Source organism: Physcomitrium patens, chromosome 21, assembly GCF_059467195.1.
Source record: "Physcomitrium patens ecotype Gransden chromosome 21, ASM5946719v1, whole genome shotgun sequence".
NCBI lineage: Eukaryota > Viridiplantae > Streptophyta > Bryopsida > Funariales > Funariaceae > Physcomitrium > Physcomitrium patens.
Genome location: NC_143430.1, coordinates 5154295 through 5280399, shown reverse-complemented (window position 1 = coordinate 5280399; position 126105 = coordinate 5154295). Strand labels below are relative to the sequence as shown.

At 47.2% G+C, this 126105-nt stretch overlaps 3 protein-coding genes and 26 pseudogenes across 29 annotated transcripts; 14 read left to right on the top strand and 15 right to left on the bottom strand.

Annotated features, from left to right (window-relative positions):
* Nucleotides 1–14275: 14275 nt before the first annotated feature.
* LOC149986729 (naringenin-chalcone synthase pseudogene) lies at nucleotides 14276–16750 on the top strand (annotated as a pseudogene). Its single transcript, XR_016499701.1, has one exon. The product of XR_016499701.1 is annotated as a naringenin-chalcone synthase pseudogene (transcript).
* Nucleotides 16751–17463: 713 nt separating this feature from the next.
* Nucleotides 17464–20055, bottom strand: LOC112273833 (phenylalanine ammonia-lyase). Its single transcript, XM_024502829.3, has one exon. It carries the CDS (start codon nucleotides 20053–20055, stop codon nucleotides 17839–17841), a length of 2217 nt encoding a protein of 738 aa, XP_024358597.3. The 3' UTR covers nucleotides 17464–17838.
* Nucleotides 20056–20661: 606 nt separating this feature from the next.
* On the top strand, nucleotides 20662–23091 carry LOC149986728 (naringenin-chalcone synthase pseudogene; annotated as a pseudogene). The gene has a single exon (XR_016499700.1). The product of XR_016499700.1 is annotated as a naringenin-chalcone synthase pseudogene (transcript).
* Nucleotides 23092–23804: 713 nt separating this feature from the next.
* Nucleotides 23805–26396, bottom strand: LOC149986727 (phenylalanine ammonia-lyase pseudogene; annotated as a pseudogene). Its single transcript, XR_016499699.1, has one exon. The product of XR_016499699.1 is annotated as a phenylalanine ammonia-lyase pseudogene (transcript).
* Nucleotides 26397–27661: 1265 nt separating this feature from the next.
* On the top strand, nucleotides 27662–29454 carry LOC149986726 (naringenin-chalcone synthase pseudogene; annotated as a pseudogene). Its single transcript, XR_016499698.1, has one exon. The product of XR_016499698.1 is annotated as a naringenin-chalcone synthase pseudogene (transcript).
* An 806-nt stretch (nucleotides 29455–30260) lies between these two features.
* On the bottom strand, nucleotides 30261–32823 carry LOC149986725 (phenylalanine ammonia-lyase pseudogene; annotated as a pseudogene). Its single transcript, XR_016499696.1, has one exon. The product of XR_016499696.1 is annotated as a phenylalanine ammonia-lyase pseudogene (transcript).
* Nucleotides 32824–33037: 214 nt separating this feature from the next.
* LOC149986724 (naringenin-chalcone synthase pseudogene) lies at nucleotides 33038–35884 on the top strand (annotated as a pseudogene). The gene is made up of 2 exons (XR_016499697.1): nucleotides 33038–33178; nucleotides 33394–35884. The product of XR_016499697.1 is annotated as a naringenin-chalcone synthase pseudogene (transcript).
* An 804-nt stretch (nucleotides 35885–36688) lies between these two features.
* LOC149986723 (phenylalanine ammonia-lyase pseudogene) lies at nucleotides 36689–39251 on the bottom strand (annotated as a pseudogene). The gene has a single exon (XR_016499688.1). The product of XR_016499688.1 is annotated as a phenylalanine ammonia-lyase pseudogene (transcript).
* A 214-nt stretch (nucleotides 39252–39465) lies between these two features.
* LOC149986722 (naringenin-chalcone synthase pseudogene) lies at nucleotides 39466–42312 on the top strand (annotated as a pseudogene). The gene is made up of 2 exons (XR_016499693.1): nucleotides 39466–39606; nucleotides 39822–42312. The product of XR_016499693.1 is annotated as a naringenin-chalcone synthase pseudogene (transcript).
* An 806-nt stretch (nucleotides 42313–43118) lies between these two features.
* Nucleotides 43119–45682, bottom strand: LOC149986721 (phenylalanine ammonia-lyase pseudogene; annotated as a pseudogene). The gene has a single exon (XR_016499685.1). The product of XR_016499685.1 is annotated as a phenylalanine ammonia-lyase pseudogene (transcript).
* A 214-nt stretch (nucleotides 45683–45896) lies between these two features.
* LOC149986720 (naringenin-chalcone synthase pseudogene) lies at nucleotides 45897–48743 on the top strand (annotated as a pseudogene). The gene is made up of 2 exons (XR_016499691.1): nucleotides 45897–46037; nucleotides 46253–48743. The product of XR_016499691.1 is annotated as a naringenin-chalcone synthase pseudogene (transcript).
* Nucleotides 48744–49549: 806 nt separating this feature from the next.
* Nucleotides 49550–52112, bottom strand: LOC149986719 (phenylalanine ammonia-lyase pseudogene; annotated as a pseudogene). The gene has a single exon (XR_016499687.1). The product of XR_016499687.1 is annotated as a phenylalanine ammonia-lyase pseudogene (transcript).
* Nucleotides 52113–52326: 214 nt separating this feature from the next.
* Nucleotides 52327–55173, top strand: LOC149986718 (naringenin-chalcone synthase pseudogene; annotated as a pseudogene). Its single transcript, XR_016499692.1, has 2 exons — nucleotides 52327–52467; nucleotides 52683–55173. The product of XR_016499692.1 is annotated as a naringenin-chalcone synthase pseudogene (transcript).
* Nucleotides 55174–55979: 806 nt separating this feature from the next.
* On the bottom strand, nucleotides 55980–58541 carry LOC149986717 (phenylalanine ammonia-lyase pseudogene; annotated as a pseudogene). Its single transcript, XR_016499690.1, has one exon. The product of XR_016499690.1 is annotated as a phenylalanine ammonia-lyase pseudogene (transcript).
* LOC149986716 (naringenin-chalcone synthase pseudogene) lies at nucleotides 58332–61602 on the top strand (annotated as a pseudogene). Its single transcript, XR_016499695.1, has 2 exons — nucleotides 58332–58896; nucleotides 59112–61602. The product of XR_016499695.1 is annotated as a naringenin-chalcone synthase pseudogene (transcript).
* An 806-nt stretch (nucleotides 61603–62408) lies between these two features.
* LOC149986715 (phenylalanine ammonia-lyase pseudogene) lies at nucleotides 62409–64971 on the bottom strand (annotated as a pseudogene). Its single transcript, XR_016499686.1, has one exon. The product of XR_016499686.1 is annotated as a phenylalanine ammonia-lyase pseudogene (transcript).
* A 214-nt stretch (nucleotides 64972–65185) lies between these two features.
* On the top strand, nucleotides 65186–68032 carry LOC149986714 (naringenin-chalcone synthase pseudogene; annotated as a pseudogene). Its single transcript, XR_016499694.1, has 2 exons — nucleotides 65186–65326; nucleotides 65542–68032. The product of XR_016499694.1 is annotated as a naringenin-chalcone synthase pseudogene (transcript).
* Nucleotides 68033–68838: 806 nt separating this feature from the next.
* LOC149986713 (phenylalanine ammonia-lyase pseudogene) lies at nucleotides 68839–71769 on the bottom strand (annotated as a pseudogene). Its single transcript, XR_016499689.1, has one exon. The product of XR_016499689.1 is annotated as a phenylalanine ammonia-lyase pseudogene (transcript).
* Nucleotides 71770–72155: 386 nt separating this feature from the next.
* On the top strand, nucleotides 72156–74435 carry LOC149986712 (naringenin-chalcone synthase pseudogene; annotated as a pseudogene). Its single transcript, XR_016499684.1, has one exon. The product of XR_016499684.1 is annotated as a naringenin-chalcone synthase pseudogene (transcript).
* A 713-nt stretch (nucleotides 74436–75148) lies between these two features.
* On the bottom strand, nucleotides 75149–77740 carry LOC149986711 (phenylalanine ammonia-lyase pseudogene; annotated as a pseudogene). The gene has a single exon (XR_016499677.1). The product of XR_016499677.1 is annotated as a phenylalanine ammonia-lyase pseudogene (transcript).
* A 606-nt stretch (nucleotides 77741–78346) lies between these two features.
* LOC149986710 (naringenin-chalcone synthase pseudogene) lies at nucleotides 78347–80776 on the top strand (annotated as a pseudogene). The gene has a single exon (XR_016499683.1). The product of XR_016499683.1 is annotated as a naringenin-chalcone synthase pseudogene (transcript).
* A 713-nt stretch (nucleotides 80777–81489) lies between these two features.
* LOC149986709 (phenylalanine ammonia-lyase pseudogene) lies at nucleotides 81490–84081 on the bottom strand (annotated as a pseudogene). The gene has a single exon (XR_016499679.1). The product of XR_016499679.1 is annotated as a phenylalanine ammonia-lyase pseudogene (transcript).
* A 606-nt stretch (nucleotides 84082–84687) lies between these two features.
* On the top strand, nucleotides 84688–87117 carry LOC149986708 (naringenin-chalcone synthase pseudogene; annotated as a pseudogene). Its single transcript, XR_016499682.1, has one exon. The product of XR_016499682.1 is annotated as a naringenin-chalcone synthase pseudogene (transcript).
* A 713-nt stretch (nucleotides 87118–87830) lies between these two features.
* On the bottom strand, nucleotides 87831–90422 carry LOC149986707 (phenylalanine ammonia-lyase pseudogene; annotated as a pseudogene). Its single transcript, XR_016499678.1, has one exon. The product of XR_016499678.1 is annotated as a phenylalanine ammonia-lyase pseudogene (transcript).
* A 606-nt stretch (nucleotides 90423–91028) lies between these two features.
* On the top strand, nucleotides 91029–93458 carry LOC149986706 (naringenin-chalcone synthase pseudogene; annotated as a pseudogene). Its single transcript, XR_016499681.1, has one exon. The product of XR_016499681.1 is annotated as a naringenin-chalcone synthase pseudogene (transcript).
* Nucleotides 93459–94171: 713 nt separating this feature from the next.
* On the bottom strand, nucleotides 94172–98699 carry LOC149986705 (phenylalanine ammonia-lyase pseudogene; annotated as a pseudogene). Its single transcript, XR_016499680.1, has one exon. The product of XR_016499680.1 is annotated as a phenylalanine ammonia-lyase pseudogene (transcript).
* Nucleotides 98700–100696: 1997 nt separating this feature from the next.
* Nucleotides 100697–103288, bottom strand: LOC141044653 (phenylalanine ammonia-lyase pseudogene; annotated as a pseudogene). Its single transcript, XR_016499676.1, has one exon. The product of XR_016499676.1 is annotated as a phenylalanine ammonia-lyase pseudogene (transcript).
* Nucleotides 103289–103894: 606 nt separating this feature from the next.
* On the top strand, nucleotides 103895–106324 carry LOC112273837 (naringenin-chalcone synthase). Its single transcript, XM_024502832.3, has one exon. The coding sequence runs from the start codon at nucleotides 104566–104568 to the stop codon at nucleotides 105757–105759; it is 1194 nt and encodes a 397-aa protein (XP_024358600.1). The 5' UTR covers nucleotides 103895–104565; the 3' UTR covers nucleotides 105760–106324.
* Nucleotides 106325–107037: 713 nt separating this feature from the next.
* LOC112273834 (phenylalanine ammonia-lyase) lies at nucleotides 107038–108844 on the bottom strand. Its single transcript, XM_024502830.3, has one exon. The coding sequence runs from the start codon at nucleotides 108829–108831 to the stop codon at nucleotides 107413–107415; it is 1419 nt and encodes a 472-aa protein (XP_024358598.3). The 5' UTR covers nucleotides 108832–108844; the 3' UTR covers nucleotides 107038–107412.
* Between the last annotated feature and the right edge of the window lie 17261 nt (nucleotides 108845–126105).

Below are 126105 nucleotides of genomic sequence, written 5' to 3'. Positions count from 1 at the left end.
AGATAATATATATAAAGGCAAGAGTGAGGCATTCCTCATTCTTGTCAATTCTTTTTTTGCTTCTAATTTAGTTTTTAGGATCTCTAATTTTCTTATGTTTTAATAATAGTCATTTTAATTTTTTCATAAATATACATGTTTATTCATTTTTTTTCTTAAATATACATATTTACTTAATATGTTTATGTCTTCTAATATGCTTATGTCAGATTTCTTTGAAATAGCTATTATCAAAAGATTATGTGATTTCTTTGAATGGTTATTGCATAGTTATGTAATTTATAATATGCAATTTCTAATATACATATGTTATATAAAAATTAGATAAGACATAAGTATATTTAATAGTATTAGAAGTTGTATATTAGAAGTTGCATATTAGAAGTTATTAAATATAGAAGACATAAGTTGGGCAATATGCAACATCTAATATGCAACTTCTGATATGCTTTTGGCTATTACATGGTTATGTGACTTCTAATATGATTATGTAATTTCTTTGAATGGTTATTATAATTTCTAATATGCTTATGTCATATTTTTTTTGAAATGACTATTATATAATTTTTTGAATATATATATTTACTTAATATGCTTATGTCATATTTTTTTAAATAATATTTTATTTGTTTATTTGCATTTTTTGAGTTCTCATTCCTATCAAATTGATAAGAGTACACTTTTAATATTAGAGCTTTTCTTTTTAAAAAAAAAAAATTAAGAGTGGATTATATCTTTTTTTTGATAAATCATATGCATATTAGAAGTTGTATATTGCCCAATTTTATATTGATGTTGTTCTTAGAATTTTTTTTATTTTTATTTTTATTTATTTATTTATTTATTTATTTTTACTTATCTTGAGAGATATTATATATATATATATATATATATATATATATTCTTTTGTATTAGTATGGTAGAGCTTATTGAAATGAAGAGTGCAATGGCACAAATGAAAGTGCAATTTAGGGAGATAATGTTGGCAATACATTAACTCAATTTACCACAAGGAAGAATAATGTTGATAGAAAGTGAAGATATAGAGATGATTGAAGTTGCTTCAATATCTACATCAAATCATCCTACTTTTTCTATGGTAGAACATTGTTTAAACATTAGAAATCTAAGTGATGCCTTGCTTAAGAAGTTTGATGGTATAAGATCAAAGTTTTAAGGATTTATCAATAAAGAACAATTGGTAATTGAACTTCTATCCTAATGCTATTCAACTCTAAGATCATAAGTGAGATTTATTTGAATATTACTTTTAGGTTCTACATTATCATAGTTTTCATCTTTTCTTGAATAACATGATTCAATATTTAATAATTTAGAGATTTCTTGGTAGAATTTCAATCCATGTATGGAGAACGTGATACAATTTGTATTGCAATTAACAAGATTTGTATTTTATAATGATGCATTTGATTATTAACATTGTAAGCTATACAATTTCAACAACATGCAATTGATATTAAATGAAATGATGTTGCAATCATTATCCAATTTTTCTATAGATTATAATATAAGTTTAAGAAATTGATGCTTAATTTACCTAATTTTTAAATATTGAATCAAAAATTAACTTTACTATTAAATTGTGATAATTAAAATTTTAAATTATAATTTTAAAATTACATAAATATGCCTTAATATTATTATAATACAATAGTAATATCAATGTCTTTTCAACATATATATTCAAAAGTAGAAGATATGTAAATTAATGCGATATATTTTAAATCTATAATTAAATAAAAAAAGACTTGTTGTCATCAAGAAGGATCATACTTATATTGCGAAAAATCTAAGTATACCATCCAATATTATCTAAAGAAATGACACAACCAAAAAATAAAGAATATGAATGTCAATATAGATGATATGTTGAAAAATGAGTTTGTTCAGCTACAATAGGAATTAAGTGATTGAAATCTTATACAACACCTAATCAAAGTCTTGTTTCTTTTTAAGAAAAATCTCTTTGTTTTATAATAGATTTTAGTTTAAGACTTAAAAATTACAAAGCCTTTATTTTATTAGATTTACAAGCCTTAGTATTTTTTTAGATGAAGAGTTTGTTAAAAGATATAACATACTTTTTGTAAAAAAATTAATTTAATATATGTAAAAATTATAGATAATCATCTATTATCTTTGGTGATATTATTTAAGAAATCTTTCCTATAGAAGTAGCAACTAGTGGTTATAATAGCTTTGTGATATTTAATATTATTATATTTATTTTTAATTTAATTATTTATCATAGATCTATATTTAGTATAACTATTATTTAGATCATACGAATACATAGAAGTAGATAAAAGTAGAACAATTTCATAATACCTTCTAAAAAAGCTTAATAAAAGCTTCTTAGATGTTGTTTTGACTTTATATATATTTGTAATTGATTGATAGATTAGAAACTTGATTAACAAGTTGTCCATGTATCATATGTGTTGGTAGCTTGTAAAACAAGCTAATCATGTAGTATCCATATAGAAAACTTGCCTTGCAATTCATGATACATGTCATCCAAAGTCAATACGTTTTTGGAGATCCTATAAAATATTGCCACATAGATCCTAGATAGATAGTATATATAGAGGCAAGAATAAAGCCTTCTTTATTCTTGTCAATTCTTTTCTTGTTTCTAGTCTAATTTCAAGAGTCTCTAGTTTCCTTGTCTTTTGGCAATAGCCATTTTAGTTTCTTTTTTAATAAACATACTTTTCTATTTTTATTCCATCATATTTTTTTGAAAGAGTCTTACTTATTTATTTGCTTTCATTAAGTTCTTGTTCTTGACAGATTGACAAGAATACACTTATAATATCAGAGCTTTGTCTTTTTTTGATTAAGAGTGGATTATTCTTTTTACTTGATAATACTTAAGAATATTAGGAATTGTAGATTATTCTCTTGTAAATTGATATTCTCCTTAGCATTTTTTTTCTTTGTTTTGAAGCCTTTTCTTCTATTTGTCTTAAGCGATATTAGACATCTTCCTTTCTTTAAGTGTTATTTTAGAAGAGCTTTTCAAAATGAAGAGTGTAATAGTACAAATGTAAGAGCAATTCAGGGAGTTAATGCTTGCAATGCATCAACTCAATTTATTGCCTCAAGGAGCAACAAGAATGATAAGGAGCAAAGATATAGATATGATTGAAGCTACTTCAACATCTGTATGAAATCATATTTCTTCTCCTAGTATAGAACATCCTCCTAATATTGGAGAACCAATAATTGCATTGTTCAAAAAGTTCAATGGTACAAGATCCAAGTTTTGAAGATTTATCAATCAAGTATAACTTGTGATTGAACTTCAATCCTAAAGCTATCGAATTTCAAGATCATAAGTTAGATTCATTGATATACTTCTTTCAAATTTAACATTATTATAGTTTTTATCTTTTTTGGAATGACCACATTCAATACTAGATAATTTCGAGGCTTTTTTAGTAGAGTTTTGATCCATGTATAGAAAACATGATACAATTTGTATTGCAATCAATAAGATCTGTATCTTATGACAAGACAATCAATTGATAACATTATATGCTTTATAGTTTTGACAACTTGTAACTGATATCAAGTGAGATAATGTTGCACTTATTAACCAATTTTTCTATAGATTACAATATAATGTAAAAAAAATGATTTTCAACTTACTTGATCTTCAAACATTGAATCAAGCAATTGATTTTGCTATGAGAAGTGACAATTGACTTTTTGAATTTCAATCTCAAAGTCGTATAAGTGCACCTCAATGCTACTATAATTCAATAACAATGCCAATGTCTTTTCAACACATATACTTAGAAGTAGAGGCTTTGCAAATCGATACAATACATTTTAAATTTCTTTTTGAGCAAGAAAATGCTTGTTATCATCAGAAAAAATTGTGCTTGTATTGTAGAAAATCTAAGGACATTTTTCAATATTGTTCAAAAAAAGGATGCAACCACGAAATGAAGAGTACCACTATCAAAAAAGATAGTATGTCAAAAAACAAATTTGCCCAATTATAATAGGAACCATTGTCATATTGTAATTGCTTATAATATATAAAAATTATTTAGAACATATAATATGTTCATAAGTCTTTGTATGTGTTAAAATGATTAATAGATTGATTTAGAAAGAGTAGATATAAGAAACTTTATTTTAAATTTTATCTATTTTGATTATGGCATTTAAAAAATTATAGGACCTAAATGTTTAATATGAAGCCTTGAGAAGAGATTAGAACCTAAAGATGAAAATCTTAACTAATAGGAGGCTTATTGGGAGGGATGAAAGGAAGGCATGGTCAGATGAAGGCAAGAAATGAGAATTTTCATCCCTATTGATCGAAGGCCATGCCCAATGGACTTCAAGGAGGCTACTTGAGGCCTTACTAGGAATTAGGATTTCTCTTTTAAGGTTATTAAAGCTTGGGAGGCTAAATTCAATAAGTTTAGGTTTTTAGATAAGGATTGGGTATAAATTTTGTATGATTTTGAGTTTTTATGAAGGAGTTATTCACACTCAAAGTTAAGGTGTCAATTTTGTACCTACTGTCACTCTTTGGGGCATAACATATGTTTAAAAAGAACAACCAAAGATCAATGAATAAAATTAGAAAAAAAAACTTTTTTAGCTACACTTTTCATATATTATTTGATGAATTTAGAGTTTAGATGAAGAATTTATAGAAAATTGAAGTCAGTGCATCCAAATCAAAGTTAATAAGTACGTGATTTTATTCATAGTAATAGTTGGAGTCATATCTTGTGTTTTTAGATGAATTTTTGTCTCAAACCTTTTGGAAAAGATAGATTATTGTGTTAAAAAGCTATATATACAAATTTTATGGTGTTTAATGCTTAATTTTTGAGATATGAAAAAAATTGCATGCAAGTGTATAAAAACTAGGGTTTGAAGCTACTGTTAGGAATTTTGTAATATCTTAAGATTTGCAAGGAATTTGTAGTTGAAATTTGTTGTGGTAGTTTTTAAAAGTACATCAATACTTTGTATAAAATTTGAGTATGTTTGAATAATCCGATTGAGAGATATGAATTGTTAAAATTTGGGAATAATACCCCGTAAGGATATATAAGAATTTAGAGGTTTTAATCATATTTTGGGTGTTTTTGAGAACTTAATACTTATATATTTGATATAATTGTTCTTAAAAGTAATATATATATATATATATATATATATATATATACTTAATCTTTCTTATTTTAAGACTTGATTGAGCAATTAATGATAGTTAAGAGCCCAATTTTTTCTTGAGGCAACTCTTCTCTATCCCAATCCCGTGCGATTGGAATCTTATACAATTCTTAGTGAAGGTCCTATTTTCTCTTTATAACTCTCTCTTTGTTTTATTATAAATATTATTTTAGGACCTAAGCATCACAAAGCTTTTGTCTTGTTAGATTCAAGAGTCTCAATATGTTTCTTGGATGAAGAATTTGCTAAAAGATATAATATACTCTAGTAAAAAAAACTAAACCTGTTCACATAGGAGTCATAGATGGTTGTTTATTATCTTTAGGAAATGTTATTCATGAAATCTTTCCTATAGAAGTTACAACTAATGGTCATAGTAGCTTTGTAATATTTAATATTATTAGATTTCTCTCTAATATAATCATTTTAGGTCTATTATGGTTTAAAAAATATAATCCAAAAATAGATTTTTTTTTTTAGTCTTGGCTTTTTTAAAAATATAATTAAGAGTTTAGTTGATCAATTAGAAAGTTATAAGTTTAGTACAATTAAACCTATATTTGTAGATAGAAAAGTTTTTTTTTGCATGATGCAGAAAAAAGACTAATTTATGTCATTTATGCTGCATCTGTTTTTAATGGTGGAAAGACATTAAGTGTCATTCCAAGCCAATATTAAAATTTTCAAGATGTATTTAAGAAGAAGAATGTGGATATTCTACCAAAAAATTGTTCTTATCATTGCTTAATTGACCTTCAAGAAAGAGCTCAACTACTGTTTGGATCAATTCACAATTTATCAAAAAATGAACTGGCTGAATTTAAAGAGTATATTAAAGAAATTCTAGCCAAAAACTTCATGTGCCACTCCAAATCTCTAGTAAGAGCTCCAATTTCATTTGTGAAGAAAAAAATGGATCATTGTAGATGTGTGTTGATTATTGAGGACTCACCAAAATCACCATAAAAAATAAGTACATGTTATCTTTGATATCTAAACTTCTTGATCACTTGAATCAAGCTAAGATCTACATAAAAATAGATCTACAAGGAATATACAATCTGATATGCATAAAAAAAAGAGATGAATAGAAGACTACATTTCAAACAAGGTATGGATATTTTGAATATAACGTCATGCCTTTTAGACTTGCAAATGCACCAACAGCTTTTCAACATCTAATGAATGATATTTTTTGAGAGTTTTTAGTTGAATTTTTTATTTGTTACGTAGACAACATCTTAATCTATTCTAAGAATATATAAAAATATGAACTTCATGTTTATTATGTGTTACAAAAATTAAAAAATGCAAGACTCTATGCCAACGCACAAAAGTCAATATTCTACACTTTTGAGATTGACTTCTTAGGATACATTATTTCAAATGATAGACTTATGATGGATCCTAAAAAAATTCAAATTATAATGAATTAGAAGATTCCAAAAATGATAAGAGATATCTAATGTTTTTTGAAATTTGCTAATTACTATTGATCTTTATCAAGAATTTTTCTCAAGTTGCACCTCTACTTATGTGTTTGACTTATAAAAATAAATTTCATTAGAATTAAAAAGCAAAATCAAGATTTGAAGCTTTGAAGACAACCTTTATTTTTGCACCAATCTTCTATCAGCAATTGAGATCAACTATGATATCGGGGTAGAAAGAGTTTGCCTCAAGAAAGCACTGGACTTTTGGCTGCCACTAAATGCTCAATTAAGTCTAAGATATAAAAGTAATAAGTTTATATATATAATGTTTTCTTTTATAGGGCAATTACATCAATACAATAGTCCAAGTACCAAAAATAATATCCAAATATATGATAAAGTATCTTAAAACCTTATATATCCTTATGAGAAATGTTTTCTAAACTTCAACAATTTATATCTCACGATCAGACTGTCCAAAAAATCTAAAAGTTTACATGAAATACTGATATACTCTCAAAAACTATCACAAAAAAATTCAATTGCAAATTTATTACGGATCTTGAGATATCGTCAAAACCCTAACAGTAGCTTTAAATCCTAGCTTACATACACCTGCATGCTATTTTCTTCATATCTCACAAAATAAGTACTCAAATACCATGAAACTTTGATCTATAGCTTTTTAACTTAATAATTTACACTTATAGAAATTTTGAGCCAAAAATTCGTCCAAAAATTCAAGATATGGCTCCAACTATAACTCTTTCATTCAGATTTGAAATTCATCAAATAGTATATGTAAAGTGTAGTTAAGAAAGTGTTCTCTTCAATTCTAGTCGCCGATCTTTCATTGCTTTCTATATGCATATGTTATGCTTCAAAGAAAGACAGTAGGTACAAATTTGACACTTTAACTTTGAACACTTGTATCTCCTTCAAAAAAATTCGAAATCATACAAAATCTTCATCCAAATTATATCCAAAACCCTGAACTTGTTGACCCTAGCCTCCAAAGCTCGAATGACTTCGAAAGAGAAACCCTAATTCCTAATAATGCCTCGGGCAGCCTCTTTGAAGCCCATTGGGCATGGCCTTCGACCAATAGGAATGAAGATCTCCATTCCTTGCCTTCATCCAACCATGCCTTCCTTTCATCCCTCCCAATAAGCCTCCTACTAGTTAAGATTTTTTTCTTTAGGCTCTAATCTCCTCTTAAGGCTTCATACTAAACATTTAAGTCTTATAATTTTTTGAAATATATTTTGAATTTTTGCCAAGTTTGTTGGAGCATGTTTTTATCAAGATTTGATTTTAAGATTATTTATCGATTTGAAAAATAACAAGTTTTATTAGATGCCTTTTTTAGATATTCTTATCATGCACCAAAAGAAAGAGATGTATCTTTTGATCAACAAAGAGTAATTCTCTTGAAGCAAGAATACTTTCATCTTTAAGTAATAAAATCAACATTAACTGTTGATTCAATCCTTATCAAGAAAATTCAATTAAATATATCCTTTGATCTTCTTGTTCATGATATCAAGAATCTTTCTTTTAAGTCTCATGATACTTCTAATTTTGAATTCAAAAACAACCTATTCTATTTTGAAGGACACCTATATATTCCTAAAGGAAAAGTACATTTATATATTTTTCAAACACGTCATGACTTTCTTTCAAGGATATAAATTTCAAAGAAAGAAAATTCTACATACACTCTCTTATCATTGAAGAAAACTAGAAAGTCACTCAAAGATGATATAATATTAAATTAGAATGGCTATTGCTAAAAACAAAAAAAATTAGAAAGTCTTGAAACAAGACTGAGGACTAAAAATGTATTAATAAGAGTGAAGAAGGCTTCACTCTTGCCTCCATATATACTCTCTAACTAGAAGCTATATGGTGATATTCTGTAAGACCTCTAATATGTATTGATTTTACTAATCACATATCTTAACTTGTAAGGTAAGTTATCTATGTATGTGGCACATAGTTGGTTTGTTCTACAAGCTATTACATAGAGTTAACTTATTCTACAAGCTACTAATATATGATTAATTTGTTGGCCAAGTTTCTAACCTATAAATATATCTAAAGTCAAAATTACATCTATAAAGCTTCTATGAAGTTTCTCTAGAAGACTTTATGAAATTAATCTATATTTACCTACTTCTACATAATCATATAAGTAATTATTGGTGTAAATATATATGTTGGTGACATTACTCTTCCTTTACTAATGGCAAAAGAGTTGTCTAATCATCTTCATGTTAATTAATGGCACACCTCAAATATTGCTCTAGAACTTGTTTCATCAATTTTGTTTGCCTATCAATTTGAAGATAAAAAGTAAATGAAAGCTTTATATCCACCTTTAGAATCTTGAATAGGGTTCTCCAAAATCTTGATACAAATTGAATTTTCCTATCCGATATAATATCCTTTGGTAATCCATTATAGCAATAGATATTATCAATGAAAAGCTTAGTTGTTTCTTTACTTGAAATAGATTTTATTTATAGTACAAAATGTACCATTTTGGTGAAATAATCTATGATTATGAATATAGAATCATATGAACTTGAAAGATCTATAATAAAATCTATAGAAATAGAAGATCATAATTGTTTGAATATAAGCAATGGTTGAAGAAGTCCATAAGATCAATAATAAGGAGTTTTTGATCTTAAACAAACATCACATGATTGAAAAAAGTCTTTTATAGCCTTTCACATTTGCGGCCAACAGAAATCTCTAAATATAAGCTCTAAAGTCTTATTGTATCTAAAATATCTTGTTGCTCAAAAGTTGTGGCGTGCTTGAAGAACATATAAACATGCTTCTCTTTTATAAATATATATGCATCTTTCAAAATAAAATAGATTATTCTTGAATTCAAACTTTAAAACATCATGAAACTTAGAAGATAGATCTTAATATCATTAACAAAAAGATCAAAGGACATACTTAATTGAATTTATTTGAAAAATGTCAAATTAGTAGTCAATATTGATTTCATTACTTAAAATTGAAAATGTTCTAGGTTTAAGAAGATTGTTCTTTGTTGATCAAAAGATATGTCTCATTCTTTTGATATAAGATAAGAACATTTAGAGGGAGCATTTGATAAAACTTGTTGTTTTTCAAGTTGATATGTAATCTTGAAATCAAATCTTCATAATAATATGCTCTAATGGACTTTGCAATGATTCAAAACACGTGTCAATATGAAATACTTGAGATTCTTGTGATTTGTATATACTGTGACTAGATTTGAAGCGCCTTCTAAATAATGACACCATTCTTAAAATAAATCCATAATTACAAAAATTTCCTTGTCGTGGATCTCATAATTAATCTTGGCTCTTGAAAATTTCTTGGAATAGAAAGCTATTAGATGGACTTTGTTATCTATTTCCATTTATGACAATATTACATTCAAGGCAAAAATTGATGCATATGTTTCTATAAAGAATATCTTAGAAAAGTCAATGCAATATAAAGTTGATGCAAGAGTAAATTCTTTCTTTAAAATAATAAATAATACTTTAGCTTCTTTATTCTACTCAAGTTTGTCTTTACAAGTTGTAGAATGTATAAATGACTTTTCTGGTTCGTTATCGGTTAAATAGTAGTAATGTTGGGATTTAGATGAATGGTTAGTTCGATTAATTGTTAATAGTAGGAAGTTAGGAACATATGCGGTTAAGAAGCCAAAGTTTCACAACCTGTGGAATCTACTGAATGACGATTCATATTTTGGTAGGATAAAGAAGTTGAGGAAGAAGGAATGAGGGCCAGACTGTGATAGTCGTGAGCCAGGGTAAAGCTTGGAGCTACCTTTTTGTTTTCTTTGCTTTTGTATTTTTCTTTAGTATTGGATTTAAAAAAAAGATTGCTGAAACTGTGATTGAGATATTGAAAATTATGAATTCGAATTAATTAATTTGGAGAAAGAAAGTGTGATTGTGATAATAAAGATTATTGCATTGTGATAGTAGCACTGGAAGATTGAGTAAAAGTAAAGGAATTGAGAATTGAAGTACTGTGGAGAAAGATTAAGCATCCTATAGATGTTAGGAATGTAAGTGATATTGAGTAGCTGCAGGGCAGTGAACGATTGTAGAGATTGTGAAGGGATTGAATTGAGATGAGGAAGAGAACTTTGGAAGTTTTAGATAATTAATACATAATCAATTGTGACATAACATATCCAATTCATACAACGAGTCTTTCCCCAAGATCGAACCCACCTATACTGATCAAATATCTTGGTGTTTTGAGTCCGAATCAAATGACGATTACATTTTTGGCGCCGCTGCCGTGGATTGACAACAGTATGAAATGTTAAAGAATTGATGGTACAAAAGACGAGATCGAAGGAGTATGAGCGGTGATTACGACTATGATAATCACAGAAGGAATCAACAAGTAAAGGAAAGACAGGAGTGATTTTATTTCAGAAATTTATTACGACAACAACAAGAAGGGATTCAACGTAAGAAACGTCGATGGAGTTAGATAAAGCCGTGGCTGCATGCATGTGCGAGTATTCGAGCATATCCAAGTTCTGAAAGAAGTGCAATATTGCACCATTATATACCATTGGAGAAATTACCGCGAGCGCTTGTAGGGGATACCACGAGTAACGAAGCGTCAGAGTCAAGTTCAGTAATTATAAGAAGTTTAAGTACAGAAGAATTGAATAATAGCGATAGTTTACAAGAAAGAAGAGTGAGCAAATATCAAATTGGAACAAAAAGAAGAATTCATATTAATATAGCAAGAAGACCAGCGCAAGCACCAATGGCAGAAGAAACACTCGCAGTGCCAATAGTGGTACAGATAGGAGCAATTGGAGATCGCACCACCAGCATGGCTCCATTACCCACGTTTAATGGATGGCCGGGTTCTGATTCCGATCAACACCTGTCCCAATTTTTGACAGCCTGTATAGCCAATAATGGTAGAATTGAAGATGTCTGGCTGCGATGGCTGCCAGCGACCTTAAAGGATACATCGTTTGAATGGTATATTCGACAACCAGTGGGACAATTTCCTAATTGGGAAGCATTGAAAAATGCTTTCTTAACTCATTTTCGACCAATAGGTTTCGAAGATCGTCTTCGAGAAAATTTGCTGAACAGTAAAATGTTTGTGGGAGAATCGGTGCAGTCGTATTATGGCCGAGTTACAAATATATTACGTAAATGGCCAAACAATCAAATGCCAGAAGCGTTTATATTGTCAATAATAGTGAATGGGTTGCATCCCCGAGAATTGAAGATGTTTGTTAAGGAGTCTCAACCAGTTACGGTAGCTGCCTCCTTAGCACGTGCAAAGGTGTAGGAGGAGTGCTATTATGATCAGCTGTTGATGGTGGGAACCACAATGATTCTTAGTGTAGGAAATCAAGTTCCAATGACCAATACGATGATAGGGAGCTATCCACGAATGATTGCGCCTAGTATGGGAAATCCCAATTCTCAAGGAGTAGTTAATGCCACTCCTTTGCAGGCGATACCACCCGTGGCAACTTATCCTTCGTCGATGGCATATCGACAACCTGAAGTACGAATGAATGCAACAAATAACGATTCTAACGAAGCTCTATTGTTAAATCTAATGAAGAAAATGGAAGAATTAGCCGTGCATATGACTAAAGATAAAGAGAAAAGGCATAAACCTTCTAATATGAGACCTAATGTATGGTGTAACAACTGTAAAGGGCAGGGACACTTTGATACGGAATGCCATTCGCCTCATCAGAAGATGGGACAGTGTATGTATTGTGGAGGAAAGCATAACACTGCCAATTGTTGGTACTTACCAAGACAACAAACAATGATACAACCAACTGTATGGGATGTAAATCAAGTGCAAACAGGAAATACGGGTGGATGGAATGGAAATAGAAATAATAGAGTAAATCGTGGTTTCGGAAATTTCCAAAATCCTAACTATAATCAGCCCTACGGGACCAATATGCAGAATGGTGGCCAAAATCAAATGGGAAATCAACCATCGATGCCAATACAACAAATCAATTCAGCAATGGCGACAACTAGTCAACCTGGATCCTTTACTGCACCAACATCGAACCGACCTGAAGGTATGTCCCGACGGAGACTCCCAATGTACCTGACGAGACAGGAAGAAAATCAGTTCATTGTTTTCGATGCCGCCAATTGGGTCATTATGCAAGTGATTGCAACAACCCAAGATTTTTCGAAGAATACGCACTTCTTTGCACAAATTGTAAGCAATCTGGTCATTACCACTACCAATGTAATGTGCCTTTTAATCCAAATAGTAGGGACGAGCACATGACATCAACAGTACAAATTATAGAAGAAACAAACAAACCACAGGAATCACCGGTACATCGGGTGGAAGCGATTCACTCAGTATTGACAAGAAATCAGCAAAAAGGTAAAGAACCAATTCAAATATTGGAGAAATCGATATCAGCCCCGGTCAACAGACCAATACCAAAATCGGCTCCATTATTGGACGAAGCGTCACCTTCACAACCCAATTCGACCAATGTATTGGCGCGTCCACAAATTTCACAAGTACCAATATTACACCAATACGGTGGACAGTCGCACCAGTTAAAGGATCCAATTTTCAAGGAGCAGTTGCAACCAGAAATCGAGGAAGTACCAATTCCTGATATTGGAAGTACCAATATACAGGGACCGGGATCCGAAATCCGTAAGAAAAAAAAGACATTGGGAATCATGACCAATATGGAACCCTATGATATTCTGAAGGATTTAGGTTCAATTCAACCAACAATCATAATAAAGCAATAATTGGCAGTAGCACCAGAATGCCGTAACACCTTAAACTCTTCTTTGATTCGATGAAGAACTCGTCAAAAAGAAATTCGTGAAGTAAGTTTGAATCTGGATCTAGGCGCGTCGACTATTGATGTATCAATTGATGGAGTATTAGTTCAAGGTGTACAAGTGGATGGCGGGGCTAGCTTTAACCTCATGAATGTGGATACAATGGAAGAATTGGGATTGGACCAATTAATGCCAACTACGGTTGTTTTGCGAATGGCAGATTCAAGTCGAGTCCGACCTATGGGTACTTTATGAGGAATTGATACAGTTGTTGCGGGGATTACATACACAATTGATTATATTGTATTTCGATTGCAAAGCACAGTATTGTCATATCCAATTTTGTTGGGTCGACCGTGGCTATATCAAGCTGAAGCTCAGAACGATTGGGGTCGTGGAACGCTAACAATTGGAAAGGGTAAGGATAAAATAGTGCTCCAAATGCATCCTGTCCAGTATCACAGCTCTTTATGCAACTAATGCCTCTGGCTAGAGCGCGGTGTTCCCAGTCGAAAGGTATTCTAGCGGCTGGCCCTAGTCCAAAAAGGTGGGTATATTGCGGTGAAAACAGTCCGAGGTGGCGATGAAATGTTGAAAGTGGTGCCCTTCCTGGACCTATGAGCCTCCTGGTGCCACATGAAGGTTGAGAGTCCTCCAGATTGGTTCATGATACACGGTTGTTGAAATTTAGTTCGCCTGTCGTTTACTTCAACACTAGGTCAAACTACAATTCCCCTCATGTTCTTGTCGGTGATTCGCAGGTTCTCTGGGGTGGACCCAGTTTCTATTGGAGGAAAGTCGGACGCGTGTTCTTGTTTGGAAAGACGAAGGCGCTGCGATTCTTCGTGGTCTTCAGCCTGACTCTCAGAGTCTCCCAGTCACGCTGGTCTGCTGGAGTGGATCGTTTCGCTGATGTCAAAACTGACCAAAATATAAGATTTCAAAGGGCCAAGTCAAGACCATGAGTTCTGTGCAAATTTCGATTGCGAACTTCAAAAATTGTCGTGCAATTGTGAAATTCAAAACTCGCCTCTAGATGGCATGTGTACACATGGAGTAGCAGAGTGGTGGGGTGAAAGCAGAAAAAAGGTCAACCGCTTTCAACAGCAATGACTCCACAGAAAGTTCCTGATGAAAGTGCCAACATCGCGATGCTCGTAAAGGGCACACGCTGTGCATGAAATAGCAGGGTCGATACGAGCTTCAAAACGGAAGTCGCCACCCAACTACACCGTCTATCATTTCTCTGGCAATCTCTCCGATCGTTGTACTCAAGTTACTTACGAAAATAAACTAGCTCGTGGCGAACTCAGAGAGTGGGGTGTCTCCGCAGATCCCAACTGGTAGCATAACTGATCCGGTGCGTAGAACAACCTCTCTTGTTGCAGGATTAGCAAACAGACAAAGTCGGAATACGTTTGGCAGCACAGATTGAGAACTAGAGCGAGGAAATCGACCGGGGTTGTCCAATGGCTTCTGCTGGGGATGTTACGAGGGCCGCGCTTCCCAGGGCCCAGCCCCGCGCTGAAGGGCCGGCCTGCGTGCTAGGCATCGGCACTGCGGTGCCTCCCGCGGAGTTCCTGCAGAGTGAGTACCCCGACTTCTTCTTCAACATCACCAATTGCGGCGAGAAGGAAGCCCTGAAGGCCAAATTCAAGCGCATCTGTGACAAGTCGGGCATCAGGAAGCGCCACATGTTCCTCACGGAGGAGGTGCTCAAGGCCAACCCAGGCATCTGCACGTACATGGAGCCCTCCCTGAACGTCCGCCACGACATCGTGGTCGTCCAGGTCCCCAAGCTCGCCGCCGAGGCCGCCCAGAGGGCCATCAAGGAATGGGGCGGCCGCAAGTCCGACATTACCCACATCGTCTTCGCCACCACCTCGGGCGTCAACATGCCCGGAGCCGACCACGCCCTGGCCAAGCTGCTCGGCCTGAAGCCCACTGTGAAGCGTGTCATGATGTACCAAACCGGGTGTTTCGGCGGTGCATCCGTGCTCAGAGTGGCCAAGGATCTAGCCGAAAACAACAAGGGCGCCAGAGTGCTGGCAGTAGCGAGCGAGGTGACCGCAGTCACATACCGAGCCCCGAGCGAGAACCACTTGGACGGGCTTGTGGGCTCAGCTCTGTTCGGCGATGGCGCCGGCGTGTACGTGGTTGGATCCGACCCCAAGCCTGAGGTAGAGAAGCCATTGTTCGAAGTGCACTGGGCTGGAGAGACCATCTTGCCAGAGAGTGACGGAGCCATCGATGGACATCTCACCGAAGCAGGGCTCATCTTCCACCTCATGAAGGATGTACCCGGGCTCATCTCCAAGAACATCGAGAAGTTTTTGAACGAGGCCAGGAAGCCAGTGGGATCACCGGCATGGAACGAGATGTTCTGGGCGGTGCATCCCGGAGGTCCAGCCATTCTCGATCAGGTGGAGGCGAAGCTGAAGCTGACGAAGGACAAGATGCAAGGGAGCAGGGACATATTGTCCGAGTTTGGCAACATGTCTAGCGCCTCTGTGCTGTTTGTGTTGGATCAGATTCGGCACAGGTCTGTGAAGGTGGGTGCGTCCACTTTGGGCGAGGGCAGCGAGTTCGGATTCTTCATTGGCTTCGGACCAGGACTGACACTGGAAGTGCTTGTGCTCCGCGCCGCTCCCAACTCCGCTTAGATTCCACCCCACCTCTCCTTTTTACTCCCCATCCTCACCAATTTGTATCATATCATATTATTGCATTGCATAGCGTAGCATAGAAGTGTGCAATTCAATTTCAATAGTATTCCTTCCTGAGCTAGAGTTCGCGCTTAATTTTAAAAGCGAAATCAGGTTATCGAATCAACCTAACGTTCTTGCTTCAGCGAGCTCTTTACACACGCTAAAATCTAGGGTTCCACTGTTTCGTATCCAGAACCTGAACGAGCTGGCGCCTGTGGGTATATTTCTCTCGCTGTGCTAAATTGGCAGTGCATCTACCCTAGCGTTCTTATTGTTCACTCAATTTATTTCTGGAAGACAGGAGTTTGGCAATGTATGGTCACAATGCAATCAGAGGTGCGAAGTACAGTCTTATTTAGAAAATTTAGGTTGGAAGAAGATGAAGTGGGAGTGTCTAGTGCGCATTGTGCCGATGGATCTGAAATTCAGGAATGTAATTCATCGGTGAATCTCCGGACCATGTGTTCGTTTGAGCTTTTATATTTGCAGCCTCTAATTCAGCTGCGATTGTTCGACACTACCCACTGTTTCTTTGAGCTGTTTCTCGTCACTTTTGAATCTCTTGCTGTAGCATTGGAAACTGAGAAGAGTCTGCAAGGAATTGGCTCTTATTTGGTTGGTTGCATTGAACTCATGGTATCATGGTAGCATGCCCCAGCCAACAATTCATGAAAACTGTGATTTGTTGTCTGTCGGTCATTGAGAAAGTTAATCCTCCACCGGTTTGACCAAATTCTCAAAATTCAAATGTAGTTGGAATATGTTAAATGGTGTGGTATTCAAGACATTTTGGGCTTGGTGTAACATAAAATTCAAATATTAGGCATGGTGTGATGGAATATCCAAATTTTGGACATGGTGCAATATAATATCCAAGTCTTGGGCATGGAATAATATAATATCCAAATTTTGGGCATGGTGTAAAGCACATTGGGTTAATAATATATATGGTTAAAATCATCTTCTAGCAAATTCATGATCTTGTCTAATCTTAAAGTTTTGAAAACAACTATATCTTGTGCTAATGATAACATTCAAATTAACCAATACCTGAACAAATTCATGATCATTTGGCGCACCAATAGGGAAGCTTGGACAGAACAAAAGCAAAGTCACAAAATAAAGGGAAGATCATCACATCAATCGCTAAACATCCATCCTCTTGAAACTCCACTAAACATTCAAAGACATCTAAACAAATTAGAACAATCCATGACCACTCAAGTAAATGTCTTGGTTGTTGCTGAAGTGAACTCTTATTCATTTTTCATTTTTGCTTGCAAACAATGGAACCTTTCTTCCTCTTCTACTTCTAAAGTTAGGAAATATATACACAACTACTACGCATTGCAATTGAAAAACTCTTCATGGATTGCAGCGCTTTATGCTTTAAGCCCTTAATAGAGGTCAAGGGTGAAGGCGCCACACAACCTCAACTTCAAGCATTTACACAAGAATCTCCTACAAGTCCCTACTAATGTACAATATTAAGTGTAACTTCAATGTGACGCAGTTCCTACTCATGTACAATATGAATTGTAACGTCAATGTGACGCGAGAAGATGAATCGAAGAATGATGACAAAATTGGGAGGTGAAGCAGTGTCAACTAGCAAGAGGCGCGAGCGGGGAAGGGCCCTGGTGTGCCTGTCCAGCCTTGAACGCATTCCAACAAAGGAGCCACCAATTGGCCTGCAGAAATGGCATTGAACACCTTCTCAATCTCTTGCCCAGGAGACACCGTCCTCTGCCCGGACAGGAGCTGCGTCTTCAAGTCTCCGCGCACTAGCTTGTATAATGGATACGTCCTACAGTCTTGAATCCTGTTGGGAACCGAGGATAGTCCCTTTGTGTCATATGCTTCTCGCACCGCGGGCACCACACGGCTCAGCTGCAGCTTCAGCTCTGCCTCGAACACTGGAATCTGCCTAAACACTGCGTTGGAGGTCTCCTTGTCGGCACTCTTCAAGGCACGGCTCACCAGCACCCCTCGCAGTTTCTCCATTAGAGGGTATGAATCACTGGTGGAATCGTCGATGTAGCTGAACACCGGCTGACGATCCACTACCATCAGTAGTTCCTTTTCGCAGAAGCGTGATGGCAGCAGTGATCCGTCGCTGCCCATGAAGAGCGTCTTCTTGGCCACCTGTGTCACTACTTGCTTCACGGCCGACTGCATGGTCTCTTCGACATGACGCAGGTCGACAGCCTGGCACAAGCCTACCAAGAAGGTGGCGCTCATGAGCTTGAGAATCTCCATGGCTTCCTCCGTTTTGCGGGCTGACACCAATCCCAGTGAGTTCACATCTTGGTTGTGTTGCTCCGCGCTTTGGACATGGGTGGTGACCGGGTTGGCTAGGTAGTTAATCTCAGATAAGTACGAGGCCATGGCGATCTCTGCCCCTTTCATGCCGTAATCCAGGCTGGGGTTGGGTCCCCCGCTCAAATTGGACGGTAATCCGTTGTTGTAGTAGTCGTTCACAAGTTCGGAGAATTGTGCGAACATGAGCTTAGCGATGGCGGCCAGCGCCAGGCGCGTGTTGTCCATAGACACGCCGATGGGCGTGCCCTGGAAGTTGCCGCCGTGCAGGGCGATGCCCCTGGCAGCGTCGATGATGGGATTGTCGTTCACAGAGTTGATCTCCCGCTCGATGGCGTGGGTGGCGTTGCGGATGACCTCCACCTGAGGGCCCAGCCACTGCGGGGAAGTTCGCAGCGCGTATCTGTCCTGCTTGGGCTTGCGCAGGGGGTCGGTCTCATTGAACTTGGCGGCAGCCTTCATGAAGGAACTCCCGTCCAGCACCCACTCCATGACAGCCGCAGCTTCCATCTGTCCGGGGTGGTGCTTCAGCTTGTGAGTCAGGGGGTCGGCAAATTCGGGCTTGCCCTGCATTACCTCGCAAAAGAGCGCGGACAGAACCTCGGCGAGCAACACCATGATGTTGGCATCGTAGCACACGGTGGAAGCGAGGGCGGAACCGACTGCGGTGCCGTTGACAAGGGCGAGCCCTTCCTTGGGCGCCAGCTCGAAGGGCTTCTCCACGCCTGCGATGCGCAAGGCCTCCAGCGCGGAAACCTCTCGTCCGTCCTCGGTGACGGCTTTGGAATTGGGGCGACCGGTAAGCAGGCCGGCGATATACGACAAGGGGACGAGGTCGCCGGATGCCGTGATGGTACCCCGCAAGGGCAACTTGGGGGTGACGTGCGCGTTGAGTAGCTTCTCCATAGCTTGGAGGATCTCCCAGCGGATGCCAGAATAGCCCTGCATCAGCGTGTTGGTACGCACTAGCATCGCCGCTCGGGCAGTCTCGGATGGCAGGGAGTTACCCTTGCTGAGGACTCCCGCATTCAGGAAGCGGATGAGTTCGCGCTGGAGCTCCACTCCTTGCTGCGTGCGACGATGAGAGGTCGCTCCGAACCCGGTGGTAACGCCGTAGATGTCACCTCCGCCCATGATCCTGTCGAGCACCCAGTTGGAGCTCTCGTCCACTCTACTCTTGGCATTGGCAGCATCGAGCACGACATGCACGTCAGGTCTGCGAGCAATGGCTGCTACCTGAGGTACAGTGAGGGTGGCTCCCTCGATCATGACCTGGGTGGCATTTTGGTAAGTGTCGACCATCCGCTTGATTTCTTCGAGGTGGCTGCATTCCATGGCCTTGGCGGTCTTGGCCCAGTTGAGAGGATCCGCACCATGAACTGCTCCATTACCGAGTAGGCCAATGCAGTACGGAGATGTGCTGTCATCAAGCATCATGTCTGAAGATGCCGCATCAATTTGCTCACCTGATCCGACGACATTAAGCTCCCCAGCTCGTGGTGCCATTGTTGGTATTGAAGACCTGCAATTACGCTATCTGTCGAGATCTACTGGGTGCGCGGAGCTACGCAAGACTGCGATGTACTGAGAGTTCGGAGTCGTGCCTGAACGCCTACTTCAGGAAACAATCTCAACCAAGCAGCAGTAGCAAGCTTTGCTGATCTTTCAAGAGATGGGAGGTGAATCAATTGCTGAAGGGTGGGATGCAGGCCCTGTCCGGCATTCGCTGCTTGAGTGGGCCTCAGGGCGAAGTGAAGATTAATGAGATTCGGGGAATGCTCTTTATGCAACTAATGCCTCTGGCTAGAGCGCGGTGTTCCCCGTCGAAAGGTATTCTAGCGGCTGGCCCTAGTCCAAAAAGGTGGGTATATTGCGGTGAAAACAGTCCGAGGTGGCGATGAAATGTTGAAAGTGGTGCCCTTCCTGGACCTATGAGCCTCCTGGTGCCACATGAAGGTTGAGAGTCCTCCAGATTGGTTCATGATACACGGTTGTTGAAATTTAGTTCGCCTGTCGTTTACTTCAACACTAGGTCAAACTACAATTCCCCTCATGTTCTTGTCGGTGATTCGCAGGTTCTCTGGGGTGGACCCAGTTTCTATTGGAGGAAAGTCGGACGCGTGTTCTTGTTTGGAAAGACGAAGGCGCTGCGATTCTTCGTGGTCTTCAGCCTGACTCTCAGAGTCTCCCAGTCACGCTGGTCTGCTGGAGTGGATCGTTTCGCTGATGTCAAAACTGACCAAAATATAAGATTTCAAAGGGCCAAGTCAAGACCATGAGTTCTGTGCAAATTTCGATTGCGAACTTCAAAAATTGTCGTGCAATTGTGAAATTCAAAACTCGCCTCTAGATGGCATGTGTACACATGGAGTAGCAGAGTGGTGGGGTGAAAGCAGAAAAAAGGTCAACCGCTTTCAACAGCAATGACTCCACAGAAAGTTCCTGATGAAAGTGCCAACATCGCGATGCTCGTAAAGGGCACACGCTGTGCATGAAATAGCAGGGTCGATACGAGCTTCAAAACGGAAGTCGCCACCCAACTACACCGTCTATCATTTCTCTGGCAATCTCTCCGATCGTTGTACTCAAGTTACTTACGAAAATAAACTAGCTCGTGGCGAACTCAGAGAGTGGGGTGTCTCCGCAGATCCCAACTGGTAGCATAACTGATCCGGTGCGTAGAACAACCTCTCTTGTTGCAGGATTAGCAAACAGACAAAGTCGGAATACGTTTGGCAGCACAGATTGAGAACTAGAGCGAGGAAATCGACCGGGGTTGTCCAATGGCTTCTGCTGGGGATGTTACGAGGGCCGCGCTTCCCAGGGCCCAGCCCCGCGCTGAAGGGCCGGCCTGCGTGCTAGGCATCGGCACTGCGGTGCCTCCCGCGGAGTTCCTGCAGAGTGAGTACCCCGACTTCTTCTTCAACATCACCAATTGCGGCGAGAAGGAAGCCCTGAAGGCCAAATTCAAGCGCATCTGTGACAAGTCGGGCATCAGGAAGCGCCACATGTTCCTCACGGAGGAGGTGCTCAAGGCCAACCCAGGCATCTGCACGTACATGGAGCCCTCCCTGAACGTCCGCCACGACATCGTGGTCGTCCAGGTCCCCAAGCTCGCCGCCGAGGCCGCCCAGAGGGCCATCAAGGAATGGGGCGGCCGCAAGTCCGACATTACCCACATCGTCTTCGCCACCACCTCGGGCGTCAACATGCCCGGAGCCGACCACGCCCTGGCCAAGCTGCTCGGCCTGAAGCCCACTGTGAAGCGTGTCATGATGTACCAAACCGGGTGTTTCGGCGGTGCATCCGTGCTCAGAGTGGCCAAGGATCTAGCCGAAAACAACAAGGGCGCCAGAGTGCTGGCAGTAGCGAGCGAGGTGACCGCAGTCACATACCGAGCCCCGAGCGAGAACCACTTGGACGGGCTTGTGGGCTCAGCTCTGTTCGGCGATGGCGCCGGCGTGTACGTGGTTGGATCCGACCCCAAGCCTGAGGTAGAGAAGCCATTGTTCGAAGTGCACTGGGCTGGAGAGACCATCTTGCCAGAGAGTGACGGAGCCATCGATGGACATCTCACCGAAGCAGGGCTCATCTTCCACCTCATGAAGGATGTACCCGGGCTCATCTCCAAGAACATCGAGAAGTTTTTGAACGAGGCCAGGAAGCCAGTGGGATCACCGGCATGGAACGAGATGTTCTGGGCGGTGCATCCCGGAGGTCCAGCCATTCTCGATCAGGTGGAGGCGAAGCTGAAGCTGACGAAGGACAAGATGCAAGGGAGCAGGGACATATTGTCCGAGTTTGGCAACATGTCTAGCGCCTCTGTGCTGTTTGTGTTGGATCAGATTCGGCACAGGTCTGTGAAGGTGGGTGCGTCCACTTTGGGCGAGGGCAGCGAGTTCGGATTCTTCATTGGCTTCGGACCAGGACTGACACTGGAAGTGCTTGTGCTCCGCGCCGCTCCCAACTCCGCTTAGATTCCACCCCACCTCTCCTTTTTACTCCCCATCCTCACCAATTTGTATCATATCATATTATTGCATTGCATAGCGTAGCATAGAAGTGTGCAATTCAATTTCAATAGTATTCCTTCCTGAGCTAGAGTTCGCGCTTAATTTTAAAAGCGAAATCAGGTTATCGAATCAACCTAACGTTCTTGCTTCAGCGAGCTCTTTACACACGCTAAAATCTAGGGTTCCACTGTTTCGTATCCAGAACCTGAACGAGCTGGCGCCTGTGGGTATATTTCTCTCGCTGTGCTAAATTGGCAGTGCATCTACTCTAGCGTTCTTATTGTTCACTCAATTTATTTCTGGAAGACAGGAGTTTGGCAATGTATGGTCACAATGCAATCAGAGGTGCGAAGTACAGTCTTATTTAGAAAATTTAGGTTGGAAGAAGATGAAGTGGGAGTGTCTAGTGCGCATTGTGCCGATGGATCTGAAATTCAGGAATGTAATTCATCGGTGAATCTCCGGACCATGTGTTCGTTTGAGCTTTTATATTTGCAGCCTCTAATTCAGCTGCGATTGTTCGACACTACCCACTGTTTCTTTGAGCTGTTTCTCGTCACTTTTGAATCTCTTGCTGTAGCATTGGAAACTGAGAAGAGTCTGCAAGGAATTGGCTCTTATTTGGTTGGTTGCATTGAACTCATGGTATCATGGTAGCATGCCCCAGCCAACAATTCATGAAAACTGTGATTTGTTGTCTGTCGGTCATTGAGAAAGTTAATCCTCCACCGGTTTGACCAAATTCTCAAAATTCAAATGTAGTTGGAATATGTTAAATGGTGTGGTATTCAAGACATTTTGGGCTTGGTGTAACATAAAATTCAAATATTAGGCATGGTGTGATGGAATATCCAAATTTTGGACATGGTGCAATATAATATCCAAGTCTTGGGCATGGAATAATATAATATCCAAATTTTGGGCATGGTGTAAAGCACATTGGGTTAATAATATATATGGTTAAAATCATCTTCTAGCAAATTCATGATCTTGTCTAATCTTAAAGTTTTGAAAACAACTATATCTTGTGCTAATGATAACATTCAAATTAACCAATACCTGAACAAATTCATGATCATTTGGCGCACCAATAGGGAAGCTTGGACAGAACAAAAGCAAAGTCACAAAATAAAGGGAAGATCATCACATCAATCGCTAAACATCCATCCTCTTGAAACTCCACTAAACATTCAAAGACATCTAAACAAATTAGAACAATCCATGACCACTCAAGTAAATGTCTTGGTTGTTGCTGAAGTGAACTCTTATTCATTTTTCATTTTTGCTTGCAAACAATGGAACCTTTCTTCCTCTTCTACTTCTAAAGTTAGGAAATATATACACAACTACTACGCATTGCAATTGAAAAACTCTTCATGGATTGCAGCGCTTTATGCTTTAAGCCCTTAATAGAGGTCAAGGGTGAAGGCGCCACACAACCTCAACTTCAAGCATTTACACAAGAATCTCCTACAAGTCCCTACTAATGTACAATATTAAGTGTAACTTCAATGTGACGCAGTTCCTACTCATGTACAATATGAATTGTAACGTCAATGTGACGCGAGAAGATGAATCGAAGAATGATGACAAAATTGGGAGGTGAAGCAGTGTCAACTAGCAAGAGGCGCGAGCGGGGAAGGGCCCTGGTGTGCCTGTCCAGCCTTGAACGCATTCCAACAAAGGAGCCACCAATTGGCCTGCAGAAATGGCATTGAACACCTTCTCAATCTCTTGCCCAGGAGACACCGTCCTCTGCCCGGACAGGAGCTGCGTCTTCAAGTCTCCGCGCACTAGCTTGTATAATGGATACGTCCTACAGTCTTGAATCCTGTTGGGAACCGAGGATAGTCCCTTTGTGTCATATGCTTCTCGCACCGCGGGCACCACACGGCTCAGCTGCAGCTTCAGCTCTGCCTCGAACACTGGAATCTGCCTAAACACTGCGTTGGAGGTCTCCTTGTCGGCACTCTTCAAGGCACGGCTCACCAGCACCCCTCGCAGTTTCTCCATTAGAGGGTATGAATCACTGGTGGAATCGTCGATGTAGCTGAACACCGGCTGACGATCCACTACCATCAGTAGTTCCTTTTCGCAGAAGCGTGATGGCAGCAGTGATCCGTCGCTGCCCATGAAGAGCGTCTTCTTGGCCACCTGTGTCACTACTTGCTTCACGGCCGACTGCATGGTCTCTTCGACATGACGCAGGTCGACAGCCTGGCACAAGCCTACCAAGAAGGTGGCGCTCATGAGCTTGAGAATCTCCATGGCTTCCTCCGTTTTGCGGGCTGACACCAATCCCAGTGAGTTCACATCTTGGTTGTGTTGCTCCGCGCTTTGGACATGGGTGGTGACCGGGTTGGCTAGGTAGTTAATCTCAGATAAGTACGAGGCCATGGCGATCTCTGCCCCTTTCATGCCGTAATCCAGGCTGGGGTTGGGTCCCCCGCTCAAATTGGACGGTAATCCGTTGTTGTAGTAGTCGTTCACAAGTTCGGAGAATTGTGCGAACATGAGCTTAGCGATGGCGGCCAGCGCCAGGCGCGTGTTGTCCATAGACACGCCGATGGGCGTGCCCTGGAAGTTGCCGCCGTGCAGGGCGATGCCCCTGGCAGCGTCGATGATGGGATTGTCGTTCACAGAGTTGATCTCCCGCTCGATGGCGTGGGTGGCGTTGCGGATGACCTCCACCTGAGGGCCCAGCCACTGCGGGGAAGTTCGCAGCGCGTATCTGTCCTGCTTGGGCTTGCGCAGGGGGTCGGTCTCATTGAACTTGGCGGCAGCCTTCATGAAGGAACTCCCGTCCAGCACCCACTCCATGACAGCCGCAGCTTCCATCTGTCCGGGGTGGTGCTTCAGCTTGTGAGTCAGGGGGTCGGCAAATTCGGGCTTGCCCTGCATTACCTCGCAAAAGAGCGCGGACAGAACCTCGGCGAGCAACACCATGATGTTGGCATCGTAGCACACGGTGGAAGCGAGGGCGGAACCGACTGCGGTGCCGTTGACAAGGGCGAGCCCTTCCTTGGGCGCCAGCTCGAAGGGCTTCTCCACGCCTGCGATGCGCAAGGCCTCCAGCGCGGAAACCTCTCGTCCGTCCTCGGTGACGGCTTTGGAATTGGGGCGACCGGTAAGCAGGCCGGCGATATACGACAAGGGGACGAGGTCGCCGGATGCCGTGATGGTACCCCGCAAGGGCAACTTGGGGGTGACGTGCGCGTTGAGTAGCTTCTCCATAGCTTGGAGGATCTCCCAGCGGATGCCAGAATAGCCCTGCATCAGCGTGTTGGTACGCACTAGCATCGCCGCTCGGGCAGTCTCGGATGGCAGGGAGTTACCCTTGCTGAGGACTCCCGCATTCAGGAAGCGGATGAGTTCGCGCTGGAGCTCCACTCCTTGCTGCGTGCGACGATGAGAGGTCGCTCCGAACCCGGTGGTAACGCCGTAGATGTCACCTCCGCCCATGATCCTGTCGAGCACCCAGTTGGAGCTCTCGTCCACTCTACTCTTGGCATTGGCAGCATCGAGCACGACATGCACGTCAGGTCTGCGAGCAATGGCTGCTACCTGAGGTACAGTGAGGGTGGCTCCCTCGATCATGACCTGGGTGGCATTTTGGTAAGTGTCGACCATCCGCTTGATTTCTTCGAGGTGGCTGCATTCCATGGCCTTGGCGGTCTTGGCCCAGTTGAGAGGATCCGCACCATGAACTGCTCCATTACCGAGTAGGCCAATGCAGTACGGAGATGTGCTGTCATCAAGCATCATGTCTGAAGATGCCGCATCAATTTGCTCACCTGATCCGACGACATTAAGCTCCCCAGCTCGTGGTGCCATTGTTGGTATTGAAGACCTGCAATTACGCTATCTGTCGAGATCTACTGGGTGCGCGGAGCTACGCAAGACTGCGATGTACTGAGAGTTCGGAGTCGTGCCTGAACGCCTACTTCAGGAAACAATCTCAACCAAGCAGCAGTAGCAAGCTTTGCTGATCTTTCAAGAGATGGGAGGTGAATCAATTGCTGAAGGGTGGGATGCAGGCCCTGTCCGGCATTCGCTGCTTGAGTGGGCCTCAGGGCGAAGTGAAGATTAATGAGATTCGGGGAATGCTCTTTATGCAACTAATGCCTCTGGCTAGAGCGCGGTGTTCCCCGTCGAAAGGTATTCTAGCGGCTGGCCCTAGTCCAAAAAGGTGGGTATATTGCGGTGAAAACAGTCCGAGGTGGCGATGAAATGTTGAAAGTGGTGCCCTTCCTGGACCTATGAGCCTCCTGGTGCCACATGAAGGTTGAGAGTCCTCCAGATTGGTTCATGATACACGGTTGTTGAAATTTAGTTCGCCTGTCGTTTACTTCAACACTAGGTCAAACTACAATTCCCCTCATGTTCTTGTCGGTGATTCGCAGGTTCTCTGGGGTGGACCCAGTTTCTATTGGAGGAAAGTCGGACGCGTGTTCTTGTTTGGAAAGACGAAGGCGCTGCGATTCTTCGTGGTCTTCAGCCTGACTCTCAGAGTCTCCCAGTCACGCTGGTCTGCTGGAGTGGATCGTTTCGCTGATGTCAAAACTGACCAAAATATAAGATTTCAAAGGGCCAAGTCAAGACCATGAGTTCTGTGCAAATTTCGATTGCGAACTTCAAAAATTGTCGTGCAATTGTGAAATTCAAAACTCGCCTCTAGATGGCATGTGTACACATGGAGTAGCAGAGTGGTGGGGTGAAAGCAGAAAAAAGGTCAACCGCTTTCAACAGCAATGACTCCACAGAAAGTTCCTGATGAAAGTGCCAACATCGCGATGCTCGTAAAGGGCACACGCTGTGCATGAAATAGCAGGGTCGATACGAGCTTCAAAACGGAAGTCGCCACCCAACTACACCGTCTATCATTTCTCTGGCAATCTCTCCGATCGTTGTACTCAAGTTACTTACGAAAATAAACTAGCTCGTGGCGAACTCAGAGAGTGGGGTGTCTCCGCAGATCCCAACTGGTAGCATAACTGATCCGGTGCGTAGAACAACCTCTCTTGTTGCAGGATTAGCAAACAGACAAAGTCGGAATACGTTTGGCAGGCACAGATTGAGAACTAGAGCGAGGCAAATCGACCGGGGTTGTCCAATGGCTTCTGCTGGGGATGTTACGAGGGCCGCGCTTCCCAGGGCCCAGCCCCGCGCTGAAGGGCCGGCCTGCGTGCTAGGCATCGGCACTGCGGTGCCTCCCGCGGAGTTCCTGCAGAGTGAGTACCCCGACTCTTCTTCAACATCACCAATTGCGGCGAGAAGGAAGCCCTGAAGGCCAAATTCAAGCGCATCTGTGACAAGTCGGGCATCAGGAAGCGCCACATGTTCCTCACGGAGGAGGTGCTCAAGGCCAACCCAGGCATCTGCACGTACATGGAGCCCTCCTGAACGTCCGCCACGACATCGTGGTCGTCCAGGTCCCCAAGCTCGCCGCCGAGGCCGCCCAGAAGGCCATCAAGGAATGGGGCGGCCGCAAGTCCGACATTACCCACATCGTCTTCGCCACCACCTCGGGCGTCAACATGCCCGGAGCCGACCACGCCCTGGCCAAGCTGCTCGGCCTGAAGCCCACTGTGAAGCGTGTCATGATGTACCAAACCGGGTGTTTCGGCGGTGCATCCGTGCTCAGAGTGGCCAAGGATCTAGCCGAAAACAACAAGGGCGCCAGAGTGCTGGCAGTAGCGAGCGAGGTGACCGCAGTCACATACCGAGCCCCGAGCGAGAACCACTTGGACGGGCTTGTGGGCTCAGCTCTGTTCGGCGATGGCGCCGGCGTGTACGTGGTTGGATCCGACCCCAAGCCTGAGGTAGAGAAGCCATTGTTCGAAGTGCACTGGGCTGGAGAGACCATCTTGCCAGAGAGCGACGGAGCCATCGATGGACATCTCACCGAAGCGGGGCTCATCTTCCACCTCATGAAGGATGTACCCGGGCTCATCTCCAAGAACATCGAGAAGTTTTTGAACGAGGCCAGGAAGCCAGTGGGATCACCGGCATGGAACGAGATGTTCTGGGCGGTGCATCCCGGAGGTCCAGCCATTCTCGATCAGGTGGAGGCGAAGCTGAAGCTGACGAAGGACAAGATGCAAGGGAGCAGGGACATATTGTCCGAGTTTGGCAACATGTCTAGCGCCTCTGTGCTGTTTGTGTTGGATCAGATTCGGCACAGGTCTGTGAAGATGGGTGCGTCCACTTTGGGCGAGGGCAGCGAGTTCGGATTCTTCATTGGCTTCGGACCAGGACTGACACTGGAAGTGCTTGTGCTCCGCGCCGCTCCCAACTCCGCTTAGATTCCACCCCACCTCTCCTTTTTACTCCCCATTCTCACCAATTTGTATCATATCATATTATTGCATAGCATTGCATAGCATAGCATAGCATAGCATAGCATAGAAGTGTGCAATTCAATTTCAATGGTATTGCTTCCTGAGCTAGAGTTCGCGCTTAATTTTAAAAGAGAAATCAGGTTATCGAATCAACCTACGTTCTTGCTTCAGCGAGCTCTTTACACACTCTGAAATCTAGGGTTCCACTGTTTCGTATCCGGAACCTGAACGATCTGGCGCCTGTGGGTATATTTCTCTCGCTGTGCTAAATTGGCAGTGCATCTACTCTAGCGTTCTTATTGTTCACTCAATTTATTTCTGGAAGACAGGAGTTTGGCAATGTATAGTCACAATGCAATCAGAGGTGCGAAGTACAGTCTTATTTAGAAAATTAGGGCTGGAAGAAGATGAAGTGGGAGTGTGTAGTGCGCATTGTGCCGATGGATCTGAAATTCATCAGGAATGTAATTCATCGGTGAATCTCCGGACCATGTGTTCGTTTGAGCTTTTATAATTGCAGCCTCTAAGTCAGCTGCGATTGTTCGACACTACCCACTGTTTCTTTGAGCTGTTTCTCGTCACTTTTGAATCTGTTGCTGTAGCATTGGAAACTGAGAAGAGAAGGGTCTGCAAGGAATTGGTTGGTTGCATTGAACTCATGGTAGCATGGCCCAGCCAACAATTAATGAAAACTGTGATTTGTTGTCTGTCGGTCATTGAGAAAGTTAATCCTCCACCAGTTTCAGTGATATCTGGACACAAACAGTGGGTGTTTCACTAAATTCTCAAAATTCAAATGCAGTTGGAATGTGTTAAATGGTGTGGTATTCAAGACATTTTGGGCTTGGTGTAACATAAAATTCAAATATTAGGCATGGTGTGATGTAATATCCAAATTTTGGGCATGGTGGAATATAAAATCCAAATTTTGGGCATGGTGGAATATAATATCCAAATTTTGGGCATGGTGTAATATAACATCCAAAGTTTGGGCATGGTGGAATAAAACATCCAAAATTTTGGGCATGGTGTAATATAATATCCAAAATTTTGGGCCTGGTGTAACATGCATAGGGTTAATAAATAAGGTTAAAATCATCTGATCAGAAAATTTTGAAAACAGCTGTATCTTGTGCTAATGATAACATTCAAATTAACCAATGCTTGAACAAATTCATGAAAGTTTGGCACACCAATAGGGAAGCTTGGACACAACGGAAGCAAAGTCACAAAATAAAATAAAGGGAAGATCATCACATCAATCGCTGAACATCCATCCTCCTGAAACTCCACTAAACGTACAAAGACAGCTAAACAAATTTGAACAATCCATGACCACTCAAGTAGATGTCTTGGCTGTTGCTGAAAGTGAACTCTTATTCATTTTTGCTTGCAAACAAGAGACTCACCATAATAGAACCTTTCTTCCTCTTCTACTTCTAAAGTTAGGAAATATATACACAACTACGCATTGCAATTGCAATTTAAAAGCTGTGTGAGTTAACAGAGGTGGTCAAGGGTGAAGGCACCACACAACCTCAACTCCAAGCATTTACACAAGAATCTCCTACTAATGTACAATGTTAATTGTAACGTCAATGTGACGCACTTCCTACTAATGTACAATATTAGTTAATTGTAACGTCAATGTGACCCACACGAAGATGAACGGAACAAAATTGGGAGGTGAAGCAGTGTCAACTAGCAAGAGGCGCGAGCGGGGAAGGGCCCTGGTGTGCCGGTCCAGCCTTGAACGCATTCCAACAAAGGAGCCACCAATTGGCCTGCAGAAATGGCATTGAACACCTTCTCAATCTCTTGCCCAGGAGACACCGTCCTCTGCCCGGACAGGAGCTGCGTCTTCAAGTCTCCGCGCACTAGCTTGTATAATGGATACGTCCTACAGTCTTGAATCCTGTTGGGAACCGAGGATAGTCCCTTTGTGTCATATGCTTCTCGCACCGCGGGCACCACACGGCTCAGCTGCAGCTTCAGCTCTGCCTCAAACACTGGAATCTGCCTAAACACTGCGTTGGAGGTCTCCTTGTCGGCACTCTTCAAGGCACGGCTCACCAGCACCCCTCGCAGTTTCTCCATTAGAGGGTATGAATCACTGGTGGAATCGTCGATGTAGCTGAACACCGGCTGACGATCCACTACCATCAGTAGTTCCTTTTCGCAGAAGCGTGATGGCAGCAGTGATCCGTCGCTGCCCATGAAGAGCGTCTTCTTGGCCACCTGTGTCACTACTTGCTTCACGGCCGACTGCATGGTCTCTTCGACATGACGCAGGTCGACAGCCTGGCACAAGCCTACCAAGAAGGTGGCGCTCATGAGCTTGAGAATCTCCATGGCTTCCTCCGTTTTGCGGGCTGACACCAATCCCAGTGAGTTCACATCTTGGTTGTGTTGCTCCGCGCTTTGGACATGGGTGGTGACCGGGTTGGCTAGGTAGTTAATCTCAGATAAGTACGAGGCCATGGCGATCTCTGCCCCTTTCATGCCGTAATCCAGGCTGGGGTTGGGTCCCCCGCTCAAATTGGACGGTAATCCGTTGTTGTAGTAGTCGTTCACAAGTTCGGAGAATTGTGCGAACATGAGCTTAGCGATGGCGGCCAGCGCCAGGCGCGTGTTGTCCATAGACACGCCGATGGGCGTGCCCTGGAAGTTGCCGCCGTGCAGGGCGATGCCCCTGGCAGCGTCGATGATGGGATTGTCGTTCACAGAGTTGATCTCCCGCTCGATGGCGTGGGTGGCGTTGCGGATGACCTCCACCTGAGGGCCCAGCCACTGCGGGGAAGTTCGCAGCGCGTATCTGTCCTGCTTGGGCTTGCGCAGGGGTCGGTCTCATTGAACTTGGCGGCAGCCTTCATGAAGGAACTCCCGTCCAGCACCCACTCCATGACAGCCGCAGCTTCCATCTGTCCGGGGTGGTGCTTCAGCTTGTGAGTCAGGGGGTCGGCAAATTCGGGCTTGCCCTGCATTACCTCGCAAAAGAGCGCGGACAGAACCTCGGCGAGCAACACCATGATGTTGGCATCGTAGCACACGGTGGAAGCGAGGGCGGAACCGACTGCGGTGCCGTTGACAAGGGCGAGCCCTTCCTTGGGCGCCAGCTCGAAGGGCTTCTCCACGCCTGCGATGCGCAAGGCCTCCAGCGCGGAAACCTCTCGTCCGTCCTCGGTGACGGCTTTGGAATTGGGGCGACCGGTAAGCAGGCCGGCGATATACGACAAGGGGACGAGGTCGCCGGATGCCGTGATGGTACCCCGCAAGGGCAACTTGGGGGTGACGTGCGCGTTGAGTAGCTTCTCCATAGCTTGGAGGATCTCCCAGCGGATGCCAGAATAGCCCTGCATCAGCGTGTTGGTACGCACTAGCATCGCCGCTCGGGCAGTCTCGGATGGCAGGGAGTTACCCTTGCTGAGGACTCCCGCATTCAGGAAGCGGATGAGTTCGCGCTGGAGCTCCACTCCTTGCTGCGTGCGACGATGAGAGGTCGCTCCGAACCCGGTGGTAACGCCGTAGATGTCACCTCCGCCCATGATCCTGTCGAGCACCCAGTTGGAGCTCTCGTCCACTCTACTCTTGGCATTGGCAGCATCGAGCACGACATGCACGTCGGGTCTGCGAGCAACGGCTGCTACCTGAGGTACGGTGAGGGTGGCTCCCTCGATCATGACCTGGGTGGCATTTTGGTAAGTGTCGACCATCCGCTTGATTTCTTCGAGGTGGCTGCATTCCATGGCCTTGGCGGTCTTGGCCCAGTTGAGAGGATCCGCACCATGAACTGCTCCATTACCGAGTAGGCCAATGCAGTACGGAGATGTGTTATCATCGAGCATCATCATGTCTGAAGATGCCGCATCAATTTGCTCACCTGATCCGACGACATTAAGCTCCCCAGCTCGTGGTGCCATTGTTGGTATTGAAGACCTGCAATTACACTATCTGTCGAGATCTACTGGGTGCGCGGAGCTACGCAAGACTGTGATGTACTGAGAGTTCGAAGTCGTGCCTGAACGCCTACTTCAGGAAACAATCTCAACCAAGCAGCAGTAGCAAACTTTGCTGATCTTTCAAGAGATGGGAGGTGAATCAATTGCTGAAGGGTGGGATGCAGGCCCTGTCCGGCATTCGCTGCTTGAATGGGCCTCAGGGCGAAGTGAAGATTAATGAGATTCGGGGAATGCTCTTTATGCAACTAATGCCTCTGGCTAGAGCGCGGTGTTCGCCGTCGAGAGGTATCCTAGCGGCTGGCCCTAGTCCATAAAGGTGGGTGTATTGCGGTGAAAGCAGTCCGAGGTGGCGTTGAAATGTTGAAAGTGGTGCCCTTCCTGGACCTATGAGCCTCCTGCTGCCACATGAAGGATGAGAGTCCTCCAGATTGGTTCATGATACACGGTTGTTTGAAATTTAGTTCGCCTGTCGTTTACTTCAACACTAGGTCAAACTACAATTCCCCTCATGTTCTTGTCGGTGATTCGCAGGTTCTCTGGGGTGGACCCAGTTTCTATTGGAGGAAAGTCGGACGCGTGTTCTTGTTTGGAATGACGAAGGCGCTGCGATTCTTCGTGGTCTTCAGCCTGACTCTCAGAGTCTCCCAGTCACGCTGGTGTGCTGGAATGGATCGTTCCGCTGATGTCGAAACTGACCAAAATATAAGATTTCAAAGGGCCAAGTCAAGACCAGGAGTTCTGTGCAAAACTCGATTGCGAAATTCAAAAATTGTCGTGCAATTGTGAAATTCAAAATTCGCCTCCAGACGGGATGTGTACACATGGAGTAGCAGAGTGGTGGGGTGAAAGCAGAAAAAAGGTCAACCGCTTTCAACAGCGATGACTCCGCAGAAAGTTCCTGATGAAAGTGCCAACATCGCGATGCTCTTAAAGGGCACACGCTGTGCATGAAAATAGCAGGGTCGATACGAGCTTGAAAACGGAAGTCGCCACCCAACTACACCGTCTATCATTTCTCTGGCAATCTCTCCGATCGTTGTACTCAAGTTACTTACGAAAATAAACTAGCTCGTGGCGAACTAAGAGAGTGGGGGTGTCTCCGCAGATCCCGACTGGTAGCATAACTGAATCGGTGCGTAGAACAACCTCTCTTGTTGCAGGATTAGCAGACAGACAAAGTCGGAATACGTTTGGCAGCACAGATTGAGAACTAGAGTGAGGAGATCGACCGGGGTTGTCCAATGGCTTCTGCTGGGGATGTTACGAGGGCCGCGCTTCCCAGGGCCCAGCCCCGCGCTGAAGGGCCAGCCTGCGTGCTAGGCATCGGCACTGCGGTGCCTCCCGCGGAGTTTCTGCAGAGTGAGTACCCCGACTTCTTCTTCAACATCACCAATTGCGGCGAGAAGGAAGCCCTGAAGGCCAAATTCAAGCGCATCTGTGACAAGTCGGGCATCAGGAAGCGCCACATGTTCCTCACGGAGGAGGTGCTCAAGGCCAACCCAGGCATCTGCACGTACATGGAGCCCTCCCTGAACGTCCGCCACGACATCGTGGTCGTCCAGGTCCCCAAGCTCGCCGCCGAGGCCGCCCAGAAGGCCATCAAGGAATGGGGCGGCCGCAAGTCCGACATTACCCACATCGTCTTCGCCACCACCTCGGGCGTCAACATGCCCGGAGCCGACCACGCCCTGGCCAAGCTGCTCGGCCTGAAGCCCACTGTGAAGCGTGTCATGATGTACCAAACCGGGTGTTTCGGCGGTGCATCCGTGCTCAGAGTGGCCAAGGATCTAGCCGAAAACAACAAGGGCGCCAGAGTGCTGGCAGTAGCGAGCGAGGTGACCGCAGTCACATACCGAGCCCCGAGCGAGAACCACTTGGACGGGCTTGTGGGCTCAGCTCTGTTCGGCGATGGCGCCGGCGTGTACGTGGTTGGATCCGACCCCAAGCCTGAGGTAGAGAAGCCATTGTTCGAAGTGCACTGGGCTGGAGAGACCATCTTGCCAGAGAGCGACGGAGCCATCGATGGACATCTCACCGAAGCGGGGCTCATCTTCCACCTCATGAAGGATGTACCCGGGCTCATCTCCAAGAACATCGAGAAGTTTTTGAACGAGGCCAGGAAGCCAGTGGGATCACCGGCATGGAACGAGATGTTCTGGGCGGTGCATCCCGGAGGTCCAGCCATTCTCGATCAGGTGGAGGCGAAGCTGAAGCTGACGAAGGACAAGATGCAAGGGAGCAGGGACATATTGTCCGAGTTTGGCAACATGTCTAGCGCCTCTGTGCTGTTTGTGTTGGATCAGATTCGGCACAGGTCTGTGAAGATGGGTGCGTCCACTTTGGGCGAGGGCAGCGAGTTCGGATTCTTCATTGGCTTCGGACCAGGACTGACACTGGAAGTGCTTGTGCTCCGCGCCGCTCCCAACTCCGCTTAGATTCCACCCCACCTCTCCTTTTTACTCCCCATTCTCACCAATTTGTATCATATCATATTATTGCATAGCATTGCATAGCATAGCATAGCATAGCATAGCATAGAAGTGTGCAATTCAATTTCAATGGTATTGCTTCCTGAGCTAGAGTTCGCGCTTAATTTTAAAAGAGAAATCAGGTTATCGAATCAACCTACGTTCTTGCTTCAGCGAGCTCTTTACACACTCTGAAATCTAGGGTTCCACTGTTTCGTATCCGGAACCTGAACGATCTGGCGCCTGTGGGTATATTTCTCTCGCTGTGCTAAATTGGCAGTGCATCTACTCTAGCGTTCTTATTGTTCACTCAATTTATTTCTGGAAGACAGGAGTTTGGCAATGTATAGTCACAATGCAATCAGAGGTGCGAAGTACAGTCTTATTTAGAAAATTAGGGCTGGAAGAAGATGAAGTGGGAGTGTGTAGTGCGCATTGTGCCGATGGATCTGAAATTCATCAGGAATGTAATTCATCGGTGAATCTCCGGACCATGTGTTCGTTTGAGCTTTTATAATTGCAGCCTCTAAGTCAGCTGCGATTGTTCGACACTACCCACTGTTTCTTTGAGCTGTTTCTCGTCACTTTTGAATCTGTTGCTGTAGCATTGGAAACTGAGAAGAGAAGGGTCTGCAAGGAATTGGTTGGTTGCATTGAACTCATGGTAGCATGGCCCAGCCAACAATTAATGAAAACTGTGATTTGTTGTCTGTCGGTCATTGAGAAAGTTAATCCTCCACCAGTTTCAGTGATATCTGGACACAAACAGTGGGTGTTTCACTAAATTCTCAAAATTCAAATGCAGTTGGAATGTGTTAAATGGTGTGGTATTCAAGACATTTTGGGCTTGGTGTAACATAAAATTCAAATATTAGGCATGGTGTGATGTAATATCCAAATTTTGGGCATGGTGGAATATAAAATCCAAATTTTGGGCATGGTGGAATATAATATCCAAATTTTGGGCATGGTGTAATATAACATCCAAAGTTTGGGCATGGTGGAATAAAACATCCAAAATTTTGGGCATGGTGTAATATAATATCCAAAATTTTGGGCCTGGTGTAACATGCATAGGAAATAAATAAGGTTAAAATCATCTGATCAGAAAATTTTGAAAACAGCTGTATCTTGTGCTAATGATAACATTCAAATTAACCAATGCTTGAACAAATTCATGAAAGTTTGGCACACCAATAGGGAAGCTTGGACACAACGGAAGCAAAGTCACAAAATAAAATAAAGGGAAGATCATCACATCAATCGCTGAACATCCATCCTCCTGAAACTCCACTAAACGTACAAAGACAGCTAAACAAATTTGAACAATCCATGACCACTCAAGTAGATGTCTTGGCTGTTGCTGAAAGTGAACTCTTATTCATTTTTGCTTGCAAACAAGAGACTCACCATAATAGAACCTTTCTTCCTCTTCTACTTCTAAAGTTAGGAAATATATACACAACTACGCATTGCAATTGCAATTTAAAAGCTGTGTGAGTTAACAGAGGTGGTCAAGGGTGAAGGCACCACACAACCTCAACTCCAAGCATTTACACAAGAATCTCCTACTAATGTACAATGTTAATTGTAACGTCAATGTGACGCACTTCCTACTAATGTACAATATTAGTTAATTGTAACGTCAATGTGACCCACACGAAGATGAACGGAACAAAATTGGGAGGTGAAGCAGTGTCAACTAGCAAGAGGCGCGAGCGGGGAAGGGCCCTGGTGTGCCGGTCCAGCCTTGAACGCATTCCAACAAAGGAGCCACCAATTGGCCTGCAGAAATGGCATTGAACACCTTCTCAATCTCTTGCCCAGGAGACACCGTCCTCTGCCCGGACAGGAGCTGCGTCTTCAAGTCTCCGCGCACTAGCTTGTATAATGGATACGTCCTACAGTCTTGAATCCTGTTGGGAACCGAGGATAGTCCCTTTGTGTCATATGCTTCTCGCACCGCGGGCACCACACGGCTCAGCTGCAGCTTCAGCTCTGCCTCAAACACTGGAATCTGCCTAAACACTGCGTTGGAGGTCTCCTTGTCGGCACTCTTCAAGGCACGGCTCACCAGCACCCCTCGCAGTTTCTCCATTAGAGGGTATGAATCACTGGTGGAATCGTCGATGTAGCTGAACACCGGCTGACGATCCACTACCATCAGTAGTTCCTTTTCGCAGAAGCGTGATGGCAGCAGTGATCCGTCGCTGCCCATGAAGAGCGTCTTCTTGGCCACCTGTGTCACTACTTGCTTCACGGCCGACTGCATGGTCTCTTCGACATGACGCAGGTCGACAGCCTGGCACAAGCCTACCAAGAAGGTGGCGCTCATGAGCTTGAGAATCTCCATGGCTTCCTCCGTTTTGCGGGCTGACACCAATCCCAGTGAGTTCACATCTTGGTTGTGTTGCTCCGCGCTTTGGACATGGGTGGTGACCGGGTTGGCTAGGTAGTTAATCTCAGATAAGTACGAGGCCATGGCGATCTCTGCCCCTTTCATGCCGTAATCCAGGCTGGGGTTGGGTCCCCCGCTCAAATTGGACGGTAATCCGTTGTTGTAGTAGTCGTTCACAAGTTCGGAGAATTGTGCGAACATGAGCTTAGCGATGGCGGCCAGCGCCAGGCGCGTGTTGTCCATAGACACGCCGATGGGCGTGCCCTGGAAGTTGCCGCCGTGCAGGGCGATGCCCCTGGCAGCGTCGATGATGGGATTGTCGTTCACAGAGTTGATCTCCCGCTCGATGGCGTGGGTGGCGTTGCGGATGACCTCCACCTGAGGGCCCAGCCACTGCGGGGAAGTTCGCAGCGCGTATCTGTCCTGCTTGGGCTTGCGCAGGGGTCGGTCTCATTGAACTTGGCGGCAGCCTTCATGAAGGAACTCCCGTCCAGCACCCACTCCATGACAGCCGCAGCTTCCATCTGTCCGGGGTGGTGCTTCAGCTTGTGAGTCAGGGGGTCGGCAAATTCGGGCTTGCCCTGCATTACCTCGCAAAAGAGCGCGGACAGAACCTCGGCGAGCAACACCATGATGTTGGCATCGTAGCACACGGTGGAAGCGAGGGCGGAACCGACTGCGGTGCCGTTGACAAGGGCGAGCCCTTCCTTGGGCGCCAGCTCGAAGGGCTTCTCCACGCCTGCGATGCGCAAGGCCTCCAGCGCGGAAACCTCTCGTCCGTCCTCGGTGACGGCTTTGGAATTGGGGCGACCGGTAAGCAGGCCGGCGATATACGACAAGGGGACGAGGTCGCCGGATGCCGTGATGGTACCCCGCAAGGGCAACTTGGGGGTGACGTGCGCGTTGAGTAGCTTCTCCATAGCTTGGAGGATCTCCCAGCGGATGCCAGAATAGCCCTGCATCAGCGTGTTGGTACGCACTAGCATCGCCGCTCGGGCAGTCTCGGATGGCAGGGAGTTACCCTTGCTGAGGACTCCCGCATTCAGGAAGCGGATGAGTTCGCGCTGGAGCTCCACTCCTTGCTGCGTGCGACGATGAGAGGTCGCTCCGAACCCGGTGGTAACGCCGTAGATGTCACCTCCGCCCATGATCCTGTCGAGCACCCAGTTGGAGCTCTCGTCCACTCTACTCTTGGCATTGGCAGCATCGAGCACGACATGCACGTCGGGTCTGCGAGCAACGGCTGCTACCTGAGGTACGGTGAGGGTGGCTCCCTCGATCATGACCTGGGTGGCATTTTGGTAAGTGTCGACCATCCGCTTGATTTCTTCGAGGTGGCTGCATTCCATGGCCTTGGCGGTCTTGGCCCAGTTGAGAGGATCCGCACCATGAACTGCTCCATTACCGAGTAGGCCAATGCAGTACGGAGATGTGTTATCATCGAGCATCATCATGTCTGAAGATGCCGCATCAATTTGCTCACCTGATCCGACGACATTAAGCTCCCCAGCTCGTGGTGCCATTGTTGGTATTGAAGACCTGCAATTACACTATCTGTCGAGATCTACTGGGTGCGCGGAGCTACGCAAGACTGTGATGTACTGAGAGTTCGAAGTCGTGCCTGAACGCCTACTTCAGGAAACAATCTCAACCAAGCAGCAGTAGCAAACTTTGCTGATCTTTCAAGAGATGGGAGGTGAATCAATTGCTGAAGGGTGGGATGCAGGCCCTGTCCGGCATTCGCTGCTTGAATGGGCCTCAGGGCGAAGTGAAGATTAATGAGATTCGGGGAATGCTCTTTATGCAACTAATGCCTCTGGCTAGAGCGCGGTGTTCGCCGTCGAGAGGTATCCTAGCGGCTGGCCCTAGTCCATAAAGGTGGGTGTATTGCGGTGAAAGCAGTCCGAGGTGGCGTTGAAATGTTGAAAGTGGTGCCCTTCCTGGACCTATGAGCCTCCTGCTGCCACATGAAGGATGAGAGTCCTCCAGATTGGTTCATGATACACGGTTGTTTGAAATTTAGTTCGCCTGTCGTTTACTTCAACACTAGGTCAAACTACAATTCCCCTCATGTTCTTGTCGGTGATTCGCAGGTTCTCTGGGGTGGACCCAGTTTCTATTGGAGGAAAGTCGGACGCGTGTTCTTGTTTGGAATGACGAAGGCGCTGCGATTCTTCGTGGTCTTCAGCCTGACTCTCAGAGTCTCCCAGTCACGCTGGTGTGCTGGAATGGATCGTTCCGCTGATGTCGAAACTGACCAAAATATAAGATTTCAAAGGGCCAAGTCAAGACCAGGAGTTCTGTGCAAAACTCGATTGCGAAATTCAAAAATTGTCGTGCAATTGTGAAATTCAAAATTCGCCTCCAGACGGGATGTGTACACATGGAGTAGCAGAGTGGTGGGGTGAAAGCAGAAAAAAGGTCAACCGCTTTCAACAGCGATGACTCCGCAGAAAGTTCCTGATGAAAGTGCCAACATCGCGATGCTCTTAAAGGGCACACGCTGTGCATGAAAATAGCAGGGTCGATACGAGCTTGAAAACGGAAGTCGCCACCCAACTACACCGTCTATCATTTCTCTGGCAATCTCTCCGATCGTTGTACTCAAGTTACTTACGAAAATAAACTAGCTCGTGGCGAACTAAGAGAGTGGGGGTGTCTCCGCAGATCCCGACTGGTAGCATAACTGAATCGGTGCGTAGAACAACCTCTCTTGTTGCAGGATTAGCAGACAGACAAAGTCGGAATACGTTTGGCAGCACAGATTGAGAACTAGAGTGAGGAGATCGACCGGGGTTGTCCAATGGCTTCTGCTGGGGATGTTACGAGGGCCGCGCTTCCCAGGGCCCAGCCCCGCGCTGAAGGGCCAGCCTGCGTGCTAGGCATCGGCACTGCGGTGCCTCCCGCGGAGTTTCTGCAGAGTGAGTACCCCGACTTCTTCTTCAACATCACCAATTGCGGCGAGAAGGAAGCCCTGAAGGCCAAATTCAAGCGCATCTGTGACAAGTCGGGCATCAGGAAGCGCCACATGTTCCTCACGGAGGAGGTGCTCAAGGCCAACCCAGGCATCTGCACGTACATGGAGCCCTCCCTGAACGTCCGCCACGACATCGTGGTCGTCCAGGTCCCCAAGCTCGCCGCCGAGGCCGCCCAGAAGGCCATCAAGGAATGGGGCGGCCGCAAGTCCGACATTACCCACATCGTCTTCGCCACCACCTCGGGCGTCAACATGCCCGGAGCCGACCACGCCCTGGCCAAGCTGCTCGGCCTGAAGCCCACTGTGAAGCGTGTCATGATGTACCAAACCGGGTGTTTCGGCGGTGCATCCGTGCTCAGAGTGGCCAAGGATCTAGCCGAAAACAACAAGGGCGCCAGAGTGCTGGCAGTAGCGAGCGAGGTGACCGCAGTCACATACCGAGCCCCGAGCGAGAACCACTTGGACGGGCTTGTGGGCTCAGCTCTGTTCGGCGATGGCGCCGGCGTGTACGTGGTTGGATCCGACCCCAAGCCTGAGGTAGAGAAGCCATTGTTCGAAGTGCACTGGGCTGGAGAGACCATCTTGCCAGAGAGCGACGGAGCCATCGATGGACATCTCACCGAAGCGGGGCTCATCTTCCACCTCATGAAGGATGTACCCGGGCTCATCTCCAAGAACATCGAGAAGTTTTTGAACGAGGCCAGGAAGCCAGTGGGATCACCGGCATGGAACGAGATGTTCTGGGCGGTGCATCCCGGAGGTCCAGCCATTCTCGATCAGGTGGAGGCGAAGCTGAAGCTGACGAAGGACAAGATGCAAGGGAGCAGGGACATATTGTCCGAGTTTGGCAACATGTCTAGCGCCTCTGTGCTGTTTGTGTTGGATCAGATTCGGCACAGGTCTGTGAAGATGGGTGCGTCCACTTTGGGCGAGGGCAGCGAGTTCGGATTCTTCATTGGCTTCGGACCAGGACTGACACTGGAAGTGCTTGTGCTCCGCGCCGCTCCCAACTCCGCTTAGATTCCACCCCACCTCTCCTTTTTACTCCCCATTCTCACCAATTTGTATCATATCATATTATTGCATAGCATTGCATAGCATAGCATAGCATAGCATAGCATAGAAGTGTGCAATTCAATTTCAATGGTATTGCTTCCTGAGCTAGAGTTCGCGCTTAATTTTAAAAGAGAAATCAGGTTATCGAATCAACCTACGTTCTTGCTTCAGCGAGCTCTTTACACACTCTGAAATCTAGGGTTCCACTGTTTCGTATCCGGAACCTGAACGATCTGGCGCCTGTGGGTATATTTCTCTCGCTGTGCTAAATTGGCAGTGCATCTACTCTAGCGTTCTTATTGTTCACTCAATTTATTTCTGGAAGACAGGAGTTTGGCAATGTATAGTCACAATGCAATCAGAGGTGCGAAGTACAGTCTTATTTAGAAAATTAGGGCTGGAAGAAGATGAAGTGGGAGTGTGTAGTGCGCATTGTGCCGATGGATCTGAAATTCATCAGGAATGTAATTCATCGGTGAATCTCCGGACCATGTGTTCGTTTGAGCTTTTATAATTGCAGCCTCTAAGTCAGCTGCGATTGTTCGACACTACCCACTGTTTCTTTGAGCTGTTTCTCGTCACTTTTGAATCTGTTGCTGTAGCATTGGAAACTGAGAAGAGAAGGGTCTGCAAGGAATTGGTTGGTTGCATTGAACTCATGGTAGCATGGCCCAGCCAACAATTAATGAAAACTGTGATTTGTTGTCTGTCGGTCATTGAGAAAGTTAATCCTCCACCAGTTTCAGTGATATCTGGACACAAACAGTGGGTGTTTCACTAAATTCTCAAAATTCAAATGCAGTTGGAATGTGTTAAATGGTGTGGTATTCAAGACATTTTGGGCTTGGTGTAACATAAAATTCAAATATTAGGCATGGTGTGATGTAATATCCAAATTTTGGGCATGGTGGAATATAAAATCCAAATTTTGGGCATGGTGGAATATAATATCCAAATTTTGGGCATGGTGTAATATAACATCCAAAGTTTGGGCATGGTGGAATAAAACATCCAAAATTTTGGGCATGGTGTAATATAATATCCAAAATTTTGGGCCTGGTGTAACATGCATAGGGTTAATAAATAAGGTTAAAATCATCTGATCAGAAAATTTTGAAAACAGCTGTATCTTGTGCTAATGATAACATTCAAATTAACCAATGCTTGAACAAATTCATGAAAGTTTGGCACACCAATAGGGAAGCTTGGACACAACGGAAGCAAAGTCACAAAATAAAATAAAGGGAAGATCATCACATCAATCGCTGAACATCCATCCTCCTGAAACTCCACTAAACGTACAAAGACAGCTAAACAAATTTGAACAATCCATGACCACTCAAGTAGATGTCTTGGCTGTTGCTGAAAGTGAACTCTTATTCATTTTTGCTTGCAAACAAGAGACTCACCATAATAGAACCTTTCTTCCTCTTCTACTTCTAAAGTTAGGAAATATATACACAACTACGCATTGCAATTGCAATTTAAAAGCTGTGTGAGTTAACAGAGGTGGTCAAGGGTGAAGGCACCACACAACCTCAACTCCAAGCATTTACACAAGAATCTCCTACTAATGTACAATGTTAATTGTAACGTCAATGTGACGCACTTCCTACTAATGTACAATATTAGTTAATTGTAACGTCAATGTGACCCACACGAAGATGAACGGAACAAAATTGGGAGGTGAAGCAGTGTCAACTAGCAAGAGGCGCGAGCGGGGAAGGGCCCTGGTGTGCCGGTCCAGCCTTGAACGCATTCCAACAAAGGAGCCACCAATTGGCCTGCAGAAATGGCATTGAACACCTTCTCAATCTCTTGCCCAGGAGACACCGTCCTCTGCCCGGACAGGAGCTGCGTCTTCAAGTCTCCGCGCACTAGCTTGTATAATGGATACGTCCTACAGTCTTGAATCCTGTTGGGAACCGAGGATAGTCCCTTTGTGTCATATGCTTCTCGCACCGCGGGCACCACACGGCTCAGCTGCAGCTTCAGCTCTGCCTCAAACACTGGAATCTGCCTAAACACTGCGTTGGAGGTCTCCTTGTCGGCACTCTTCAAGGCACGGCTCACCAGCACCCCTCGCAGTTTCTCCATTAGAGGGTATGAATCACTGGTGGAATCGTCGATGTAGCTGAACACCGGCTGACGATCCACTACCATCAGTAGTTCCTTTTCGCAGAAGCGTGATGGCAGCAGTGATCCGTCGCTGCCCATGAAGAGCGTCTTCTTGGCCACCTGTGTCACTACTTGCTTCACGGCCGACTGCATGGTCTCTTCGACATGACGCAGGTCGACAGCCTGGCACAAGCCTACCAAGAAGGTGGCGCTCATGAGCTTGAGAATCTCCATGGCTTCCTCCGTTTTGCGGGCTGACACCAATCCCAGTGAGTTCACATCTTGGTTGTGTTGCTCCGCGCTTTGGACATGGGTGGTGACCGGGTTGGCTAGGTAGTTAATCTCAGATAAGTACGAGGCCATGGCGATCTCTGCCCCTTTCATGCCGTAATCCAGGCTGGGGTTGGGTCCCCCGCTCAAATTGGACGGTAATCCGTTGTTGTAGTAGTCGTTCACAAGTTCGGAGAATTGTGCGAACATGAGCTTAGCGATGGCGGCCAGCGCCAGGCGCGTGTTGTCCATAGACACGCCGATGGGCGTGCCCTGGAAGTTGCCGCCGTGCAGGGCGATGCCCCTGGCAGCGTCGATGATGGGATTGTCGTTCACAGAGTTGATCTCCCGCTCGATGGCGTGGGTGGCGTTGCGGATGACCTCCACCTGAGGGCCCAGCCACTGCGGGGAAGTTCGCAGCGCGTATCTGTCCTGCTTGGGCTTGCGCAGGGGGTCGGTCTCATTGAACTTGGCGGCAGCCTTCATGAAGGAACTCCCGTCCAGCACCCACTCCATGACAGCCGCAGCTTCCATCTGTCCGGGGTGGTGCTTCAGCTTGTGAGTCAGGGGGTCGGCAAATTCGGGCTTGCCCTGCATTACCTCGCAAAAGAGCGCGGACAGAACCTCGGCGAGCAACACCATGATGTTGGCATCGTAGCACACGGTGGAAGCGAGGGCGGAACCGACTGCGGTGCCGTTGACAAGGGCGAGCCCTTCCTTGGGCGCCAGCTCGAAGGGCTTCTCCACGCCTGCGATGCGCAAGGCCTCCAGCGCGGAAACCTCTCGTCCGTCCTCGGTGACGGCTTTGGAATTGGGGCGACCGGTAAGCAGGCCGGCGATATACGACAAGGGGACGAGGTCGCCGGATGCCGTGATGGTACCCCGCAAGGGCAACTTGGGGGTGACGTGCGCGTTGAGTAGCTTCTCCATAGCTTGGAGGATCTCCCAGCGGATGCCAGAATAGCCCTGCATCAGCGTGTTGGTACGCACTAGCATCGCCGCTCGGGCAGTCTCGGATGGCAGGGAGTTACCCTTGCTGAGGACTCCCGCATTCAGGAAGCGGATGAGTTCGCGCTGGAGCTCCACTCCTTGCTGCGTGCGACGATGAGAGGTCGCTCCGAACCCGGTGGTAACGCCGTAGATGTCACCTCCGCCCATGATCCTGTCGAGCACCCAGTTGGAGCTCTCGTCCACTCTACTCTTGGCATTGGCAGCATCGAGCACGACATGCACGTCGGGTCTGCGAGCAACGGCTGCTACCTGAGGTACGGTGAGGGTGGCTCCCTCGATCATGACCTGGGTGGCATTTTGGTAAGTGTCGACCATCCGCTTGATTTCTTCGAGGTGGCTGCATTCCATGGCCTTGGCGGTCTTGGCCCAGTTGAGAGGATCCGCACCATGAACTGCTCCATTACCGAGTAGGCCAATGCAGTACGGAGATGTGTTATCATCGAGCATCATCATGTCTGAAGATGCCGCATCAATTTGCTCACCTGATCCGACGACATTAAGCTCCCCAGCTCGTGGTGCCATTGTTGGTATTGAAGACCTGCAATTACACTATCTGTCGAGATCTACTGGGTGCGCGGAGCTACGCAAGACTGTGATGTACTGAGAGTTCGAAGTCGTGCCTGAACGCCTACTTCAGGAAACAATCTCAACCAAGCAGCAGTAGCAAACTTTGCTGATCTTTCAAGAGATGGGAGGTGAATCAATTGCTGAAGGGTGGGATGCAGGCCCTGTCCGGCATTCGCTGCTTGAATGGGCCTCAGGGCGAAGTGAAGATTAATGAGATTCGGGGAATGCTCTTTATGCAACTAATGCCTCTGGCTAGAGCGCGGTGTTCGCCGTCGAGAGGTATCCTAGCGGCTGGCCCTAGTCCATAAAGGTGGGTGTATTGCGGTGAAAGCAGTCCGAGGTGGCGTTGAAATGTTGAAAGTGGTGCCCTTCCTGGACCTATGAGCCTCCTGCTGCCACATGAAGGATGAGAGTCCTCCAGATTGGTTCATGATACACGGTTGTTTGAAATTTAGTTCGCCTGTCGTTTACTTCAACACTAGGTCAAACTACAATTCCCCTCATGTTCTTGTCGGTGATTCGCAGGTTCTCTGGGGTGGACCCAGTTTCTATTGGAGGAAAGTCGGACGCGTGTTCTTGTTTGGAATGACGAAGGCGCTGCGATTCTTCGTGGTCTTCAGCCTGACTCTCAGAGTCTCCCAGTCACGCTGGTGTGCTGGAATGGATCGTTCCGCTGATGTCGAAACTGACCAAAATATAAGATTTCAAAGGGCCAAGTCAAGACCAGGAGTTCTGTGCAAAACTCGATTGCGAAATTCAAAAATTGTCGTGCAATTGTGAAATTCAAAATTCGCCTCCAGACGGGATGTGTACACATGGAGTAGCAGAGTGGTGGGGTGAAAGCAGAAAAAAGGTCAACCGCTTTCAACAGCGATGACTCCGCAGAAAGTTCCTGATGAAAGTGCCAACATCGCGATGCTCTTAAAGGGCACACGCTGTGCATGAAAATAGCAGGGTCGATACGAGCTTGAAAACGGAAGTCGCCACCCAACTACACCGTCTATCATTTCTCTGGCAATCTCTCCGATCGTTGTACTCAAGTTACTTACGAAAATAAACTAGCTCGTGGCGAACTAAGAGAGTGGGGGTGTCTCCGCAGATCCCGACTGGTAGCATAACTGAATCGGTGCGTAGAACAACCTCTCTTGTTGCAGGATTAGCAGACAGACAAAGTCGGAATACGTTTGGCAGCACAGATTGAGAACTAGAGTGAGGAGATCGACCGGGGTTGTCCAATGGCTTCTGCTGGGGATGTTACGAGGGCCGCGCTTCCCAGGGCCCAGCCCCGCGCTGAAGGGCCAGCCTGCGTGCTAGGCATCGGCACTGCGGTGCCTCCCGCGGAGTTTCTGCAGAGTGAGTACCCCGACTTCTTCTTCAACATCACCAATTGCGGCGAGAAGGAAGCCCTGAAGGCCAAATTCAAGCGCATCTGTGACAAGTCGGGCATCAGGAAGCGCCACATGTTCCTCACGGAGGAGGTGCTCAAGGCCAACCCAGGCATCTGCACGTACATGGAGCCCTCCCTGAACGTCCGCCACGACATCGTGGTCGTCCAGGTCCCCAAGCTCGCCGCCGAGGCCGCCCAGAAGGCCATCAAGGAATGGGGCGGCCGCAAGTCCGACATTACCCACATCGTCTTCGCCACCACCTCGGGCGTCAACATGCCCGGAGCCGACCACGCCCTGGCCAAGCTGCTCGGCCTGAAGCCCACTGTGAAGCGTGTCATGATGTACCAAACCGGGTGTTTCGGCGGTGCATCCGTGCTCAGAGTGGCCAAGGATCTAGCCGAAAACAACAAGGGCGCCAGAGTGCTGGCAGTAGCGAGCGAGGTGACCGCAGTCACATACCGAGCCCCGAGCGAGAACCACTTGGACGGGCTTGTGGGCTCAGCTCTGTTCGGCGATGGCGCCGGCGTGTACGTGGTTGGATCCGACCCCAAGCCTGAGGTAGAGAAGCCATTGTTCGAAGTGCACTGGGCTGGAGAGACCATCTTGCCAGAGAGCGACGGAGCCATCGATGGACATCTCACCGAAGCGGGGCTCATCTTCCACCTCATGAAGGATGTACCCGGGCTCATCTCCAAGAACATCGAGAAGTTTTTGAACGAGGCCAGGAAGCCAGTGGGATCACCGGCATGGAACGAGATGTTCTGGGCGGTGCATCCCGGAGGTCCAGCCATTCTCGATCAGGTGGAGGCGAAGCTGAAGCTGACGAAGGACAAGATGCAAGGGAGCAGGGACATATTGTCCGAGTTTGGCAACATGTCTAGCGCCTCTGTGCTGTTTGTGTTGGATCAGATTCGGCACAGGTCTGTGAAGATGGGTGCGTCCACTTTGGGCGAGGGCAGCGAGTTCGGATTCTTCATTGGCTTCGGACCAGGACTGACACTGGAAGTGCTTGTGCTCCGCGCCGCTCCCAACTCCGCTTAGATTCCACCCCACCTCTCCTTTTTACTCCCCATTCTCACCAATTTGTATCATATCATATTATTGCATAGCATTGCATAGCATAGCATAGCATAGCATAGCATAGAAGTGTGCAATTCAATTTCAATGGTATTGCTTCCTGAGCTAGAGTTCGCGCTTAATTTTAAAAGAGAAATCAGGTTATCGAATCAACCTACGTTCTTGCTTCAGCGAGCTCTTTACACACTCTGAAATCTAGGGTTCCACTGTTTCGTATCCGGAACCTGAACGATCTGGCGCCTGTGGGTATATTTCTCTCGCTGTGCTAAATTGGCAGTGCATCTACTCTAGCGTTCTTATTGTTCACTCAATTTATTTCTGGAAGACAGGAGTTTGGCAATGTATAGTCACAATGCAATCAGAGGTGCGAAGTACAGTCTTATTTAGAAAATTAGGGCTGGAAGAAGATGAAGTGGGAGTGTGTAGTGCGCATTGTGCCGATGGATCTGAAATTCATCAGGAATGTAATTCATCGGTGAATCTCCGGACCATGTGTTCGTTTGAGCTTTTATAATTGCAGCCTCTAAGTCAGCTGCGATTGTTCGACACTACCCACTGTTTCTTTGAGCTGTTTCTCGTCACTTTTGAATCTGTTGCTGTAGCATTGGAAACTGAGAAGAGAAGGGTCTGCAAGGAATTGGTTGGTTGCATTGAACTCATGGTAGCATGGCCCAGCCAACAATTAATGAAAACTGTGATTTGTTGTCTGTCGGTCATTGAGAAAGTTAATCCTCCACCAGTTTCAGTGATATCTGGACACAAACAGTGGGTGTTTCACTAAATTCTCAAAATTCAAATGCAGTTGGAATGTGTTAAATGGTGTGGTATTCAAGACATTTTGGGCTTGGTGTAACATAAAATTCAAATATTAGGCATGGTGTGATGTAATATCCAAATTTTGGGCATGGTGGAATATAAAATCCAAATTTTGGGCATGGTGGAATATAATATCCAAATTTTGGGCATGGTGTAATATAACATCCAAAGTTTGGGCATGGTGGAATAAAACATCCAAAATTTTGGGCATGGTGTAATATAATATCCAAAATTTTGGGCCTGGTGTAACATGCATAGGGTTAATAAATAAGGTTAAAATCATCTGATCAGAAAATTTTGAAAACAGCTGTATCTTGTGCTAATGATAACATTCAAATTAACCAATGCTTGAACAAATTCATGAAAGTTTGGCACACCAATAGGGAAGCTTGGACACAACGGAAGCAAAGTCACAAAATAAAATAAAGGGAAGATCATCACATCAATCGCTGAACATCCATCCTCCTGAAACTCCACTAAACGTACAAAGACAGCTAAACAAATTTGAACAATCCATGACCACTCAAGTAGATGTCTTGGCTGTTGCTGAAAGTGAACTCTTATTCATTTTTGCTTGCAAACAAGAGACTCACCATAATAGAACCTTTCTTCCTCTTCTACTTCTAAAGTTAGGAAATATATACACAACTACGCATTGCAATTGCAATTTAAAAGCTGTGTGAGTTAACAGAGGTGGTCAAGGGTGAAGGCACCACACAACCTCAACTCCAAGCATTTACACAAGAATCTCCTACTAATGTACAATGTTAATTGTAACGTCAATGTGACGCACTTCCTACTAATGTACAATATTAGTTAATTGTAACGTCAATGTGACCCACACGAAGATGAACGGAACAAAATTGGGAGGTGAAGCAGTGTCAACTAGCAAGAGGCGCGAGCGGGGAAGGGCCCTGGTGTGCCGGTCCAGCCTTGAACGCATTCCAACAAAGGAGCCACCAATTGGCCTGCAGAAATGGCATTGAACACCTTCTCAATCTCTTGCCCAGGAGACACCGTCCTCTGCCCGGACAGGAGCTGCGTCTTCAAGTCTCCGCGCACTAGCTTGTATAATGGATACGTCCTACAGTCTTGAATCCTGTTGGGAACCGAGGATAGTCCCTTTGTGTCATATGCTTCTCGCACCGCGGGCACCACACGGCTCAGCTGCAGCTTCAGCTCTGCCTCAAACACTGGAATCTGCCTAAACACTGCGTTGGAGGTCTCCTTGTCGGCACTCTTCAAGGCACGGCTCACCAGCACCCCTCGCAGTTTCTCCATTAGAGGGTATGAATCACTGGTGGAATCGTCGATGTAGCTGAACACCGGCTGACGATCCACTACCATCAGTAGTTCCTTTTCGCAGAAGCGTGATGGCAGCAGTGATCCGTCGCTGCCCATGAAGAGCGTCTTCTTGGCCACCTGTGTCACTACTTGCTTCACGGCCGACTGCATGGTCTCTTCGACATGACGCAGGTCGACAGCCTGGCACAAGCCTACCAAGAAGGTGGCGCTCATGAGCTTGAGAATCTCCATGGCTTCCTCCGTTTTGCGGGCTGACACCAATCCCAGTGAGTTCACATCTTGGTTGTGTTGCTCCGCGCTTTGGACATGGGTGGTGACCGGGTTGGCTAGGTAGTTAATCTCAGATAAGTACGAGGCCATGGCGATCTCTGCCCCTTTCATGCCGTAATCCAGGCTGGGGTTGGGTCCCCCGCTCAAATTGGACGGTAATCCGTTGTTGTAGTAGTCGTTCACAAGTTCGGAGAATTGTGCGAACATGAGCTTAGCGATGGCGGCCAGCGCCAGGCGCGTGTTGTCCATAGACACGCCGATGGGCGTGCCCTGGAAGTTGCCGCCGTGCAGGGCGATGCCCCTGGCAGCGTCGATGATGGGATTGTCGTTCACAGAGTTGATCTCCCGCTCGATGGCGTGGGTGGCGTTGCGGATGACCTCCACCTGAGGGCCCAGCCACTGCGGGGAAGTTCGCAGCGCGTATCTGTCCTGCTTGGGCTTGCGCAGGGGTCGGTCTCATTGAACTTGGCGGCAGCCTTCATGAAGGAACTCCCGTCCAGCACCCACTCCATGACAGCCGCAGCTTCCATCTGTCCGGGGTGGTGCTTCAGCTTGTGAGTCAGGGGGTCGGCAAATTCGGGCTTGCCCTGCATTACCTCGCAAAAGAGCGCGGACAGAACCTCGGCGAGCAACACCATGATGTTGGCATCGTAGCACACGGTGGAAGCGAGGGCGGAACCGACTGCGGTGCCGTTGACAAGGGCGAGCCCTTCCTTGGGCGCCAGCTCGAAGGGCTTCTCCACGCCTGCGATGCGCAAGGCCTCCAGCGCGGAAACCTCTCGTCCGTCCTCGGTGACGGCTTTGGAATTGGGGCGACCGGTAAGCAGGCCGGCGATATACGACAAGGGGACGAGGTCGCCGGATGCCGTGATGGTACCCCGCAAGGGCAACTTGGGGGTGACGTGCGCGTTGAGTAGCTTCTCCATAGCTTGGAGGATCTCCCAGCGGATGCCAGAATAGCCCTGCATCAGCGTGTTGGTACGCACTAGCATCGCCGCTCGGGCAGTCTCGGATGGCAGGGAGTTACCCTTGCTGAGGACTCCCGCATTCAGGAAGCGGATGAGTTCGCGCTGGAGCTCCACTCCTTGCTGCGTGCGACGATGAGAGGTCGCTCCGAACCCGGTGGTAACGCCGTAGATGTCACCTCCGCCCATGATCCTGTCGAGCACCCAGTTGGAGCTCTCGTCCACTCTACTCTTGGCATTGGCAGCATCGAGCACGACATGCACGTCGGGTCTGCGAGCAACGGCTGCTACCTGAGGTACGGTGAGGGTGGCTCCCTCGATCATGACCTGGGTGGCATTTTGGTAAGTGTCGACCATCCGCTTGATTTCTTCGAGGTGGCTGCATTCCATGGCCTTGGCGGTCTTGGCCCAGTTGAGAGGATCCGCACCATGAACTGCTCCATTACCGAGTAGGCCAATGCAGTACGGAGATGTGTTATCATCGAGCATCATCATGTCTGAAGATGCCGCATCAATTTGCTCACCTGATCCGACGACATTAAGCTCCCCAGCTCGTGGTGCCATTGTTGGTATTGAAGACCTGCAATTACACTATCTGTCGAGATCTACTGGGTGCGCGGAGCTACGCAAGACTGTGATGTACTGAGAGTTCGAAGTCGTGCCTGAACGCCTACTTCAGGAAACAATCTCAACCAAGCAGCAGTAGCAAACTTTGCTGATCTTTCAAGAGATGGGAGGTGAATCAATTGCTGAAGGGTGGGATGCAGGCCCTGTCCGGCATTCGCTGCTTGAATGGGCCTCAGGGCGAAGTGAAGATTAATGAGATTCGGGGAATGCTCTTTATGCAACTAATGCCTCTGGCTAGAGCGCGGTGTTCGCCGTCGAGAGGTATCCTAGCGGCTGGCCCTAGTCCATAAAGGTGGGTGTATTGCGGTGAAAGCAGTCCGAGGTGGCGTTGAAATGTTGAAAGTGGTGCCCTTCCTGGACCTATGAGCCTCCTGCTGCCACATGAAGGATGAGAGTCCTCCAGATTGGTTCATGATACACGGTTGTTTGAAATTTAGTTCGCCTGTCGTTTACTTCAACACTAGGTCAAACTACAATTCCCCTCATGTTCTTGTCGGTGATTCGCAGGTTCTCTGGGGTGGACCCAGTTTCTATTGGAGGAAAGTCGGACGCGTGTTCTTGTTTGGAATGACGAAGGCGCTGCGATTCTTCGTGGTCTTCAGCCTGACTCTCAGAGTCTCCCAGTCACGCTGGTGTGCTGGAATGGATCGTTCCGCTGATGTCGAAACTGACCAAAATATAAGATTTCAAAGGGCCAAGTCAAGACCAGGAGTTCTGTGCAAAACTCGATTGCGAAATTCAAAAATTGTCGTGCAATTGTGAAATTCAAAATTCGCCTCCAGACGGGATGTGTACACATGGAGTAGCAGAGTGGTGGGGTGAAAGCAGAAAAAAGGTCAACCGCTTTCAACAGCGATGACTCCGCAGAAAGTTCCTGATGAAAGTGCCAACATCGCGATGCTCTTAAAGGGCACACGCTGTGCATGAAAATAGCAGGGTCGATACGAGCTTGAAAACGGAAGTCGCCACCCAACTACACCGTCTATCATTTCTCTGGCAATCTCTCCGATCGTTGTACTCAAGTTACTTACGAAAATAAACTAGCTCGTGGCGAACTAAGAGAGTGGGGGTGTCTCCGCAGATCCCGACTGGTAGCATAACTGAATCGGTGCGTAGAACAACCTCTCTTGTTGCAGGATTAGCAGACAGACAAAGTCGGAATACGTTTGGCAGCACAGATTGAGAACTAGAGTGAGGAGATCGACCGGGGTTGTCCAATGGCTTCTGCTGGGGATGTTACGAGGGCCGCGCTTCCCAGGGCCCAGCCCCGCGCTGAAGGGCCAGCCTGCGTGCTAGGCATCGGCACTGCGGTGCCTCCCGCGGAGTTTCTGCAGAGTGAGTACCCCGACTTCTTCTTCAACATCACCAATTGCGGCGAGAAGGAAGCCCTGAAGGCCAAATTCAAGCGCATCTGTGACAAGTCGGGCATCAGGAAGCGCCACATGTTCCTCACGGAGGAGGTGCTCAAGGCCAACCCAGGCATCTGCACGTACATGGAGCCCTCCCTGAACGTCCGCCACGACATCGTGGTCGTCCAGGTCCCCAAGCTCGCCGCCGAGGCCGCCCAGAAGGCCATCAAGGAATGGGGCGGCCGCAAGTCCGACATTACCCACATCGTCTTCGCCACCACCTCGGGCGTCAACATGCCCGGAGCCGACCACGCCCTGGCCAAGCTGCTCGGCCTGAAGCCCACTGTGAAGCGTGTCATGATGTACCAAACCGGGTGTTTCGGCGGTGCATCCGTGCTCAGAGTGGCCAAGGATCTAGCCGAAAACAACAAGGGCGCCAGAGTGCTGGCAGTAGCGAGCGAGGTGACCGCAGTCACATACCGAGCCCCGAGCGAGAACCACTTGGACGGGCTTGTGGGCTCAGCTCTGTTCGGCGATGGCGCCGGCGTGTACGTGGTTGGATCCGACCCCAAGCCTGAGGTAGAGAAGCCATTGTTCGAAGTGCACTGGGCTGGAGAGACCATCTTGCCAGAGAGCGACGGAGCCATCGATGGACATCTCACCGAAGCGGGGCTCATCTTCCACCTCATGAAGGATGTACCCGGGCTCATCTCCAAGAACATCGAGAAGTTTTTGAACGAGGCCAGGAAGCCAGTGGGATCACCGGCATGGAACGAGATGTTCTGGGCGGTGCATCCCGGAGGTCCAGCCATTCTCGATCAGGTGGAGGCGAAGCTGAAGCTGACGAAGGACAAGATGCAAGGGAGCAGGGACATATTGTCCGAGTTTGGCAACATGTCTAGCGCCTCTGTGCTGTTTGTGTTGGATCAGATTCGGCACAGGTCTGTGAAGATGGGTGCGTCCACTTTGGGCGAGGGCAGCGAGTTCGGATTCTTCATTGGCTTCGGACCAGGACTGACACTGGAAGTGCTTGTGCTCCGCGCCGCTCCCAACTCCGCTTAGATTCCACCCCACCTCTCCTTTTTACTCCCCATTCTCACCAATTTGTATCATATCATATTATTGCATAGCATTGCATAGCATAGCATAGCATAGCATAGCATAGAAGTGTGCAATTCAATTTCAATGGTATTGCTTCCTGAGCTAGAGTTCGCGCTTAATTTTAAAAGAGAAATCAGGTTATCGAATCAACCTACGTTCTTGCTTCAGCGAGCTCTTTACACACTCTGAAATCTAGGGTTCCACTGTTTCGTATCCGGAACCTGAACGATCTGGCGCCTGTGGGTATATTTCTCTCGCTGTGCTAAATTGGCAGTGCATCTACTCTAGCGTTCTTATTGTTCACTCAATTTATTTCTGGAAGACAGGAGTTTGGCAATGTATAGTCACAATGCAATCAGAGGTGCGAAGTACAGTCTTATTTAGAAAATTAGGGCTGGAAGAAGATGAAGTGGGAGTGTGTAGTGCGCATTGTGCCGATGGATCTGAAATTCATCAGGAATGTAATTCATCGGTGAATCTCCGGACCATGTGTTCGTTTGAGCTTTTATAATTGCAGCCTCTAAGTCAGCTGCGATTGTTCGACACTACCCACTGTTTCTTTGAGCTGTTTCTCGTCACTTTTGAATCTGTTGCTGTAGCATTGGAAACTGAGAAGAGAAGGGTCTGCAAGGAATTGGTTGGTTGCATTGAACTCATGGTAGCATGGCCCAGCCAACAATTAATGAAAACTGTGATTTGTTGTCTGTCGGTCATTGAGAAAGTTAATCCTCCACCAGTTTCAGTGATATCTGGACACAAACAGTGGGTGTTTCACTAAATTCTCAAAATTCAAATGCAGTTGGAATGTGTTAAATGGTGTGGTATTCAAGACATTTTGGGCTTGGTGTAACATAAAATTCAAATATTAGGCATGGTGTGATGTAATATCCAAATTTTGGGCATGGTGGAATATAAAATCCAAATTTTGGGCATGGTGGAATATAATATCCAAATTTTGGGCATGGTGTAATATAACATCCAAAGTTTGGGCATGGTGGAATAAAACATCCAAAATTTTGGGCATGGTGTAATATAATATCCAAAATTTTGGGCCTGGTGTAACATGCATAGGGTTAATAAATAAGGTTAAAATCATCTGATCAGAAAATTTTGAAAACAGCTGTATCTTGTGCTAATGATAACATTCAAATTAACCAATGCTTGAACAAATTCATGAAAGTTTGGCACACCAATAGGGAAGCTTGGACACAACGGAAGCAAAGTCACAAAATAAAATAAAGGGAAGATCATCACATCAATCGCTGAACATCCATCCTCCTGAAACTCCACTAAACGTACAAAGACAGCTAAACAAATTTGAACAATCCATGACCACTCAAGTAGATGTCTTGGCTGTTGCTGAAAGTGAACTCTTATTCATTTTTGCTTGCAAACAAGAGACTCACCATAATAGAACCTTTCTTCCTCTTCTACTTCTAAAGTTAGGAAATATATACACAACTACGCATTGCAATTGCAATTTAAAAGCTGTGTGAGTTAACAGAGGTGGTCAAGGGTGAAGGCACCACACAACCTCAACTCCAAGCATTTACACAAGAATCTCCTACTAATGTACAATGTTAATTGTAACGTCAATGTGACGCACTTCCTACTAATGTACAATATTAGTTAATTGTAACGTCAATGTGACCCACACGAAGATGAACGGAACAAAATTGGGAGGTGAAGCAGTGTCAACTAGCAAGAGGCGCGAGCGGGGAAGGGCCCTGGTGTGCCGGTCCAGCCTTGAACGCATTCCAACAAAGGAGCCACCAATTGGCCTGCAGAAATGGCATTGAACACCTTCTCAATCTCTTGCCCAGGAGACACCGTCCTCTGCCCGGACAGGAGCTGCGTCTTCAAGTCTCCGCGCACTAGCTTGTATAATGGATACGTCCTACAGTCTTGAATCCTGTTGGGAACCGAGGATAGTCCCTTTGTGTCATATGCTTCTCGCACCGCGGGCACCACACGGCTCAGCTGCAGCTTCAGCTCTGCCTCAAACACTGGAATCTGCCTAAACACTGCGTTGGAGGTCTCCTTGTCGGCACTCTTCAAGGCACGGCTCACCAGCACCCCTCGCAGTTTCTCCATTAGAGGGTATGAATCACTGGTGGAATCGTCGATGTAGCTGAACACCGGCTGACGATCCACTACCATCAGTAGTTCCTTTTCGCAGAAGCGTGATGGCAGCAGTGATCCGTCGCTGCCCATGAAGAGCGTCTTCTTGGCCACCTGTGTCACTACTTGCTTCACGGCCGACTGCATGGTCTCTTCGACATGACGCAGGTCGACAGCCTGGCACAAGCCTACCAAGAAGGTGGCGCTCATGAGCTTGAGAATCTCCATGGCTTCCTCCGTTTTGCGGGCTGACACCAATCCCAGTGAGTTCACATCTTGGTTGTGTTGCTCCGCGCTTTGGACATGGGTGGTGACCGGGTTGGCTAGGTAGTTAATCTCAGATAAGTACGAGGCCATGGCGATCTCTGCCCCTTTCATGCCGTAATCCAGGCTGGGGTTGGGTCCCCCGCTCAAATTGGACGGTAATCCGTTGTTGTAGTAGTCGTTCACAAGTTCGGAGAATTGTGCGAACATGAGCTTAGCGATGGCGGCCAGCGCCAGGCGCGTGTTGTCCATAGACACGCCGATGGGCGTGCCCTGGAAGTTGCCGCCGTGCAGGGCGATGCCCCTGGCAGCGTCGATGATGGGATTGTCGTTCACAGAGTTGATCTCCCGCTCGATGGCGTGGGTGGCGTTGCGGATGACCTCCACCTGAGGGCCCAGCCACTGCGGGGAAGTTCGCAGCGCGTATCTGTCCTGCTTGGGCTTGCGCAGGGGTCGGTCTCATTGAACTTGGCGGCAGCCTTCATGAAGGAACTCCCGTCCAGCACCCACTCCATGACAGCCGCAGCTTCCATCTGTCCGGGGTGGTGCTTCAGCTTGTGAGTCAGGGGGTCGGCAAATTCGGGCTTGCCCTGCATTACCTCGCAAAAGAGCGCGGACAGAACCTCGGCGAGCAACACCATGATGTTGGCATCGTAGCACACGGTGGAAGCGAGGGCGGAACCGACTGCGGTGCCGTTGACAAGGGCGAGCCCTTCCTTGGGCGCCAGCTCGAAGGGCTTCTCCACGCCTGCGATGCGCAAGGCCTCCAGCGCGGAAACCTCTCGTCCGTCCTCGGTGACGGCTTTGGAATTGGGGCGACCGGTAAGCAGGCCGGCGATATACGACAAGGGGACGAGGTCGCCGGATGCCGTGATGGTACCCCGCAAGGGCAACTTGGGGGTGACGTGCGCGTTGAGTAGCTTCTCCATAGCTTGGAGGATCTCCCAGCGGATGCCAGAATAGCCCTGCATCAGCGTGTTGGTACGCACTAGCATCGCCGCTCGGGCAGTCTCGGATGGCAGGGAGTTACCCTTGCTGAGGACTCCCGCATTCAGGAAGCGGATGAGTTCGCGCTGGAGCTCCACTCCTTGCTGCGTGCGACGATGAGAGGTCGCTCCGAACCCGGTGGTAACGCCGTAGATGTCACCTCCGCCCATGATCCTGTCGAGCACCCAGTTGGAGCTCTCGTCCACTCTACTCTTGGCATTGGCAGCATCGAGCACGACATGCACGTCGGGTCTGCGAGCAACGGCTGCTACCTGAGGTACGGTGAGGGTGGCTCCTCGATCATGACCTGGGTGGCATTTTGGTAAGTGTCGACCATCCGCTTGATTTCTTCGAGGTGGCTGCATTCCATGGCCTTGGCGGTCTTGGCCCAGTTGAGAGGATCCGCACCATGAACTGCTCCATTACCGAGTAGGCCAATGCAGTACGGAGATGTGTTATCATCGAGCATCATCATGTCTGAAGATGCCGCATCAATTTGCTCACCTGATCCGACGACATTAAGCTCCCCAGCTCGTGGTGCCATTGTTGGTATTGAAGACCTGCAATTACACTATCTGTCGAGATCTACTGGGTGCGCGGAGCTACGCAAGACTGTGATGTACTGAGAGTTCGAAGTCGTGCCTGAACGCCTACTTCAGGAAACAATCTCAACCAAGCAGCAGTAGCAAACTTTGCTGATCTTTCAAGAGATGGGAGGTGAATCAATTGCTGAAGGGTGGGATGCAGGCCCTGTCCGGCATTCGCTGCTTGAATGGGCCTCAGGGCGAAGTGAAGATTAATGAGATTCGGGGAATGCTCTTTATGCAACTAATGCCTCTGGCTAGAGCGCGGTGTTCGCCGTCGAGAGGTATCCTAGCGGCTGGCCCTAGTCCATAAAGGTGGGTGTATTGCGGTGAAAGCAGTCCGAGGTGGCGTTGAAATGTTGAAAGTGGTGCCCTTCCTGGACCTATGAGCCTCCTGCTGCCACATGAAGGATGAGAGTCCTCCAGATTGGTTCATGATACACGGTTGTTTGAAATTTAGTTCGCCTGTCGTTTACTTCAACACTAGGTCAAACTACAATTCCCCTCATGTTCTTGTCGGTGATTCGCAGGTTCTCTGGGGTGGACCCAGTTTCTATTGGAGGAAAGTCGGACGCGTGTTCTTGTTTGGAATGACGAAGGCGCTGCGATTCTTCGTGGTCTTCAGCCTGACTCTCAGAGTCTCCCAGTCACGCTGGTGTGCTGGAATGGATCGTTCCGCTGATGTCGAAACTGACCAAAATATAAGATTTCAAAGGGCCAAGTCAAGACCAGGAGTTCTGTGCAAAACTCGATTGCGAAATTCAAAAATTGTCGTGCAATTGTGAAATTCAAAATTCGCCTCCAGACGGGATGTGTACACATGGAGTAGCAGAGTGGTGGGGTGAAAGCAGAAAAAAGGTCAACCGCTTTCAACAGCGATGACTCCGCAGAAAGTTCCTGATGAAAGTGCCAACATCGCGATGCTCTTAAAGGGCACACGCTGTGCATGAAAATAGCAGGGTCGATACGAGCTTGAAAACGGAAGTCGCCACCCAACTACACCGTCTATCATTTCTCTGGCAATCTCTCCGATCGTTGTACTCAAGTTACTTACGAAAATAAACTAGCTCGTGGCGAACTAAGAGAGTGGGGGTGTCTCCGCAGATCCCGACTGGTAGCATAACTGAATCGGTGCGTAGAACAACCTCTCTTGTTGCAGGATTAGCAGACAGACAAAGTCGGAATACGTTTGGCAGCACAGATTGAGAACTAGAGTGAGGAGATCGACCGGGGTTGTCCAATGGCTTCTGCTGGGGATGTTACGAGGGCCGCGCTTCCCAGGGCCCAGCCCCGCGCTGAAGGGCCAGCCTGCGTGCTAGGCATCGGCACTGCGGTGCCTCCCGCGGAGTTTCTGCAGAGTGAGTACCCCGACTTCTTCTTCAACATCACCAATTGCGGCGAGAAGGAAGCCCTGAAGGCCAAATTCAAGCGCATCTGTGACAAGTCGGGCATCAGGAAGCGCCACATGTTCCTCACGGAGGAGGTGCTCAAGGCCAACCCAGGCATCTGCACGTACATGGAGCCCTCCCTGAACGTCCGCCACGACATCGTGGTCGTCCAGGTCCCCAAGCTCGCCGCCGAGGCCGCCCAGAAGGCCATCAAGGAATGGGGCGGCCGCAAGTCCGACATTACCCACATCGTCTTCGCCACCACCTCGGGCGTCAACATGCCCGGAGCCGACCACGCCCTGGCCAAGCTGCTCGGCCTGAAGCCCACTGTGAAGCGTGTCATGATGTACCAAACCGGGTGTTTCGGCGGTGCATCCGTGCTCAGAGTGGCCAAGGATCTAGCCGAAAACAACAAGGGCGCCAGAGTGCTGGCAGTAGCGAGCGAGGTGACCGCAGTCACATACCGAGCCCCGAGCGAGAACCACTTGGACGGGCTTGTGGGCTCAGCTCTGTTCGGCGATGGCGCCGGCGTGTACGTGGTTGGATCCGACCCCAAGCCTGAGGTAGAGAAGCCATTGTTCGAAGTGCACTGGGCTGGAGAGACCATCTTGCCAGAGAGCGACGGAGCCATCGATGGACATCTCACCGAAGCGGGGCTCATCTTCCACCTCATGAAGGATGTACCCGGGCTCATCTCCAAGAACATCGAGAAGTTTTTGAACGAGGCCAGGAAGCCAGTGGGATCACCGGCATGGAACGAGATGTTCTGGGCGGTGCATCCCGGAGGTCCAGCCATTCTCGATCAGGTGGAGGCGAAGCTGAAGCTGACGAAGGACAAGATGCAAGGGAGCAGGGACATATTGTCCGAGTTTGGCAACATGTCTAGCGCCTCTGTGCTGTTTGTGTTGGATCAGATTCGGCACAGGTCTGTGAAGATGGGTGCGTCCACTTTGGGCGAGGGCAGCGAGTTCGGATTCTTCATTGGCTTCGGACCAGGACTGACACTGGAAGTGCTTGTGCTCCGCGCCGCTCCCAACTCCGCTTAGATTCCACCCCACCTCTCCTTTTTACTCCCCATTCTCACCAATTTGTATCATATCATATTATTGCATAGCATTGCATAGCATAGCATAGCATAGCATAGCATAGAAGTGTGCAATTCAATTTCAATGGTATTGCTTCCTGAGCTAGAGTTCGCGCTTAATTTTAAAAGAGAAATCAGGTTATCGAATCAACCTACGTTCTTGCTTCAGCGAGCTCTTTACACACTCTGAAATCTAGGGTTCCACTGTTTCGTATCCGGAACCTGAACGATCTGGCGCCTGTGGGTATATTTCTCTCGCTGTGCTAAATTGGCAGTGCATCTACTCTAGCGTTCTTATTGTTCACTCAATTTATTTCTGGAAGACAGGAGTTTGGCAATGTATAGTCACAATGCAATCAGAGGTGCGAAGTACAGTCTTATTTAGAAAATTAGGGCTGGAAGAAGATGAAGTGGGAGTGTGTAGTGCGCATTGTGCCGATGGATCTGAAATTCATCAGGAATGTAATTCATCGGTGAATCTCCGGACCATGTGTTCGTTTGAGCTTTTATAATTGCAGCCTCTAAGTCAGCTGCGATTGTTCGACACTACCCACTGTTTCTTTGAGCTGTTTCTCGTCACTTTTGAATCTGTTGCTGTAGCATTGGAAACTGAGAAGAGAAGGGTCTGCAAGGAATTGGTTGGTTGCATTGAACTCATGGTAGCATGGCCCAGCCAACAATTAATGAAAACTGTGATTTGTTGTCTGTCGGTCATTGAGAAAGTTAATCCTCCACCAGTTTCAGTGATATCTGGACACAAACAGTGGGTGTTTCACTAAATTCTCAAAATTCAAATGCAGTTGGAATGTGTTAAATGGTGTGGTATTCAAGACATTTTGGGCTTGGTGTAACATAAAATTCAAATATTAGGCATGGTGTGATGTAATATCCAAATTTTGGGCATGGTGGAATATAAAATCCAAATTTTGGGCATGGTGGAATATAATATCCAAATTTTGGGCATGGTGTAATATAACATCCAAAGTTTGGGCATGGTGGAATAAAACATCCAAAATTTTGGGCATGGTGTAATATAATATCCAAAATTTTGGGCCTGGTGTAACATGCATAGGGTTAATAAATAAGGTTAAAATCATCTGATCAGAAAATTTTGAAAACAGCTGTATCTTGTGCTAATGATAACATTCAAATTAACCAATGCTTGAACAAATTCATGAAAGTTTGGCACACCAATAGGGAAGCTTGGACACAACGGAAGCAAAGTCACAAAATAAAATAAAGGGAAGATCATCACATCAATCGCTGAACATCCATCCTCCTGAAACTCCACTAAACGTACAAAGACAGCTAAACAAATTTGAACAATCCATGACCACTCAAGTAGATGTCTTGGCTGTTGCTGAAAGTGAACTCTTATTCATTTTTGCTTGCAAACAAGAGACTCACCATAATAGAACCTTTCTTCCTCTTCTACTTCTAAAGTTAGGAAATATATACACAACTACGCATTGCAATTGCAATTTAAAAGCTGTGTGAGTTAACAGAGGTGGTCAAGGGTGAAGGCACCACACAACCTCAACTCCAAGCATTTACACAAGAATCTCCTACTAATGTACAATGTTAATTGTAACGTCAATGTGACGCACTTCCTACTAATGTACAATATTAGTTAATTGTAACGTCAATGTGACCCACACGAAGATGAACGGAACAAAATTGGGAGGTGAAGCAGTGTCAACTAGCAAGAGGCGCGAGCGGGGAAGGGCCCTGGTGTGCCGGTCCAGCCTTGAACGCATTCCAACAAAGGAGCCACCAATTGGCCTGCAGAAATGGCATTGAACACCTTCTCAATCTCTTGCCCAGGAGACACCGTCCTCTGCCCGGACAGGAGCTGCGTCTTCAAGTCTCCGCGCACTAGCTTGTATAATGGATACGTCCTACAGTCTTGAATCCTGTTGGGAACCGAGGATAGTCCCTTTGTGTCATATGCTTCTCGCACCGCGGGCACCACACGGCTCAGCTGCAGCTTCAGCTCTGCCTCAAACACTGGAATCTGCCTAAACACTGCGTTGGAGGTCTCCTTGTCGGCACTCTTCAAGGCACGGCTCACCAGCACCCCTCGCAGTTTCTCCATTAGAGGGTATGAATCACTGGTGGAATCGTCGATGTAGCTGAACACCGGCTGACGATCCACTACCATCAGTAGTTCCTTTTCGCAGAAGCGTGATGGCAGCAGTGATCCGTCGCTGCCCATGAAGAGCGTCTTCTTGGCCACCTGTGTCACTACTTGCTTCACGGCCGACTGCATGGTCTCTTCGACATGACGCAGGTCGACAGCCTGGCACAAGCCTACCAAGAAGGTGGCGCTCATGAGCTTGAGAATCTCCATGGCTTCCTCCGTTTTGCGGGCTGACACCAATCCCAGTGAGTTCACATCTTGGTTGTGTTGCTCCGCGCTTTGGACATGGGTGGTGACCGGGTTGGCTAGGTAGTTAATCTCAGATAAGTACGAGGCCATGGCGATCTCTGCCCCTTTCATGCCGTAATCCAGGCTGGGGTTGGGTCCCCCGCTCAAATTGGACGGTAATCCGTTGTTGTAGTAGTCGTTCACAAGTTCGGAGAATTGTGCGAACATGAGCTTAGCGATGGCGGCCAGCGCCAGGCGCGTGTTGTCCATAGACACGCCGATGGGCGTGCCCTGGAAGTTGCCGCCGTGCAGGGCGATGCCCCTGGCAGCGTCGATGATGGGATTGTCGTTCACAGAGTTGATCTCCCGCTCGATGGCGTGGGTGGCGTTGCGGATGACCTCCACCTGAGGGCCCAGCCACTGCGGGGAAGTTCGCAGCGCGTATCTGTCCTGCTTGGGCTTGCGCAGGGGTCGGTCTCATTGAACTTGGCGGCAGCCTTCATGAAGGAACTCCCGTCCAGCACCCACTCCATGACAGCCGCAGCTTCCATCTGTCCGGGGTGGTGCTTCAGCTTGTGAGTCAGGGGGTCGGCAAATTCGGGCTTGCCCTGCATTACCTCGCAAAAGAGCGCGGACAGAACCTCGGCGAGCAACACCATGATGTTGGCATCGTAGCACACGGTGGAAGCGAGGGCGGAACCGACTGCGGTGCCGTTGACAAGGGCGAGCCCTTCCTTGGGCGCCAGCTCGAAGGGCTTCTCCACGCCTGCGATGCGCAAGGCCTCCAGCGCGGAAACCTCTCGTCCGTCCTCGGTGACGGCTTTGGAATTGGGGCGACCGGTAAGCAGGCCGGCGATATACGACAAGGGGACGAGGTCGCCGGATGCCGTGATGGTACCCCGCAAGGGCAACTTGGGGGTGACGTGCGCGTTGAGTAGCTTCTCCATAGCTTGGAGGATCTCCCAGCGGATGCCAGAATAGCCCTGCATCAGCGTGTTGGTACGCACTAGCATCGCCGCTCGGGCAGTCTCGGATGGCAGGGAGTTACCCTTGCTGAGGACTCCCGCATTCAGGAAGCGGATGAGTTCGCGCTGGAGCTCCACTCCTTGCTGCGTGCGACGATGAGAGGTCGCTCCGAACCCGGTGGTAACGCCGTAGATGTCACCTCCGCCCATGATCCTGTCGAGCACCCAGTTGGAGCTCTCGTCCACTCTACTCTTGGCATTGGCAGCATCGAGCACGACATGCACGTCGGGTCTGCGAGCAACGGCTGCTACCTGAGGTACGGTGAGGGTGGCTCCCTCGATCATGACCTGGGTGGCATTTTGGTAAGTGTCGACCATCCGCTTGATTTCTTCGAGGTGGCTGCATTCCATGGCCTTGGCGGTCTTGGCCCAGTTGAGAGGATCCGCACCATGAACTGCTCCATTACCGAGTAGGCCAATGCAGTACGGAGATGTGTTATCATCGAGCATCATCATGTCTGAAGATGCCGCATCAATTTGCTCACCTGATCCGACGACATTAAGCTCCCCAGCTCGTGGTGCCATTGTTGGTATTGAAGACCTGCAATTACACTATCTGTCGAGATCTACTGGGTGCGCGGAGCTACGCAAGACTGTGATGTACTGAGAGTTCGAAGTCGTGCCTGAACGCCTACTTCAGGAAACAATCTCAACCAAGCAGCAGTAGCAAACTTTGCTGATCTTTCAAGAGATGGGAGGTGAATCAATTGCTGAAGGGTGGGATGCAGGCCCTGTCCGGCATTCGCTGCTTGAATGGGCCTCAGGGCGAAGTGAAGATTAATGAGATTCGGGGAATGCTCTTTATGCAACTAATGCCTCTGGCTAGAGCGCGGTGTTCGCCGTCGAGAGGTATCCTAGCGGCTGGCCCTAGTCCATAAAGGTGGGTGTATTGCGGTGAAAGCAGTCCGAGGTGGCGTTGAAATGTTGAAAGTGGTGCCCTTCCTGGACCTATGAGCCTCCTGCTGCCACATGAAGGATGAGAGTCCTCCAGATTGGTTCATGATACACGGTTGTTTGAAATTTAGTTCGCCTGTCGTTTACTTCAACACTAGGTCAAACTACAATTCCCCTCATGTTCTTGTCGGTGATTCGCAGGTTCTCTGGGGTGGACCCAGTTTCTATTGGAGGAAAGTCGGACGCGTGTTCTTGTTTGGAATGACGAAGGCGCTGCGATTCTTCGTGGTCTTCAGCCTGACTCTCAGAGTCTCCCAGTCACGCTGGTGTGCTGGAATGGATCGTTCCGCTGATGTCGAAACTGACCAAAATATAAGATTTCAAAGGGCCAAGTCAAGACCAGGAGTTCTGTGCAAAACTCGATTGCGAAATTCAAAAATTGTCGTGCAATTGTGAAATTCAAAATTCGCCTCCAGACGGGATGTGTACACATGGAGTAGCAGAGTGGTGGGGTGAAAGCAGAAAAAAGGTCAACCGCTTTCAACAGCGATGACTCCGCAGAAAGTTCCTGATGAAAGTGCCAACATCGCGATGCTCTTAAAGGGCACACGCTGTGCATGAAAATAGCAGGGTCGATACGAGCTTGAAAACGGAAGTCGCCACCCAACTACACCGTCTATCATTTCTCTGGCAATCTCTCCGATCGTTGTACTCAAGTTACTTACGAAAATAAACTAGCTCGTGGCGAACTAAGAGAGTGGGGGTGTCTCCGCAGATCCCGACTGGTAGCATAACTGAATCGGTGCGTAGAACAACCTCTCTTGTTGCAGGATTAGCAGACAGACAAAGTCGGAATACGTTTGGCAGCACAGATTGAGAACTAGAGTGAGGAGATCGACCGGGGTTGTCCAATGGCTTCTGCTGGGGATGTTACGAGGGCCGCGCTTCCCAGGGCCCAGCCCCGCGCTGAAGGGCCAGCCTGCGTGCTAGGCATCGGCACTGCGGTGCCTCCCGCGGAGTTTCTGCAGAGTGAGTACCCCGACTTCTTCTTCAACATCACCAATTGCGGCGAGAAGGAAGCCCTGAAGGCCAAATTCAAGCGCATCTGTGACAAGTCGGGCATCAGGAAGCGCCACATGTTCCTCACGGAGGAGGTGCTCAAGGCCAACCCAGGCATCTGCACGTACATGGAGCCCTCCCTGAACGTCCGCCACGACATCGTGGTCGTCCAGGTCCCCAAGCTCGCCGCCGAGGCCGCCCAGAAGGCCATCAAGGAATGGGGCGGCCGCAAGTCCGACATTACCCACATCGTCTTCGCCACCACCTCGGGCGTCAACATGCCCGGAGCCGACCACGCCCTGGCCAAGCTGCTCGGCCTGAAGCCCACTGTGAAGCGTGTCATGATGTACCAAACCGGGTGTTTCGGCGGTGCATCCGTGCTCAGAGTGGCCAAGGATCTAGCCGAAAACAACAAGGGCGCCAGAGTGCTGGCAGTAGCGAGCGAGGTGACCGCAGTCACATACCGAGCCCCGAGCGAGAACCACTTGGACGGGCTTGTGGGCTCAGCTCTGTTCGGCGATGGCGCCGGCGTGTACGTGGTTGGATCCGACCCCAAGCCTGAGGTAGAGAAGCCATTGTTCGAAGTGCACTGGGCTGGAGAGACCATCTTGCCAGAGAGCGACGGAGCCATCGATGGACATCTCACCGAAGCGGGGCTCATCTTCCACCTCATGAAGGATGTACCCGGGCTCATCTCCAAGAACATCGAGAAGTTTTTGAACGAGGCCAGGAAGCCAGTGGGATCACCGGCATGGAACGAGATGTTCTGGGCGGTGCATCCCGGAGGTCCAGCCATTCTCGATCAGGTGGAGGCGAAGCTGAAGCTGACGAAGGACAAGATGCAAGGGAGCAGGGACATATTGTCCGAGTTTGGCAACATGTCTAGCGCCTCTGTGCTGTTTGTGTTGGATCAGATTCGGCACAGGTCTGTGAAGATGGGTGCGTCCACTTTGGGCGAGGGCAGCGAGTTCGGATTCTTCATTGGCTTCGGACCAGGACTGACACTGGAAGTGCTTGTGCTCCGCGCCGCTCCCAACTCCGCTTAGATTCCACCCCACCTCTCCTTTTTACTCCCCATTCTCACCAATTTGTATCATATCATATTATTGCATAGCATTGCATAGCATAGCATAGCATAGCATAGCATAGAAGTGTGCAATTCAATTTCAATGGTATTGCTTCCTGAGCTAGAGTTCGCGCTTAATTTTAAAAGAGAAATCAGGTTATCGAATCAACCTACGTTCTTGCTTCAGCGAGCTCTTTACACACTCTGAAATCTAGGGTTCCACTGTTTCGTATCCGGAACCTGAACGATCTGGCGCCTGTGGGTATATTTCTCTCGCTGTGCTAAATTGGCAGTGCATCTACTCTAGCGTTCTTATTGTTCACTCAATTTATTTCTGGAAGACAGGAGTTTGGCAATGTATAGTCACAATGCAATCAGAGGTGCGAAGTACAGTCTTATTTAGAAAATTAGGGCTGGAAGAAGATGAAGTGGGAGTGTGTAGTGCGCATTGTGCCGATGGATCTGAAATTCATCAGGAATGTAATTCATCGGTGAATCTCCGGACCATGTGTTCGTTTGAGCTTTTATAATTGCAGCCTCTAAGTCAGCTGCGATTGTTCGACACTACCCACTGTTTCTTTGAGCTGTTTCTCGTCACTTTTGAATCTGTTGCTGTAGCATTGGAAACTGAGAAGAGAAGGGTCTGCAAGGAATTGGTTGGTTGCATTGAACTCATGGTAGCATGGCCCAGCCAACAATTAATGAAAACTGTGATTTGTTGTCTGTCGGTCATTGAGAAAGTTAATCCTCCACCAGTTTCAGTGATATCTGGACACAAACAGTGGGTGTTTCACTAAATTCTCAAAATTCAAATGCAGTTGGAATGTGTTAAATGGTGTGGTATTCAAGACATTTTGGGCTTGGTGTAACATAAAATTCAAATATTAGGCATGGTGTGATGTAATATCCAAATTTTGGGCATGGTGGAATATAAAATCCAAATTTTGGGCATGGTGGAATATAATATCCAAATTTTGGGCATGGTGTAATATAACATCCAAAGTTTGGGCATGGTGGAATAAAACATCCAAAATTTTGGGCATGGTGTAATATAATATCCAAAATTTTGGGCCTGGTGTAACATGCATAGGGTTAATAAATAAGGTTAAAATCATCTGATCAGAAAATTTTGAAAACAGCTGTATCTTGTGCTAATGATAACATTCAAATTAACCAATGCTTGAACAAATTCATGAAAGTTTGGCACACCAATAGGGAAGCTTGGACACAACGGAAGCAAAGTCACAAAATAAAATAAAGGGAAGATCATCACATCAATCGCTGAACATCCATCCTCCTGAAACTCCACTAAACGTACAAAGACAGCTAAACAAATTTGAACAATCCATGACCACTCAAGTAGATGTCTTGGCTGTTGCTGAAAGTGAACTCTTATTCATTTTTGCTTGCAAACAAGAGACTCACCATAATAGAACCTTTCTTCCTCTTCTACTTCTAAAGTTAGGAAATATATACACAACTACGCATTGCAATTGCAATTTAAAAGCTGTGTGAGTTAACAGAGGTGGTCAAGGGTGAAGGCACCACACAACCTCAACTCCAAGCATTTACACAAGAATCTCCTACTAATGTACAATGTTAATTGTAACGTCAATGTGACGCACTTCCTACTAATGTACAATATTAGTTAATTGTAACGTCAATGTGACCCACACGAAGATGAACGGAACAAAATTGGGAGGTGAAGCAGTGTCAACTAGCAAGAGGCGCGAGCGGGGAAGGGCCCTGGTGTGCCGGTCCAGCCTTGAACGCATTCCAACAAAGGAGCCACCAATTGGCCTGCAGAAATGGCATTGAACACCTTCTCAATCTCTTGCCCAGGAGACACCGTCCTCTGCCCGGACAGGAGCTGCGTCTTCAAGTCTCCGCGCACTAGCTTGTATAATGGATACGTCCTACAGTCTTGAATCCTGTTGGGAACCGAGGATAGTCCCTTTGTGTCATATGCTTCGCACCGCGGGCACCACACGGCTCAGCTGCAGCTTCAGCTCTGCCTCAAACACTGGAATCTGCCTAAACACTGCGTTGGAGGTCTCCTTGTCGGCACTCTTCAAGGCACGGCTCACCAGCACCCCTCGCAGTTTCTCCATTAGAGGGTATGAATCACTGGTGGAATCGTCGATGTAGCTGAACACCGGCTGACGATCCACTACCATCAGTAGTTCCTTTTCGCAGAAGCGTGATGGCAGCAGTGATCCGTCGCTGCCCATGAAGAGCGTCTTCTTGGCCACCTGTGTCACTACTTGCTTCACGGCCGACTGCATGGTCTCTTCGACATGACGCAGGTCGACAGCCTGGCACAAGCCTACCAAGAAGGTGGCGCTCATGAGCTTGAGAATCTCCATGGCTTCCTCCGTTTTGCGGGCTGACACCAATCCCAGTGAGTTCACATCTTGGTTGTGTTGCTCCGCGCTTTGGACATGGGTGGTGACCGGGTTGGCTAGGTAGTTAATCTCAGATAAGTACGAGGCCATGGCGATCTCTGCCCCTTTCATGCCGTAATCCAGGCTGGGGTTGGGTCCCCCGCTCAAATTGGACGGTAATCCGTTGTTGTAGTAGTCGTTCACAAGTTCGGAGAATTGTGCGAACATGAGCTTAGCGATGGCGGCCAGCGCCAGGCGCGTGTTGTCCATAGACACGCCGATGGGCGTGCCCTGGAAGTTGCCGCCGTGCAGGGCGATGCCCCTGGCAGCGTCGATGATGGGATTGTCGTTCACAGAGTTGATCTCCCGCTCGATGGCGTGGGTGGCGTTGCGGATGACCTCCACCTGAGGGCCCAGCCACTGCGGGGAAGTTCGCAGCGCGTATCTGTCCTGCTTGGGCTTGCGCAGGGGTCGGTCTCATTGAACTTGGCGGCAGCCTTCATGAAGGAACTCCCGTCCAGCACCCACTCCATGACAGCCGCAGCTTCCATCTGTCCGGGGTGGTGCTTCAGCTTGTGAGTCAGGGGGTCGGCAAATTCGGGCTTGCCCTGCATTACCTCGCAAAAGAGCGCGGACAGAACCTCGGCGAGCAACACCATGATGTTGGCATCGTAGCACACGGTGGAAGCGAGGGCGGAACCGACTGCGGTGCCGTTGACAAGGGCGAGCCCTTCCTTGGGCGCCAGCTCGAAGGGCTTCTCCACGCCTGCGATGCGCAAGGCCTCCAGCGCGGAAACCTCTCGTCCGTCCTCGGTGACGGCTTTGGAATTGGGGCGACCGGTAAGCAGGCCGGCGATATACGACAAGGGGACGAGGTCGCCGGATGCCGTGATGGTACCCCGCAAGGGCAACTTGGGGGTGACGTGCGCGTTGAGTAGCTTCTCCATAGCTTGGAGGATCTCCCAGCGGATGCCAGAATAGCCCTGCATCAGCGTGTTGGTACGCACTAGCATCGCCGCTCGGGCAGTCTCGGATGGCAGGGAGTTACCCTTGCTGAGGACTCCCGCATTCAGGAAGCGGATGAGTTCGCGCTGGAGCTCCACTCCTTGCTGCGTGCGACGATGAGAGGTCGCTCCGAACCCGGTGGTAACGCCGTAGATGTCACCTCCGCCCATGATCCTGTCGAGCACCCAGTTGGAGCTCTCGTCCACTCTACTCTTGGCATTGGCAGCATCGAGCACGACATGCACGTCGGGTCTGCGAGCAACGGCTGCTACCTGAGGTACGGTGAGGGTGGCTCCCTCGATCATGACCTGGGTGGCATTTTGGTAAGTGTCGACCATCCGCTTGATTTCTTCGAGGTGGCTGCATTCCATGGCCTTGGCGGTCTTGGCCCAGTTGAGAGGATCCGCACCATGAACTGCTCCATTACCGAGTAGGCCAATGCAGTACGGAGATGTGTTATCATCGAGCATCATCATGTCTGAAGATGCCGCATCAATTTGCTCACCTGATCCGACGACATTAAGCTCCCCAGCTCGTGGTGCCATTGTTGGTATTGAAGACCTGCAATTACACTATCTGTCGAGATCTACTGGGTGCGCGGAGCTACGCAAGACTGTGATGTACTGAGAGTTCGAAGTCGTGCCTGAACGCCTACTTCAGGAAACAATCTCAACCAAGCAGCAGTAGCAAACTTTGCTGATCTTTCAAGAGATGGGAGGTGAATCAATTGCTGAAGGGTGGGATGCAGGCCCTGTCCGGCATTCGCTGCTTGAATGGGCCTCAGGGCGAAGTGAAGATTAATGAGATTCGGGGAATGCTCTTTATGCAACTAATGCCTCTGGCTAGAGCGCGGTGTTCGCCGTCGAGAGGTATCCTAGCGGCTGGCCCTAGTCCATAAAGGTGGGTGTATTGCGGTGAAAGCAGTCCGAGGTGGCGTTGAAATGTTGAAAGTGGTGCCCTTCCTGGACCTATGAGCCTCCTGCTGCCACATGAAGGATGAGAGTCCTCCAGATTGGTTCATGATACACGGTTGTTTGAAATTTAGTTCGCCTGTCGTTTACTTCAACACTAGGTCAAACTACAATTCCCCTCATGTTCTTGTCGGTGATTCGCAGGTTCTCTGGGGTGGACCCAGTTTCTATTGGAGGAAAGTCGGACGCGTGTTCTTGTTTGGAATGACGAAGGCGCTGCGATTCTTCGTGGTCTTCAGCCTGACTCTCAGAGTCTCCCAGTCACGCTGGTCTGCTGGAGTGGATCGTTTCGCTGATGTCAAAACTGACCAAATATAAGATTTCAAAGGGCCAAGTCAAGACCATGAGTTCTGTGCAAATTTCGATTGCGAACTTCAAAAATTGTCGTGCAATTGTGAAATTCAAAACTCGCCTCTAGATGGCATGTGTACACATGGAGTAGCAGAGTGGTGGGGTGAAAGCAGAAAAAAGGTCAACCGCTTTCAACAGCAATGACTCCACAGAAAGTTCCTGATGAAAGTGCCAACATCGCGATGCTCGTAAAGGGCACACGCTGTGCATGAAATAGCAGGGTCGATACGAGCTTCAAAACGGAAGTCGCCACCCAACTACACCGTCTATCATTTCTCTGGCAATCTCTCCGATCGTTGTACTCAAGTTACTTACGAAAATAAACTAGCTCGTGGCGAACTCAGAGAGTGGGGTGTCTCCGCAGATCCCAACTGGTAGCATAACTGATCCGGTGCGTAGAACAACCTCTCTTGTTGCAGGATTAGCAAACAGACAAAGTCGGAATACGTTTGGCAGCACAGATTGAGAACTAGAGCGAGGAAATCGACCGGGGTTGTCCAATGGCTTCTGCTGGGGATGTTACGAGGGCCGCGCTTCCCAGGGCCCAGCCCCGCGCTGAAGGGCCGGCCTGCGTGCTAGGCATCGGCACTGCGGTGCCTCCCGCGGAGTTCCTGCAGAGTGAGTACCCCGACTTCTTCTTCAACATCACCAATTGCGGCGAGAAGGAAGCCCTGAAGGCCAAATTCAAGCGCATCTGTGACAAGTCGGGCATCAGGAAGCGCCACATGTTCCTCACGGAGGAGGTGCTCAAGGCCAACCCAGGCATCTGCACGTACATGGAGCCCTCCCTGAACGTCCGCCACGACATCGTGGTCGTCCAGGTCCCCAAGCTCGCCGCCGAGGCCGCCCAGAGGGCCATCAAGGAATGGGGCGGCCGCAAGTCCGACATTACCCACATCGTCTTCGCCACCACCTCGGGCGTCAACATGCCCGGAGCCGACCACGCCCTGGCCAAGCTGCTCGGCCTGAAGCCCACTGTGAAGCGTGTCATGATGTACCAAACCGGGTGTTTCGGCGGTGCATCCGTGCTCAGAGTGGCCAAGGATCTAGCCGAAAACAACAAGGGCGCCAGAGTGCTGGCAGTAGCGAGCGAGGTGACCGCAGTCACATACCGAGCCCCGAGCGAGAACCACTTGGACGGGCTTGTGGGCTCAGCTCTGTTCGGCGATGGCGCCGGCGTGTACGTGGTTGGATCCGACCCCAAGCCTGAGGTAGAGAAGCCATTGTTCGAAGTGCACTGGGCTGGAGAGACCATCTTGCCAGAGAGTGACGGAGCCATCGATGGACATCTCACCGAAGCAGGGCTCATCTTCCACCTCATGAAGGATGTACCCGGGCTCATCTCCAAGAACATCGAGAAGTTTTTGAACGAGGCCAGGAAGCCAGTGGGATCACCGGCATGGAACGAGATGTTCTGGGCGGTGCATCCCGGAGGTCCAGCCATTCTCGATCAGGTGGAGGCGAAGCTGAAGCTGACGAAGGACAAGATGCAAGGGAGCAGGGACATATTGTCCGAGTTTGGCAACATGTCTAGCGCCTCTGTGCTGTTTGTGTTGGATCAGATTCGGCACAGGTCTGTGAAGGTGGGTGCGTCCACTTTGGGCGAGGGCAGCGAGTTCGGATTCTTCATTGGCTTCGGACCAGGACTGACACTGGAAGTGCTTGTGCTCCGCGCCGCTCCCAACTCCGCTTAGATTCCACCCCACCTCTCCTTTTTACTCCCCATCCTCACCAATTTGTATCATATCATATTATTGCATTGCATAGCGTAGCATAGAAGTGTGCAATTCAATTTCAATAGTATTCCTTCCTGAGCTAGAGTTCGCGCTTAATTTTAAAAGCGAAATCAGGTTATCGAATCAACCTAACGTTCTTGCTTCAGCGAGCTCTTTACACACGCTAAAATCTAGGGTTCCACTGTTTCGTATCCAGAACCTGAACGAGCTGGCGCCTGTGGGTATATTTCTCTCGCTGTGCTAAATTGGCAGTGCATCTACTCTAGCGTTCTTATTGTTCACTCAATTTATTTCTGGAAGACAGGAGTTTGGCAATGTATGGTCACAATGCAATCAGAGGTGCGAAGTACAGTCTTATTTAGAAAATTTAGGTTGGAAGAAGATGAAGTGGGAGTGTCTAGTGCGCATTGTGCCGATGGATCTGAAATTCAGGAATGTAATTCATCGGTGAATCTCCGGACCATGTGTTCGTTTGAGCTTTTATATTTGCAGCCTCTAATTCAGCTGCGATTGTTCGACACTACCCACTGTTTCTTTGAGCTGTTTCTCGTCACTTTTGAATCTCTTGCTGTAGCATTGGAAACTGAGAAGAGTCTGCAAGGAATTGGCTCTTATTTGGTTGGTTGCATTGAACTCATGGTATCATGGTAGCATGCCCCAGCCAACAATTCATGAAAACTGTGATTTGTTGTCTGTCGGTCATTGAGAAAGTTAATCCTCCACCGGTTTGACCAAATTCTCAAAATTCAAATGTAGTTGGAATATGTTAAATGGTGTGGTATTCAAGACATTTTGGGCTTGGTGTAACATAAAATTCAAATATTAGGCATGGTGTGATGGAATATCCAAATTTTGGACATGGTGCAATATAATATCCAAGTCTTGGGCATGGAATAATATAATATCCAAATTTTGGGCATGGTGTAAAGCACATTGGGTTAATAATATATATGGTTAAAATCATCTTCTAGCAAATTCATGATCTTGTCTAATCTTAAAGTTTTGAAAACAACTATATCTTGTGCTAATGATAACATTCAAATTAACCAATACCTGAACAAATTCATGATCATTTGGCGCACCAATAGGGAAGCTTGGACAGAACAAAAGCAAAGTCACAAAATAAAGGGAAGATCATCACATCAATCGCTAAACATCCATCCTCTTGAAACTCCACTAAACATTCAAAGACATCTAAACAAATTAGAACAATCCATGACCACTCAAGTAAATGTCTTGGTTGTTGCTGAAGTGAACTCTTATTCATTTTTCATTTTTGCTTGCAAACAATGGAACCTTTCTTCCTCTTCTACTTCTAAAGTTAGGAAATATATACACAACTACTACGCATTGCAATTGAAAAACTCTTCATGGATTGCAGCGCTTTATGCTTTAAGCCCTTAATAGAGGTCAAGGGTGAAGGCGCCACACAACCTCAACTTCAAGCATTTACACAAGAATCTCCTACAAGTCCCTACTAATGTACAATATTAAGTGTAACTTCAATGTGACGCAGTTCCTACTCATGTACAATATGAATTGTAACGTCAATGTGACGCGAGAAGATGAATCGAAGAATGATGACAAAATTGGGAGGTGAAGCAGTGTCAACTAGCAAGAGGCGCGAGCGGGGAAGGGCCCTGGTGTGCCTGTCCAGCCTTGAACGCATTCCAACAAAGGAGCCACCAATTGGCCTGCAGAAATGGCATTGAACACCTTCTCAATCTCTTGCCCAGGAGACACCGTCCTCTGCCCGGACAGGAGCTGCGTCTTCAAGTCTCCGCGCACTAGCTTGTATAATGGATACGTCCTACAGTCTTGAATCCTGTTGGGAACCGAGGATAGTCCCTTTGTGTCATATGCTTCTCGCACCGCGGGCACCACACGGCTCAGCTGCAGCTTCAGCTCTGCCTCGAACACTGGAATCTGCCTAAACACTGCGTTGGAGGTCTCCTTGTCGGCACTCTTCAAGGCACGGCTCACCAGCACCCCTCGCAGTTTCTCCATTAGAGGGTATGAATCACTGGTGGAATCGTCGATGTAGCTGAACACCGGCTGACGATCCACTACCATCAGTAGTTCCTTTTCGCAGAAGCGTGATGGCAGCAGTGATCCGTCGCTGCCCATGAAGAGCGTCTTCTTGGCCACCTGTGTCACTACTTGCTTCACGGCCGACTGCATGGTCTCTTCGACATGACGCAGGTCGACAGCCTGGCACAAGCCTACCAAGAAGGTGGCGCTCATGAGCTTGAGAATCTCCATGGCTTCCTCCGTTTTGCGGGCTGACACCAATCCCAGTGAGTTCACATCTTGGTTGTGTTGCTCCGCGCTTTGGACATGGGTGGTGACCGGGTTGGCTAGGTAGTTAATCTCAGATAAGTACGAGGCCATGGCGATCTCTGCCCCTTTCATGCCGTAATCCAGGCTGGGGTTGGGTCCCCCGCTCAAATTGGACGGTAATCCGTTGTTGTAGTAGTCGTTCACAAGTTCGGAGAATTGTGCGAACATGAGCTTAGCGATGGCGGCCAGCGCCAGGCGCGTGTTGTCCATAGACACGCCGATGGGCGTGCCCTGGAAGTTGCCGCCGTGCAGGGCGATGCCCCTGGCAGCGTCGATGATGGGATTGTCGTTCACAGAGTTGATCTCCCGCTCGATGGCGTGGGTGGCGTTGCGGATGACCTCCACCTGAGGGCCCAGCCACTGCGGGGAAGTTCGCAGCGCGTATCTGTCCTGCTTGGGCTTGCGCAGGGGGTCGGTCTCATTGAACTTGGCGGCAGCCTTCATGAAGGAACTCCCGTCCAGCACCCACTCCATGACAGCCGCAGCTTCCATCTGTCCGGGGTGGTGCTTCAGCTTGTGAGTCAGGGGGTCGGCAAATTCGGGCTTGCCCTGCATTACCTCGCAAAAGAGCGCGGACAGAACCTCGGCGAGCAACACCATGATGTTGGCATCGTAGCACACGGTGGAAGCGAGGGCGGAACCGACTGCGGTGCCGTTGACAAGGGCGAGCCCTTCCTTGGGCGCCAGCTCGAAGGGCTTCTCCACGCCTGCGATGCGCAAGGCCTCCAGCGCGGAAACCTCTCGTCCGTCCTCGGTGACGGCTTTGGAATTGGGGCGACCGGTAAGCAGGCCGGCGATATACGACAAGGGGACGAGGTCGCCGGATGCCGTGATGGTACCCCGCAAGGGCAACTTGGGGGTGACGTGCGCGTTGAGTAGCTTCTCCATAGCTTGGAGGATCTCCCAGCGGATGCCAGAATAGCCCTGCATCAGCGTGTTGGTACGCACTAGCATCGCCGCTCGGGCAGTCTCGGATGGCAGGGAGTTACCCTTGCTGAGGACTCCCGCATTCAGGAAGCGGATGAGTTCGCGCTGGAGCTCCACTCCTTGCTGCGTGCGACGATGAGAGGTCGCTCCGAACCCGGTGGTAACGCCGTAGATGTCACCTCCGCCCATGATCCTGTCGAGCACCCAGTTGGAGCTCTCGTCCACTCTACTCTTGGCATTGGCAGCATCGAGCACGACATGCACGTCAGGTCTGCGAGCAATGGCTGCTACCTGAGGTACAGTGAGGGTGGCTCCCTCGATCATGACCTGGGTGGCATTTTGGTAAGTGTCGACCATCCGCTTGATTTCTTCGAGGTGGCTGCATTCCATGGCCTTGGCGGTCTTGGCCCAGTTGAGAGGATCCGCACCATGAACTGCTCCATTACCGAGTAGGCCAATGCAGTACGGAGATGTGCTGTCATCAAGCATCATGTCTGAAGATGCCGCATCAATTTGCTCACCTGATCCGACGACATTAAGCTCCCCAGCTCGTGGTGCCATTGTTGGTATTGAAGACCTGCAATTACGCTATCTGTCGAGATCTACTGGGTGCGCGGAGCTACGCAAGACTGCGATGTACTGAGAGTTCGGAGTCGTGCCTGAACGCCTACTTCAGGAAACAATCTCAACCAAGCAGCAGTAGCAAGCTTTGCTGATCTTTCAAGAGATGGGAGGTGAATCAATTGCTGAAGGGTGGGATGCAGGCCCTGTCCGGCATTCGCTGCTTGAGTGGGCCTCAGGGCGAAGTGAAGATTAATGAGATTCGGGGAATGCTCTTTATGCAACTAATGCCTCTGGCTAGAGCGCGGTGTTCCCCGTCGAAAGGTATTCTAGCGGCTGGCCCTAGTCCAAAAAGGTGGGTATATTGCGGTGAAAACAGTCCGAGGTGGCGATGAAATGTTGAAAGTGGTGCCCTTCCTGGACCTATGAGCCTCCTGGTGCCACATGAAGGTTGAGAGTCCTCCAGATTGGTTCATGATACACGGTTGTTGAAATTTAGTTCGCCTGTCGTTTACTTCAACACTAGGTCAAACTACAATTCCCCTCATGTTCTTGTCGGTGATTCGCAGGTTCTCTGGGGTGGACCCAGTTTCTATTGGAGGAAAGTCGGACGCGTGTTCTTGTTTGGAAAGACGAAGGCGCTGCGATTCTTCGTGGTCTTCAGCCTGACTCTCAGAGTCTCCCAGTCACGCTGGTCTGCTGGAGTGGATCGTTTCGCTGATGTCAAAACTGACCAAAATATAAGATTTCAAAGGGCCAAGTCAAGACCATGAGTTCTGTGCAAATTTCGATTGCGAACTTCAAAAATTGTCGTGCAATTGTGAAATTCAAAACTCGCCTCTAGATGGCATGTGTACACATGGAGTAGCAGAGTGGTGGGGTGAAAGCAGAAAAAAGGTCAACCGCTTTCAACAGCAATGACTCCACAGAAAGTTCCTGATGAAAGTGCCAACATCGCGATGCTCGTAAAGGGCACACGCTGTGCATGAAATAGCAGGGTCGATACGAGCTTCAAAACGGAAGTCGCCACCCAACTACACCGTCTATCATTTCTCTGGCAATCTCTCCGATCGTTGTACTCAAGTTACTTACGAAAATAAACTAGCTCGTGGCGAACTCAGAGAGTGGGGTGTCTCCGCAGATCCCAACTGGTAGCATAACTGATCCGGTGCGTAGAACAACCTCTCTTGTTGCAGGATTAGCAAACAGACAAAGTCGGAATACGTTTGGCAGCACAGATTGAGAACTAGAGCGAGGAAATCGACCGGGGTTGTCCAATGGCTTCTGCTGGGGATGTTACGAGGGCCGCGCTTCCCAGGGCCCAGCCCCGCGCTGAAGGGCCGGCCTGCGTGCTAGGCATCGGCACTGCGGTGCCTCCCGCGGAGTTCCTGCAGAGTGAGTACCCCGACTTCTTCTTCAACATCACCAATTGCGGCGAGAAGGAAGCCCTGAAGGCCAAATTCAAGCGCATCTGTGACAAGTCGGGCATCAGGAAGCGCCACATGTTCCTCACGGAGGAGGTGCTCAAGGCCAACCCAGGCATCTGCACGTACATGGAGCCCTCCCTGAACGTCCGCCACGACATCGTGGTCGTCCAGGTCCCCAAGCTCGCCGCCGAGGCCGCCCAGAGGGCCATCAAGGAATGGGGCGGCCGCAAGTCCGACATTACCCACATCGTCTTCGCCACCACCTCGGGCGTCAACATGCCCGGAGCCGACCACGCCCTGGCCAAGCTGCTCGGCCTGAAGCCCACTGTGAAGCGTGTCATGATGTACCAAACCGGGTGTTTCGGCGGTGCATCCGTGCTCAGAGTGGCCAAGGATCTAGCCGAAAACAACAAGGGCGCCAGAGTGCTGGCAGTAGCGAGCGAGGTGACCGCAGTCACATACCGAGCCCCGAGCGAGAACCACTTGGACGGGCTTGTGGGCTCAGCTCTGTTCGGCGATGGCGCCGGCGTGTACGTGGTTGGATCCGACCCCAAGCCTGAGGTAGAGAAGCCATTGTTCGAAGTGCACTGGGCTGGAGAGACCATCTTGCCAGAGAGTGACGGAGCCATCGATGGACATCTCACCGAAGCAGGGCTCATCTTCCACCTCATGAAGGATGTACCCGGGCTCATCTCCAAGAACATCGAGAAGTTTTTGAACGAGGCCAGGAAGCCAGTGGGATCACCGGCATGGAACGAGATGTTCTGGGCGGTGCATCCCGGAGGTCCAGCCATTCTCGATCAGGTGGAGGCGAAGCTGAAGCTGACGAAGGACAAGATGCAAGGGAGCAGGGACATATTGTCCGAGTTTGGCAACATGTCTAGCGCCTCTGTGCTGTTTGTGTTGGATCAGATTCGGCACAGGTCTGTGAAGGTGGGTGCGTCCACTTTGGGCGAGGGCAGCGAGTTCGGATTCTTCATTGGCTTCGGACCAGGACTGACACTGGAAGTGCTTGTGCTCCGCGCCGCTCCCAACTCCGCTTAGATTCCACCCCACCTCTCCTTTTTACTCCCCATCCTCACCAATTTGTATCATATCATATTATTGCATTGCATAGCGTAGCATAGAAGTGTGCAATTCAATTTCAATAGTATTCCTTCCTGAGCTAGAGTTCGCGCTTAATTTTAAAAGCGAAATCAGGTTATCGAATCAACCTAACGTTCTTGCTTCAGCGAGCTCTTTACACACGCTAAAATCTAGGGTTCCACTGTTTCGTATCCAGAACCTGAACGAGCTGGCGCCTGTGGGTATATTTCTCTCGCTGTGCTAAATTGGCAGTGCATCTACTCTAGCGTTCTTATTGTTCACTCAATTTATTTCTGGAAGACAGGAGTTTGGCAATGTATGGTCACAATGCAATCAGAGGTGCGAAGTACAGTCTTATTTAGAAAATTTAGGTTGGAAGAAGATGAAGTGGGAGTGTCTAGTGCGCATTGTGCCGATGGATCTGAAATTCAGGAATGTAATTCATCGGTGAATCTCCGGACCATGTGTTCGTTTGAGCTTTTATATTTGCAGCCTCTAATTCAGCTGCGATTGTTCGACACTACCCACTGTTTCTTTGAGCTGTTTCTCGTCACTTTTGAATCTCTTGCTGTAGCATTGGAAACTGAGAAGAGTCTGCAAGGAATTGGCTCTTATTTGGTTGGTTGCATTGAACTCATGGTATCATGGTAGCATGCCCCAGCCAACAATTCATGAAAACTGTGATTTGTTGTCTGTCGGTCATTGAGAAAGTTAATCCTCCACCGGTTTGACCAAATTCTCAAAATTCAAATGTAGTTGGAATATGTTAAATGGTGTGGTATTCAAGACATTTTGGGCTTGGTGTAACATAAAATTCAAATATTAGGCATGGTGTGATGGAATATCCAAATTTTGGACATGGTGCAATATAATATCCAAGTCTTGGGCATGGAATAATATAATATCCAAATTTTGGGCATGGTGTAAAGCACATTGGGTTAATAATATATATGGTTAAAATCATCTTCTAGCAAATTCATGATCTTGTCTAATCTTAAAGTTTTGAAAACAACTATATCTTGTGCTAATGATAACATTCAAATTAACCAATACCTGAACAAATTCATGATCATTTGGCGCACCAATAGGGAAGCTTGGACAGAACAAAAGCAAAGTCACAAAATAAAGGGAAGATCATCACATCAATCGCTAAACATCCATCCTCTTGAAACTCCACTAAACATTCAAAGACATCTAAACAAATTAGAACAATCCATGACCACTCAAGTAAATGTCTTGGTTGTTGCTGAAGTGAACTCTTATTCATTTTTCATTTTTGCTTGCAAACAATGGAACCTTTCTTCCTCTTCTACTTCTAAAGTTAGGAAATATATACACAACTACTACGCATTGCAATTGAAAAACTCTTCATGGATTGCAGCGCTTTATGCTTTAAGCCCTTAATAGAGGTCAAGGGTGAAGGCGCCACACAACCTCAACTTCAAGCATTTACACAAGAATCTCCTACAAGTCCCTACTAATGTACAATATTAAGTGTAACTTCAATGTGACGCAGTTCCTACTCATGTACAATATGAATTGTAACGTCAATGTGACGCGAGAAGATGAATCGAAGAATGATGACAAAATTGGGAGGTGAAGCAGTGTCAACTAGCAAGAGGCGCGAGCGGGGAAGGGCCCTGGTGTGCCTGTCCAGCCTTGAACGCATTCCAACAAAGGAGCCACCAATTGGCCTGCAGAAATGGCATTGAACACCTTCTCAATCTCTTGCCCAGGAGACACCGTCCTCTGCCCGGACAGGAGCTGCGTCTTCAAGTCTCCGCGCACTAGCTTGTATAATGGATACGTCCTACAGTCTTGAATCCTGTTGGGAACCGAGGATAGTCCCTTTGTGTCATATGCTTCTCGCACCGCGGGCACCACACGGCTCAGCTGCAGCTTCAGCTCTGCCTCGAACACTGGAATCTGCCTAAACACTGCGTTGGAGGTCTCCTTGTCGGCACTCTTCAAGGCACGGCTCACCAGCACCCCTCGCAGTTTCTCCATTAGAGGGTATGAATCACTGGTGGAATCGTCGATGTAGCTGAACACCGGCTGACGATCCACTACCATCAGTAGTTCCTTTTCGCAGAAGCGTGATGGCAGCAGTGATCCGTCGCTGCCCATGAAGAGCGTCTTCTTGGCCACCTGTGTCACTACTTGCTTCACGGCCGACTGCATGGTCTCTTCGACATGACGCAGGTCGACAGCCTGGCACAAGCCTACCAAGAAGGTGGCGCTCATGAGCTTGAGAATCTCCATGGCTTCCTCCGTTTTGCGGGCTGACACCAATCCCAGTGAGTTCACATCTTGGTTGTGTTGCTCCGCGCTTTGGACATGGGTGGTGACCGGGTTGGCTAGGTAGTTAATCTCAGATAAGTACGAGGCCATGGCGATCTCTGCCCCTTTCATGCCGTAATCCAGGCTGGGGTTGGGTCCCCCGCTCAAATTGGACGGTAATCCGTTGTTGTAGTAGTCGTTCACAAGTTCGGAGAATTGTGCGAACATGAGCTTAGCGATGGCGGCCAGCGCCAGGCGCGTGTTGTCCATAGACACGCCGATGGGCGTGCCCTGGAAGTTGCCGCCGTGCAGGGCGATGCCCCTGGCAGCGTCGATGATGGGATTGTCGTTCACAGAGTTGATCTCCCGCTCGATGGCGTGGGTGGCGTTGCGGATGACCTCCACCTGAGGGCCCAGCCACTGCGGGGAAGTTCGCAGCGCGTATCTGTCCTGCTTGGGCTTGCGCAGGGGGTCGGTCTCATTGAACTTGGCGGCAGCCTTCATGAAGGAACTCCCGTCCAGCACCCACTCCATGACAGCCGCAGCTTCCATCTGTCCGGGGTGGTGCTTCAGCTTGTGAGTCAGGGGGTCGGCAAATTCGGGCTTGCCCTGCATTACCTCGCAAAAGAGCGCGGACAGAACCTCGGCGAGCAACACCATGATGTTGGCATCGTAGCACACGGTGGAAGCGAGGGCGGAACCGACTGCGGTGCCGTTGACAAGGGCGAGCCCTTCCTTGGGCGCCAGCTCGAAGGGCTTCTCCACGCCTGCGATGCGCAAGGCCTCCAGCGCGGAAACCTCTCGTCCGTCCTCGGTGACGGCTTTGGAATTGGGGCGACCGGTAAGCAGGCCGGCGATATACGACAAGGGGACGAGGTCGCCGGATGCCGTGATGGTACCCCGCAAGGGCAACTTGGGGGTGACGTGCGCGTTGAGTAGCTTCTCCATAGCTTGGAGGATCTCCCAGCGGATGCCAGAATAGCCCTGCATCAGCGTGTTGGTACGCACTAGCATCGCCGCTCGGGCAGTCTCGGATGGCAGGGAGTTACCCTTGCTGAGGACTCCCGCATTCAGGAAGCGGATGAGTTCGCGCTGGAGCTCCACTCCTTGCTGCGTGCGACGATGAGAGGTCGCTCCGAACCCGGTGGTAACGCCGTAGATGTCACCTCCGCCCATGATCCTGTCGAGCACCCAGTTGGAGCTCTCGTCCACTCTACTCTTGGCATTGGCAGCATCGAGCACGACATGCACGTCAGGTCTGCGAGCAATGGCTGCTACCTGAGGTACAGTGAGGGTGGCTCCCTCGATCATGACCTGGGTGGCATTTTGGTAAGTGTCGACCATCCGCTTGATTTCTTCGAGGTGGCTGCATTCCATGGCCTTGGCGGTCTTGGCCCAGTTGAGAGGATCCGCACCATGAACTGCTCCATTACCGAGTAGGCCAATGCAGTACGGAGATGTGCTGTCATCAAGCATCATGTCTGAAGATGCCGCATCAATTTGCTCACCTGATCCGACGACATTAAGCTCCCCAGCTCGTGGTGCCATTGTTGGTATTGAAGACCTGCAATTACGCTATCTGTCGAGATCTACTGGGTGCGCGGAGCTACGCAAGACTGCGATGTACTGAGAGTTCGGAGTCGTGCCTGAACGCCTACTTCAGGAAACAATCTCAACCAAGCAGCAGTAGCAAGCTTTGCTGATCTTTCAAGAGATGGGAGGTGAATCAATTGCTGAAGGGTGGGATGCAGGCCCTGTCCGGCATTCGCTGCTTGAGTGGGCCTCAGGGCGAAGTGAAGATTAATGAGATTCGGGGAATGCTCTTTATGCAACTAATGCCTCTGGCTAGAGCGCGGTGTTCCCCGTCGAAAGGTATTCTAGCGGCTGGCCCTAGTCCAAAAAGGTGGGTATATTGCGGTGAAAACAGTCCGAGGTGGCGATGAAATGTTGAAAGTGGTGCCCTTCCTGGACCTATGAGCCTCCTGGTGCCACATGAAGGTTGAGAGTCCTCCAGATTGGTTCATGATACACGGTTGTTGAAATTTAGTTCGCCTGTCGTTTACTTCAACACTAGGTCAAACTACAATTCCCCTCATGTTCTTGTCGGTGATTCGCAGGTTCTCTGGGGTGGACCCAGTTTCTATTGGAGGAAAGTCGGACGCGTGTTCTTGTTTGGAAAGACGAAGGCGCTGCGATTCTTCGTGGTCTTCAGCCTGACTCTCAGAGTCTCCCAGTCACGCTGGTCTGCTGGAGTGGATCGTTTCGCTGATGTCAAAACTGACCAAAATATAAGATTTCAAAGGGCCAAGTCAAGACCATGAGTTCTGTGCAAATTTCGATTGCGAACTTCAAAAATTGTCGTGCAATTGTGAAATTCAAAACTCGCCTCTAGATGGCATGTGTACACATGGAGTAGCAGAGTGGTGGGGTGAAAGCAGAAAAAAGGTCAACCGCTTTCAACAGCAATGACTCCACAGAAAGTTCCTGATGAAAGTGCCAACATCGCGATGCTCGTAAAGGGCACACGCTGTGCATGAAATAGCAGGGTCGATACGAGCTTCAAAACGGAAGTCGCCACCCAACTACACCGTCTATCATTTCTCTGGCAATCTCTCCGATCGTTGTACTCAAGTTACTTACGAAAATAAACTAGCTCGTGGCGAACTCAGAGAGTGGGGTGTCTCCGCAGATCCCAACTGGTAGCATAACTGATCCGGTGCGTAGAACAACCTCTCTTGTTGCAGGATTAGCAAACAGACAAAGTCGGAATACGTTTGGCAGCACAGATTGAGAACTAGAGCGAGGAAATCGACCGGGGTTGTCCAATGGCTTCTGCTGGGGATGTTACGAGGGCCGCGCTTCCCAGGGCCCAGCCCCGCGCTGAAGGGCCGGCCTGCGTGCTAGGCATCGGCACTGCGGTGCCTCCCGCGGAGTTCCTGCAGAGTGAGTACCCCGACTTCTTCTTCAACATCACCAATTGCGGCGAGAAGGAAGCCCTGAAGGCCAAATTCAAGCGCATCTGTGACAAGTCGGGCATCAGGAAGCGCCACATGTTCCTCACGGAGGAGGTGCTCAAGGCCAACCCAGGCATCTGCACGTACATGGAGCCCTCCCTGAACGTCCGCCACGACATCGTGGTCGTCCAGGTCCCCAAGCTCGCCGCCGAGGCCGCCCAGAGGGCCATCAAGGAATGGGGCGGCCGCAAGTCCGACATTACCCACATCGTCTTCGCCACCACCTCGGGCGTCAACATGCCCGGAGCCGACCACGCCCTGGCCAAGCTGCTCGGCCTGAAGCCCACTGTGAAGCGTGTCATGATGTACCAAACCGGGTGTTTCGGCGGTGCATCCGTGCTCAGAGTGGCCAAGGATCTAGCCGAAAACAACAAGGGCGCCAGAGTGCTGGCAGTAGCGAGCGAGGTGACCGCAGTCACATACCGAGCCCCGAGCGAGAACCACTTGGACGGGCTTGTGGGCTCAGCTCTGTTCGGCGATGGCGCCGGCGTGTACGTGGTTGGATCCGACCCCAAGCCTGAGGTAGAGAAGCCATTGTTCGAAGTGCACTGGGCTGGAGAGACCATCTTGCCAGAGAGTGACGGAGCCATCGATGGACATCTCACCGAAGCAGGGCTCATCTTCCACCTCATGAAGGATGTACCCGGGCTCATCTCCAAGAACATCGAGAAGTTTTTGAACGAGGCCAGGAAGCCAGTGGGATCACCGGCATGGAACGAGATGTTCTGGGCGGTGCATCCCGGAGGTCCAGCCATTCTCGATCAGGTGGAGGCGAAGCTGAAGCTGACGAAGGACAAGATGCAAGGGAGCAGGGACATATTGTCCGAGTTTGGCAACATGTCTAGCGCCTCTGTGCTGTTTGTGTTGGATCAGATTCGGCACAGGTCTGTGAAGGTGGGTGCGTCCACTTTGGGCGAGGGCAGCGAGTTCGGATTCTTCATTGGCTTCGGACCAGGACTGACACTGGAAGTGCTTGTGCTCCGCGCCGCTCCCAACTCCGCTTAGATTCCACCCCACCTCTCCTTTTTACTCCCCATCCTCACCAATTTGTATCATATCATATTATTGCATTGCATAGCGTAGCATAGAAGTGTGCAATTCAATTTCAATAGTATTCCTTCCTGAGCTAGAGTTCGCGCTTAATTTTAAAAGCGAAATCAGGTTATCGAATCAACCTAACGTTCTTGCTTCAGCGAGCTCTTTACACACGCTAAAATCTAGGGTTCCACTGTTTCGTATCCAGAACCTGAACGAGCTGGCGCCTGTGGGTATATTTCTCTCGCTGTGCTAAATTGGCAGTGCATCTACCCTAGCGTTCTTATTGTTCACTCAATTTATTTCTGGAAGACAGGAGTTTGGCAATGTATGGTCACAATGCAATCAGAGGTGCGAAGTACAGTCTTATTTAGAAAATTTAGGTTGGAAGAAGATGAAGTGGGAGTGTCTAGTGCGCATTGTGCCGATGGATCTGAAATTCAGGAATGTAATTCATCGGTGAATCTCCGGACCATGTGTTCGTTTGAGCTTTTATATTTGCAGCCTCTAATTCAGCTGCGATTGTTCGACACTACCCACTGTTTCTTTGAGCTGTTTCTCGTCACTTTTGAATCTCTTGCTGTAGCATTGGAAACTGAGAAGAGTCTGCAAGGAATTGGCTCTTATTTGGTTGGTTGCATTGAACTCATGGTATCATGGTAGCATGCCCCAGCCAACAATTCATGAAAACTGTGATTTGTTGTCTGTCGGTCATTGAGAAAGTTAATCCTCCACCGGTTTGACCAAATTCTCAAAATTCAAATGTAGTTGGAATATGTTAAATGGTGTGGTATTCAAGACATTTTGGGCTTGGTGTAACATAAAATTCAAATATTAGGCATGGTGTGATGGAATATCCAAATTTTGGACATGGTGCAATATAATATCCAAGTCTTGGGCATGGAATAATATAATATCCAAATTTTGGGCATGGTGTAAAGCACATTGGGTTAATAATATATATGGTTAAAATCATCTTCTAGCAAATTCATGATCTTGTCTAATCTTAAAGTTTTGAAAACAACTATATCTTGTGCTAATGATAACATTCAAATTAACCAATACCTGAACAAATTCATGATCATTTGGCGCACCAATAGGGAAGCTTGGACAGAACAAAAGCAAAGTCACAAAATAAAGGGAAGATCATCACATCAATCGCTAAACATCCATCCTCTTGAAACTCCACTAAACATTCAAAGACATCTAAACAAATTAGAACAATCCATGACCACTCAAGTAAATGTCTTGGTTGTTGCTGAAGTGAACTCTTATTCATTTTTCATTTTTGCTTGCAAACAATGGAACCTTTCTTCCTCTTCTACTTCTAAAGTTAGGAAATATATACACAACTACTACGCATTGCAATTGAAAAACTCTTCATGGATTGCAGCGCTTTATGCTTTAAGCCCTTAATAGAGGTCAAGGGTGAAGGCGCCACACAACCTCAACTTCAAGCATTTACACAAGAATCTCCTACAAGTCCCTACTAATGTACAATATTAAGTGTAACTTCAATGTGACGCAGTTCCTACTCATGTACAATATGAATTGTAACGTCAATGTGACGCGAGAAGATGAATCGAAGAATGATGACAAAATTGGGAGGTGAAGCAGTGTCAACTAGCAAGAGGCGCGAGCGGGGAAGGGCCCTGGTGTGCCTGTCCAGCCTTGAACGCATTCCAACAAAGGAGCCACCAATTGGCCTGCAGAAATGGCATTGAACACCTTCTCAATCTCTTGCCCAGGAGACACCGTCCTCTGCCCGGACAGGAGCTGCGTCTTCAAGTCTCCGCGCACTAGCTTGTATAATGGATACGTCCTACAGTCTTGAATCCTGTTGGGAACCGAGGATAGTCCCTTTGTGTCATATGCTTCTCGCACCGCGGGCACCACACGGCTCAGCTGCAGCTTCAGCTCTGCCTCGAACACTGGAATCTGCCTAAACACTGCGTTGGAGGTCTCCTTGTCGGCACTCTTCAAGGCACGGCTCACCAGCACCCCTCGCAGTTTCTCCATTAGAGGGTATGAATCACTGGTGGAATCGTCGATGTAGCTGAACACCGGCTGACGATCCACTACCATCAGTAGTTCCTTTTCGCAGAAGCGTGATGGCAGCAGTGATCCGTCGCTGCCCATGAAGAGCGTCTTCTTGGCCACCTGTGTCACTACTTGCTTCACGGCCGACTGCATGGTCTCTTCGACATGACGCAGGTCGACAGCCTGGCACAAGCCTACCAAGAAGGTGGCGCTCATGAGCTTGAGAATCTCCATGGCTTCCTCCGTTTTGCGGGCTGACACCAATCCCAGTGAGTTCACATCTTGGTTGTGTTGCTCCGCGCTTTGGACATGGGTGGTGACCGGGTTGGCTAGGTAGTTAATCTCAGATAAGTACGAGGCCATGGCGATCTCTGCCCCTTTCATGCCGTAATCCAGGCTGGGGTTGGGTCCCCCGCTCAAATTGGACGGTAATCCGTTGTTGTAGTAGTCGTTCACAAGTTCGGAGAATTGTGCGAACATGAGCTTAGCGATGGCGGCCAGCGCCAGGCGCGTGTTGTCCATAGACACGCCGATGGGCGTGCCCTGGAAGTTGCCGCCGTGCAGGGCGATGCCCCTGGCAGCGTCGATGATGGGATTGTCGTTCACAGAGTTGATCTCCCGCTCGATGGCGTGGGTGGCGTTGCGGATGACCTCCACCTGAGGGCCCAGCCACTGCGGGGAAGTTCGCAGCGCGTATCTGTCCTGCTTGGGCTTGCGCAGGGGGTCGGTCTCATTGAACTTGGCGGCAGCCTTCATGAAGGAACTCCCGTCCAGCACCCACTCCATGACAGCCGCAGCTTCCATCTGTCCGGGGTGGTGCTTCAGCTTGTGAGTCAGGGGGTCGGCAAATTCGGGCTTGCCCTGCATTACCTCGCAAAAGAGCGCGGACAGAACCTCGGCGAGCAACACCATGATGTTGGCATCGTAGCACACGGTGGAAGCGAGGGCGGAACCGACTGCGGTGCCGTTGACAAGGGCGAGCCCTTCCTTGGGCGCCAGCTCGAAGGGCTTCTCCACGCCTGCGATGCGCAAGGCCTCCAGCGCGGAAACCTCTCGTCCGTCCTCGGTGACGGCTTTGGAATTGGGGCGACCGGTAAGCAGGCCGGCGATATACGACAAGGGGACGAGGTCGCCGGATGCCGTGATGGTACCCCGCAAGGGCAACTTGGGGGTGACGTGCGCGTTGAGTAGCTTCTCCATAGCTTGGAGGATCTCCCAGCGGATGCCAGAATAGCCCTGCATCAGCGTGTTGGTACGCACTAGCATCGCCGCTCGGGCAGTCTCGGATGGCAGGGAGTTACCCTTGCTGAGGACTCCCGCATTCAGGAAGCGGATGAGTTCGCGCTGGAGCTCCACTCCTTGCTGCGTGCGACGATGAGAGGTCGCTCCGAACCCGGTGGTAACGCCGTAGATGTCACCTCCGCCCATGATCCTGTCGAGCACCCAGTTGGAGCTCTCGTCCACTCTACTCTTGGCATTGGCAGCATCGAGCACGACATGCACGTCAGGTCTGCGAGCAATGGCTGCTACCTGAGGTACAGTGAGGGTGGCTCCCTCGATCATGACCTGGGTGGCATTTTGGTAAGTGTCGACCATCCGCTTGATTTCTTCGAGGTGGCTGCATTCCATGGCCTTGGCGGTCTTGGCCCAGTTGAGAGGATCCGCACCATGAACTGCTCCATTACCGAGTAGGCCAATGCAGTACGGAGATGTGCTGTCATCAAGCATCATGTCTGAAGATGCCGCATCAATTTGCTCACCTGATCCGACGACATTAAGCTCCCCAGCTCGTGGTGCCATTGTTGGTATTGAAGACCTGCAATTACGCTATCTGTCGAGATCTACTGGGTGCGCGGAGCTACGCAAGACTGCGATGTACTGAGAGTTCGGAGTCGTGCCTGAACGCCTACTTCAGGAAACAATCTCAACCAAGCAGCAGTAGCAAGCTTTGCTGATCTTTCAAGAGATGGGAGGTGAATCAATTGCTGAAGGGTGGGATGCAGGCCCTGTCCGGCATTCGCTGCTTGAGTGGGCCTCAGGGCGAAGTGAAGATTAATGAGATTCGGGGAATGCTCTTTATGCAACTAATGCCTCTGGCTAGAGCGCGGTGTTCCCCGTCGAAAGGTATTCTAGCGGCTGGCCCTAGTCCAAAAAGGTGGGTATATTGCGGTGAAAACAGTCCGAGGTGGCGATGAAATGTTGAAAGTGGTGCCCTTCCTGGACCTATGAGCCTCCTGGTGCCACATGAAGGTTGAGAGTCCTCCAGATTGGTTCATGATACACGGTTGTTGAAATTTAGTTCGCCTGTCGTTTACTTCAACACTAGGTCAAACTACAATTCCCCTCATGTTCTTGTCGGTGATTCGCAGGTTCTCTGGGGTGGACCCAGTTTCTATTGGAGGAAAGTCGGACGCGTGTTCTTGTTTGGAAAGACGAAGGCGCTGCGATTCTTCGTGGTCTTCAGCCTGACTCTCAGAGTCTCCCAGTCACGCTGGTCTGCTGGAGTGGATCGTTTCGCTGATGTCAAAACTGACCAAAATATAAGATTTCAAAGGGCCAAGTCAAGACCATGAGTTCTGTGCAAATTTCGATTGCGAACTTCAAAAATTGTCGTGCAATTGTGAAATTCAAAACTCGCCTCTAGATGGCATGTGTACACATGGAGTAGCAGAGTGGTGGGGTGAAAGCAGAAAAAAGGTCAACCGCTTTCAACAGCAATGACTCCACAGAAAGTTCCTGATGAAAGTGCCAACATCGCGATGCTCGTAAAGGGCACACGCTGTGCATGAAATAGCAGGGTCGATACGAGCTTCAAAACGGAAGTCGCCACCCAACTACACCGTCTATCATTTCTCTGGCAATCTCTCCGATCGTTGTACTCAAGTTACTTACGAAAATAAACTAGCTCGTGGCGAACTCAGAGAGTGGGGTGTCTCCGCAGATCCCAACTGGTAGCATAACTGATCCGGTGCGTAGAACAACCTCTCTTGTTGCAGGATTAGCAAACAGACAAAGTCGGAATACGTTTGGCAGCACAGATTGAGAACTAGAGCGAGGAAATCGACCGGGGTTGTCCAATGGCTTCTGCTGGGGATGTTACGAGGGCCGCGCTTCCCAGGGCCCAGCCCCGCGCTGAAGGGCCGGCCTGCGTGCTAGGCATCGGCACTGCGGTGCCTCCCGCGGAGTTCCTGCAGAGTGAGTACCCCGACTTCTTCTTCAACATCACCAATTGCGGCGAGAAGGAAGCCCTGAAGGCCAAATTCAAGCGCATCTGTGACAAGTCGGGCATCAGGAAGCGCCACATGTTCCTCACGGAGGAGGTGCTCAAGGCCAACCCAGGCATCTGCACGTACATGGAGCCCTCCCTGAACGTCCGCCACGACATCGTGGTCGTCCAGGTCCCCAAGCTCGCCGCCGAGGCCGCCCAGAGGGCCATCAAGGAATGGGGCGGCCGCAAGTCCGACATTACCCACATCGTCTTCGCCACCACCTCGGGCGTCAACATGCCCGGAGCCGACCACGCCCTGGCCAAGCTGCTCGGCCTGAAGCCCACTGTGAAGCGTGTCATGATGTACCAAACCGGGTGTTTCGGCGGTGCATCCGTGCTCAGAGTGGCCAAGGATCTAGCCGAAAACAACAAGGGCGCCAGAGTGCTGGCAGTAGCGAGCGAGGTGACCGCAGTCACATACCGAGCCCCGAGCGAGAACCACTTGGACGGGCTTGTGGGCTCAGCTCTGTTCGGCGATGGCGCCGGCGTGTACGTGGTTGGATCCGACCCCAAGCCTGAGGTAGAGAAGCCATTGTTCGAAGTGCACTGGGCTGGAGAGACCATCTTGCCAGAGAGTGACGGAGCCATCGATGGACATCTCACCGAAGCAGGGCTCATCTTCCACCTCATGAAGGATGTACCCGGGCTCATCTCCAAGAACATCGAGAAGTTTTTGAACGAGGCCAGGAAGCCAGTGGGATCACCGGCATGGAACGAGATGTTCTGGGCGGTGCATCCCGGAGGTCCAGCCATTCTCGATCAGGTGGAGGCGAAGCTGAAGCTGACGAAGGACAAGATGCAAGGGAGCAGGGACATATTGTCCGAGTTTGGCAACATGTCTAGCGCCTCTGTGCTGTTTGTGTTGGATCAGATTCGGCACAGGTCTGTGAAGGTGGGTGCGTCCACTTTGGGCGAGGGCAGCGAGTTCGGATTCTTCATTGGCTTCGGACCAGGACTGACACTGGAAGTGCTTGTGCTCCGCGCCGCTCCCAACTCCGCTTAGATTCCACCCCACCTCTCCTTTTTACTCCCCATCCTCACCAATTTGTATCATATCATATTATTGCATTGCATAGCGTAGCATAGAAGTGTGCAATTCAATTTCAATAGTATTCCTTCCTGAGCTAGAGTTCGCGCTTAATTTTAAAAGCGAAATCAGGTTATCGAATCAACCTAACGTTCTTGCTTCAGCGAGCTCTTTACACACGCTAAAATCTAGGGTTCCACTGTTTCGTATCCAGAACCTGAACGAGCTGGCGCCTGTGGGTATATTTCTCTCGCTGTGCTAAATTGGCAGTGCATCTACCCTAGCGTTCTTATTGTTCACTCAATTTATTTCTGGAAGACAGGAGTTTGGCAATGTATGGTCACAATGCAATCAGAGGTGCGAAGTACAGTCTTATTTAGAAAATTTAGGTTGGAAGAAGATGAAGTGGGAGTGTCTAGTGCGCATTGTGCCGATGGATCTGAAATTCAGGAATGTAATTCATCGGTGAATCTCCGGACCATGTGTTCGTTTGAGCTTTTATATTTGCAGCCTCTAATTCAGCTGCGATTGTTCGACACTACCCACTGTTTCTTTGAGCTGTTTCTCGTCACTTTTGAATCTCTTGCTGTAGCATTGGAAACTGAGAAGAGTCTGCAAGGAATTGGCTCTTATTTGGTTGGTTGCATTGAACTCATGGTATCATGGTAGCATGCCCCAGCCAACAATTCATGAAAACTGTGATTTGTTGTCTGTCGGTCATTGAGAAAGTTAATCCTCCACCGGTTTGACCAAATTCTCAAAATTCAAATGTAGTTGGAATATGTTAAATGGTGTGGTATTCAAGACATTTTGGGCTTGGTGTAACATAAAATTCAAATATTAGGCATGGTGTGATGGAATATCCAAATTTTGGACATGGTGCAATATAATATCCAAGTCTTGGGCATGGAATAATATAATATCCAAATTTTGGGCATGGTGTAAAGCACATTGGGTTAATAATATATATGGTTAAAATCATCTTCTAGCAAATTCATGATCTTGTCTAATCTTAAAGTTTTGAAAACAACTATATCTTGTGCTAATGATAACATTCAAATTAACCAATACCTGAACAAATTCATGATCATTTGGCGCACCAATAGGGAAGCTTGGACAGAACAAAAGCAAAGTCACAAAATAAAGGGAAGATCATCACATCAATCGCTAAACATCCATCCTCTTGAAACTCCACTAAACATTCAAAGACATCTAAACAAATTAGAACAATCCATGACCACTCAAGTAAATGTCTTGGTTGTTGCTGAAGTGAACTCTTATTCATTTTTCATTTTTGCTTGCAAACAATGGAACCTTTCTTCCTCTTCTACTTCTAAAGTTAGGAAATATATACACAACTACTACGCATTGCAATTGAAAAACTCTTCATGGATTGCAGCGCTTTATGCTTTAAGCCCTTAATAGAGGTCAAGGGTGAAGGCGCCACACAACCTCAACTTCAAGCATTTACACAAGAATCTCCTACAAGTCCCTACTAATGTACAATATTAAGTGTAACTTCAATGTGACGCAGTTCCTACTCATGTACAATATGAATTGTAACGTCAATGTGACGCGAGAAGATGAATCGAAGAATGATGACAAAATTGGGAGGTGAAGCAGTGTCAACTAGCAAGAGGCGCGAGCGGGGAAGGGCCCTGGTGTGCCTGTCCAGCCTTGAACGCATTCCAACAAAGGAGCCACCAATTGGCCTGCAGAAATGGCATTGAACACCTTCTCAATCTCTTGCCCAGGAGACACCGTCCTCTGCCCGGACAGGAGCTGCGTCTTCAAGTCTCCGCGCACTAGCTTGTATAATGGATACGTCCTACAGTCTTGAATCCTGTTGGGAACCGAGGATAGTCCCTTTGTGTCATATGCTTCTCGCACCGCGGGCACCACACGGCTCAGCTGCAGCTTCAGCTCTGCCTCGAACACTGGAATCTGCCTAAACACTGCGTTGGAGGTCTCCTTGTCGGCACTCTTCAAGGCACGGCTCACCAGCACCCCTCGCAGTTTCTCCATTAGAGGGTATGAATCACTGGTGGAATCGTCGATGTAGCTGAACACCGGCTGACGATCCACTACCATCAGTAGTTCCTTTTCGCAGAAGCGTGATGGCAGCAGTGATCCGTCGCTGCCCATGAAGAGCGTCTTCTTGGCCACCTGTGTCACTACTTGCTTCACGGCCGACTGCATGGTCTCTTCGACATGACGCAGGTCGACAGCCTGGCACAAGCCTACCAAGAAGGTGGCGCTCATGAGCTTGAGAATCTCCATGGCTTCCTCCGTTTTGCGGGCTGACACCAATCCCAGTGAGTTCACATCTTGGTTGTGTTGCTCCGCGCTTTGGACATGGGTGGTGACCGGGTTGGCTAGGTAGTTAATCTCAGATAAGTACGAGGCCATGGCGATCTCTGCCCCTTTCATGCCGTAATCCAGGCTGGGGTTGGGTCCCCCGCTCAAATTGGACGGTAATCCGTTGTTGTAGTAGTCGTTCACAAGTTCGGAGAATTGTGCGAACATGAGCTTAGCGATGGCGGCCAGCGCCAGGCGCGTGTTGTCCATAGACACGCCGATGGGCGTGCCCTGGAAGTTGCCGCCGTGCAGGGCGATGCCCCTGGCAGCGTCGATGATGGGATTGTCGTTCACAGAGTTGATCTCCCGCTCGATGGCGTGGGTGGCGTTGCGGATGACCTCCACCTGAGGGCCCAGCCACTGCGGGGAAGTTCGCAGCGCGTATCTGTCCTGCTTGGGCTTGCGCAGGGGGTCGGTCTCATTGAACTTGGCGGCAGCCTTCATGAAGGAACTCCCGTCCAGCACCCACTCCATGACAGCCGCAGCTTCCATCTGTCCGGGGTGGTGCTTCAGCTTGTGAGTCAGGGGGTCGGCAAATTCGGGCTTGCCCTGCATTACCTCGCAAAAGAGCGCGGACAGAACCTCGGCGAGCAACACCATGATGTTGGCATCGTAGCACACGGTGGAAGCGAGGGCGGAACCGACTGCGGTGCCGTTGACAAGGGCGAGCCCTTCCTTGGGCGCCAGCTCGAAGGGCTTCTCCACGCCTGCGATGCGCAAGGCCTCCAGCGCGGAAACCTCTCGTCCGTCCTCGGTGACGGCTTTGGAATTGGGGCGACCGGTAAGCAGGCCGGCGATATACGACAAGGGGACGAGGTCGCCGGATGCCGTGATGGTACCCCGCAAGGGCAACTTGGGGGTGACGTGCGCGTTGAGTAGCTTCTCCATAGCTTGGAGGATCTCCCAGCGGATGCCAGAATAGCCCTGCATCAGCGTGTTGGTACGCACTAGCATCGCCGCTCGGGCAGTCTCGGATGGCAGGGAGTTACCCTTGCTGAGGACTCCCGCATTCAGGAAGCGGATGAGTTCGCGCTGGAGCTCCACTCCTTGCTGCGTGCGACGATGAGAGGTCGCTCCGAACCCGGTGGTAACGCCGTAGATGTCACCTCCGCCCATGATCCTGTCGAGCACCCAGTTGGAGCTCTCGTCCACTCTACTCTTGGCATTGGCAGCATCGAGCACGACATGCACGTCAGGTCTGCGAGCAATGGCTGCTACCTGAGGTACAGTGAGGGTGGCTCCCTCGATCATGACCTGGGTGGCATTTTGGTAAGTGTCGACCATCCGCTTGATTTCTTCGAGGTGGCTGCATTCCATGGCCTTGGCGGTCTTGGCCCAGTTGAGAGGATCCGCACCATGACTCACTTAAACCTCAATATCTCTCAGTTCAATTATTAGATCAAGCTCAAATTCACAACATGTATTCATCAAAAAAATTCACCTATAGATCTGCAACAAAACTCTCGAAATCACTCAAAACATAAACCCCATTTTATTTCATAAAACCCAAGTCATCCGAAAAATAACTCAACTTTGCAAAGCTCTTACAAATTCATATCAACTCCAAATCACCCAAAATCAACGCCCATAGAAATTCTATCCAACCTTCTCTCCAACCCCACTCTCTGATCTGCCAAAGAGTCCCGGAGTCGTCGTCAAGACTCGGTTTTGTGCCTCAAGGTCTGATTTCCACCCTGGTTCATAACCGGGTCTCTCCGGGTATCAATATCTAGTTTTTCTAAGTAATTTTTTTCTAGAATTTACTCTTAACTTTCTTCTAAAGATTCCTATATGATTTATTTTCTCAATCTACTTTGATTTGCCTTACTTATGGTACTACAAAGTAAGTAGAAATCACCTTTCTAAAAGGCAGCATTGATACCTTTTAATTTTTCTATCCCTTTGGCTATTAACTATATTTCTAAGATAATTTGTTCTAATACTTTGAACTAAGATCTCTTAAATTATAATAATCTCCACACTCTTTCATCTATTAATCGTGTTATATCATGACATCTATCCTCCCTGAATCTGTGCATCCTCCGACATGCGCCAACGATTCTTCAATATGTTGATGTAGAATGTTCTTTATGTCACGGACCAAAAATACAAACAAGAAATCTAAACAAGAAGTTCAAGAAGAAATGACAAGAACTAGATTATCAGATGAGTACAAGAGCAACGCCAAGAGGATTGAGCTAGAGCTTCAAGAGATGTGTTGTCGAGACTGAAGAACTCTTCAGCCTCGACTCCTATATATACTACTGGCCTATGGTTCTAAGGAAGCGCATCAAGAAGCTTCCCAAGAACTATGAAGCTTCTCGAGCAACTACCCAAGAGCTATGAAGCTTCTCAAGTAACTTCCTAGAATCTACTAGAATATTCTAAGAATCTTCTAGAGCCTTCTAAGGGAATCTTTAGGGAATCTTCATAGAATCTTTAGGAAATCTTTAAAGAATATTCTAAGAAAATATTCAAAGAATCTTCTGGAAGTTTCTAGAGACTTCTTTCTAGAAGGTTCTAGAAACTTGTCTCTAAAAAGGTCTAAGGACTATGTCCCTAACATCACCTCCTCCTTTAGCTTCGAGGTCTCCGAGAAGCAATGTTATCGTCAGTCAATACCAACGCAAGAAAATGAAGATCTGTCGCATAACCTCTGCTATGAACTCCAATTGTTGTTCACGAGGCAAGTGATTCAATGGTCCTTGAAGCCAACGGTAGTGGCCCACGCCTTCAACTTCTGACCCAGTTTGAACCTCCGTGTCTTCATTGTGAAATTGTCCTACAAACACTCCTTCTAGCTGACCATTGTAGGCAGGCTCGACCTCAAATACAATCACCAGCGATTTGTTGCTCAGAATCCTTCGACGTCGTCGTGGTGCAGGCGATTCTTCATCTCGCGGTCGTCTTCGTGAGCTAGTTGCTTGAGATGACATGACAAGTGTAGTATCTTAGCTATCCATATTCAAAGGCTAAAACAATAAGAACAAACTTGGGCTACTAACAAAGTTCTACGCTATCTTGGAGAGAATGACTACATCAACTATGGATTTTGGTGGTGCTCTCTCTTCTTTTCTGTTTTCTGGATGAGCAAGCTTCAGTAAGAAGCTATCGTCGAACCGGCTTGGGTTTCTCAGGATATCGTCGATGAAACTCCTGTACCTTTTGCGGCGCATTCGCGAGATTTTTGGTCGGCTCCCATATTCGTTCATTAATATCGTAACCGCTCCAATGCACAAAGTATTCTAATTTACCCCGTCTTTGTCGTGAATCCAGGACCTTTTCCACCTCGTATTCTTTGTGGTTCTCTATTTCTATGCTAGGTGGTGGACATTATACTCTTCCAGGAAAAGACGATTTTCGATAAGGCTCCAACAAAGAAACATGAAAGACAGGATGTACCTTCATAGTAGCTGGTAACTCCAGACGATACGCTACAGGATTGATCTGCTTCTGGATAACAAATGGTCCCAATCTCCGATAGTCCAATTTCTCACATGGCCGCTTGGTCTTAATATTTCGTCGAAGCAGCCAAACTTTGTCTCCAATCGTGAATTTAGGTGCCTGATTCTGAAATTTGTCCACGGACGCCTTGTAAGATTCTTGGGCAGTTTACAATTGAAGCTTCAATGTAGTTTGAAGTTGCGAAAGCTCCTTCACCAATCCTTCAGCTGCCGGATTGTTAATCGTTGACGAACTCCATAAGTCAAGCTTTGGATGGTATCCATAATTGGAAAAGAATGGCGTTTGTTGAGTTGACGCATGAAGGGTGTTGTTATATGCGAACTCGGCTAGCGGTAGATATGCGGCCCAATCATCTTGTTGATAGTTGATGGTGCAACGTAAATATTGCTCTAAAACTTGATTCACCCGTTCTGTTTGGCCGTCCGTTTGAGGATGAAATGCCGAAGAAAGCTTGATATCCACCTTCAATATCTCAAAAAGAGATTTCCAAAACTTTGACACAAACTGGGTTCCTCGATCCGATACGATATCATCTGATAGACTATGATATCGATACACATTATCAAGGTGGGTGCGTCCACTTTGGGCGAGGGCAGCGAGTTCGGATTCTTCATTGGCTTCGGACCAGGACTGACACTGGAAGTGCTTGTGCTCCGCGCCGCTCCCAACTCCGCTTAGATTCCACCCCACCTCTCCTTTTTACTCCCCATCCTCACCAATTTGTATCATATCATATTATTGCATTGCATAGCGTAGCATAGAAGTGTGCAATTCAATTTCAATAGTATTCCTTCCTGAGCTAGAGTTCGCGCTTAATTTTAAAAGCGAAATCAGGTTATCGAATCAACCTAACGTTCTTGCTTCAGCGAGCTCTTTACACACGCTAAAATCTAGGGTTCCACTGTTTCGTATCCAGAACCTGAACGAGCTGGCGCCTGTGGGTATATTTCTCTCGCTGTGCTAAATTGGCAGTGCATCTACTCTAGCGTTCTTATTGTTCACTCAATTTATTTCTGGAAGACAGGAGTTTGGCAATGTATGGTCACAATGCAATCAGAGGTGCGAAGTACAGTCTTATTTAGAAAATTTAGGTTGGAAGAAGATGAAGTGGGAGTGTCTAGTGCGCATTGTGCCGATGGATCTGAAATTCAGGAATGTAATTCATCGGTGAATCTCCGGACCATGTGTTCGTTTGAGCTTTTATATTTGCAGCCTCTAATTCAGCTGCGATTGTTCGACACTACCCACTGTTTCTTTGAGCTGTTTCTCGTCACTTTTGAATCTCTTGCTGTAGCATTGGAAACTGAGAAGAGTCTGCAAGGAATTGGCTCTTATTTGGTTGGTTGCATTGAATTCATGGTATCATGGTAGCATGCCCCAGCCAACAATTCATGAAAACTGTGATTTGTTGTCTGTCGGTCATTGAGAAAGTTAATCCTCCACCGGTTTGACCAAATTCTCAAAATTCAAATGTAGTTGGAATATGTTAAATGGTGTGGTATTCAAGACATTTTGGGCTTGGTGTAACATAAAATTCAAATATTAGGCATGGTGTGATGGAATATCCAAATTTTGGACATGGTGCAATATAATATCCAAGTCTTGGGCATGGAATAATATAATATCCAAATTTTGGGCATGGTGTAAAGCACATTGGGTTAATAATATATATGGTTAAAATCATCTTCTAGCAAATTCATGATCTTGTCTAATCTTAAAGTTTTGAAAACAACTATATCTTGTGCTAATGATAACATTCAAATTAACCAATACCTGAACAAATTCATGATCATTTGGCGCACCAATAGGGAAGCTTGGACAGAACAAAAGCAAAGTCACAAAATAAAGGGAAGATCATCACATCAATCGCTAAACATCCATCCTCTTGAAACTCCACTAAACATTCAAAGACATCTAAACAAATTAGAACAATCCATGACCACTCAAGTAAATGTCTTGGTTGTTGCTGAAGTGAACTCTTATTCATTTTTCATTTTTGCTTGCAAACAATGGAACCTTTCTTCCTCTTCTACTTCTAAAGTTAGGAAATATATACACAACTACTACGCATTGCAATTGAAAAACTCTTCATGGATTGCAGCGCTTTATGCTTTAAGCCCTTAATAGAGGTCAAGGGTGAAGGCGCCACACAACCTCAACTTCAAGCATTTACACAAGAATCTCCTACAAGTCCCTACTAATGTACAATATTAAGTGTAACTTCAATGTGACGCAGTTCCTACTCATGTACAATATGAATTGTAACGTCAATGTGACGCGAGAAGATGAATCGAAGAATGATGACAAAATTGGGAGGTGAAGCAGTGTCAACTAGCAAGAGGCGCGAGCGGGGAAGGGCCCTGGTGTGCCTGTCCAGCCTTGAACGCATTCCAACAAAGGAGCCACCAATTGGCCTGCAGAAATGGCATTGAACACCTTCTCAATCTCTTGCCCAGGAGACACCGTCCTCTGCCCGGACAGGAGCTGCGTCTTCAAGTCTCCGCGCACTAGCTTGTATAATGGATACGTCCTACAGTCTTGAATCCTGTTGGGAACCGAGGATAGTCCCTTTGTGTCATATGCTTCTCGCACCGCGGGCACCACACGGCTCAGCTGCAGCTTCAGCTCTGCCTCGAACACTGGAATCTGCCTAAACACTGCGTTGGAGGTCTCCTTGTCGGCACTCTTCAAGGCACGGCTCACCAGCACCCCTCGCAGTTTCTCCATTAGAGGGTATGAATCACTGGTGGAATCGTCGATGTAGCTGAACACCGGCTGACGATCCACTACCATCAGTAGTTCCTTTTCGCAGAAGCGTGATGGCAGCAGTGATCCGTCGCTGCCCATGAAGAGCGTCTTCTTGGCCACCTGTGTCACTACTTGCTTCACGGCCGACTGCATGGTCTCTTCGACATGACGCAGGTCGACAGCCTGGCACAAGCCTACCAAGAAGGTGGCGCTCATGAGCTTGAGAATCTCCATGGCTTCCTCCGTTTTGCGGGCTGACACCAATCCCAGTGAGTTCACATCTTGGTTGTGTTGCTCCGCGCTTTGGACATGGGTGGTGACCGGGTTGGCTAGGTAGTTAATCTCAGATAAGTACGAGGCCATGGCGATCTCTGCCCCTTTCATGCCGTAATCCAGGCTGGGGTTGGGTCCCCCGCTCAAATTGGACGGTAATCCGTTGTTGTAGTAGTCGTTCACAAGTTCGGAGAATTGTGCGAACATGAGCTTAGCGATGGCGGCCAGCGCCAGGCGCGTGTTGTCCATAGACACGCCGATGGGCGTGCCCTGGAAGTTGCCGCCGTGCAGGGCGATGCCCCTGGCAGCGTCGATGATGGGATTGTCGTTCACAGAGTTGATCTCCCGCTCGATGGCGTGGGTGGCGTTGCGGATGACCTCCACCTGAGGGCCCAGCCACTGCGGGGAAGTTCGCAGCGCGTATCTGTCCTGCTTGGGCTTGCGCAGGGGGTCGGTCTCATTGAACTTGGCGGCAGCCTTCATGAAGGAACTCCCGTCCAGCACCCACTCCATGACAGCCGCAGCTTCCATCTGTCCGGGGTGGTGCTTCAGCTTGTGAGTCAGGGGGTCGGCAAATTCGGGCTTGCCCTGCATTACCTCGCAAAAGAGCGCGGACAGAACCTCGGCGAGCAACACCATGATGTTGGCATCGTAGCACACGGTGGAAGCGAGGGCGGAACCGACTGCGGTGCCGTTGACAAGGGCGAGCCCTTCCTTGGGCGCCAGCTCGAAGGGCTTCTCCACGCCTGCGATGCGCAAGGCCTCCAGCGCGGAAACCTCTCGTCCGTCCTCGGTGACGGCTTTGGAATTGGGGCGACCGGTAAGCAGGCCGGCGATATACGACAAGGGGACGAGGTCGCCGGATGCCGTGATGGTACCCCGCAAGGGCAACTTGGGGGTGACGTGCGCGTTGAGTAGCTTCTCCATAGCTTGGAGGATCTCCCAGCGGATGCCAGAATAGCCCTGCATCAGCGTGTTGGTACGCACTAGCATCGCCGCTCGGGCAGTCTCGGATGGCAGGGAGTTACCCTTGCTGAGGACTCCCGCATTCAGGAAGCGGATGAGTTCGCGCTGGAGCTCCACTCCTTGCTGCGTGCGACGATGAGAGGTCGCTCCGAACCCGGTGGTAACGCCGTAGATGTCACCTCCGCCCATGATCCTGTCGAGCACCCAGTTGGAGCTCTCGTCCACTCTACTCTTGGCATTGGCAGCATCGAGCACGACATGCACGTCAGGTCTGCGAGCAATGGCTGCTACCTGAGGTACAGTGAGGGTGGCTCCCTCGATCATGACCTGGGTGGCATTTTGGTAAGTGTCGACCATCCGCTTGATTTCTTCGAGGTGGCTGCATTCCATGGCCTTGGCGGTCTTGGCCCAGTTGAGAGGATCCGCACCATGAACTGCTCCATTACCGAGTAGGCCAATGCAGTACGGAGATGTGCTGTCATCAAGCATCATGTCTGAAGATGCCGCATCAATTTGCTCACCTGATCCGACGACATTAAGCTCCCCAGCTCGTGGTGCCATTGTTGGTATTGAAGACCTGCAATTACGCTATCTGTCGAGATCTACTGGGTGCGCGGAGCTACGCAAGACTGCGATGTACTGAGAGTTCGGAGTCGTGCCTGAACGCCTACTTCAGGAAACAATCTCAACCAAGCAGCAGTAGCAAGCTTTGCTGATCTTTCAAGAGATGGGAGGTGAATCAATTGCTGAAGGGTGGGATGCAGGCCCTGTCCGGCATTCGCTGCTTGAGTGGGCCTCAGGGCGAAGTGAAGATTAATGAGATTCGGGGAATGCTCTTTATGCAACTAATGCCTCTGGCTAGAGCGCGGTGTTCCCCGTCGAAAGGTATTCTAGCGGCTGGCCCTAGTCCAAAAAGGTGGGTATATTGCGGTGAAAACAGTCCGAGGTGGCGATGAAATGTTGAAAGTGGTGCCCTTCCTGGACCTATGAGCCTCCTGGTGCCACATGAAGGTTGAGAGTCCTCCAGATTGGTTCATGATACACGGTTGTTGAAATTTAGTTCGCCTGTCGTTTACTTCAACACTAGGTCAAACTACAATTCCCCTCATGTTCTTGTCGGTGATTCGCAGGTTCTCTGGGGTGGACCCAGTTTCTATTGGAGGAAAGTCGGACGCGTGTTCTTGTTTGGAAAGACGAAGGCGCTGCGATTCTTCGTGGTCTTCAGCCTGACTCTCAGAGTCTCCCAGTCACGCTGGTCTGCTGGAGTGGATCGTTTCGCTGATGTCAAAACTGACCAAAATATAAGATTTCAAAGGGCCAAGTCAAGACCATGAGTTCTGTGCAAATTTCGATTGCGAACTTCAAAAATTGTCGTGCAATTGTGAAATTCAAAACTCGCCTCTAGATGGCATGTGTACACATGGAGTAGCAGAGTGGTGGGGTGAAAGCAGAAAAAAGGTCAACCGCTTTCAACAGCAATGACTCCACAGAAAGTTCCTGATGAAAGTGCCAACATCGCGATGCTCGTAAAGGGCACACGCTGTGCATGAAATAGCAGGGTCGATACGAGCTTCAAAACGGAAGTCGCCACCCAACTACACCGTCTATCATTTCTCTGGCAATCTCTCCGATCGTTGTACTCAAGTTACTTACGAAAATAAACTAGCTCGTGGCGAACTCAGAGAGTGGGGTGTCTCCGCAGATCCCAACTGGTAGCATAACTGATCCGGTGCGTAGAACAACCTCTCTTGTTGCAGGATTAGCAAACAGACAAAGTCGGAATACGTTTGGCAGCACAGATTGAGAACTAGAGCGAGGAAATCGACCGGGGTTGTCCAATGGCTTCTGCTGGGGATGTTACGAGGGCCGCGCTTCCCAGGGCCCAGCCCCGCGCTGAAGGGCCGGCCTGCGTGCTAGGCATCGGCACTGCGGTGCCTCCCGCGGAGTTCCTGCAGAGTGAGTACCCCGACTTCTTCTTCAACATCACCAATTGCGGCGAGAAGGAAGCCCTGAAGGCCAAATTCAAGCGCATCTGTGACAAGTCGGGCATCAGGAAGCGCCACATGTTCCTCACGGAGGAGGTGCTCAAGGCCAACCCAGGCATCTGCACGTACATGGAGCCCTCCCTGAACGTCCGCCACGACATCGTGGTCGTCCAGGTCCCCAAGCTCGCCGCCGAGGCCGCCCAGAGGGCCATCAAGGAATGGGGCGGCCGCAAGTCCGACATTACCCACATCGTCTTCGCCACCACCTCGGGCGTCAACATGCCCGGAGCCGACCACGCCCTGGCCAAGCTGCTCGGCCTGAAGCCCACTGTGAAGCGTGTCATGATGTACCAAACCGGGTGTTTCGGCGGTGCATCCGTGCTCAGAGTGGCCAAGGATCTAGCCGAAAACAACAAGGGCGCCAGAGTGCTGGCAGTAGCGAGCGAGGTGACCGCAGTCACATACCGAGCCCCGAGCGAGAACCACTTGGACGGGCTTGTGGGCTCAGCTCTGTTCGGCGATGGCGCCGGCGTGTACGTGGTTGGATCCGACCCCAAGCCTGAGGTAGAGAAGCCATTGTTCGAAGTGCACTGGGCTGGAGAGACCATCTTGCCAGAGAGTGACGGAGCCATCGATGGACATCTCACCGAAGCAGGGCTCATCTTCCACCTCATGAAGGATGTACCCGGGCTCATCTCCAAGAACATCGAGAAGTTTTTGAACGAGGCCAGGAAGCCAGTGGGATCACCGGCATGGAACGAGATGTTCTGGGCGGTGCATCCCGGAGGTCCAGCCATTCTCGATCAGGTGGAGGCGAAGCTGAAGCTGACGAAGGACAAGATGCAAGGGAGCAGGGACATATTGTCCGAGTTTGGCAACATGTCTAGCGCCTCTGTGCTGTTTGTGTTGGATCAGATTCGGCACAGGTCTGTGAAGGTGGGTGCGTCCACTTTGGGCGAGGGCAGCGAGTTCGGATTCTTCATTGGCTTCGGACCAGGACTGACACTGGAAGTGCTTGTGCTCCGCGCCGCTCCCAACTCCGCTTAGATTCCACCCCACCTCTCCTTTTTACTCCCCATCCTCACCAATTTGTATCATATCATATTATTGCATTGCATAGCGTAGCATAGAAGTGTGCAATTCAATTTCAATAGTATTCCTTCCTGAGCTAGAGTTCGCGCTTAATTTTAAAAGCGAAATCAGGTTATCGAATCAACCTAACGTTCTTGCTTCAGCGAGCTCTTTACACACGCTAAAATCTAGGGTTCCACTGTTTCGTATCCAGAACCTGAACGAGCTGGCGCCTGTGGGTATATTTCTCTCGCTGTGCTAAATTGGCAGTGCATCTACCCTAGCGTTCTTATTGTTCACTCAATTTATTTCTGGAAGACAGGAGTTTGGCAATGTATGGTCACAATGCAATCAGAGGTGCGAAGTACAGTCTTATTTAGAAAATTTAGGTTGGAAGAAGATGAAGTGGGAGTGTCTAGTGCGCATTGTGCCGATGGATCTGAAATTCAGGAATGTAATTCATCGGTGAATCTCCGGACCATGTGTTCGTTTGAGCTTTTATATTTGCAGCCTCTAATTCAGCTGCGATTGTTCGACACTACCCACTGTTTCTTTGAGCTGTTTCTCGTCACTTTTGAATCTCTTGCTGTAGCATTGGAAACTGAGAAGAGTCTGCAAGGAATTGGCTCTTATTTGGTTGGTTGCATTGAACTCATGGTATCATGGTAGCATGCCCCAGCCAACAATTCATGAAAACTGTGATTTGTTGTCTGTCGGTCATTGAGAAAGTTAATCCTCCACCGGTTTGACCAAATTCTCAAAATTCAAATGTAGTTGGAATATGTTAAATGGTGTGGTATTCAAGACATTTTGGGCTTGGTGTAACATAAAATTCAAATATTAGGCATGGTGTGATGGAATATCCAAATTTTGGACATGGTGCAATATAATATCCAAGTCTTGGGCATGGAATAATATAATATCCAAATTTTGGGCATGGTGTAAAGCACATTGGGTTAATAATATATATGGTTAAAATCATCTTCTAGCAAATTCATGATCTTGTCTAATCTTAAAGTTTTGAAAACAACTATATCTTGTGCTAATGATAACATTCAAATTAACCAATACCTGAACAAATTCATGATCATTTGGCGCACCAATAGGGAAGCTTGGACAGAACAAAAGCAAAGTCACAAAATAAAGGGAAGATCATCACATCAATCGCTAAACATCCATCCTCTTGAAACTCCACTAAACATTCAAAGACATCTAAACAAATTAGAACAATCCATGACCACTCAAGTAAATGTCTTGGTTGTTGCTGAAGTGAACTCTTATTCATTTTTCATTTTTGCTTGCAAACAATGGAACCTTTCTTCCTCTTCTACTTCTAAAGTTAGGAAATATATACACAACTACTACGCATTGCAATTGAAAAACTCTTCATGGATTGCAGCGCTTTATGCTTTAAGCCCTTAATAGAGGTCAAGGGTGAAGGCGCCACACAACCTCAACTTCAAGCATTTACACAAGAATCTCCTACAAGTCCCTACTAATGTACAATATTAAGTGTAACTTCAATGTGACGCAGTTCCTACTCATGTACAATATGAATTGTAACGTCAATGTGACGCGAGAAGATGAATCGAAGAATGATGACAAAATTGGGAGGTGAAGCAGTGTCAACTAGCAAGAGGCGCGAGCGGGGAAGGGCCCTGGTGTGCCTGTCCAGCCTTGAACGCATTCCAACAAAGGAGCCACCAATTGGCCTGCAGAAATGGCATTGAACACCTTCTCAATCTCTTGCCCAGGAGACACCGTCCTCTGCCCGGACAGGAGCTGCGTCTTCAAGTCTCCGCGCACTAGCTTGTATAATGGATACGTCCTACAGTCTTGAATCCTGTTGGGAACCGAGGATAGTCCCTTTGTGTCATATGCTTCTCGCACCGCGGGCACCACACGGCTCAGCTGCAGCTTCAGCTCTGCCTCGAACACTGGAATCTGCCTAAACACTGCGTTGGAGGTCTCCTTGTCGGCACTCTTCAAGGCACGGCTCACCAGCACCCCTCGCAGTTTCTCCATTAGAGGGTATGAATCACTGGTGGAATCGTCGATGTAGCTGAACACCGGCTGACGATCCACTACCATCAGTAGTTCCTTTTCGCAGAAGCGTGATGGCAGCAGTGATCCGTCGCTGCCCATGAAGAGCGTCTTCTTGGCCACCTGTGTCACTACTTGCTTCACGGCCGACTGCATGGTCTCTTCGACATGACGCAGGTCGACAGCCTGGCACAAGCCTACCAAGAAGGTGGCGCTCATGAGCTTGAGAATCTCCATGGCTTCCTCCGTTTTGCGGGCTGACACCAATCCCAGTGAGTTCACATCTTGGTTGTGTTGCTCCGCGCTTTGGACATGGGTGGTGACCGGGTTGGCTAGGTAGTTAATCTCAGATAAGTACGAGGCCATGGCGATCTCTGCCCCTTTCATGCCGTAATCCAGGCTGGGGTTGGGTCCCCCGCTCAAATTGGACGGTAATCCGTTGTTGTAGTAGTCGTTCACAAGTTCGGAGAATTGTGCGAACATGAGCTTAGCGATGGCGGCCAGCGCCAGGCGCGTGTTGTCCATAGACACGCCGATGGGCGTGCCCTGGAAGTTGCCGCCGTGCAGGGCGATGCCCCTGGCAGCGTCGATGATGGGATTGTCGTTCACAGAGTTGATCTCCCGCTCGATGGCGTGGGTGGCGTTGCGGATGACCTCCACCTGAGGGCCCAGCCACTGCGGGGAAGTTCGCAGCGCGTATCTGTCCTGCTTGGGCTTGCGCAGGGGGTCGGTCTCATTGAACTTGGCGGCAGCCTTCATGAAGGAACTCCCGTCCAGCACCCACTCCATGACAGCCGCAGCTTCCATCTGTCCGGGGTGGTGCTTCAGCTTGTGAGTCAGGGGGTCGGCAAATTCGGGCTTGCCCTGCATTACCTCGCAAAAGAGCGCGGACAGAACCTCGGCGAGCAACACCATGATGGTAGTGGCTGACGATCCACTACCATAAGTTGATAAAAGTAAGTTAATTCTGTAGTATTTAGTATGGAAGCTTCCTAAAAGCTTCATTGACGCTGCTTTGGTTTTGAAGGCATCTTTAATTGAGTTTTTGGATTAGAAATGTGGTCAACAAGTTGTCTATGTACTACACATATTGTTAGTTTGAAGATTAAGCTATCTATGAGGCCGACAAATAGAAAAACTTGTCTTGTAAGTCAAGGCATGTGTCCTACAAAGTCAACACTTATTGGAGGTCCTATAGAACGTCACCATGTAGCTCGTAGTTAGATAGTATATATAGAGAGAAGTGTGAGGCCTTCTATACTCTTGTGAACTCCTTTCTTGCTTCTAGTCTAGTTTCAAGGGTCTTTAATTTTCTTGTCTTTTGGCAATAGCCATTTCAATTTCTCTTTCAATATTCATACTTTTTTATTTTTATTTTTTTTACCTTTCTTAGAGTGAAGGCTCACTTGTGTGAATTGCTTTTTCATCGAGTTCTTGTCCTTGACAGATTGACAAGAGTACACCTACAATATCAGAGCTTTGTCTAATCTTGATTTAGAGTAGATTACTCCTTTTTTCTTGATAAGATATAAGCATATTAGAAGTTACGGATTACCTTCTTCTGAACTAATATTGTGCTTAGTATTTTCTTTGTTATGAAGTCCTCTCTTCTATTTGTCTTGAGCGATATTAGACATCTTCTCTTTTTTAAGTGTTATCATGGCAGAACTTGTTGAAATGAAGAGTGCAATGGCACAAATGCAAGAGCAATTGAGGGAGTTAATGCTTGTGATGCATCAACTCAATTTACCACCACAAGGAGCAACGTTATTGATCGATTGTCTTGTCATAAAATACGGATCTTATTGGTTGCAACACGAAGTGCATCATGTTTTTCATACATGGATCAAAACTCTACCAGAAAAGCCTCTAGATTATCCTATATTGGATCTCCTGATTCAAGAAAAGATGAAAACCACGATAGAGCTGAACTTAAAAGAAGCGTACCAATGAATCTAACTTGCGATCCTGGAGTTAGATAGCTTTGGGGTTGAAGTTCAATCACAAGTTGCACTTGTATTAGGGACATAGTCCTTAGAACCTTCTAGAGACAAGTTTTTAGAACCTTCTAGAAGCAAGTCTCTGGAACCTTCTAGAAGCTTCTTAGTTGATAGAAGATGTTAGGAACATAGTCTTTAGAACCTTCTAGAGATAAGTTTCTAGAACCTTTTAGAAGCAAGTCTCTGGAACCTTCTAGAAGCTTCCTAGGTCGTAGAAGTTGCTTGAAAAGCTTCCTAAATAGAAGTATATATTGGAATCGAGGCTGAAGAGTTCTTCAGTCTCGACAACTTATCTCTTGGAGCTTTAGCTCACCTCTCTGGTGTTGTTCTTGTATTCATCTAATTAATCTAGTTCTTGTCAGTTCTTCTTCAACTTCTTGTTAGATCTCGAGTCTATATTTCTGTGTCTGTGACAGTTTGTCGAGACTTCACTCACCTGAGATATCAGAGTAAGTTTCTTCCTCGTTAGAGTGTGGATTACCCCTCTGCTTGGAAGTGTACTAGCATTTTAGAGGTTGAAGATTACCCTCTTCTAAACTGATACTTCTTTTGTTATAATATTGGAGTCTTATTCTTCTTGGAGAGAGTGGATTACCCCTTTTCTTGAATCTATTAAGGCATTTTAGAGGTTGCGGAGTACCCTCCTCTAAACCAATATTGTCTTCTTGTAGAGTCATTTCTGTCCTTCTCTTAGAATGGCCGGAGGCCAAGACATTAGTATGACGGAAAGTTCAGAGTCGAAGTTAGATGCTATCATGAATGCCCTCGCTATGTTATCGCAAAGAACTGTAGAGATTGAAGGAGTCGTGGCAAGGCTTCATAATGATGGAGCATCTAAGATGGCACAATCTAGGTTGCAGTAGCTTCAAACTTCTGCACTTGGAGAAGCAACTTTGCCTGAGATTCGACAAGCACCGTTGGTTCGACAACATAAGGAGCCCTAAGTTAGCCTTTCGGACAAGTTCGATGGTACGCGTTCAAAATTTTGACGATTCGTCAATCAAATCAAGTTGATAACAGTTTTACAACCCGAATGCTATCCAACGGAGGAGTCACGTGTGGGGCTTGTTGAAACCTTACTTACAGGGCAAGCTTTATCATGGTTTGTTCTTTTGTTTCAGAAATGATCATCCATACTAAACAACTTTGAAACCTTTTTGGAGGCATTTGCGGAAGCATTTGGTGAACACGACAAGGTTCAATGGGCTACAACAAAGATCCAATCACTACGATAAGAGATGCGCTCTATATCAATCTATGCATTGGACTTCAGGCAATTAGCATGCGACATCAATTGGGACGAAGAAGCGTTGATGAATCAATTCTATTGGGGTTTAAAGGATGATGTGAAGGATTTGCTGTTAACTCTTCCTGATCCACAAACGCTCAACAAAGCTATTAGCCAAGTTATGAAGTGTGATAATCGCCTATTTCAAGGCCACCAAGACCAACGTTCAAGACAACATACAGTTCACCATGCCCCAACTATGTCGGCAAGCAGTATGAATTCACATTCAGAGGTAGAAGATATGCAAATTGATGCGGTACGTGTCAAATCCCTTACCCTAGAAGAAAAAAAGCGGCATATGGAGCAAAGTCTATGCTTGTATTGCGGTGAAGAAGGCCACAAAGTTGGAAATTGTCCCAAGAAGCAAAATTGATGTATTGTCAGGACAAGGGGTGCATTTGTTCAGGAAAACGAGGATGCCTAGCCACAATAGGAACCGTGCGACTGGACAGTGAAATATCGCAACAACAACCAGGTTCCTTTCTTTTCGCTCAACTAGTCCTTTGCTTTACAATCTCTTTGCTTATTGGCCCTCAGAAATAAAGAACCTTAGCATTATTAGATTCAAGAGCATCTGCTTGTTTCTTAGACGAAGAATTTGCGAAGCGTCATAAGATCCCTTTAGTACAAAAATCCAAATCTGTTCACATTGAGGTCATAGATGGACGACCTTTATTGTCTGGTAGTGTCATCCATGAATCAAAACCTATAGAAGTGACATTTAAAGGCCATAGTAGTCATATTATTTTCAATATTATTAGAACCCCATCAAATCCTGTTATTCTTCGTCTTTCCTGGTTGGAAAAGCATAATCCATCCATAGATTGGAGGTTGCAGAAGATGACCTTTCCCACAAAACCACCTAAGAGCAAGCCTAGTAAAAAATCCCAAATAGAGAAATCCTTATTCATTAGAGCAAGAGCGTTTATAAGATTATCCAAGGAAGGTACACCGTTTGTCATTTATGTGACTCCAACTACCGGGGAACAGATCTCGACAACAAGTATACCTGAGCAATATAAGAATTTTAAAGACGTATTTCAAAAGAAGAATGCCGACATGCTACCGAAACACCAACCATATGATTGCGCCATAGACTTGTAGGAAGGAGCACAATCGCCTTTTGGCCCAATCTACAATCTATCACAGATGGAGTTGGCGGAGTTGCGGAAGTACATCGACGAGAATCTAGCCAAGAACTTCATCCGTCATTCAAAATTGTTAGTTGGAGCACCCATCTTATTTGTGAAGAAGAAAGATGGCTCGTTGCGGATGTGCGTGGACTATCGAGGCCTCAATAAGGTAACAAAGAAGAATCATTATCTGTTACCCTTGATTTCTCGTCTCTTAGAACAACTTGGACGTGCAAGGATCTTTAGAAAAATTGATCTAAGGAGAGCTTACAACCTCGTACGAATCAAGGAAGGAGATGAGTGGAAGACAACGTTCCGTACAAGGTATGGCTATTTTGAGTATAATGTCATGCCTTTTGGTCTTACCAATGCTCTAGCGGTCTTTCAACATATGATGAATGACATTTTTCGAGAGCACCTTGTCGATTTTGTTGTCATCTATTTGGATGATATTTTGATATTCTCCAAAGATGAAGAAGAGCATGAAAAGCATGTTCGTTTGATCTTGGAGAAACTATGCGAGCGAGGACTATATGCTAAGTTGGAGAAGTGTTTATTTCACCAAATAGAGATGGAGTTTCTGAGGTTTGTTTCGACTACAGAAGGCTTGAAGATGGACCCCAAGAAGGTGGATGTAATCGTGTCTTGGGAGGTTCCGAAGATGGTTAGAGACGTACAATACTTTCTTGGTTTTACTAACTTCTATCGGAACTTCATCAAGAATTACTCTCAAGTTGCTGCTCCTCTCACTCGGTTGACATGCAAAGATAAGCTGGAATCGAGACCTCTAGCAAAGAAGGCATTTCAAGACTTGAAGACCGCATTTACTACGGCTCCAATCTTGGTACATCCAGACTTTACAAAGGCCTTCTATTTAGAAACTGATGCTTCGGATTTTGCTTTGGGAGTTGTACTTTCACAAATGGGAGAAGATAAGAAGCTCCATCCAGATGCATTCTATTTTCAAAAGTTCTTTGCTGTTGAAATCAATTATGACATCTATGATAAAGAACTTCTTGCTATAGTAGATTCTTTCCAAGAATGGCGTCACTTTCTTGAAGGAGCTGTACACCCAGTGACCGTATACACAAATCACAAGAATTTGGAGTATTTCATATCGGCTCAAGTTCTAAATCGACGTCAAGCTCGGTGGAGTATGTTGCTATCTAGGTTCGATTTTGTTATCACTTATCGACCTAGAAAGCAGCAAAGACTATCTGATGCCTTATTGAGGAGATCGTATCTTGTACCAAAGGCTGGAGAAGCAGCGTTTGATCAACAATGTACAACATTGTTGAAGCCAGAGCAATTTCAGCTTTGCACTACTATTGTGTCAATTGATGCTGACTTCCTAAATCAAGTACGTGCCGTAACCATTGAAGATTCAATAGCCATTGATATTAAGTAGTGTGCCAATGACGACAAGTTCAAGGTGGAGGGAGATCTTTTATACTTTGAGGAGCGATTATATATCCCAAAAGGACTAGCACGACTCCGAGTTCTTCAATCTCGCCACGATTTTCCAGCTGCGAGATATTTTGGATTCAACAAGACCTTGGAACTTATTTCTCAAGATTTTTGATGGCCTCAAATGGAAAAGGATGTGAAAGATTTTTTCCTCTCTTGTGACATCTGTTCAAGATCCAAGAATCCTCGACATCGCCCTTATGGACTCCTACAGCCATTGCAGATTCCACATCGACTATGGTCTTCAATTTCCATGGACTTCATCACAGACCTACCATCATCGAATTCATTTGACAGCATCTTTGTCATAGTAGATCAGCTTACAAAGGTGGCGCACTTTGTCCCTTGCAAGAAGACATTATCTAGTGAAGTCGCAGCAAGACTCTTTCTTGATAATGTGTATCGATATCATTGACTACTAGATGATATCGTATCAGATCGAGGAACCCAGTTCGTATCAAAGTTTTGGAGATCTCTCTTTGAGATACTGAAGGTGGATATCAAACTTTCTTCGGCTTTTCATCCTCAAACTGACGGCCAAATAGAATGGGTGAATCAAATCTTGGAACAATTCTTATGATGCAGCATCAACTATCTACAAGACGATTGGACCACATATCTGCCGCTAGCCAAGTTTGCATATAACAACACCTTCCATGCATCGACTCAATACACACCATTCTTTTCCAACTATGGGTATCATCCGAAGTTTGATTTATTGAGTCCGTTGTCGTAATGTGTGAAGACTTGCTTAAGAATGCTCCGGGCACCTAGCTGTAGAAGGAAGAATAGAAATTGCGATAACAAAATCCTAAATAGAATACTAAAAATGCTCTAATTAGACTATAATAATAGTAAATAAACGTAATCAAATTCGAAACAGCTCAAAGAAATTTCAAACAAACAATAAAATTCTTAAAAAAATATTAGAATGATCACAAATTTTACTCAAATATATGTCAATTCAACCTTAATTTAATTCTAGTTAAAACCCTATTGAATTTCACTCAACTTTAGACCAAACCTAATTAAATCTTAAACCCTAATAATTCCTAATCCCTAAGTCAAATCCTAAAAAAATCTTAAATTAAATCCTATTCCAAACTCTAAACTCTAAACCAAACCTTAAATCAAATCCTAACCAAACCCTAATCCAAATCCTAAATCAAACCCTAACCAAATCCTAAACCCTAATCCAAACCCTAATCCAAATCCTAATCCAACCCTAAACTTTAATCCAAATCCTAAATCCTAAACCAAATCTTAAATCAAACCCTAACCAAACCCTAATCCAAATCCTAATCCAACCCCTAAATCAAATCCTAACCAAATCCTAAACCCTAATCCAAACCCTAATCCAAACCCTAGCCAAATCCTAATCCAAACCCTAATCCAAATCCTAAACCGAATCCTAGCCAAACCCTAATCCAAATCCTAGTAATTCCTATGACAGATTTAAACCTCAATATCCAATGAATAAACCATTGATCTCAATTCAAAATTTTCAAACTTCTTAAAAATCAAGTTCAAAACAAGCAAAAAATTTTTGAAAAGGATCGGAGTTATTGAATTGACGAAAACCTCAAAAATGTGTTCGGGTGTTAGCTGGCCTCCTTCTCCAATCTTGTTGCCAACCTTCCAGAGCCAATTTCTCTTCTTTGCACCGTTCGATTGATTTCAAATTTCTCATAGACATAGAAAAACAAGTCTAATATCCTCTCACACAAGTTTTACTCCAATCCAACTAGTGGATTGCATGAAATCTTAAAAACCCTCACTAGACCTAAAATTCTACTTTCTGAGACCTTGACTCACTTAAACCTCAATATCTCTCAGTTCAATTATTAGATCAAGCTCAAATTCACAACATGTATTCATCAAAAAAATTCACCTATAGATCTGCAACAAAACTCTCGAAATCACTCAAAACATAAACCCCATTTTATTTCATAAAACCCAAGTCATCCGAAAAAAAACTCAACTTTGCAAAGCTCTTACAAATTCATATCAACTCCAAATCACCCAAAATCAACGCCCATAGAAATTCTATCCAACCTTCTCTCCAACCCCACTCTCTGATCTGCCAAAGAGTCCCGGAGTCGTCGTCAAGACTCGGTTTTGTGCCTCAAGGTCTGATTTCCACCCTGGTTCATAACCGGGTCTCTCCGGGTATCAATATCTAGTTTTTCTAAGTAATTTTTTTCTAGAATTTACTCTTAACTTTCTTCTAAAGATTCCTATATGATTTATTTTCTCAATCTACTTTGATTTGCCTTACTTATGGTACTACAAAGTAAGTAGAAATCACCTTTCTAAAAGGCAGCATTGATACCTTTTAATTTTTCTATCCCTTTGGCTATTAACTATATTTCTAAGATAATTTGTTCTAATACTTTGAACTAAGATCTCTTAAATTATAATAATCTCCACACTCTTTCATCTATTAATCGTGTTATATCATGACATCTATCCTCCCTGAATCTGTGCATCCTCCGACATGCGCCAACGATTCTTCAATATGTTGATGTAGAATGTTCTTTATGTCACGGACCAAAAATACAAACAAGAAATCTAAACAAGAAGTTCAAGAAGAAATGACAAGAACTAGATTATCAGATGAGTACAAGAGCAACGCCAAGAGGATTGAGCTAGAGCTTCAAGAGATGTGTTGTCGAGACTGAAGAACTCTTCAGCCTCGACTCCTATATATACTACTGGCCTATGGTTCTAAGGAAGCGCATCAAGAAGCTTCCCAAGAACTATGAAGCTTCTCGAGCAACTACCCAAGAGCTATGAAGCTTCTCAAGTAACTTCCTAGAATCTACTAGAATATTCTAAGAATCTTCTAGAGCCTTCTAAGGGAATCTTTAGGGAATCTTCATAGAATCTTTAGGAAATCTTTAAAGAATATTCTAAGAAAATATTCAAAGAATCTTCTGGAAGTTTCTAGAGACTTCTTTCTAGAAGGTTCTAGAAACTTGTCTCTAAAAAGGTCTAAGGACTATGTCCCTAACATCACCTCCTCCTTTAGCTTCGAGGTCTCCGAGAAGCAATGTTATCGTCAGTCAATACCAACGCAAGAAAATGAAGATCTGTCGCATAACCTCTGCTATGAACTCCAATTGTTGTTCACGAGGCAAGTGATTCAATGGTCCTTGAAGCCAACGGTAGTGGCCCACGCCTTCAACTTCTGACCCAGTTTGAACCTCCGTGTCTTCATTGTGAAATTGTCCTACAAACACTCCTTCTAGCTGACCATTGTAGGCAGGCTCGACCTCAAATACAATCACCAGCGATTTGTTGCTCAGAATCCTTCGACGTCGTCGTGGTGCAGGCGATTCTTCATCTCGCGGTCGTCTTCGTGAGCTAGTTGCTTGAGATGACATGACAAGTGTAGTATCTTAGCTATCCATATTCAAAGGCTAAAACAATAAGAACAAACTTGGGCTACTAACAAAGTTCTACGCTATCTTGGAGAGAATGACTACATCAACTATGGATTTTGGTGGTGCTCTCTCTTCTTTTCTGTTTTCTGGATGAGCAAGCTTCAGTAAGAAGCTATCGTCGAACCGGCTTGGGTTTCTCAGGATATCGTCGATGAAACTCCTGTACCTTTTGCGGCGCATTCGCGAGATTTTTGGTCGGCTCCCATATTCGTTCATTAATATCGTAACCGCTCCAATGCACAAAGTATTCTAATTTACCCCGTCTTTGTCGTGAATCCAGGACCTTTTCCACCTCGTATTCTTTGTGGTTCTCTATTTCTATGCTAGGTGGTGGACATTATACTCTTCCAGGAAAAGACGATTTTCGATAAGGCTCCAACAAAGAAACATGAAAGACAGGATGTACCTTCATAGTAGCTGGTAACTCCAGACGATACGCTACAGGATTGATCTGCTTCTGGATAACAAATGGTCCCAATCTCCGATAGTCCAATTTCTCACATGGCCGCTTGGTCTTAATATTTCGTCGAAGCAGCCAAACTTTGTCTCCAATCGTGAATTTAGGTGCCTGATTCTGAAATTTGTCCACGGACGCCTTGTAAGATTCTTGGGCAGTTTACAATTGAAGCTTCAATGTAGTTTGAAGTTGCGAAAGCTCCTTCACCAATCCTTCAGCTGCCGGATTGTTAATCGTTGACGAACTCCATAAGTCAAGCTTTGGATGGTATCCATAATTGGAAAAGAATGGCGTTTGTTGAGTTGACGCATGAAGGGTGTTGTTATATGCGAACTCGGCTAGCGGTAGATATGCGGCCCAATCATCTTGTTGATAGTTGATGGTGCAACGTAAATATTGCTCTAAAACTTGATTCACCCGTTCTGTTTGGCCGTCCGTTTGAGGATGAAATGCCGAAGAAAGCTTGATATCCACCTTCAATATCTCAAAAAGAGATTTCCAAAACTTTGACACAAACTGGGTTCCTCGATCCGATACGATATCATCTGATAGACTATGATATCGATACACATTATCAAGAAAGAGTCTTGTTGTGTCTTCGTTTGACGATGTCTTCTTGCAAGGGACAAAATGCGCCATCTTTGTAAGCCGGTCTACGACAACAAAAATGCTGTCAAATGAATTCGATGGTGGTAGATCCGTAATAAAGTCCATGGAAACCGAAGACCATAGTCGGCGCGGAATAGGCAATGGCTGTAGAAGTCCATAAGGTCGATGTCGAGGGTTTTTGGATCTTGAACAAATGTCACAAGATACAACAAAATCTTTCATATCCTTCCACATTTGAGGCCACCAGAAATCGCGGGAAAGAAGTTCCAAGGTCTTATTGAATCCAAAATGTCCTGCAGCTGGAAATTCATGATGAGATTGAAGAACTCAGAGTCGTATTGGCCCTTTTGGGATATACAACCGCTCTTCGAAATATACTAGATCTCCTTCCATCTTGAATTTATCATGACTAGCATGTTGCTTGATATCAAGGGCTAGAGAATCTTCAATAGTTGCGGCCCGTACCTGGTCAAGGAAGTCAGCATCAATTGGTACAATAGCTGCGTTGAGCCGAAATTTCTCTGGCTTCAACAATGTCGTGCACTGTTGATCAAATGCTGCATCTCCAGCCTTTGGCACGAGATATGATCTCCTTGATAATGCATCGGAGAACCCTTGTTGCTTCCCAGGCCGATAAGTAATAACAAAGTCGAACCTGGATAGTGACATACTCCACCGAGCTTGACGCCGATTCAAAACCCGAGCCGACATAAAATACTCCAAATTCTTGTGATCCGTATATACGGTCACTGGATGTGCAGTTCCTTCGAGAAAGTGGCGCCACTCTTGGAAAGAATCTACTATAGCAAAGAGTTCCTTATCGTGGATCTCATAGTTGATCTCAACAGTAGAGAATTTTCGAGAATAGAACGCAACTGGATGGAGCTTCTCATCTACGCCCATCTGTGAAAGTATAGCTCCCAAAGCAAAATCCGAAGCATTTGTCTCCAAATAAAAGGCCTTTGTAAAGTCCGGATGTACCAAGATTGGAGCTGTAGTAAATACCATCTTCAAATCTTGAAATGCTTTTTCTGCGATAGGTCCCCATTCGAGCTTGTCCTTGCACGTTAACCGAGTGAGGGGGGCAGCAACTTGAGAATAATTCTTGATGAAGATCCGATAGTAGTTAGCAAATCCAAGAAAACATTGTACGTCCCTAACCGTCTTCGGAACTTCCCAAGACATGATTGCTTCCACCTTCTTTGGATCCATCTTCAAGCCTTCCGTAGTCGCGATGAACCCAAAAACTCCATCTCAGTTTGGTGAAATAAGCACTTCTCCAATTTGGCATAGAATCCTCGCTCCCATAGTTTTTTGAGTACCAGACGAATGTGCTTCTCATGTTCTTCCTCGTTCTTAGAAAATATCAAAATATCATCTAAATAGATGACAACAAAATCGTCTAGATGCTCTCGAAAGATGTCATTCATCATGTGTTGAAAGATCGCTGGAGCATTAGTAAGACCAAATGGCATGACATTGTATTCAAAATGGCCATACCTTGTTCGAAAAGCTGTCTTCCATTCATCTCCTTCCTTGATTCGCACAAGGTTGTAAGCTCCCCTTAGGTCAATCTTTGTAAAGATCCTTGCACGCCCAAGTTGTTCTAGAAGACCAGAGATCAAAGGCAGTGGGTAGCGATTCTTTTTTGTCACCTTGTTGAGACCTCGATAGTCCACGCACATCCATAGTGAGCCATCTTTCTTCTTCACAAATAAGATTGGTGCCCCAGCTGGCGACTTCGAATGACGGATGAAGTTCTTGGATGGATTCTCGTCAATGTACTTCCGCAACTCAGTCAACTCCGTCTGCGACAAATTGTAGATTGGTCCAAAAGGTGGTTGTGCTCCTTCTTGCAATTCAATGGCACAGTCATAGGGTCGATGCTCTGGCAGCATATCAGCATTCTTCTTTTCAAAGACATCTTTGAATTCTTCATACTGCTTTGGAATAACCAAAGTCGGAGTTGCATCTTCTCGAGTCGGAGTTGCGAAGATGACAAGAGGTGTATTTTGCTTGGCTTCCTTCATGAAAGCCCTTGCACCTATAAACAAGGATTTTTTTCTAGACATTGTCTTAGCAGATTCCACCTTCAAGGAGTTTGTTGGAAATGTCACTTTCCGCAACTTCCAATCTATCAATGGATTATATCTATCAAGCCAAGATAGTCCCAAAATGATAGGACATGAAGGGGTCTTGATAACATTAAACACAATATTGCTCTCATGGTTTTCAAGACGTACCTTCAATGGTTTAGTTTCATAGATAACATTGCCCGAAGATAATGGTCGTTCGTCTATGACTTCTACATGGACAGGCTTAAGTTTCTTTACAAGAGAAATATTGTGAAGCTTGGCAAACTCTTCATCTATAAAGCAAGCAGATGCACCCGAGTCTAATAAAGCATCGACTTGTAGTTCTTGAATACCCAGATGTAAAGGTACCATAAAACAATCTGAAGGTTGAGCTGAGAGAAAGGGACCTTGATTAATTTTGGATGTTGAGATGTCCAGCCGCACGGTCCCTATTGTGGCTGGGCGTCCTTGTTTTCCTGCGTGCTTGTACTCCTGAGTCTTGTTGTTTGAGGCTTCTGTTTCTTCCGACAATCTACAGCTTTATGGCCCACTTCTCCGCAATATAAACACAAGTTTTGTTCAAACGGTTGCTTCCTTTTCTCAGCTGTGAGGGGTTTGAAACATACCGCATCAATTTGCATGGGTTCAAGATCTGTGGAGGGATTCTCTGGACTTTTTGAAAATGTAGCAAATGCTCCATCATTTCTCCAGCTTGATCGTCTTTCTTGTCGTAATTCAAAGAGGTGGTTGTCACAAATAATTGCTTGAGATATAAGTTCATCTAAAGTATCTGCCTTAGGCATGGTGATCAATAAGTTCTTGACATCATCTCTCAGTCCATATCGAAATCGTGTCATGAACGCCTTATCATTCCAATCAAGATCACATGTAAGCTGTTGAAATTCTGCAGCATAGATTGCAGCAGAACGTGATCCTTGTCGCAGATTTTGTATCTTTCTTTCAGCCGCTCTTTCTCGATCGCTATCTCCAAACGCAGCAGTAAGTCTCTCTATGAAAGCCTCTAGGTCGTACAATATTGGAGAATCCTTCTCCAATAGTGGAGCAAACCAAGAGCGAGCATTTCCTGATAGAAGAGTACCTATGAAAGCAACCTGGGTAAATCCATTCGGATAACGAGAAGGGTATAGGCGTAGGTAAAGCCGTACTTATTGCACAAAACCTCGGAAGTTGGCTCTTGTTCCGTCAAACTTGTCTGGCATACTCGCTTTTGGTTCTTTCGTACTAATCCTTGAAGTATCCATAGGGGTCGTATGTGACACATGTCTTGCTTCTCTCAGTCGAATAATCTCTTGTTGTAGGCTATGAATTTCGCGTCTAGCTTCTTCGGTCACTAGATCAATTTGAGGTTCTTTACTTGGATTGCGAAGAAATGCAATCTCCTTTTGTACACTATTCATAAGAGCTTGAAGATCTGCAAGAGTTGCCACTCTATTGTCTACTTGTGGAGATGCACTGTCTATGACCTGGTCTACTTCCATATTTAGAGAATAGATGGATTAAAATTTTGAGAGAAGAAGAAATTGCTAAGTCTCTTGGAGAAAATTGTAGCACTACCTGTCACTAAAACCTACTCGGAGAAAAGGAAAAAAAACACTAAACGATTTCAGTTTTAGAGGAGGGTAATCCGCAACCTCTAAAAATGCCTCAATGCTTTCGAGAAGAGGGGTAATCCGCACTCTATCAAGAAGGCAAAGCTCTGAAATCGATGTTAACAGCCTTTTTTACTAGCTATGCTAAACAAAAAGAAGGAATTAATATCAGTCCAAGAGAGGGTAATCCGCAACCCTTAGAACGCTCAAGTATCTCCAAGGAAAGAGGTAGTCCACTCTCTGCCTCAAAGAACTAAGCTTTGATATTGTGATTGAGAAAATATCAGTTTAGAGGAAGGTAATCCGCAACCCCTAAAGCACTAGAATACCTTCAAGAAGAGGGGTAATCCGCTCTCAAACAAGAAGGATTCAGCTCTGATATTAAGATAAAGGTAGTCTCGACAAACTGTCACGGACACAAAATACAGATTTGAAATCTAACAAGAAGTTCAAGAAGAAGTGGCAGAACTAGATTAAATAGATGAGTACAAAAACAACACCAGAAAGGTGAGCTAGAACTCCAAGAGATGTATTGTCAAGACTGAAGAACTCTTCAGCCTCGACTCCTATATATACTACTGGCCTATGGTTCTAAAGAAGCGCATCAAGAAGCTTCCCAAGAACTATGAAGCTTCTCGAGCAACTACCCAAGAGCTAGGAAGCTTCTCAAGTAACTTCCTAGAATCTACTAGAATATTCTAAGAATCTTTTAGAGCCTTCTAAGGGAATCTTTAGAGAATCTTCAAAGAATCTTTAGGGAATCTTTAAAGAATATTCTAAGAGAATATTCAAGGAATCTTCTGGAAGTTTCTAGAGACTTCTTTCTAGAAGGTTTTAGAAACTTGTCTCTAGAAAGGTCTAAGGACTATGTCCCTAACACTTTATCTTGGTACAATTCTTGATCTTCTATATGCTCTTCTATTCCAATCTCAATATCTTGTATTTGAGTTTGTTCTTCATCAAAACAAATGCCTTCATCTCTTTGTTTAAATAACTTGATTCGTTTGCCTGCTATGGGTACCTTCAATTCTGTACCATCAAGTTCTTGTAATGAATATGTTCCATTGTTGTCAACAACAATAACTCGATGAAAAAACAGTTCAGTCAAGTAAGCCTTCACTCAAAGAAAAGTAATAAAATATGAATAATAAGTATGTATATTGAAAAGAGAAACTAGAATGGCTATTGCCAAAAAACAAGAAAACTAGAGACCCTTGAAACTAGACTAGAAGCAAGAAAGGAGTTGACAAGAGTGAAGAAGCCTTCACTCTTGTCTCTATATATACTATCTAACTAGGGGCTACGTGGCGACGTTCTATAGGACCTCCAATATGTGTTGACTTTGTAGGACACATGCCTTGACTTACAAGGCAAGTTTTTCTACGTGTGGGCCACATAGTTAGCTTGATCTTCAAGCTAACAACATGTGTGGCACATGGCCAACTTGTTGACCACGTTTCTAATCCAAAAAGTCAATTAAAGACACCTATGAAGTCAAAGCAGCGTCTAGGAAGTTTCTAGGAAGCTTCTATATTCAATATTATAGAATTAACTTACTTTTATCTACTTTTATTTACTTCTACCTATTTCTATATGTAATTATTAGCTTACATGATTATGGCCGTGACATTACCCCCCCTTCTAGAGACGAGTTCCACGAGGAGCGGTCATCATATGTTGAGGAAATCTATGATGCGACGAATTGTATTCGCCACATACTCTGATCTTTGTTCTCTTCGAAGATGATTGATAGGGCCTCTCAACCATCGGTAGTGTCCCATACCAGGGCGGGAAGACCACCCAGTTATTTGATCATTGTTGAGGCCTTCGTAACTTCCTTCAAATAGAATATTTGGAACACCATCAGGAGTTGTTCCTACCTCTAGCAAAATCACCAAACATCGGGAGTCCCTTCCCAAATCGTGATACCAAACGCGTTGTATCTCACCATCTATTCGAGGAAGAACATGTCGTTCTTGAAGATGTTCATCTCGATTGCGTCGTCTTGAAGGTTGTGACAATCGTAATGTCTCATCCGGCAGTTCAGCAAACGAAGGTTCTTGAGTTGAATCCGCTGGTTGTTGGCTCTCCATCTAATTAGCGTCACAAACAAGGATAGGAAATTGAATGTTATCTTGCCTCAATCTTGTCTCTTTTATAAGAGAGATTTTCATCTTGGTTTCGATGGATGTCGTTGATGAAAAACTTTGACTTTAGCTGATGCATTTGCTAGATTCCTGGATGGCTCCCATGTGCGTGCACTAATATCATATCCGCACCAATGAACAAGATATTCCACCTTATTTCGGCGCCGCCTTGAGTCTAATATCTCTTCCACCTCAAATTCTTCATTATTATCTACTTCTATAGGAGGCGGTGGCATTTGTCTTCTTCCTTGTATATCTACTGTCTTATATGGTTCAAGAAGAGACACGTGGAATACAGGATGGATCTTCATTGACTCCGATAGATGTAACCGATATGCAACTGGGTTGATCTGTTCAGAAATAGAAAAGAGGCCAAGCCTACGATAGTCCAACTTGTCACAAGGTCGAGTAGTCTTGATATTGCGACGAAGTAGCCATACCTTATCACCCACGTTGAGTTGTGGTTGCTCCTTACGATATAGATCTGCGTTTATCTTTTGTCGTTCTTGAACTTCCTTCAATTGTGTCTTCATTATTGCATGTAACTCTGACAACCGATTTGCCATATCTTCTGCTGTAGGATTATCAACTTTTGAAAAATCAAAAGTATCAAGTCGTAAATGATAGCCATAATTGGCAAAGAAAGGTGTTTGTTGCGTGGAAGAATGTACCATTTTATTATAAGCAAACTCTGCCAATGGGAGAAGGGTTGTCCAATCATCTTGTTGGTAGTTGATAGTACACCTTAAATATTGCTCCAAGACTTGGTTTACGTGCTCTGTTTGTCCATCAGTTTGAGGATGGAAAGCCGAAGATAGCTTTATGTCCACTTTTAAAATCTTGAAAAGGGTCCTCCAAAATCTTGACACAAATTGAGTTCCCCTATCCGATATGATATCTTTAGATAATCCATGATAGCGATAGATATTATCAATGAAAAGCTTAGCTGTTTCTTCACCTGTGATAGATTTTGTACATGGCACAAAATGTGCCATCTTGGTGAAACGATCTACTATCACAAATATAGAATCATAAGATCTTGAGCTAGGAAGATCTGTGATGAAATCCATAGAAACAGAAGACCATGGTTGTTCTGGTATAGGTAATGGTTGAAGAAGTCCGTAAGGTCGATGACGAGGAATTTTTGATCTTGAACAAATATCACATAATTGTACAAAGTCTTTGACTGACTTCCACATTTGTGGCCACCAAAAATCTTTTGATATGAGTTCCAAAGTCTTATTATATCGAAAGTGCCCTGCTGTTGGAAAGTCATGACGTGCTTGAAGAACACGTAAACGTGCTTCTCCTTCTAGAACATATAGGCGTCCTTCAAAATATAATAGATTATTCTTGAACTCAAACTTAGAAAGATCATGAGACTTGGAAGAATTATTCTCGATATCATAAACAAGAGGGTCTGAGGACATACTAGACTGGATTTACTTAAGAAAAGTTGAATCAACAGTCAATGTTGATTTCATTGCTCGGAGATGAAATTGCTCCGGTTTCAAGAGGACCGTTCTTTGTTGCTCAAAAGCTGCATCTCCTTCTTTTGGTGCAAAATAAGAACGTCTAGATAGGGCATCAGACAAACCTTGTTGTTTTCCTGGCCGATAAGTGATAATGAACTCGAATCTTGACAAAGACATACTCCAACGAGCTTGACGACGATTCAACACGCGTGCTGACATGAAATACTCGAGGTTCTTGTGATCTGTATACATAGTGACTGGACTAGAAGCGCCTTCTAGATAATGACGCCATTCTTGAAAGGAATCCACGATCGCAAGAAGTTCTTCATCGTGGATCTCATAATTGATCTCGGCTGCTGAGAATTTTCTTGAATGAAAAGCTATCGGATGAAGTTTGTCATCTGTTCCCATTTGTGATAAAACTGCACCCAAGGCAAAATCTGATGCATCTGTTTCCATAAAAAATGCCTTGGAAAAGTCAACACGATATAAGACTGGTGCAGAGACAAACGATGTCTTCAAGGCTTCAAATGCTGCTTCCGCTTCTTGATTCCATTGGAATTTATCTTTAC

Excerpts from the sequence above, each read along its gene's own strand:
- LOC112273833 (XM_024502829.3), bottom strand. The coding sequence starts at position 20,055 with ATGGCACCACGAGCTGGGGAGCTTAATGTCGTCGGATCAGGTGAGCAA.
- LOC112273837 (XM_024502832.3), top strand. The coding sequence starts at position 104,566 with ATGGCTTCTGCTGGGGATGTTACGAGGGCCGCGCTTCCCAGGGCCCAG.
- LOC112273834 (XM_024502830.3), bottom strand. The coding sequence starts at position 108,831 with ATGAAGCTTTTAGGAAGCTTCCATACTAAATACTACAGAATTAACTTA.